The 103,815-nt window shown below is 38.8% G+C and overlaps 3 protein-coding genes across 6 annotated transcripts; 1 reads left to right on the forward strand and 2 right to left on the reverse strand.

The window, feature by feature from the left end:
• Nucleotides 1-17,283: 17,283 nt before the first annotated feature.
• Nucleotides 17,284-30,635, reverse strand: LOC120532895 (interferon alpha-inducible protein 27-like protein 2A). The gene is made up of 5 exons (XM_039759368.1): nt 30,510-30,635; nt 23,801-23,830; nt 22,437-22,478; nt 20,098-20,259; nt 17,284-17,454 (listed from the first exon to the last, which is right to left on the reverse strand). The coding sequence occupies exons 1-5, from the start codon at nt 30,562-30,564 to the stop codon at nt 17,330-17,332; spliced, it is 414 nt and encodes a 137-aa protein (XP_039615302.1). The 5' UTR covers nt 30,565-30,635; the 3' UTR covers nt 17,284-17,329.
• Nucleotides 30,636-40,533: 9,898 nt separating this feature from the next.
• On the reverse strand, nt 40,534-96,895 carry LOC120532897 (interferon alpha-inducible protein 27-like protein 2A). The gene is made up of 6 exons (XM_039759373.1): nt 96,815-96,895; nt 67,846-67,951; nt 49,551-49,580; nt 49,382-49,423; nt 47,462-47,623; nt 40,534-40,973 (listed from the first exon to the last, which is right to left on the reverse strand). Exons 2-6 carry the CDS (start codon nt 67,919-67,921, stop codon nt 40,876-40,878), a joined length of 408 nt encoding a protein of 135 aa, XP_039615307.1. The 5' UTR covers nt 67,922-67,951; nt 96,815-96,895; the 3' UTR covers nt 40,534-40,875.
• rfesd (Rieske (Fe-S) domain containing) lies at nt 93,221-103,412 on the forward strand. 4 transcript variants are annotated; one of them, XM_039759371.1, is made up of 5 exons: nt 93,963-94,029; nt 95,376-95,528; nt 95,780-95,814; nt 97,954-98,079; nt 103,210-103,412. In XM_039759371.1, exons 1-5 carry the CDS (start codon nt 93,972-93,974, stop codon nt 103,282-103,284), a joined length of 447 nt encoding a protein of 148 aa, XP_039615305.1. In that variant the 5' UTR covers nt 93,963-93,971; the 3' UTR covers nt 103,285-103,412. The 4 variants fall into 4 exon arrangements, with proteins under 4 accessions (XP_039615304.1, XP_039615305.1, XP_039615306.1 ...); XM_039759372.1 differs by lacking the exon at nt 103,210-103,412 and adding an exon at nt 98,399-98,559; XM_039759370.1 differs by lacking the exons at nt 93,963-94,029; nt 103,210-103,412 and adding an exon at nt 93,221-93,465 and having other exon boundaries at nt 97,954-98,376.
• Nucleotides 103,413-103,815: the final 403 nt, after the last annotated feature.

A 103,815-nucleotide genomic window follows, 5' to 3' on the forward strand; every position in this document is an offset into this window, starting at 1 on the left:
CGATAGATCCCAGTGGAAGCATGTAAAGTGAAAACTGTAAAGGTCCCAGTACTGAGCCCTTCAGGACATCATATTGAACTTCTGTGTATAATGATGGAGTAATGTCAGCACATTTCTGTACATACTGGAATTGATTTGATAAGTAAGAACCAAACCAAGCGAACACATTGCCTGTAAGCCCAACATCATTTTCTAGCCTGTGCAGTAAAATAGAATGGTCAGTGGTGTCAAACGCTGTTTTTAAGTCTAACAACATAATTACAGTGGAGTTTCCTTCATCAGAGGATATCAGAATGTCTTTTACAACACACTTTAGTGCCATTTCTGTACTATGACCAGTGCAGAAGCCAGACTGGAATTCCTCAAATAAATTGTGATGCATAAGGTGTGACTGAAGCTGATTTGGTTACTACTTTTTCAAGTATTTTAAAGAGAAAGGGTAAATTTCAAGTGGATCTATAATCATTAAGTATGTGTGGGTCTAGGTCTGACTTTGTGTTAGTTAGTGTTATTATTCTGACAAGTTAACGTTGAATTATGGCCATTGACCTTTCATACTTGACATACACAATCTAATATTTTTAACTGCTGTCACACCAGAGGATTGCTTTCAGGGCTCACCTGAGGTATCCAACACCACTCAAGTATGTTAGGGTGGAGGGGCGCTCTCTCTAATGGTGTTATCTGCTTTCTCACTCAAATTGCTTAGAAGACGGCCAGTGAGTGCAACTAATCCAACATAACCCTCCCCTTCCAGCCCAGATATTGTATTGTAACATGCCAAAGAGTGCGTATTTCTTTTTTTGATTTCTTGACAGCATTCTGTAGGACTCGTTCAGATTGTCATTCAGCCACACTGGATTTTACTTACTGTAATTTCACATGAGGCCTAATTTATTTATTTTTTTGCATTAGGACCTCACTGATGCTAGTTATGCCACCATGTCTATGGTTCTAACATTTGTAAAATTTACATACAACAAGTTTCCATCTGTGCCCTTGCTAAAGCACCTTTGAAGTAACAGTTGGGATTCACTGCACTAATTCCTTGCATAATTTTTATCGTGTCATAAAACTCTTAATTTCTATTTTCTCACAGTTTTTCCTCATTTGTTTTGGACCAATTCTCTAAAGATACTTTAAGTTGTCAAAAAACATTGAGTTTCTCAACAACATATACTGTTTCGTGCACAATAGAATCTCATTCTTTTTTACAAATTGCAAATGCTTTAATACATATGAATAAATGACTAGCACAGATTATATTACCTCTCTGTGGAATAGTTTTACACTTTCAAACATGTGAAAATTCTCTCATTGTGTAAGTCATCACATGTCCAAAAGTCCATCCAGTTTTCAAAATCTGTTATGAGGGATGGCCAGCATCCTTACCTGGCAGGGACGCTGTTGAGGTGGAAGTACAGGGCAAGACAGCATGCACAAGGCATTGTCTCTCCCAGACTGCTAGATGGCAGCCCCCCTGAGTTGCAGTAGCATCATGGTTTCCCACAGGCCATCCTGGGACTAAGCTTGCATAGAGGAGTGGAGGAGACAGTGACCAAGAGAGAGACAGAGAGAGAGAAGGCTAAATTATTGCTGTGTTCTTACTGCTGTTTGCCCAGAGGGAGCTGGGCGGTCTCATGGTCTGGAACCCCTTGCAGATTTATTTTTTCTCCAGCCGTCTGGAGTTTTTTTTTTTCTGTCCTCCCTGGCCATCGGACCTTACTTTTATTCTATGTTAATGAGTTTTGTCTTATTTTAATTCTTATTTATTTTGTCTTTTTTCTCTTTCTTCATCATGTAAAGCACTTTGAGCTACATTATTTGTATGAAAATGTGCTATATAAATAAATGTTGTTGTTGTTTTTGTGCTTAACTGTACTTGTGACTGTGGTGGGAAATGCTTTGGGAAGAGTTTCCCACAATAAAAACTCTGTTCTTTTATACTTGTGTCCACACCTTTGTATTTGGTATTTGGGGAGCTGGTGGTGCCCCCTAGTGGCCACACTGTCAGTTCTATGTTTCATTAGCTACATTGATATGAAGTCATAGTAATGCCACCTAAAGTGATCAATTGGTCCTCAAGTGAAACCAGTGCAACTGAATTTGTACACTTTCTGAACATGAAGGAATTTACATTTCAATAATTAACTTCTTGAAAAATCATGATCTAACAGAGCAAAGCAACCTAATTAATGCCAAAAAATGCATCCAACAAAATTTCCCATATATCCCTCCAATCCGTACAAAGGAATTCCAAACAGGAAGGGACAACATCCACTGGACGAAAGACGTGGCAGAAAAATCCTTGAACTTTGGCTAAAATATTTAAACTAGGTTTCCCCATGACCTCAATATCTCATTCTTAATATGGCTTAGAATCCTTAACAGTAGCAATAGTAGAACTCTACCCAAGTTGGCAGACAAGGGGTAGAAAAAAGGCGGAAAGGAATTGGATAACACTGATGAAAAAACATTTTTCAACAGGCTTTAACGTGAGGGGACCTCAGTTATTAAACAGCCCAAAAAATTAGGGTCGATTGCCTGTGCCTTCTGGGCACCCATAGTAAAAAAAAAAACGGCTCAGGTTGCTGCATTGTGGATGGAGCCTTTGGGAACCCTGTTCTTTCTGTAAACCTAACCCTAAACCTAATCTTTCAGAGTCTGACCCTAAATACCACGAATTGCATTTATTCAATGCAGTGCAAAACTTGTAAAATGCTTTATATGGGGGAAACTAAAAATACCATTAAAGCAAGATGCATTAAACATCTTCGCTTAATTGAAAATCAGAACAGGCAGACTATATTATAACCATTTTGCACAGTTTGACCACGCACCAATATTTTTTGAATTAGAACATCAGTCCTTTTGGAACAAAACTCACCACTGAAACAGAATGGATTAAATATTTAAATACAGTTTTTACTAATGTGTTGAATGAAATATAAATGTTATTAGTCTGTAGTTTTCATTCTTTCACAATTGAATCAATGGGAAATTAATTATTAATTACTTACAGGATTAGCGTACCAGTGAACTGCCAGATTAGGCTGGCATACCCTACCCTAATTCTAATCTTAAAAGTCATAAAAACTAGCCCTGATCTTAAAAGATTAATTTGGTGCCCCTGCTGTTAAAAATGGTCTGTGCAAAACTTTTTTAAAACCTGGCAGGATCTAATTAATAACATTTTAGAATAAGCATTTAAATTGAGGAAGTGGATCGTCTTCCCTTTTTTATTTATCCTACTATTAAAGTTTTACTCTGTTGGCCTAGCTCTAGTTTTTTGTGGGTGGGGGTTGATTTGAATTGAACTTAGCTCTGTAACATTTGACTTGCTTGTATGGAATGTTATTTGCTTTTAGTAAATTCAATAAAATGCTAAAAAAAAGTCTTCAGGGCCCTAATCTTAACCTTCTGTTTATTTTTTTTTTACTCTTTCATGAAGATACATTATTTGAAATATTTTTTATGCTGTAATTTTTTTTCTAAATTAATTTTAGGTCTTAATTTAAGTGCAGCTGTGAGTGGGAGTGGCTGTGAAGTTGCCTTGGGACTTGTAGGTAAACACTCTCTGGATCTAGTGTTGTGAACATTAATGGTCTGTCAGGACAAAGGAATGAGAAAAAGCAGCGGTGAAGGGTGGCTGACATCTTTAATAATACTGTTTTCCTTTCAGAGGCAGCATGTATTACTGTATATAAGTTATGAAAAGAAGGAAGTTGTGCACCAGTAATACTGTGGACTGACCTCACTACCATCAGCATTACTTAGCAGTCCTGAACAGCACACATGCAGGACAGTCAGTGAAAATGGACTCCACTATGCACCTGTAGAAGCTTTCTGGGATTTCCTCTGGCATGTGAAGTACAAAACAACAATCATTTCCCAAGTAAAAAAGGTGGCACTAAGTCCATCTTTCATGGTGCAACAGCATTAAATGATCAGCTGCATGCAGTTCATAAACAGCACTGTGGCAGAGCAATTTTGATTATTCAGATATACCAGGTTGGTATGAAGTGAAAAAAATATGGCACCCTCTATGAACTGATTGGGATGACATGCAGAAGGTCATTCCAACTATCTCCGATATTGTCCTAGTAAACAAAGAATTAATACAGCTAAAATGAAAAGTAAGAATTAAGAAGAGTTACAAGTCATGATGTTACCACTCTAATTAATGGTATGCTTGCCTTTTACTTGAAAAATAATTTTTGACACAGACTATTTGATTACACACAGAGCACCTCTAATATATGAACTGTGTGTTTGCTTTATGTTTGATTTTTATGGTTGTTTGTTTTACTTACTTTTTGCTGCCACTGCAAATGTTTTAATACTAAAATTGAAGTGCATTTTATACGTTTTGTGCAGTAACTTGGGAATTTGGATTTTGGTTGATTAATAATGTTGTAAGTTCTGGTACTCCTCCTATTATTTTGAATCTCTAATATTCAAGCCTAGTATATGAAAGTGCTTCTTTTCTTTGGAGGCTATCATTTAAGTTCAAGAATTAAAGACAAGAACAGGTAACTTGGTTTACACAAGCTCATCCTGTAAGCCTAAGACACATTTTGTGTTGATTCTCACATTACTGTTAGGCTCATCATAAATGTTGGGGTTGGGGAGGATACAATTATAGGCTACAACAAAAATAATAATACAAAAATAACAATAATCATCATACTAATAATAATATGGGACATGCCCAGAGTTACTGACCAGACAATGTGTGCCAGCTGTCCTGATATAGTGATAGGGATCTATACGATTGCCAGTTCAAATCTTGTAAATGCCAAAAGGGACTCTCCACTGTTGAGCCCTGGAGCAAGGCCCTTAACTTGCAATTATTATTATTATAAAAAACAAGAAAGAGTGGACATGCCTTCTGATCAATATAACTGTTCCAGATGACACAAGCATCTTACTGAAAGAGACAGAGAAGTTCAGCAGACACAAGGATATGAAAATCAAGACCAGCAGGATGTGAAATACCAAGATATGAGTGGTGCCAGTAATAGTGAGATCATTTGGAGCACTCAAGAAGGGTTTCATCAACAACCTTTGAATACCTTCGGGCCATCCATTAGCTACTGAAGGTCAGAAGATCATACTCATATGTACTCCATACATCCCCAGGAAGGTGTTGATGTTGTCATACATATGTGTCTGAGGGACACAATTAGGGCTCATCCAAGCTATGTACTACCTCAGTGGGGTAAGAGGGGGAGCTACCATTAACAGTGTTGTCTTTTTTTTGCTTCCACGGCAGTGAGAAGATGTCCCCTTGAGGGCAACTAACCCCACCCTTTCCACTCGGACAGATATAAATGCCTGACGCATTCAAATGACAGCAGTTGTTTTTGAACAAGTACAAACCTATATAACAGAACTCCAAGATCTCTACTTGCTCATGACAGCTGTTTACTTTGAGAGCCTGAGAGGTAATGTAGGTTTTTTGGTTTTTTTTTTTGCACCCACAAGAACCTGTTTTGTTATCTGTTGCCAAGAGCAACCCCTGGCACCCCAACACTTTATATGGATTGCTGTACTCTTTCCACCCATCCACAATGTATATTTCTTGATGTTTATTAATATGATGGTTGTTTTTTGTTTGTGATGGTGTTTAATTGTTATGCAGACATTTTGTGATATGTTTGCATGGCCATGGCTGTCTTGTTTGTGGTTGTCATATCTTTTGCTGATCATGATCCACCTATATAAGATGGTGGCACATATAAAACCCAGTTTAACTTAGGATCTCTTTTTAAAAAGACTTCTTTTACTGTTGAATGTTTTGGTTTTGGTTTTGACTTCTTTAGCAATGGATCCCCAACCTGTCCTGTGACCTTGCCTTAATTTTCTCCCTAATATTACTTTCGATTTCCTGGTACAATCCCTTAAATTCAGTCTTAGGCATGTATTGCTCAAGGCATTTCTAAACAGAAACAAAAAGGCATTTCTAAACAGAAACAAACAATTATATTCAAAAAGAGCAAATGTTAAGCTTCATCTCAAGCCCTTGAATATGAAAGGACTCCCTAACAACTCTTAGAATTCAAAAGCCATCACTACATCATTGTTGAAGGAAATCAGTTACTTGGATCTTTATCCAGCTATACTGTTAAACACAGCTAGGCACTTAGGGAACAGGACAGCTTTTCCCCTTTCTTTCTTCTCAGATCTAGCCCTAGTAATTAATTCAGTGAAGACTCAACTTAAAATGTAGGTTAACTTCTGTATAATACACACACAATGATGGTGAATGATTTTTTTGCTTGAGGCCTCAAAAGTAATGCAGAGTTTTTAGGACCAGGTTATACTTTGCTGTTTTTCTCTTGCTGCATTCTACATGGCACTGCCTCTGGTGTTAGGCAGAAATAGATTTGATGGAGTTAAATATATTTTCCTTCTCTTTCAGGAGATTTCACCTGCACATGAAATGAACTGAAATTCGCTTCTGCTGTTCTTAGTTTGTAGAAGTTGATGGCTCTTTGGTAAGAACTAAGCTAGATGGTTAGGTGTTGGGCAGTGTAAGTTTGTGCTTCTGACTTATAGAAAGTGACACTGAGGATGACTTTGTACACATGGCTGATGTGTTATTTTAAGTAGACAACAAGGCCAATGTTCATTACAATTATTTAAAGATTTAATAATACAATTGCCAAATTGAAAGGTTAAGTGATATGGTCAGAGTCACACAGTGAGACAGGAGTAGGGATTGAATCGGGAACTATGTGGTTTAAAGTGGGCCACTGCACCACACTGTTTGCATTCATGAAAGCTCCTTGACCATCGACAACTATTAACAAAATGTCACTATTTATAGACTTTTTAGTTAATAGAGTCTATTAATTCACTTAGCCATTTTTTTGTTACTTATCCATGTTTGCATAGTGGGGGCAGCAATCTAAGCAAAGATGCTCAGGTATTCCTTTTCCTCGCCACCCCCTCCAACTCCTCCAAGGGGATGATACCAAGTTGTTCCCAGGCCAGGTCCTTGGTCTGCACTAAAATCTCCTCCCAGTTGGATGTTCCCAAAACATCTCCCCAGGAAGGCATTCAGGAAGCATTATAATCAGATGCCCAAACCACCTCAACTGTCTCCTTTCAATGTTCAGGAGCAGCAGCTCCATTTTAAGCTTCTCCCAAATGTCTGCACTTCTCACCCTATCTCTAAGAAAGAGCCCAGAGACACTGCAAATGAAACTAATTTCTGCTGCTGATCTAGTTCTTTTAGTGACTACTCAAAGCTCATGACCATAGGTGAGAGTAGGAATGCACATTAACCGATAAATTGACAGCTTTGCCTTTTGGTTCAGCCTCCCGCATCATGGACCAAGTAACCTCACCTGGAAAAGGGAATTCATCATCAAACTCTTGGTGGTTGGGCCTATACCAATGGGACATGGCTCAGTACAGCCCTAAAGAGCAACAGAGGTTTGTCCTCCAGTGGGCACACTACCTGCAGAAGAAGCCATAAGGGTCCAGTGCATTGTGGCTTGAGCGGCAGTTGAAAACAAGTGTCTTGACTGACTGATCCCTGGCTACCGAAACTCAATAAAGTGTAGTTTTGATACAAATGTCTACATTTTGCAACATTTCTCTTCACCTAGAGTGTTGAATAACTGAAACGTAAGCTGTTTTACTCAAACATTTTGGTATTTGCAATATGATTATAATTTGTAGATGTGATTTCACAGTATGACCAAATCTCACATCAGCTCTTGTGATGCTGTATGATGCTTTCAAATTGACTTTTACTCTTAGGAGTTGATAGCCTCTGTGGTGTTGATATATCTTTCTTACAGAATATTAATTTACACTAGATATGGATTTAACTATTTCACAGAAACTACAGAGCACATCCACAGTGGGCTGCAAAGGCAAAAACAAAAGGCACCAAGGAAATGAAAATGGGTATCTAAAACAAATAAATAGATGATCATGCATTTGGAAATACAATTCTTTAAATTTTAAAATTGACATATTACTTATTATTTGGGTGACACATTTATCCAAGGTGACTTACAATATTTTAGATACAACTGGTTACATTTCTTTTATCTCCAAAGTTGTATATAACGTTAAACTGAATCCAGCCCTGCAAGCGGTCCTCCAACTTGCAGGGAAAACAGCAGCACTCGGGTCGTGATTTGAGGTGGCCCATCCTGGTAGGTGCAAGGAATGTCTTGTATCTTCAGTATGGTAATCATCTTCCTCTGCTGTTAGAGGAACTTCATAAACTGCACATTTCAGTGGGGGTACTCTCTGTGGTATGCAGACCCGGTCCTGGCCAAATCTCTGTAGATGGGTTCAGCTTTTATTGGTCTGGTCATTCTGATGGTGGTCATACTCAGGGATTACCTGTTGCTGTGGTGGATTGGCTCCTTCCGATGGTGTCTGATATTACTCTTTTCAATGACCGCATTATGAGAATCAGATTAAAGCACCCTCTGGGTGCCTTGTCTGTTTTCTAAGTGTATGCTTCGACTGTGGTAAGTACTGTCTCAATGAAGAAGACTTTTTATTCGCAGCTTTGCTTGGTGATTGAAAGGTGCCTGCAAGGTGACACTCCTCTGGTCATTGGTGACGTCAATGCAACCACTGGAATTGACAGGGATGGCTATGAGGATTGTGTCGGTCCCCATGGGTCTGGAAACTGTGGTGAAAGTGGCTCTATGTTTCTTGACTTTGCAAAAGGTCAGGGGCTGCAGATTGCTGGGTCCTGGTTCCAGCACCCTGAGCCGCATTGTTGGACTTGGTACTCCAATGCTGGTGGTGCGGTGAAGGAGATTGATCATATCCTCATGGGCAGACACTGCATGGCTCCTATAGAACTGCTGGGTCTACAGAAGTGCTCAGTTTGAGAATTCTGACCACAGACTTGTTGTTGCTACACTGAAGATCTATCTTAGGTCCAGTAGGCTATCACCTACTAGGAGAATGAGGCTGGACCTGGCCAGACTCCAAGATCAGGCTGTTTTTAGTGAGTTTGCATGCAGTTTGTGTGGAGAACATGCAGACTTGGGTGCGACTGCTAATTCATTGTGATGTGGGAGACCTTCTGTGACAAGACCCTGAAGGTTGCTAAGGGTTGTGTTGGTGTTCCCAGAAGGAGGTAATTCAACTCATCGGGCACCCTGGATATTATCAAGAGCAGTTGCAGCTCATGGCTTGATAGGCAACTGTGGTCTGCATTGAGAAGGACAACTGTGAGGGCTTTGAGGGCAGATAGGGAGGTGTTTGTTAGTGGATTCTGTAAGCAAGTGACACACCATCTTTGGTTTAGTGACCCACTTTCTGCTTACAGAGGAATCAATGCATTACGCACATCCAAATCTGTTTCTCAGGGAGTCGCAGTCAGGGTGGCTGATGGAATGGTCCATATGGATGATGCTGCAGTTGTGACCTGCTGGGCTGGCTACTTTGATGAATTGTTTAAAGATGATCCTCCAGCTAGGATACCTGAGTCCATAGTTCCTGAGGCTGATTCTCCAATAAGCTGTGAACAACACAATCTCACTGAGATTGCGCAGTTAGTGAACCAGTTCAGGGTAGGGAGGCTGCAGGGATCTGTGGTATCTGGGGTGAATTTCTCCAGACTGGGGCTAAGGCTGTCCTCATGGCATTGCAGGCAGTCTTTGCTTCCATTTGGTAAAGGGATGTCATCCCAGTTGACCAAAAAATGGGAGTCGTCATCCCTGTCTCGGAAGAGAAGGGTAATTGCCTGGATTGCTGCAATTACATGGGGCTATCCCAGCTCTCTGTACCAGGTAAGGTCCTTGCTAGACTCAACCTCAATAGGATCTGTGGTCACTTGCCCACCTACCAGCAACATGAGCAGTCTGCTTTTACGCCTAAGAGGTTTACAATTAACTGTATCCTGGCACTGAAGGTTCTCATCAAGAGCAAACGCAAATATCAGCAGAGTTTCTTTGCAGCCTTTGTCGATTTTCATAAAGCGTTCAAATCAGTTGATCGAGCTGCCCTGTGGGACATCCTGAGATTTTGCAGGATCCCCCTAAAGTTGCTGGATATCATGGCTAGCCTGTACTCTGGTATTGTGAGTGCCTTGCAGAGCTGAGGCCCTGCATTTTTCCCAGTTGATTCTGGTTGATTAGGGGTGTGCTCTTGCTCCTATCTTGTTCAGTAATTGCATGGACTGGGTGTTGGGCAGGGTCATGTGGTCCTGCGGCTTGCCTCACCTTTGCAACACCAGCTCCGCCATGATCCTGCCTCTCACTTTTCTTTCCTTCACTCGATTTACCCTCGATCCTGCCTCTCACTTTTCTTTCATCTTTCTGGATTTTTTTCTTTTTTTTTTCCGTTATTTTTTCCTTCTGTCTCCATCAGGCTTTAATTATAGTTTGGTAAGAAAGGTGCCTAATGTTGCACCCCAGAGCACTAATGAGGAAATTGGCCGAACTGCATGCATCTGCATATGAAAGTGTGCTCCGTCAATACCCCACATCAACACCCCAAGACAGCTTGCCCATGCTACCATACACACCTATTTCCATCCCAAGCCTGAGTGCACTGTTTATGATTAAAAATAACAGAACACCATAGACCACTAAAATGTGCTTTACCACAAGCTTATAATAAACTCTGCAATTGTGATATGGTAATATTGTGATGTTTTCACTGGAAAAGAATAAAATAACATCATGACCTGCAGACTGTGGAAGAAGCAGAAAATAGACCCTGGTTTTGCTGTTTAATTTTCCTTATGATTCTCTACTGTGTCTATCCAATTTCTAAAATTACTTACCCAGAGTAGGTTCATGGGGAAACTGTAGACTATCCTTACAAGTATCGGGTGCAAGGCAGGAGCAACCTCTGGACAGGACACCAACCCATCACAGGGTAAGCACATACATCTGTGCCCATATTTACCAAGCGTCTTATAATTACCAATCAGAATTGCACCATAAGTCTGATTAGGGTATGAATTTTTCTTACCCCAGTGTAGAACATGAAAAGAAGCCATAAAGCATCTCACACCTACTCTCAGCAAGGAGTAGGAGTTCACATTTGAGAATGAATGACATCATGATTTTACAGCACCTCAAGCAGCCAAATGGCATTCACAAAAGCATTTTGTAGTTTTCTTGGAAATCAAGATGACATTTTGTAGTTTTCTGTTAACTGCGCTAAGGCTTCACCACAAAGGTAATAATAATAATAATATTCGAAGGGGCATGATTACGTTTAAATAAAAAGTTTATGCTTCTCTCACTAAGTACCCTATACAGTCAAGTGTTAAACCAGACATCTTCATAACAACATCAAGAATAATACTGTAATGAACACAGAGATGGAATGACCAAGGTACAGACACTGAATGACATTAAAGCTGAAACTCTTGAGTGTTTATTTAGCAATAAATGGTCTACAGCTTTTCTTCCATAATAATCCCCTTCCAGTTGTTTTGGTAACATGAAACACCTCATAAATTAACAGCCACTGAAACTAGCCACAGCTATTCTTGTACTATTTCTGAAGTTGTGTTTACTCTTCTACTGATCCCGATTGTCTTCCAGAGTCCCATGTCCCATGGAGCCATGCGGGGAGACTGGGAAAGCGAACATTCGGCCAGGGAGGCTGCCGCCAAGCGCCCCGGGAGGTATTGAGCTGCCCATGGTGGCTCCCCGAACATATGCAGCAGGGGCATCCCAGCCGGGCATGGGACCCAGCTGTCCATCACAAGTCATACTGTATGCCATGCCTCTCTCTGTGACCTCACATCTTCTGTGAGGCTCTATTTATCCAATGTCCTGGGAGATTTCACTTGCCTACTTGAACCTTCCTGGGCTTGTAAAGTGTAATATGAATGATCCAAAGATCTAAAGAATACAGAACTCAGCATACCTGTGTGACATGTCACTTTCAATCACCCATCCATTTCTACCAATCTTCAGAGTAACATGTTTTGTGCTATTTTGCATCCACCTATGTGTCAGTACTGTGATGTTGCTTGTAATTCACTTATGCATGCTCATCCTCACTTGGGGAAATGATCTTGAAATGTGTGCCATCAATTGCTCTAACAGCTCTAGGAAAACAAGTGATTTGTATGAATGCAACTTGCTTTAACATTACCTCATGTGAGGTGGTGGAGAGTTGTATAAATCTGTGTATTACCTCACGAATTGTTCAAGAAATGGTTGGTTGTTTCATATGCAAATCATCACTATGGTAAAGCTGCATCTTCCATATAGACACTTTCATTTCAGCTCACTGTGCATGGCTACTTTATGCAGATGGATCGATCACATGACATATGGAATTATTTATGAATTTTATTCTAAATCTGTCAAATCAATACTTTTTTATGAGTTCATTGTTGTCCAGTGGTTAAAAAACATTCTGCCTTTACAGAAATATGCGTTAACACCATCTTCTGGAAGCTCCTAGTGAGTTAGAAAATCTCACAACCTCTCCTAAATCCTGGTGAAGCTAGGATTAATTTCCTAAATTAGGAAAATTGATAAAAAGTACTATTACAACTAAGAGTAGGACCATTTTTCCATCACTCGGGAAATTTGGAGCCAGTTAGGAACCCTTTCTATTCTAAAACACTTGATAAATATGGGCACAATGTAGCATCTCCAGTCCAACTAACCTGCATGTTTTTGGAGTTTGGGGGGGAACCAGATCTCCCAGAGGAAACCCACAGAGACACAGGGAAATGGGACCCCTGAGACATGGACCCCAGTTTCTTTGGTGCAAGGCAGCAACACTGTCATTGTACCACTGTGCCACTCTTTTCCACTGCAAATATTTGAGTTTGCACAGTGCTGGGAAACAAAAATATGCATTTTTTTCTTATTATTGTTTTAAATTTTATGTGTATATGAGTGACCCTGCAGTGGACTGGCATCTCACCCAGAGATGTTCACTGCCTTGTGCCCAATATGGCTGGAACAGGCTCTCACACCCCCATCACTCTGAATTGAATTAAGCAGGTTTCAGAAAGGTATATCAGGCAGCTCATTTGTATTGCCGTCTAACAATATGTGAAAATAAGAAAAACATTTGCCCATTTTAATATCAACCATCTGTTTACTTACTGCTGCTGCCTTTTTCACTACAAGGTCTTAAAGAGCCTGAGCTTCTCCCAGCACCATTACGTGAAAGTCAGATGGAAAACTCTGAATGGGATGCTAGCCCATCTTTAGATGTTGGATCACCAAGCCAGTTCAGATTCGTCAGTATATCAAACATGTCACAAACTCCAGGACTGTGTGCTGCCACATAACAGTTGGGTGGCAAACAACTGCCATCTGGCCATACCTACTAGAACTTGTACCACACTGTCCCACTTTTAAGTTTGGACATTGTACTGCCTGTTATTGGCCAGTGGGCGTTCACCTGCAGCCATTGTTTCTCTTTAAGACTTGGTGCCCCTGGATATTGTACTTCAGGGGTATTCAATCCAATTTGAGGCCAAACTACAGGATTTAACATGTAGAGCGCATACTAGTAATGGCTGTTGATACTTGTTGCCTCTGAAACTGGCATCACACCACTTAATCATTTCGAACAAAATGCCCCCATGCAAAAAAATCTGTGTTCTTTATAGATTTAGGTGCTCTGAATACATTTCTGAAATTTGATTTTTTTCTACTTCAAACTGTTCCTGCAAGATGAAATACCATTTTGAAAAAAAACTGTACATTTTTTAAAAATAAGTTGTTTCTTTTATGGCATATGTTCCGAATATTATCAGAAGTATATTTTGAGCTCAAAACTACCAGCCATGTTCGTAACATTAGTTGAGATGGAAACAGTGGCGTAGCTGGAGTTCGTGCCGCTCGGGGCGGGGTGGTGCTTCAATTTGCCACCCTCCAGCATATCAGAATATGTTAACCTATTTAAACAGAAAAAGAAAATGATGTATAGAGAAAAATTAAGATAGATTTTGCATAAATTTATTTATATATAGAGAAACATCAATAATTTTTCACATATAATTATTTATAAGCATCATCTAGACAAGAATATAGTATAGAAGTACTGATAAGCTGTGTTCTAATTATTAGTTTAATATAATTACACTACGAAAACCAGAACCAGTGTAGTGTACAAGTGATAGGTGGGGATGTTTTCTGCGCAGAGCAAGAACACATTCAGGTTAATAACAAAATGAAATTAGAAATTGTAAACTAGATGTTTATCTTCCTAGAAATTATTATCGGTGTAATGTTTATGTTTATTTTTGTTATTGCCTCATAAATTTCAACTGCTGTGTCTGATGCCATCACATTAGGACAGCCTAAAAATTATTTTTGAAAAATTTGTGGATAAAAATCAGAGAATTTTACTTTTTTCATTCATGAATGATATTTTTTCTAACCCTGCTGCTTACACATGAATTGCACTGAGCCTTTTGGCCAATAAGGCCGCCCCCAATAATGTGCTGCCCATGGCAGTCCGCCCCTCTGCCTGCCCCTAGCTAAGCCACTGGATGGAAACAAGCCAAAGTATTTGCTACACGCTTTTTGCTCTTCTTATTCCTTCAAAATAGCCAGAGGATTATAATTAGAAGGTTTGAAAGATGTCTTTTTATTGTCCAGAAGGGAGAAAGTTCCATCCATCCATTATCCAATCCGCTATATCCTAACTACAGGGTCATGGGTGTCTGCTGGAGCCAATCCCAGCCAACACAGAGTGCAAGGCAGGAAACAAACCCTGGGCAGGGTGTCAGCCCACTGCAAGATGCGTGCACACACACACACACACACATACACAGACACACACACCAAGCACACACTAGGGACAATTTAGAATCTCCAATGCACCTAACCTGCATGTCTTTGGACTGTGGGAGGAAACCCACGCAGACACGGGGAGAACATACAAACTCCATGCAGGGAGGACCCAGGAAATGAACCTGGGTCAGAGAGAAAGCTGCTATATAAAAAAACTTTTACAGAAATATGCAAGGTTGGATTGATCCATCCATTACCTTGACCACATTATTCCTCAATTTGAAAAGAATTGAAGAACCTTTCTCTTTTCACACATATCACTTGGGTGCAACATGTCTTTAAAAATGAATTTCCTGCACTGTCACTTAATTTTTTTCCCCTTGAGAACATGGGAGTGGTCTCCAACGGATGGGGGAAGAGGTTCTACTGGGAAATTGCTCAAATGGAGAGACATATTTGGAAAGTGGAGCGAGTCTATGCTGGCAGGTACCTTTTGGTCATTCCACCATTGAGAGGATTATAAGAGGAAGAAAACTACCACGTGATTACTTTTTTAAGCAATAATTCTATTTAAAACAGTTACATGTGTAATTTATCATTTTTCAAGTTTAAATAATTATTTTAAATATTTTTTTCCTCTAAAATATTCTCTTGCTAGATTTGGATTCGGCACCCTAATAAGGAACATGTAAAATTTTAGTAAAAAACATGGCAGAGCAGTGTTTTCAGTCATATCTGTTATTTACATAATTTTAAAATAAATCAAAGAGAGTTGTAGAGAGCTGAAGCACATGTCAGCTTTGTAGTGCCGCACCCTCAGCTATTCAGACACAGCACTCTGGAGATTGATCATAGCAAGCCGTGAGTTATAAAGGCTGGGCTTGTGTCAGTAGGTGATAAAGAACGAGGAGAGCTCACTGGGATGAACAATGCAAAAAATGCCACAAATGGTAAAGGAAAATTGTTGGCTGCAAGAAAATAAGAAAATGTGTAAATAAAGGAGAAACTCAAAGAATTTTGGAGACATCATCTTTCTGTTCAAAGTTCCATGTTTGTTGTTCAATGAGAGAATGAGTTGTGAAGCCCTGGGCGCGTACAGCCACTCCAACTCAACACAAACAAGCAGAACACACATTAAGCACACAACACCCGGTGTTTTTTCAATTCAGCACACAGTGCACAAATCACCAACACGCACAACACAGTCCCTTCTCCTCCACTCCTCCTCAGGCTTTGTCTTCTTCCTCCCGACTCTTGCCATTGACTGGTGGTGACTGGCTCCACGTGCCCAATGAGGTTCTTCCAGTCACACATCCAGATGTGGCGGAAGTGTGGCCAAATAGGGTCCTGAAAAGGTCCATGCACCCCCAACAGGGTTGCGCTCCCTTGATCATGACCAATGGCCCTGCTGGAAACCAAGGGGGCTGCCCTCTGTCGGCCCGAGGGAGAAACTGTCTTGAGAATACTCTCCGCAGGCAAGTGCTCTGGCTGTTCACTACAGAGTATGCTGATCGTCTGTAAAATGAGATGCAGTACAGTACAAGATTCGGAACTGTGATGAAAAGTGTTGAAATCCCATTGGGATTTTTACTTGTACAATGTAATACCATCAGAAGAAAATGAGATTCAACAACAACAGCTGTTAAATCCAACATGTTATTTGAACAGAAGTTATGCTTAATGATTGTCCAACAACCAAAATTGTATTTATAAAATTTTCCTGAACTTTTTGATTTTTTTTTGGTGAGATAAACTTAAATATTTTTTCATACTTTGACTTTGATTCTTAAGATCCATTTTGGCTGAGATGCACGCTGATTAGTCCTTTCTGGTAATAAAACCCCACACTGTTTTTGACTACGTTTCCTCTCCTGATGTATCCGTTTTACACATGTCTGAATAAACAAGGCGTCAACTTAGGTCCCTGACCAAAACCAAATCTTCTTTAGTTAATAAAAGAAAGGAAAGAAGATTTTGAAAAATACAGATAAAAAGCATAAAAAAATTACATTGTAAATTTGCATTATTTGTCAAAGTTACTGCAATGTGAAACAGTCAAATTACTATTGTTTGTCTCAGTCCTGAATTATAGGCCTTGTGAACAAATTATACAAATTTACACCATGATGATATATTTTGGAGTTTGAAGAATAACAGGGGAGGGACAGAGGAACAGTCTTAATTCATTTCAGGTATGTTTATTTCTTGTACTATCAGCCAATAATAAATTGTAATGAATTTCTATGGAAATAATAAACACTGTAAGAAATAATGCTAATCACACAGAGAGTTTTATCAAGCACAGAAACTTGTCTACTTACAATTGCTTATGGTAAGACTAATTGGCATTCATTACCATGTTTGTTTAGAGGTACAATCATTATATATTTATATACAGAGGCAGATTAAAAAGTTAGACATGCAGATTACAATTTAGAAGGTGTCTGAGGCTGAATGGACATTCTGCAATAAATGTGTCTTATTTAGTGCTCATCCTTAGTACTAGGGTGTTGTACTGTGTTAGCCATTATGAATGTAGAGAAAATAAGCAAAATGACACATTTTATTGCTAACTAAAAGATTATTATATGCCAAGCTTTTGAGGCAACTCAGGCCACTTCTTCAGGCAAGATGTAAGCATCCTGGTGAGCTCTGTGCTTTTTGAATACTGCAGAAGCTGTTGCACTTCCAAAGGCAGCAGCCAGAGCATTTCCTGCCAAACCCAGTCCAGTGCCTGTGTAAAGAATAAAAAACATGAAATTACAGAGACATATGCATTGCATGGTGCACTGCAAACTTAACAGTTGATTAACTTTACATTGATTATTTCAATTTCAACCTGTCTTAGACAGATGGCACAGCTAAATTCCAAAGTAAGGCATAGGAAGAAATCTGAGAGTATGTATAAAGCAAGAGATATGAAATATTTTAAAATTCAATTTACTACCTTTCTTTACGAGTAACATAGCCAAGTAATAATAACAATACAAAGCTAGTAATAATAATAACAACAATTAATTTTTTATAGCTCCAAACCACACAAAGAATTTCTCAATGAACTTCAACAGGCCCTGTTTAATTGACAGCCCTCCAGCATTGGCTTTTTAGGAAGACAAGAAAAAAAACCTCAAAAAATCCATGCAGGAGAAAAATTAGGAAGGGCAATTAGAAAGAGGAACCTCCTTTCAGTTAGGTTGGGTATGCAATAGCTGCCAAAAAGTATATCATATACAACACACATAACAGAATACAAGTAGTCCTTGTCTCAGAGCTAGATGGCCAATTAAACATTGCCATCTCAGAAATACAATATAATAATATGCTATAATTTGTTCTTGTACAACACTCCTCAACAAGTGCAGGTTAAGAGCACCGCAACAACCCCAAGGCATAATGCAATAATAGATTATACCAAAAATATACGGATACAGATTTCTTAAAACACACAGAAAATAAAGTGGAAACTGATTAACTGATTGGCAGCATGGTGGTGCAGTGGGTAGCGCTGCTGCCTCGCAGTTAGGAGACCTGGGTTTGCTTCCTGGGTCCTCCCTGTGTGGAGTTTACATGTTCTCCCTGTGTCTGTGTGGGTTTCCTCCGGGTACTCCGGATTCCTCCCACAGTCCAAAGACATGCAGGTTAGGTGCATTGGCGATTCTAAATTGTCCCTAGTGTGTGTGTGTGGGTGTGTGTGCCTGCGGTGGGTGGACGGCCTGCTCGGGGTTTGTTTCCTGCCTTGCGCCCTGTATTGGCTGGGATTGGCTCCAGCAGACCTCCGTGAACCCTGTAGTTAGGATATAGTGGGTTGGATAATGGATGGATGAATAAACTGCCCTATGACTTGGACTAGCAGAAGGGATGGCTATACTCTTGCTAACTTTCTCCATCAACACCAAGAACTCTTTTATCTTAACACATGACTTCTTTTATGATGTTTTTCTCTTGAATCTATCTTCCTTCACCCTTCAGCCTTCCAGACTCCTAGATTGCTGCTAATGTTGTATTAGAAAACTTGGGGTCACTTCCAGTTACACCCTGGACATTCTTTCTCATCCTGGGAAATGTTTTCTTTCGTTATATTGGGGAATCAGGCCAAACTTTTCCATTTCAGACATCTCAGTGTCCATTAAAAGAGCCATGCTTCCAGTTCCCATAAGGAAATAACATAATGGAGCCCCCTAGTAGGTGTGGTGGAATGATTGTGGTCTCCTCCCAGTACATCCTGACTTCACCCTGTAATTCATGCAAATGATATGTCTTGTGACTGCATTTGTCTGACGTTACCTGACTGGCAGTAATCAGGAACTCTGGGTGAGAAAACAGAGGAGTAAATGCTTTCCATGTTCATTGTTGCATCCATTTCGCTTTCATTTCTGCACTGTAATGGGCAATCTAACCCCATCTTCTTGAGCTAGGGATATTACGCTGTCACCCACCTCATAGTTGGTTTTGTGGCCTTTTGACACCTCTTTTTTGTGTCATTCCTATTCGGTACAGAGGGTAAAGTACTCCTAATAAATGTGGAGTCATCTGCCCTTAAGCATCAAGATCTTTCCGGACTCATCCCACCCCACTCACCCTCTGTTCACACCCTTTGTTCTCTTATCGGTAAATGGCTCTTTGATGCATGTGCTTAATTACTTGATCTTAAGAGTTTTCAACTGTTTCTGTTAAATTGGTTGCTTTTGGACTATTTAGAAATGGCACTTTCTTTCATTTTTTATGTTTGTACTGGTGGTTTATCTGTAGGAACTTCACCATATTCCATGCAATTGGCATTATTATGTCACAGTCATCCCTGCCAACGCAGGTCTGTTTCTACGGTGGAGGACTACTCTTTTGGAGTTTCATCTTTTTCTGTGCCATTCTGGCAACACCTTTGCTTCTGACTTACTCTTAAGTCACAAATTACAAATGCAAGGTTTTTCAGTTCAGTTTATGCAAAATCTTCAGTACTCACTAATAATTAAATGATACTCATGGCCATTGACCAATGGAAAATTTGCATATCATTGATCACACGGCCCATTGTTAGTCAATGGTGCTATTTCGGTCATTAGGCCAAGGTAATGTTTATAAGGTTGGAGAAACCTGCAGTCAACTGAAACTGAAGAAGTCGCTTGGATGAGTGATGAAACATATCGGAAAAAAAAAACTATGTCCAGATGAACAGAATCAGCTGTCTAGAATTTCCTTACCTGGATTACTGAGCATGCTTTGAGACAAAAAATATTAATTAATAAAAATATAAAAAAACATGTTGCTGTGGGCTAAAAAACTAAATTTTTTCAGTTCTTTAAGTAAGAGGTCATTAATAACCAGAAGTTTAAAATATTTCATTCAACCAGCATTCTTCATCCTTTGCACCACCACTTACCAGCAGACTGTAGAGCTGCAACCGCACCCCCTGCTGCAACTCCTCCTCCGTTGGCTATAGCACTTACAGACATTAACTTGGCTCCAAGAGATCCTGCTGCAATACCTGCTGATGTGAAACCAACTGCACCCAACAATACAGGAGCAGCTACCACACCTGCCGCTAAAAAGAAAGAAGAAATGGAAATCAGTGAAGAATGACCATGCAATATCAGAACTGGCAAATCTGCAAGGAATGACCATGCAAGGTCAGAACTGGCAAATAATATACCGTATGTACAATGAATGTGTACCTTGACATGGCCAATATCCGGCCAGGACGGCAGCTGGATGGAAGGACCCAGGCAGAGAACATCCACAAGGCACTACCTCCCGAGGATGCTAGAGGATAGCCCTCGCTGGCAGTTTGTGGCACCACGGATTCCTGCTGGGCATGCTGGGAATTGGAGTTTGGTACAGGCCTGTTAGGTTCCATGGGGGCTACCAGTGGGAGCTGCAGAGCCTTACATTGGACTTCCACCACACCTGGGAGTAATTCCTGGTAACGCTGAAGAGCCACCTGGAGCACTCCCAGGAGCTGCTTAAAAGGAGCTGCCTCACTCCATTCGGGGAGGAAGTGCAGGAGTGCAGGAAGAAGAAGAAAAGAAACAAAGGAAAAGAAAAAGTGCTGTGTTCTGTTTATGGTACTGTGCTGTAGGGGGAACAAAAGACAAGTGTTTCCCCTAGAAAAGAAAAACATGTGTGTTGTAAAGACTTGTGCCAAGAGTCTGTCTGTGTCAGGGTTGGGTGGCTGATGTGCCCCCTGGTGGCCACAACCTTTAAAAAGTTCCAAAAGATATACAGTACGGTATGTGTGCTAGCATAATGCTGTGTTCTAATTTATATGTGCGACTTTCCAATTGAAAAAATAACTAATATTCTTAATTGTTTTATGAACAGGCATTGCAGTATCTTGTATACAGTATCTCTCTTAGGTTTAGTTAGCTGAATTTTACACAACAGTGATCCAAACATGCAAATCTGCTCAGTATACAGTACATCTATATTGTGCTGAGCTGACCTAAAGGTCCAAAACCATAAAATAACTTAAGAAAATGTAAACTTAATGCTTTTGAGAAACACTGGCCTTTAAAGTGTTTTACAAATTTGTCACATCTTAATAATTTAGATTGTAAAATCTAAATTAAATAAAACACCTTGACAAGTTTGCTTAAAGGATAGGTTTGGCATTTTTCAAGTCACAGTTATTTCTGCACAAACATGGCATATTTTAAAAAATATCTTGCCCATACTTGCACTTTAAAATTGAGGTTAAAGGGCCATGTGGCATCACCAGAAAATAAAAGCCTAAAAAGCAGCAAAACTTTCTGTATAAGAAAACATGCTTTCCATGTTTCAGACGTATGTTGCCTTTTGTGTTTCTGACACTGGTTTGTGACAACAAAAGGGATCTGCAAATAATCATTTTATCACATATTGCTGGTACTATTTTTCTCATAGTGAGGATGCATTTTCGATTTGCTTGTGTGAGTTCTCACAAAAATATGGAAGTAAATCAAAACAAAACATTCATGTGGCACAAACAGTTTACGGTGATTCTGCCTTTTGAGATGTGAAAGATTATTACAGAAGTCAAACCCTGAGAAGACATGCAGAGGTGGTTGACTACTACCTGTACTATGTTTGTGAAGAAATAACTAAAATTTTAAAAATAATGAACTTATGCGTTAACAGTGGAACACTGCAATGCTGGTTAAAAGACCAGAATTATCATCCATCCATCCATCCATCCATTTTCCAACCCGCTGAATCCGAACACAGGGTCACGGTGGTCTGCTGGAGCCAATCCCAGCCAACACTGGGCACAAGGCGGGAACCAATCCTGGGCAGGGTGCCAACCCACTGCAGAGAATTATCATGTAAATGTTTAATATGTTTGAAAAAATAAATCAGGATTAATTAACAAAAACAAAGGGTTTTAGTCAGAGTGCAAAACTTGCTTTTTTATTATCTTTTTTTTGTCAGTCAGAAAATTATTCATAGTATTTATTTTATTGTTCAGCTAGTACTGGTAGATTTTTTGTCTGAAATTTAATTTGGAAAAAATGTGTCACTTGACTGTTTAAAAACTTAAGTACCCAGAACTATGTGATTTTACTCATGTAACCTGAAAGTTGCTTATAAAGGAAGAATAAAAACTCCGATTTAAAAGTTTTGCATTTAAACAGGACTGTCTTCCTAAAATAAATCAGAATTAAGCAGAATTCTGTTCTTCTCTCCTGTGGTACTATGATAATTTTGAGTTTCTTTAGTATTTAATATTACTTCATTTAGAATTACCTGCTCCTCCAATCAGTAGTGCATAATTAAAAAGGCTTCCACCTGTTCATAAAAATGAGAAAAACACATTAAAATCATAATGAAAACAGGAGACATTTTTTATTTAATTCATACATGAACTAAAATCTTTGAATCAACAATATTTAATGTGGGTTGTGGTTTTAAAATAAATTGTATACACAGCAAATTATGCCTCTATGGTCAAAAAAGGAAAGAAGGCAGTATTACCATAAAGTAGACAACAATGTATTGATATTTCCTAAAATAGTTAAGCATACAAAGCTTATCCTGATTGTTACGTGTTTTTATTTCATGTTTTCAAGTTTTGCTTCTGATTTTACATTGCAAGTGTGATGTCAGCTGTTATGGCAATGACGTAAAACTGAAATTACAATATAAAATTGTTAACACTGTTGGCATCAGTATTAACATAAATTTAAAAAAAAATGTAAAAAAGAAATAGTTTATTCAACAATGGACTAGAATGGTTTGGTAGAGACTTAGTCTATGGCGCCAAAGACAAACATTATATGAGGAAGATTTTCCACAGTGTTTTGAAAACTTTCATATTTCATAAAAATGTTTTTCATATATAAATATACTTTCAATGACTGTTACTTCCATTTCAATTTGAGATCAGTACATGAACGTTTTGAAGTGCTTAGATTATTATTCAACCACACTCTTAAAAATAAAGGTGGTTCTTCAGAGACATGTCATAGAGGAAGTGTTTTTGGTTCCCAGAAGACCCATCCACATGAAGATTCCAGAAAGAACCTTTATTTAGATCCGTAACCAGTTCCATATAGTAAATGACATGAATAGATGGTAACAGATTTGTGAAATACCAATGGTTCCTACTTTTAAAGGGACTCTCACGACATACAATCACACAGGTTAAGTTCAGGTTTTCTTAATCTGTTAGTCTCCTCTTATGTAGACTGCCAAACATTAAAGATTTTTTTTCTGGACATTAGGGTGTTTCTCTAAGCACAAATAATCAACTTCATATGCAAAGAACCCCTCCCAGAATTTAATGATGCTTGGTAAAGTAATCGTTCTACAAGGAACCACACAACCCAGTAAAGAACCATTTAGTGCCATTAAAGAATTGTTTTTTTTTTTTTTTAGAGTTAGGGATCAATAACTCTCAAGTCGGAGTTAAAAGGGAGAGAAACTAATATGTTAATTGACATTGTAAAAACATTTATAAAGGGAATGCACAAGAATTTATTTGTTCTGATAACATTTGAAGAAATTGATCAATTTAACTCTTTTTTTTTTCTAAAATACAACTGTGAAGTATTATGTAGAAGTATTTTCAGTTTTGAATGACTGTTTGGATTAGCATGGTAAAGACTCACCTTCATCCTCAGAACTGCTTTTTCCTTCTCCTAGAAAACAGAAAATATATCAAAGTTAAACAACTTAATCACATGGGACTGCGGGCAGTCATAGCCTTTCTTTATCAAACTGACTGAAGGCAAAAAATAATAAACAAGACGTAAAGTCATCACTGGGTATCTTAGACGATAAACTAAATGAAATAAAAAAAAATCAAATAAAAGCTAAAAAAAATCCCTAATGTAATTAAACATACATTAACTTATGGTTACCTACAACCTAAATCTGTCTGTTGCCATTAAGTTTACACCAGCAAATGTTGTGAGCATTAGGTGTCCAGAAGGTATTTTAGGAGATGCTGACATATCAGGTGACTCTGCCCAACACAATACATCTACCAATCATGTCAGCTCTGCAGAGGAAGTGGCAGATGTTACATTGTTATCCCAATTTGCGCTGATATACACACATTTATTACAAGCTAGCACTGGGGAAAGAATCAAAGGTGCCTAACTAATGTGAGGAGTAGATTAATGCAGAAGTAAACAGCGAAGAAGAGAAACCACTCCAAAAATCTGTTAAGGACTGCAACAATAAATAACTTAAAAAGGCAAGTAAGAATGCAGAATAATTTCTCCCAAGACAAACCCTTTTATTCTGCTGGAATCCAGGTATGCTCTTCATTTACCCAAGTGGTTTGTGATTTTTTGCCACTGATTTGTTGGGGGGTCTGGACAGAGGCTGTACTGTATATCTGTTCTTGTTCTCTTAGGCTTGAGTGCAGCATTTGACACCATAGACCTCAGTAGTCTTATAAATCACCTTTGACAATGAGTGGGCCTCCCCGGCAACATCTTAACGTCTTAAATTGGCTTAAGCCAAGCCAAGGTAGTCGTAGGTTGTTGGTTATGGTGATTGTACTTCGGAGACCTATGATATTGTATATTTTTTACCAGAAGGATCTGTTCCGGGTTCACTGCTATTTTCAATCTACATGCTTCCATTAGGTCAGATTATCTAAAAGCACAAGGTGTGTTATTACAGCCATGCAGATGACACACAACTGTCACCCTGACATCCTTGTTTCTCCAATCCAATGCCTTAGCAGTATTTCCGATTGGATGGGTAAAAACTTTCTCAAACTAAATAATGAAAAAATAGAACTCTTAGTGACTGGAATACATGGAAATAGGGAGAGTGTTACAAAATATACTTGATCCCTTAGGATTAAAAGTCAAGGTAAAGAATTTAGAGGTAATCATTCACTCTGACCTCAATATTAACTCACATATTAATCAGATTACTAGTACTGCATTTTTTCACTTAAGGAATATAGTAAAAGTTAGACCACTTAAAACTTTACAAGATGTTGAAAAATTAGCTTTTGTTTTTAGTCAACTAGATTATGTAATGCACACCTAACAGGACTACCTAAGAAATACATCAATTTCAAGCTAACTGGAAAAAGAAAATCTGAGCACATCTCACAGCTTTAGCACTGTTACATTGGCTACCTTTGTCATTCAGAATTGACTTTAAAATATTACTAATGGTTTACTAATGGTTTATAAAACCTTGAATAATCTCAACCCGTCCTTTATTTTAGAATACATGTGCCCCTACACTCCAAGTAGTAACCTAATCTTCTGATGGTGGTCTTCTTATAATTCCAAGAGCCAAGCATTAAAGAAATGGTGAGGCAGCCTTTTACTGTTATACACCTAAAATCTGGAATATCTTAGCAATAGAAATTTGTCAGGCTAATACAATGGATCATTTTAAAAACTGCCAAAATCCCATTATTTTAATATGGCTTTTTCATAGTGTGACACGTGAGTCCCTGTCTTGTACCCCAAAACACAAGGTTGAGTCTCAGTACTTTTGCAAAACCAGCAAAATGCGGGATGTACCACTCTCCTATATACAGACACAGCAAACGGGCATAGTCGGGGCCAGGTTAGTGGCCAAGTAATACTGTTCCCTGCCTTTATAATGTCCCTTGCATCACCCATTGGAGACTTTGGAGGATATAGTGCGACCTCGATCAACAACAACAACAACAACATTTATTTATATAGCACATTTTCATACAAACAGTAGCTCAAAGTGCTTTACATATTAAAGAATAGAAAAATGAAAGACACAATTATAAAACAAAATAAATCAACATTAACTTGAATAAGAGTAAGGTTCAATGGCCAGGGGACAGAAAAAACAAAAACTCCAGACGGCTGGAGAAAAATAAAATCTGTGGGGATTCCAGACCATGAGACCGCCCAGATCGGCTCATAGTTGTTTCTGTGGCTGCCTCAGCAACAGACAAACAGTCCTCCACCTACATGGCAGGCATCCTTCGGTGTGACATCCCATTGGGGGATGTCCTAAATGAATTCATAAACCTCACAATAGCTACATTTTAGTTGTATTCCTAATAGACAGTATGGGCATAGCATTATCATATTCTTCAGGAATCTGCAATCTTTAATCTAATCTCTACTATTGTCTGCTGTCTTTTCCAGTTCTTCTGTGGTGGCAATCGGCACCACCACTACATGGTCAAGGTACCATGCAGCCACCTATGATGATGAAATGAAGGCGGATAGACCGTCTGTCCAGGAGACCAACTTTATCAAATCCTATCTCATGAACCCTGAAAAAAAAGAGGGATGAATTATGAACATTTATGTTAAGTGGAATGCTCAGTGGGGGCCGGTGGTCTTTATGCCTTGGAATACCTACAGATTTAGTTTTTTTCTCAACCATAACTGGAGTTTTTTTTTTCTGTCTGTCCTCCTGGCCATCTGACCTTCTCACCAAACTCATATATATTAGTATATAATGACAATACTCTAACTTTATATTTCTTTAGATTGTTCAGATTTTTTTCTTTCCTTACCTTATTTAGTTCTTTTTTCTTGTAATTTTTGAATTGTATGTGTAACTAACTGATTGACTTTTGTTTTATTCTTTGATATTCAAATATCAAGGTTTACTTTTAGGGTATCATATACAGTAGGTTTCAAAGAAACTGATAACACTGGGATAATAAAGAAATTGTGAAAGTTGCAGACTGAAAACCTGCAATTATTCTGAGAAAGATTCGTCTTAAGAAGGAGCAATTTTCCTATAGTCAAGGAAGTGGAATATTAAATGCATAATTGAATTTCTTGAGAGAATAAACAAAACTCATTCTCTTTGAACAGTGAAAAAAATAATAAGCTGAGAAAAAAAAAACAAGAACATTTGAGAAATTATGAAAAAACTATTGTTATGGTGTACCTTCCCCACAAGGTAATTCCAGAAAATCAGGCAGCCGATTTCTAGTCACACCCTGTAAAGGCCCTGCAAACCATCATGGAATGAGACCAAGCAAGTGCGATCACCAGTATTGTCCATAACTTGGTAGGTAGGGTGTTTTAGTGTTAGGGTGGAGATGATAATACAAAATGGACTCAGAGAAGCAAGGATTGCCAGAGGGAAATTCTTTGGGCTAGTATGCCCTGGAACTGTGCTATAGCCTTGACTCTGGAACTGGTTCCAAGAATGCTACAGAAAGGGAAGAATTTGCCTCCTTTTTCAGAGCTCATTGACATGAAGTTTCATGAGTTTGCTGTGGGGATGAAAACAACAGAGTTACAGACGAGGATAAACTTTAATTGTGCAGTAGGGAAAAACTGGGCAAACCTTTCAGTAGACCAGCTGGTCAAGGCAGACCTGACATTCTGTATGTTTTTCTTCTTTTAATAACCCTTCATCAATACTGTCCAGTAAGTAAAAGCCATAATGTTTTAGCATACCCAGATTTGATTTGATAAAGGACAGTGCTAATATTTAGAGTATCTGAAAACATTTTTACAACATCTCTTATACACTTTTCTTAATTACTTTAAGCTGCAAAGTTTAAATATAATGGAAGAAAAGTAAATGTATTACTATGCCACAAAACTAAGAAGCAAAGACACTGAACATTTATGCTTAAGAAGTGACAACATTTTATATTTACAGCTGAAAGACTACAGTAGAAAAAATTTAATAAATTGCAATGGGCCAGAAAAGGGTGTCATGAGCTATTTTTTGTTCTGCACAAAAAATATCATATAAAAACTACACAGAAAAATACCAATTATAATTATTTACAATGAATTATATTCATTATATTGTTAAGTAGATAAGTGTACCAGCAGCCTGTGGAAGAATAATTTTAGAGTATGAGAAAGAAGGGAACAAGGAGTCATGATTAAAAGGAAAATCATGTATCTATGTAATGCTAAGTATAAATTAAGCTAACATAGGTAAGATTCTTGGTTGAAACTGCTAAAGAGCTGCAGAGATATTATTATCACTTTACTCTTATAAAACAGCTGTTTGTGTGCCAAATAAGGAAGTAAGTGCATGTCTCTGCAAAAGAAAACTGCTGATCCATATACACCCTATGATATTTCGAAACTAGCTCTGACCAGCTTTGAAGAGCATGCTTACTAATCTAAGTAAATTAGTTAAAGCTGTGGGATTGTTTTTGGGTTTCTCTTAAGTTAAATTAAAACTAACATTGTGTAATGTTAACTGCTTGTGCAAGTTTCCACTCAAAAGAGGTTAACAAGCAGGGTATAAAAAAGGGAAACTCCCTGCTCAGACAGGCTGATTTTGACAGCTGCTGCAGCATCCTGCTCACCAAGTATAAAAAAGATTCTCCTACTTTAAATTCATGAGACTCCTGTCGTTCCTGACTTTCAGCGACCACAGGTAACATAGCATTCATCTTAAAGTAATAGCATAAAGACCTTTTCAGGCATATCAAGAAAGAAGAAAAAGGTCAAGTGAACAACAAAATGAAATGAAAGTTGACTAAGAGATGATTAAGAAATCAGCAGATGTCTTGAATTAAACAAGACTGGACAGTTGTTATGTACACAGAAATTTCAAGAGTGGTGGCTCTACCAAAAAGATATAAAAAAACCTAGAATATAATAAAATAGAGTTATTTTATATAAGTCATTTGAGTATAAACCAATGGACCAGCTGGAGTAAATGTATGCATTGATTGCCTCTAATTGGCTAACTATCACTCACCCCTTCACCGCCTAACAGCTAAGGTATGGTGAGCATACAGACGCAAAATGGCTGTCGTTGCATCATCTCCAGGGGGATGCTGCTCATTAAAGGTGGTTACAGTGGCTCCCCACTCACTATGAAAAACGCTATTTAAATGTAATGAATTATTATTATACTGTAGAATCACAAAGTTGTAGTTGCAAAAGTCAACGTGGATTCAAATTGCTTACATATTATGTTTTTAGCCCTTCTGTTCTTATATTTTTTCTTAGGATAATAAAATTAATTTAATTACACTGAACTAATACACTGTGGAAGTCAAAGCTATAAAGCATACATGCTTGAAATTATTCTCTGTAACAAGCAATAAACAAAAGGGACAGGTGTTCCTCATAGGAATGAAAGACAGAAGTTCAATACATAAGTAGGTTTCGTCAGAAACGAAACTTAACCTTATTTCTTTCACCTTCACAGCAGTAATGAAAGGTCAATAAGGGTATTATTTCATAACTATACAAAGTCTAGATGACTTGATGCTTCTTCCATAATCCCTTTATATATTTATATACCAGTCTAAGTATGCATTCACTAAAATCAATGTGATAAATACATAGCACCATTTATTTGCATTCTAGATACAGAATATAAAGATAATAAAATAAAAACCTCACTCTATATACTGTATACTATAAGGAAAACTAGCACAGCAAGTGTTTATCAAGCCATGCAGAGTCTGAACTAAAGCCTCTGATCTTTATTCTTAATTTTTTGTAAAATTCACATGTACAGATAAAAGCGATTTAGGCTTCCTGAGAAGAATTTGCTGTTTGTTACCCTATACAGCAAGATTGTTTCAATTGTTTCCAATATCCTTCTAATATATTCTTTTAACAATATTTTTTTCTAGAAGAGAAGAAAATCAAAAAGCTATTCTTTCAATACAATCATTTTTCATCAAAGATTATAATCAAACACGAACATTAATAGTTATGGTTTTGAGTAATGTTAACTAGTGGAACACTGGTCCTCAAAAGATAGCTCTTAGATTCATTTTCCCTAAAGGTAGTTAAATTTGGTTAGAATTTCAAATATTGGGTGCACTCATGAATTTGCACAGATATCTGGGGGGGGTCAAGGAAATATGCCAACCCTGTCTACTTGTGTTTAATGAACTTGGGCAAAAAGCTTATAACCATTATAACTTATGTTAACATATAAATCTTTAATGGTCTGGACACCTTCTGATTTCTATAGACAAAACACAGTAAGAAGGCTGAAATGTTTTATCAAAAGTGGGGGCTGCTGGAAATAGCACCACTGCCTTAAACAATGTTCACAGTAGTACCATATCTTAAGTGAATGACGCACCATAGTGTTGCTGATAAATTCACAGTAATTAGTTCTGATTGCAACACATTTAGTTTTAACCAGCCAAACGCTGTTGGGTGTTTTAGGAGACTATATGTGTGACAATGTAGCATTTAAATAAATATTATACACTATATTTACTTCATTAAATAACACAGTCAGAGGTTGCATGCCTTAAAATGTGTTCCTATTCCAAGTCAGCTGCATTCTCCCAGCATCAAAAATATATTTTCAATATTTTATTATGAATATGAAATATTGTCGTTATACATTATCATTCAAAACAAAATGTAAAGATTAAAATCTTACCTTGGAAAGTGATAATCAAAATTATGAACAAAACAGCAGTAGTCTTCTGGTACATGTTTAATGCACAGGTTTTTGTGTGTGTTACCTGGTGAATGTTCTATTCCTACTGGAATAAAGGAAAATATGTAAGAAGCATAAAGATGGAGCTATTTAATATGCCTAATGAGGCTACCTAACCAGTCTGACCAGATGTATTAGTTTAGACAACAAGACATGAATGTCATTATATTTGAGAAAGGATTAGGTAAAGTTTAATAATCTTAAGGGGGAAATTTAGATGAATACAGCAGGAGAAACATAAAAAACAAAGGACACAAATTTATAGGACAAATAAAACAATGAAATAATCAATCAATAAATGAATACATAACATATCTTGTGCAGATATTGCAAGATGAACTTAGAGTATTTAATTAGAGCATTTAGTTTGAGAGTTCAGGAGGAAGTACTGTATAGAGTTGCCTGATAGCAGGTAGAAAATATCCCCAGCGGTGCTTCTTAGAACTCTGCGGTGGTATGACATTGTGGCTCCAAGACAGGGCCTGCTGGAAGGGATGGAGGAGATTTTTCATGATGGCATCCAATTTTGCCACCATCCTCTTTTCTACAACAGCTTCCAATGTGTCCAGGGCTAGCCATGTGATGGAGCCTCTTTCCTGATAAGTTTGTGGATCCATTGAGCTCAAGTTGTTCCCCAGGAGACTGCAGCATAAAACAATACACTGGCTACTACTAGAACATGCATACATCAAGAGATCTGAGTCTCCTTGGAAAATACAGTCTTCTCTGGCCCTCCTCGTATTGTCAGACCAGTCCAATTTGTTGTGTATATGAACCCACAGGTATTTATAGGTCTCTAGCACTTCTAAGTTCTCCCCAGTGACTGGTCTCAGAGGCTCCTTAGTATGATGGGAGTCCACTGCCAGCTTTTTTGTCTTGCTGATTTAGGAAGAACCACTGCAACGCAACACCATAAGACAAAGTCCTCTACAACCTTCCTGTACTCGGATTTGTCTCCATTGTTAATGCAGCCTATGCTGGAAGAATCATATGGAAATTCCAGTAGGTGACATTGTCCTGGAAATCTGAGACAGATGCTTTAAAGGGAGGTGCTTCATTATTATACACCACCATTTCTGACACACAATCCCTTAGCCTTACAAAATGCTCTCTGTTGGTCAGATAGTCCATGATCCACTAGGTTGTGTGGTTATCAAGATGCAAATCCTTGAGTTTTTTCCCCAATTGATGAAGCAGAACAGTTTTAAAGACACTGGAAAACCTAAAGAACATTATTCTGACTGTGGTGGGATTAGGCCATTTGGAGCATATAGATCAGAGCATCCTCCACACCTATCTCTATCTGATAGGCAAACTGCAATGGATCCAGATGTTCTAAAACCAGGGGTTGGACCTGGTTTAAAGGTCTTTGTGATATATGAAGTTAAGAGCAACTAGTCTGAAGTCCTTGGGATCATGGAAATGTCCTTTCTTTGGCACTGGAACTACACAAGATGTTTCCCACAGCTACAGTATGCAACCTTCTGCAAATACAGAAGGGGAGAACAGACACTGAAGAACTCCACAGATCTGGCCAGCACTTATTGTCAACACCGTGGGTGTGATTCCATCCAGAGCAGCCATGTTCATTCAGAGTTTTCCAGTTCTCTCCTTACTTAATCAACACAAACAGTCCAGAAAGTGGTGTGGAGACCACAGCAGCGATGCCATTGCAGGGTAAGGTGTGTAGGGTGCAGGTGGCAGTAGGGATTCCAGAACCTCCTTAGCTTCCACACAGAGACTAGCAGTACTGGGAGTGGGATGGATTAACAAGAATGAGTTAAACATGTTGTAGAACTGGTTTAATTTATGAGCTCTGTTCTTGCTCCCTTCCTCTGCATGTTTCATACCCTGTTTGTAACCAGTGATAGTCCTCATCCTGTTTCACACTTCCTTGTTCTGGTGTAAATTCCATCCATCCATTATGCAACCCGCTATATCCTAACTACAGGGTCACGGGTGTCTGCTGGAGCCAAAACAAACAAACCTCAGGCAGGGAGCCAGCCCACTGCAGGGCACGCACACACACACACACACACACACACCAAGCACACACTAAGGGCAATTTAGAATCGCCAATGCACCTAACCTGCATGTCTTTGGACTGTGGGAGGAAACCGGAGTACCTGGAGGAAACCCATGCAGACACGGTGAGAACATGCAAACTCCACGCAGGGAGGACCCGGGAAGCAAACCCGGGTCTCCTAACTGCGAGGTGGCAGCACTACCACTGCACCACCGTGCTGCCCCCGGTGTAACTTGTGCTCAGGTTTGTCTCTGTAGTAGGCTTTGCCCTCATGGAGCTGCTTCCTAAGTTCTAACTGCACCCACTGGATATCATTCTTATCTCCAGACCTGAAGGCTCTCTTCTTTTTATCCAGTAAGGATTTAACTTTTTTGTGACCCATGGTTTTTTGTCTTTGTGGGGTCTCTTTAATCCACAGAAAATGTGACGTAATCTGTAATACAGTTTCAGAGTCCCTCAATGCCTTTATCATGTGACTCATAAAGTATATCCCAGTCAGTGTTCTCAAATGCACCCTTCAGAGCCTCCTTAGCCTCCATTGTCCATTCCTGCATGGTCCTGGTGGTGGCTGGCAGCCATTGGACAATGGTTTATATGGAGGTATTTGCACCAAATTATGGTCAGATCTGCCTAAAGGTGTCAAAGAAACATTAGCATATAACAAGTAGAGGGTGCTGTTTTGACCTTGTTGTACAATTCACAAACTGGTAAAAATAGGTGAGGGTGGAGGAAAGTGGAACAAGGTTAAAGCCTCCAGAAACTGTGATTAAAGCACTGAGATGGTCAGTAGTGAGTATGCTTATTACCTTGTGTCTGTTGCGATTACCGCATCTGCCAAGGGATGAGTGGAGAAAACTGCCAGCACAATGGCATGTGAAAACTTTTGGGGCATATAATAAGGCTGTAAGCCCATCATGAGCAGCTCAACATTTGGGTCTCATGCCTGTACTTTGCACAAAAATGGCAAGTCGGCGCTCCTCTCTTCTTACCACTTTCATTTCTGTGTTTGTCTCACCTGCACAATTTTAAATCCGTTAATGCCACCATGGAGTCCAGTGTTTCAGGTCTAAGCCACATCCATGTGAAGTACATAAGACAACTGAGTTTGTATTCCCTTTGGCTCCTAATCAGCACTGAGAGCTCTTCCATTTTATTTGCCAGCAATCTTACATTGCCCATAATGATCGAAGGCAGGTATGGTCTGTACCTTCTCCTCTTGTTGCAGAACCACCTTTTCTTTTTTCCAAGCGTCTATGCAGTAGCTCTTCTGGCAGCTCCTTTGATATGCGAGACAAAAGGGTGCAGGTCCCACAGTCAGGTCAGTTGCAGTCAGGTGTAAGTGAGTGTCAGTCCTTTTCACAAGTTCAGATATCCATTACTTGAGACATTTAAAAATCACAGGAGGCACAGATTGCGTAACGAATAGCAATAAAAGAGTGGAGAAAGACTTTGTGAAGCCGATGTCATTACATGAAGTATGTAAGCTTTGAGTTTTGATGCTAGACCATTTATCTTATTAGAGCCTTCATCTTCCTCATGGCTTCTCTCTATTTTATCCATCCATCCATCCATTGTCCAACCCACTATATCCTAACACAGGGTCACAGGGGTCTGCTGGAGCCAATCCCAGCCAGCACAGGGCGCAAGGCAGGAACAAATCCCTGGGCAGTGTACCAGCCCACCGCAGGGCACACACACACCCACACACCAAGCACACACTAGGGACAATTTAGGATCGCCAGTGCACCTAACCTGCAAGTCTTTGGACTGTGGGAGGAAACTGGAGCACATATTTTATCATTTAGAATTTTTATTCTATACTAGCTGTCCCCCATGGCTCAGTCCGCGTAGTAGTGAATGTTCAAGCAAATTATAGAAAAAAACCTGATCTAAATCCATTAAGGAGTTCTCTCGTGAAAATCAGACAGACAGTTCAGGCTGCATAATAGTGAAACATGACAAACTTTAAAAATCAATAAACAAACAGGTATCGCTAGCTAAGCGGTGGCAAGGTCCACTCCAACATGTAGCTAGAGGTAGAGAGATTCGAATGGAGGCTGGCACGTGAGTGAGAATACAACACAATACAATGCAATTTATTTTTGTATAGCTCAAAATCACACAAGAAGTGCTGCAATGTGCTTTAACCCTAGTAGGGGAAAAAATGGAAGAAACCTTGGGAAAGACAGTTCAAAGAGAGACCCCTTTCCCAGGTAGGTTGGGTGTGCAGTGGGTGTCAAAGAAAAGGGGGTTCAATCCAATACACAGAACAAAACACAAGTAATCTTCAATACAGTATAACAGTAACATAAGTACAGAGCAGAATTTAACAGTAGATGATATCACATAATATCATTTGGATTGGTTTAGAATCCTGGAGACCTCAGCCATCAAGCTGCCTCCCCCCATTGGCCATTCCACAGCTGGGATAGCGCTGGGCCAGCCAATCTGATGAAAGGACCCTTTTACCTGACAATTCATGTGATCCTTCATCAGAGATGACTTTACCTTAGGCAGGCAAAACCACTTGGCAGGTGGGCAGTGGTGCCAAGTGCCACATTTGAGTGGCAGGCAAAACCACTTGGCAGGTGGGCAGTGGTACCAAGTGCCACATATGAGTACTGAGAAGAGAATAGGTGAGAGTTAGTAACAAATTCTAACTTACAGTATGTTTTACTGCTAATGACCAATAACAGAGATGCAATATGTAGCAGCTAAAGTCAGGATATGCTCAACTAAAGGAGTGATTCTTCAACCAGAATTTGAAAGCTGAGACCGAAGGGACATCTCTTATAGTAGCAGGCAGACCATTCCACAGTTTAGGAGCCCTGTAACTAAATGTTCGACCTCCCACTGTTATTTTATTAATCCTTGGAATCATAAACAGACCAGCATCTTGAGATCTTAATGTGCACTCTGGTTTGTAAGTCATGATAAGCTCAAAGAAGTAAGCCGGACCTTTGAGATTTAAGGCTTTATATGTTAAAAGGAGGATTTTGAAATCCACCCTAAACTTAACTGGTAGCCAATGTAAGGATTTAAGAACTGGAGTTATATGTTCGTATTTTCTTGTGCTTGTAATAATTCTTGCAGCAGCATTTTGAATTAACTGGAGGATATATAAAGAACAATATGAACATCCAGTGAACACAGCATTACAGTAGTCAATTCTACTAGAGATAAATGCATAAATTAATTTCTCAGAATCCTGTTTATTTAGAAAGTGTCTTAATTTTACAACATTTTTAAGATGGAAGAAACATGATTTGGACAACTTTGTAATGTGCGCTTTAAATGACATGTTAGAGTCAAAGATAAAGTTCTACAGCGGAAAGATAAAGTTCTACAGCGGATTGTGTCGAGAGCGCAGAGGATTATCAGGATACAACATCTACCCTGAATAACATTTATAGCACACTCTGCCTCAGCCATGTGCACAGTCTATTTAAACTGTTCCCATACCTCCAATGCTTCACAGCCTTTCCTGCATAAACCTCAAGGTTCAGAAACAGTTTCATCCCAAGAGCTATAAACACACTCAATCAGTCCATCAAGTGCTCCTGGTAGAACTGTTTGTACTTAGAATTACAATTACCTCACTGTAAGCTTGGACTATAGTTGTAATATTGCACAATCAGAGCCACTTTATGAACCATTTGCACTATCTGTAGTATATGAAAATGTACAGTTTATTGTACTTGTGCTTTCATATTGTATATTTTTCATAGTTTTTTATTGTATTATTATTATTATTATTATTTTATTATTTCATTGGAAAATACATTTATGGAGGATATGTGTACTGAATTTCATTGTACCATACAATAACAATAAAGGAACTGAATTCAGTTTAATAGAAAAAGCATGTATTTGCAGATGATGATGACTGGCTTCTAAGTCGATTTAGATTTCCAAGAGCTATCTTCTTGGAGCTTTTGATATCATTTTTAAGATGCAATGCATTAAAGTATGTATATTACATTATGCAGAAATTTTTTTAACTTCATTTAAATAATGTATACTGTTAATAATTAAACATGTAGGCATGGTGACGCAGCAGTAGCAATGAGATGGCGCCTCGTCCAGGGATTGTTCCTGCCACGTGCTGTATTCTTGCTGGGACTGGATGGATAGACGGATGGAATAATTAAACATGCACTATGAAGATATTTCAAAGTTCCTTAAAAGTTTTGAAGAATCTGCGTTCTAAGCTTCCGAATGGTTTCACTTTTATTAAAGAGCTTATTGTGGGGTGACTGATTACTTGAAGAAAGAAAAGGAAGAACAGGAATTGCGGGTTGGTACGTTTGAAAGAGACAGTAATGCTGCATCAAATTATTTCATTGAGGTTTGTGCACATCCCAGCAAGCATCTTGCGAGAGGCAGGAACAATCTCTGGACGGGGTGCCAGGTCTTCACTACCACTGCACCACTGTAGCCCCATGTTTAATACATGCTTTAATTCATTTCACCATGAAAATGATATCAAGTATACATCTTAGTATTTAAATTGTTCAGAGATCCGTAATATTATGAATGCAATGTATTCTGTGTCCTGTCGGCATAAGAGAAAGCCCATTTAAGAAGCATGTAGTGATTCACACACATAGAAGAACACGTATACAGCATTTAACGTGCTACTTTAGTTACGATGGGATCTGAGAAACTCTAGCAAATTAAACATTGATTTTAAGATTAAGTTTATGACGTTCTACTTTAATAACAAAATAATCTACAAGATTAAAGTGGGTATTTTCACCTTTTTTTTACTGTGTTCTTATTTATCTTTTCTCTCTACCCTGTGTGAGACATGCCCGGACACCTTCAGACAGACACCGCATCTTTATAAAAAGGTATTTTATTTTGTCCCCCATCATAAACACACAACTCAGTCCCGCACAGTCCACTGGGCCTTCTTGCCCCAATCACCTTAATACTGGGCCTTTCTCACTCTTTCTCTTGGACCACCTTTCCTCTCTCTATGGGAGCCTTATCCTGCTCACACTCCCAACTCTAGCACCCAGTAGGAAAGTGGCCCTTTTATTTTCACCTGGATGTGCTCCAGGTGTTCCCTGTGATGTCACTTCCTGGTGTGGCGAAGGAGCACTCGGAAGCACTCCGGGCATCCCTGGAGGGATTCTCCTCCATCTTCCCAGGTGTGGAGGAAGTAAATCAATCCCCGGCCCTCTGAGACTCGGGGCGCCCCTGGTGGTGGCCACAGATTCCAATAGGCGTAAGCCTCCTTGTTCCTCTCCTGTGGTCCTCCTCTGTTCCAGGGCGGTTGCCCCCTCATGGCCCAGAGGACGTACATACCACTTTCCAGTCCTTCCAGGGTCCCGGCCGGGTCGTAGCCCCAGCAACTCGCCACACCTGATATGCTTTTGTATGACACTCGGACGGTGGGCTATGACTTGCCTTTTCACATTGACTTTAAAATCTGACCACTTCTTTTTTATTTCAGGCACGGTGTGACTTTCTAAACTTGAACTTCCGAGTTTCTCTGCCACTCTGTCATTCGATCAATTTCCTTTTGTTGTTTATACCACTACATACCACAACAAATAGTTTGTTTTTCCTTGCCTCCACTTCGCATTCGGTGAAATTCTCTTTTTTCACATCCTTTTTCCATTGTCTTTTAACCAAACACTGAATGGGGAAGGTGATATTTATATCGATTTGCATATTAAAATATGCAAAATTCTGGGAGGAGTCGAGGTGGGAAATCAGGTGCAAGCATATGCGATACTTTTCACACTGACCGGGATTTATAGAGCGGAAGTATGTGGAAGTTGGCTTATGCACAGTTTTGTGTATCTGAATTTTTTTGTGCGTAGGGATATTTCCATTATTGTCCATACACCATGTTTTAGTGTGAGATCTATGCACAGCGGTATGCGTGAGGCCCCTGGGGTCATCAAACATCATAGTGTGAGAGTGAGTCTGCTGGGCTGATCCAAATGAAACAGAAGCAAGATGGACTCCCCTGATAAACTTCTTCAGCCTATTGAATCACGCAAGTGTGTCTATAGAATTTGAAAAACATTTAATTTTATCACTCAAATTATTTTAACTACTAAGAAAGGTAATAATGGTATGTGTAGTCCATTGTAGAAACTAAGGCAGGAGTAAAAGGAGGTAAAAGAGGCAGAAATTAACCATTAGTTGCATGCTGAACCTGACAGAAAGAGAGTGTAGCACTTGAATCAAGTGTGGTACCAGTGGCACATGAGGATGGTTAATCTATTATATGGCAGCAACTTCAATCGCTGCAGCAAGCATGGTACCAGTTCCAAAGAGAGGGGTGTGATGTCAGTCAAGCCCTGAATTAATAATAGAAATATATGACTTCTCATGTGAAATGCCAGTAACAGAGATCGATATCACCCACCAGGCTGATGATTGGTATGGAGACCAGAAGTCTCCAAAACAGGGCTACAGTGAAGCTACATCATTAAAGCATAAACCAAAGGAAATCACAAAAAACTGGTGTGATATGAGATTTCAAACAGAAAAACAAATCAGAATTTTAAATTCTGTCTTGTTGTAGTGATCACAGCTCCAATGTGCTTTATAAATACAAAGCAATAAAGCAAATGCTGTCTCTGATCTCTTCAATTACTAACTTCATTGTTTAAAGTGGGCCCACCTTTCAATTTCCTTGAGATTTTGGGTGGCACTTGGGCTGTACCATTTCCATGAGGCATTGCAGAAAACAAGCATTACAGGAAAGAAGGCTGCGTCAAGTTCTGAAAATGGTATGTGGGACAGCTGCCAGATTTCTACACACGTGTGTAATTGCAGACCACAGTACCTATGAGATCAGTCATGTAATGCATCAACATTACGAAACGCCCATCCCATTAGAATATGGTTAACATTAGGGCCCCACTACACTAAGGTTAAGATTAGGGTTGTGGAAGGGTTATCTAACTCAAAGGGCATTTCATGACTGACATTGTGGGCATAACCTGACCAAAGTCTTAGGTATTGCAGGCTGCAGTTAAACCCTTCTCAATTTCTAGAAACACAGGGACACGAAATTGGGACAAGGCAGAAAAGAGTTCCAGCAGAAATATTCTGAAGTGAGATTAATAATGATATTATAGAAGAATACAAAGAGAGAAGAAGGGGGCAGTAGACCATGTCTATGGGACTGGTACCCTAGGAGTAATATCCTAGAAGGTACTAAAAAAGACGGAGAGTTTGTGGGAAGTGTATTAATCTGGCAGGAAGTCAGAAGGCTGACAATGATGGCAGCACATAATCTTTATATGGAGAAGCTGGAAGCTTTTTCTGTTTATAGGTTATGTCAAAGATGACTGGTAATAGTCAGGACTGTCTTAATGTATGGGCACAATGGGCACTGGCCTGGGGCCCCAGGAGCATAGGAGCGCACAATGTTTCTGATACCTGTGTATGCTTCCGTTTTGTTATCAAAATAGGGGCCTCAGGGCATTACTTTGCCCAGGGGCTTATTATACTGTTAAAATTGCACTGGTAATAGTAAATGAGACAGAGGGAAGAATTACAGGTGAGAATGATGATGAATTTTAGATGGACTTGGAGAAGTAAAGCAATAATGGAGAGTATCCACCAAGGAGCATTAGCTCCATGGATCAACCAGATTCTGTCCTGGGAATTGCACTACAGGAAGATTTGTTCACATACAGTACCACCTTAAAGCCACAAGAGCAACAAAGTGGTGATAACAGCACCACCAATCAATTATGACACAAATAATAATTAGATACTTTGCTTGTATTAAAAAGTAAAAATAATAATCACCCTCTGCCAAGAGACCCCTGATAAAAATTGGCAGAAACTAATCCAGCTGTTAGCTTGGTGCTCTAAGTGCTTGTGAGCAAATTATAGAAATTTACAGCATTTTAATATCTTTTAGAATTTAAAGAAAAACAAAAAGGGAACAAAGGAACAGTATTAATTAATTTCAGGTATTTTATTTCTTGTACTATTAGCCAATCATAAATAGTTCTAATGAATTTCTGTGGAAAAAAATACACATCTTCATTAGAAATAATGCTAATGACACAGCCAGTTTTACCAAGCACAGAAACTTACTATTGCTTTTTGAAAACTAATCAACTTTCTTTATCCTATTTGTTTAGTAGTCATTTATTTATTTATATGTATGTATACATATATTATTTCAGCACAGGCACAGAAGCAGATTAAAATTTTGATATACAAAGTAAAATGTAGAAGTTGTCTGTAGCTAAATGACATTAGAAGTTACTCGACTTTCTTCAGTAAATGTCTTATTTAGTCTTCATCCTTGCTATTCTTTTTGCCCACTACATAAGCTGTTACACTTCCAAAGGCAGCAGCCACAGCATTTCCTGCCAAACCCAGTCCAGTACCTGTGTAAAGAATAAAAAACATGAAATAAGCTTGCTTACTGAAGATTCAAATGTCTAGAATATGGAACTAAAATAATAGATATGCCGCTTTACATAAGTGCAATTAGTCTCCTGAAACATGTCTCAGATAATAAAAGTATCTGTAATAATATCGTCTGTATGCAGTGAAATTCTAACTTGCATGTCTAACCAACATGCAGACTTTGATATTCTCCAATGCCAAGATAAACTTTATTTTACTCAGTAAAAACATAAATCATCTTAGCTGATGTTCAGCTATGCTCTGAGTTCATGAAACCTTGTAGGAAAATCTGATTAGCGAAACTGCAACTGGTTTAAATTTTGCTTCCTAAAGTTTAAGTTGCATTATTCCTTTCACATGGCTCAATATTTCCTCTGATGCTTATTCTTGTATATCAGAATACAAAAAGTCTTGGAGAAAATAACATTACAAACCTTTGCCCACATTTTATTACTAAATGAATTAAGATGATCCGTTTAATGACCGTTAGTCCTCTTTTGCAGAGTACAGTAGGTACATTTCAGTTTATGTGTGACTGGACGTCATAGACTGACCCCTCTTGCTGTTGACAGTTTCTTTGATGAAGGGTTACACCATATTTACACACTCATACCACCCTTAGGATCATGCGAGACTCTGCACAGCTCACACCTTATTAAAACCCCACAGAATAAATATTTTGGCTCCCAATTGTAACACACATTCTGTTAATAAACTTGACCATTTAAGGGGTAGCAACAAAATTACTGTCCCAAACCTGCAATGTACTGCAACATGATTAAAACGGTCAACCACAATTGAAGAGCTGAGTTGCAAAATCAGCTAAGTACAGGAGACAACTTTTTGTGAAAAGGAGAAAAATAATTTGTAAGTATTTGAAATGATATTTTTAAAATTCTTTTTGCAGAATGTTGGTTGTTACATTACTGAAGGTCAATTGCTGGACATCTGAGAAATCTGAATATTTTACATTTTTGTAAAAAATAGGAAAAAAACATACTTAGCAGGTTTTGATGCTAAATCAATGCTATTCCATAAACCTATAAGTAGAAACTTTCATCAAAAGTGCTCTGGATCTTGAAATATTTTTATTATATAACAAAAGAAATTCAGAGCTTTTAGTCTCTAAACTATTTAGCTAAAAAGTAATGCTAAAAGTCATGAATTCCTGTTAAGCACTGTTTAAGTAGTAAATTAAACAAGTTATAAGCAATCTCTAGAATGTCAATATTCTACATCGTCTTCATCATATATTTCAGTATCAGTATTCAGTATCTGCCATTGGTTTAGTGTTTTTGTTGGCTGTTCCAATCATTGGGAGGTAGAACTCTTTAACTTTTTCTGATTGCGGATTGTCCATATTGACTCCCATTTTGCTAAGCAACATTTCAACATCCTTTGCTTTTACTGGATTAACACAACAATTCAGTGGAAGTGGGTCAGCTGACAAGTTTTTTATTTTGCTGCCACATTTCACAATACTGTGACTGCAAAAGTCACCCGAATACGTGGTCTTTATGTTTATGTTACTTCTTGTTATTTCCGCCACTTGAACTTTTGTCAAGTGAAATGGGAGCTTTTTTTTTGCAGACTTTTGCAGTTGCAGACTTGTAGTTAAGCACCTGCCAGTCTCTTCCTAAAACTCTGAGTGTGGCATATTGAGATGATTGGCTGGTGTACTTAGCAGCTTTTGGAACTAAGCTGGTTATGTATTTAACAGGTTTTGGAACTCACATCAAAATTTATAGCACTATATTTTGGTACTTAGCAGGTTTTGAAGCCCACTTCAATGCCAAGCACATAGCCGACCCTTTGATGAGTCAGAACCATGCTTCACCTAAAGTTCACCAAAAAATGTACTTAACAGGTTTTGGAACTCACCCCTTCAATTTAATTGTTAATTCGTTTTTAAAGGGGTGAAATGTATTTTTTGTTTCAAACAAATGAAGCAGGGGTGGCACGGTGGCAAAGTGGTAGCACTGCTGTCTCGCAGTTAAGAGACCTGGGTTCATTTCCCGGGTCCTTCCTGCGTGGAGTTTGCATGTTTTCTCCGTGTCTGCATGGGTTTCCTCCCACAGTCCGAAGACATGCATGTTAGGTGCATTGACAATTCTAAATTGTCCCTAGTGTGTGCTTGGTGTGTGTGTGTGCCCTGTGGTGGGCTGGCGCCCTGCCTGGGATTTGTTCCTGCCTTGTGCCCTGTGTTGGCTGAGATTGGCTCCAGCAGACCCGCATGACCCTGTGTTAGGATATAGAGGGTTGGATAATGACTGACAAATGAAGCAAAAATGTTTTTAGAATTATTATGTTTATTTATGTTTAATATTTAAAAAACCAATACAGTATTATTTTAGACACATCAGAACTCATTTTACAATAATAACAAGCCACTGTATAATAAAATGCTACTCTGTGTGGGTGCCCGTTATATCTGAGCAATCTGATGAGTCAGTAATTCCCTTTGGCCGTTTAGTCAAACAAGGTCAAGAGAGGAAACACAGGTCAATGGAGGTTGAGACAGAAAAGGATACCGAGGAAAGGCATAGGAGGAATGCTGAGAGTCACCTTCAAACACGGGAAGTATTCTTTGCAAGAATATGAATGATGTTTTTACAGCAAGTAATGGGAGCCCATTACTGGTAGTCAAAAAGTGAACAGGAGACAAACAAGGTGCCTCGAAATAACAAGTGAGCTTTATAATAACAAAACTGAGAGGGGAAGAAGTGGCCAAAGCAGGCAGAGGGACACCAGAATCCACCTTAATAAAAGGTTAAGTGTTTGTGTGTCTGTCTGGTTGTTATGTCTCTGTCATTCCTAAAGATAGCATATCATAGACATTTTTATTAATAAAATGCATTGCAATTGATATTTCAATAGATGTCACATCTCAAATATAAAGACTACTTTTATGAATCCCATGCCAAATGTCATATAACAGAGACATATGCATTGCATGGTGTACTGCAAATGTTAACACAGAGGTCTGCATTAAATTTCAACCCATTTTAGGTGCATATCACAGCTAATACCAAACAACTGCAAAGGAGGAGTACATATGAAACAAGAGATATCAGATTTCAGATATTTTAAAATGTATTCTATTACCTGTCGTTACAAGTATCATAGCTAGTAATAACAATACATACATAGTAGCAATAATAATAATATTAATAAAAACAGAAACAATGTATTTTTTATTGCCCAAAATCACACAAAAATTTACTCAATGGGTTTTACAGACCCTTTTTATTTGACATCCCCCAGCACTGGCTTTTTAAGAAAACAAGAAAAGTTCTCAAAAATCCTTGCAGAAATCATTTGGAAGAAATCTTGGGAAAGGTAATTCAAGGAGAACTCCTTTTGGGTATGTTGGGTATACAAAGGGTGTCAAGAAAGATTGTATATACAACACACACAACAGAATGCAAGTTGTCCTTGTCTGAGATGGATGGCCAATCTGTTATTGCCACCTCGGAAATACGATATAATAATACAATATAATTTGTTCTTGCACATTGCTCCTCACAAAGTGCAGGCTCAGAGAACCACAACCACTACCAAGGCAAAATGCAATAATGCATCATACCAGTGGTCTCAAATTCTAGTCCTGGAGGGCCATAGTGGCTGCAGGTTTTCATTCTAACCCTTTTCTTTATTAATGCATTGTTTTTGCTGCTAATTAATTCATTGCCCTTTCATTTTAATTGTCTTGTTTTTTAAGATTTGTTCCCCTGAATTTCTTTATCGTTCCTCTGAATTGCTTCATTTCTTTCCTTAAATGACACCCAAACAAAAATGAAATGTGAAGTGAGTCAACTAACAGAAGACCAACTAAGTCAGGGCCTCAAACGCCAACCAATTTCACTCCAGCCAGTCACTTAATTAGGCTCTGATTCTTGTTGTTAATTAAACCCGTTCTTTAATTCCATGGCTTGTTGCTGCTCTCATTGTGCAATGGCATACCTTTCCAAAATTATTGATTTTCTGTTTTCTAAGGGCACTGTTAAAATGTTTTGTGGACCTAAGCAGATTAACATTCCAGAGACCTTCATCTGTGTTTATTTTCAGATACTGTATAATGGACACAGTTTGCTGGTCATGTTTTGGCTCATTTTATATATTATTATTGTTTGACTTCTAATTAATATAATATAAACAATTGAGGGGTCTGAGTCTTCAGGAACAAGTCAATTACAATGCATTCAAAAGAAGTTAATTAGCAGCAAAAGCAGGTCAATAATTTAAAAAAGGGTTAGAATGAAAACCTGCAGCCACTGGGGCCCTCCAGGACTGGAGTTTGAGACCACTGCATTATACCATTCACTAAATACAGAACTATCACACATAAGGATACAGATTTGTTAAAACTCACGGAAAACAAAGTAGAAACTGATTGACTAATAATCTATACTAATAAAAGGCAAAGCCCTCACTGGCTGACTCACTCACTCACTGACTGACTGTCTGACTGACTCACTGTCTGACTCACTCACTCACTCATCACTAATTCTCCAACTTCCCGTGTAGGTAGAAGGCTGAAATTTGGCAGGCTTATTCCTTACAGCTTACTTACAAAAGTTGGGCAGGTTTCATTTCGAAATTCTATGTGTAACTGGGATCAATTTTTCTCCATATACTGTAATGGACGTTAGCCCGATGGCCGTGGGTGGCGGAGCTGCGTGTGACATCATCACGCCTCTCACGTAATCCCACGCTGCGAAGCGCAGGTATTTTGCTAGTAATAATATATTATTATACTGACAGACAAAACTAACCAACATACAGTAACAGACAAGACATAACACTGCTTGGCAAACAAAATAAAATTACGTATATTATTGACATTGCCATATAAAACACACACAAATTAAATGCAAAGGTAAAAATGAACAGCCCAAATATGCTATTTATGGAGAATGGAAAAGGTCATCATTGTGCCCATTGTTGCATCCACTATTGGTGTCATCCTACATACACTACACAAAAGCCTACAGTCATTACATATAAAGCAGTGGCACGATGGTTAAGGCTTTGGACTTCAGCCCCAGAGGTTGTGTGTTTGAATCCCACCACTGACACTGTGTGACCTCAAGCAAGTCACTTCACTTGCCTGTGCTCCAATTGGAAAAATAACAACAAGAAATGGAACCAATCGTATCTGGATAAAAGCGTAGGCTAAATAAATAAATGTAATTTAAAAATGTACATACAACTTCAAGAAGCACCTATTTTTTCCACATAGTGAGAAAATTCCTTAAAACAAACATAATCTCCTAAAACATTTTCACATATACTGTACACACACAATCTAAAACTGCCTTATGTCTTAAGCCTTGGCCCGATGTAGACAGTAGCAATGGGACTATATCAGTATATAACTGCCTGACTGGCAGTTATTAGGAACTCTGAGTGAGAAATCTCAGGAGAAAATGTTTCTCATTTTCACTGCTGTATCCATTTTTCCTTCAATTTCTTCACTGTGATCAGCAATGTAGCCCCATCTTCCATAGCTAGCAAGAAGAAGGCTGCCACTCACCACATCCTAGGTGATTTTGTGGCCTTTTGATACCTCCTTTTAGTGTCATTCTTATTCTGCAAGACGGTGGAGTACTCCTAATAAATGTGGAGTCATTTGCCCTCAAGCATCGAGATCTTTCCTGACTCATCACACCCCAGTCACCCTCTGTTCACACTCAATGTCTGGTAAATGGCTCTTTGATGCATGAATTTAACAGTTTAAGGGTTTTCAGGTGTATTGTGTTGAACTAGTTGCTTTTGGACTGTTTAATAAAGATGATTGTCCTTATTTTGTATGTTTGTACTTATGGTTCATATGCAGGAGGTCCACCAAATTCTATGGCATCATTAGGACACTGGCAAGCAGAGTCCCTGCCAGAGTAGGTCTTTTTCTTCTGTGAAAAGAGTTTTTTTAGAGTTTCACCTTGTTCTGTGTCATTTTGGCGGCATCTGTGCATCTGACAAAGGCTTAGGTTTAGGGTGGAGTGGTGGCTCTAAGGCTAAGGATCTGCACTGGTATCCCGAAGGTTGCCGGTTCGAATACCCGTCACTGCAAAAAGAGATCCTACTCTGCTGGGCCCTTGAGCAAGGCCTTTAACCTTCAATTGCTCCAGGGGTGCTGTACAATCTCTGACCCCAAGGGATATACAAAAACAAACAAATTCCTAGTATGAGAAATCATATAAGGTGAAATTAAGAACAACAAAAAAAAATCATAAAGATTTTTCCATTAATTCAGTGTATGTAAAGTCTTCACAATTCAAATTCCAATAATTAAGAATAAACATGTTAAAATAATATGTTGCTGTAGACTAAAATTTGTATAACACTAAAAACATGAATCTCAGAGTTGTATTTTTTCAGTTCTATAAATAAGAGGTCATTAATAACCAGATATTTAAAATATTTCAGTCACCCAGCATGCTTCACCATTGGCACCACCTCTTACCAGCAGACTGTAGAGTTGCAACCAAACTCCCTGCTGCAACTCCTCCTCCGTTGGCTATAGCACTTGCAGACATTAACTTGGCTCCAATAGATCCTGCTGCAATACCTGCTGATGTGAAACCAGCTGCACCCAACAATGTGGGAACAGCTAGCATGCCTGCCACTAACAAGAAAGAAGAAATGGAAATCAATGAGGAATGACCATGCAAGGCCAGACCTGGCAAATAATACACTATACTGTATATACAGTGAATGCACACCTTTAAAAAAGATCTGTGTGTTAGCATAATGCTGTGTTCTATTTTATATTCTTTCAAGAACGGACATTGCCATTTATACACCATCTTGTGTCTCTTGTGATGTTGCTATCATTTCAAAGAAGTCTGGTTAACTGAATTTTACAGAACAGTGATACCAAACATACAAATCTGCTCTGCATACAGTATACCTTTACTGAGCTGAGCAGGTCCAAAAGCATAATATAACTTAAGAAAACTAAAACGTACAGTTTTTCAGAAACCCTAGCCTTTAAGGTGTTTTATAAATTTGTCACATGTTGACATTTTAACTTGAAAAGTCAAAATTAAATAAAATGACAAGTTTGTTGAAAGGATAAGCTTGGTATTTTTCAAGTCCGAGTTATTTTTTCATTAACATGGTATATATGCATTTGCTGTGTGAAATTGAGTTCTAAAGTAAGAAGTTTTCTATAAAATAAAAAATATAATATAAAAATATATACCTTGCTCACACTGGGCTTTTACAATGGAGGGTGATGGGGCATGGGGCACCACCAGAAAATAAGCAAAAATTGCCTTCCATGTCTCCAATGCTTGTTTGTGACAACAAAAGGGATCTGGAAATAATCATTTTATCACATATTGTTGATAACAATTTTTCTCATAGCAAGAATTGGTTTTCTATTTGCTTGTGTGATTTATCACATAAATATGGAAGTTAATCAAAACAAAACCAACCATGTGGCACGAATAGTGATTCGGTCTTTCGAGAAGAAACAATGCTCCAGAGGTGAAAGATTATGACAGAAAAACACAAATCCTGAGATTGCAGAGGTGGTCATCTTTTAAACCGCTGAATCTCATAATATTGGTGTTTCTTGTTCAAAAATATAATGCATAAACTGTGCATTATAATGTGTGTGTAATCATAAGACAATCCTATCTTGGATGTATTCGGTAAGTTTTCAAACTTATTTTTCTGGTGAGGCCCCATTAGCCTCAATTTTAAAGTATAAGTGTGGTCAAGAAAATTTTTAAAATTTATAGAATACGCTTAACTTTAAAACACCATTTCAAGTGGCAAATGCACATAAAGCGTGTTTGTGAAGAAATAATACCAAACGTATCCTTTAACAGTGAAATCTGATGGTTAACATGCAATGGCAGTTAAAAGGCCATCATTTTCATGTACATTTTAAATATGTTTAAAAATAAATCGGGATTAATCGGGATCAGGAGAACAACACAAACCAGTTTTCAATCATATGATAGCATGTTAAAAAAAATTAATTGATAAAAGTAAAGACTAGTTTTAGTTAGAGTGAGAAACCTGGTTTTTATATGTTTTTTTTTTTTTTGTTAGTCAGAAAATTGTTCATTGTATTTATTTTATTGTTCAGCTAGTACTGGTAGATATTTCTTGTGAAATTTAATTTGGAAAAAAGGTGTCACATGTCCATTTTAAAACTATTAAGTAAGCAGAATTATATGATTTGAGCCATGCAACTTCAAACTTGCTTTTAACGCAAGAATTATAAAATTCAGATTTCACTGTTTTGCATTTTAGCAAGACTATCTTCAAAAAATAAATCAGAATTAGGTTGAATACTGTTCAGCTCTCCTGTGGCACTATGATAATTTTGAGCTTCTTCAGTATGTGACGTTATTTCATATAGAATTACCTGCTCCTCCAGCCAGTAGAGCATAATTAAAAAGGCTTCCATCTGTTCATAATAAGAGACAAACAGATTAAAATCACAATGAAAACAGAAGAGTGAAGAGTTATGTAGAAGTATTTTCAGTTTTGAGTTCCTTTAATACTGTGTTTAGATTAGAATGGTATGCACTCACCTTCTTCCTCAGAACTGCTTTTCCCTTCTCCTAGGAAACAGAAAACATATAAAAGTTAAACAATCTAATCACACAGGACTGCAGGTAGCCAGAGCCTTTCTTTATCTAGCTGACTTTAGGCAAAAATAGTAAATGGCAATCCGCGCTTTCACCTACTCCACGTGAACTGGGAACATCGGCTGTAATAGAGCTCGCCGCTTCACCTACGGTACACGAAAGCAGAAATGATCCTGTCGGAACTAAAGGTGATGATTGCTGAGCTCAAGCAAGCTCAAGCTGAGCTCAAGAAAGAGATAAAGAAAGATATAAAGAAAAGCGAGAAGGCAAATGAGAAGGCAAGCGAAAAGATTTGGCAGGAGCTGCAGCAGGATAATAAAGACTCGGAGAAATGCGTATATGTTCGCTTTGAGATGGCCTTTAAAGGTATGCTGGATAAAATTGAGGAGCACATTCAGGAAACAGCGTCTAAACTGAGCACACTTGCTGATTAGCTGGAGGATGTTAAGCAGACATTCACGACTTGGATTGAATCAGCTGAAAATCTAGCATCTGCCACTGACGGAAAAGCAACAGCTGCCAATTCTGAATGCAAAAAACTCGGAGACAGACTTGCTGCTCTGGAAGATGGAAGCAGAAGGAATAATATTAGAATCGAAGGTCTACCTGAGAATCGTAAAAGTCCAAACCCAGTGAAATTCGCAGCTGAAATATTCTCTAAAATAATTGGAGAGGACTTTAAATCAGATACTGAGATAGCAGCAGCTTATCGCAGACGCGGATCAAATACCTTTAGACCTAGGTCTTTTATTATCCGCTTCGAGAGATTATTATGTAAGTTAGATATGATGGCACTCCTCAGACACAAGCACGAGATTATATTTGAAAATAACCACATTCGTATTTTCCCTGATTTCTCTCCCGCAACAGCTGCTAAACGTGCAGCCTTCTACAACATTAAACAGCAGTTATGGCAAGCCGATATCAAATGTAGCCTCTTCTATCCTGCCAAACTGAAAGTGGATGTTCAAAGCCAATACTACGTCTTCTCCAGCAAGGAAGAAGCAGAAAAGGAATTAAGAAAGCTGATCCCGACACTATTCTGAAACACAATAGTGAGTTGTATCCTGTCATGGCATGGCAAGGAGATATCACCTGCTGTCTGATCCACTTGTAATGATACGGGTATTATACGGGTATTATAATTATACATCCTTTTCATTACTCAGAGACTTTCTGTTTATGTTTTAATTACAGTTATAGACGTGTGTGTGGAAGAAATTAACTTTTTTTTTTACTACCCTAAAGGAGACTGTTTAACATCATACCCTTGGTTTATTGTTATTGTTATTATTGCATTAAGACTTACTATGCTTATCCTGGACCACTTTCTAACACCATTCCCTGGGTTTATTATCTTAATACTTTAAGATTGCTGAAGATTATTTTATTATGCTTATAGTTTGTTAAGGATTATATTTTAGGCATATAGTATTTAAACTATATTGGCATAAGTCTCTACTTTTTAATCCTAAAACGCTGCTGCATGGGGGGCTTGTTTTGCTTTGGACGTGCTCTGTCTCTAGGTATGTCAGAGGACCAGGACTTCATTAAGTGGTGTCCAGCCTCACGTGTGGAGGCAAAATGGGGGGGAGAGAGCAGGCTATATCTAATCTATCCTTTTAATCCTTATAATTATAACTACCAACATAACAATAGGCTGCATGGCAATAACTCTTGGGGAAATAGGAAATTAAGGTTAAAGCTGTCTCACTTCCAGTTAAGACTATAAAATGACATCACAAATTCAGAATCAATGTCTCCATGATGGGACTGTTAACTTTGTGAGCTGGAATCATAAATTAAATTAAATTAAAGAGAAAGAAAGCACTCTTTCAGATTTAAATGTTAAGATAGTATCTTTACAGGAGACCCACTTACTAAGCAAGGATCAGTTTCGGCTGCAAAAGGACTGGACTGGCCAAATGTTCCATTCTAGCTTTACAAAGAAAACTAGAGGTGTGGGAATTCTCATACATAGAACAGTCTCATTTGTAGCATCAGATGTAGTATCTGATCCTGAAGGGAGATATGTGATGGTCATGGGCAACTTATCTAACTGTAAAATGATTTTGATAAATATTTATGCACCTAATGTCGATGATAAGGAATTCATACAAAATTTATTTGCATCTATTCCCAATGTTAACACTCATAAAATTATAATGGCTGGAGACTTTAATTGTGTTTTAAATCCACTCTTAGATAGGATACCTGTCACAGAGGGGATGACATCTAACACAGCAAAGACAATTACACAGTTTGTAACTGACCACAACTTATCAGACCCCTGGAGGTTTCTAAACCCAAACTCAAGAACATATTCTTTCTACTCACCAGTACATCATTGCTACTCAAGAATTGATTATTTCTTTATAGATAATAATTTCTTGCCTACAATTAAATCTTGCAAGTACGATGCTATTGTTATTTCCGAGCATGCACCTCTGATCTTGGAGCTAAAGTCACTATGCCGCACACACTCACCTTGCAGATGGCGTCTTAACCTGCTTCTATTAGCAGAAGAGAACTGTACAGAATATCCAAACAAATCAGTTTCTTCCTAGAGACAAATACATCCTCAGAGGTTTCTGCAGGAATACTCTGGGAAACTCTAAAGGCCTTCTTAAGAGGACAGATTATTTCATATCTTTCCCACAGAAATAAATTAGAAACCAAGAAAGTATCAGAGCTAAAAAGCGAAATTACTAGAATAGATGAAGAACATGCCAGGCTTCCAAGCGAGGCTCTACATAGGAAAAGACAGGCTCTGCATTCAGAACTCAACCTCTTGACAACTACAGAGACTGAACAACTAATTTATAAATCCAGACATCATTACTATGAACACGTAGAGAAAGTTAATAAGCTTTTAGCTCAACAAATCCACAAGCAAGAAGTTCGCAATGCAATCCCAGTAATCACCAACACAAGCGGAGACAAAATCATCGACCATAAAAATATAATGCACACATTTAGAGACTACTATAAATCCTTATATTCTACTGAGTTTAAAGAAGACAACACACAATCTAATACATTTCTGGATACATTACAGATACCACAAATAGATACTTTTAGTGCGGAGGAACTGGATAAACCTCTGGTGCTATCAGAATTATGAGATGCTATAAAGTCACTTCAATATAGGAAAGCAGCAGGCCCTGATGGCTACCCTGCAGAATTTTATAAGAAATTCTCCGCTCAGCTAGCTCCCCTCCTATTAGCAACATTTACAGAAGCTAGAGACAATCAAATTCTACCTCAAACTTTTCGCCAAGCATTAATCACCGTCTTTCCTAAACAAAATAAGGACTTATTACAATGTGCATCATACAGACCAATTTCACTTCTGAATAATGATGTTAAGATACTCTCAAAAATCATAGCTAGAAGGATGGAGAAAGTGCTGCCTTTTGTAATATCACAAGATCAAACTGGATTTATCAAGGGTTAACACTTATCTTCCAATCTTTGACAGCTGTTTAATGTAATATACTCACCAACAAAGTCAAACACCCCAGAAATATTAATATCTTTGGATACAGAAAAAGCATTTGACATGATTGAATGGAAATACCTTTTCACTACATTAGAGAAATTTGGGTTTGGTCCGAACATTTGTGCATGGATCAAACTACTGTATACCAATCCAGAAGCTTCAGTTTGTATTAACAACATTTGTTCAGACTACTTTAAACTAGAACGTGGTACCAGACAAGGATGTCCCTTGTTACCACTGCTATTTGCAATCACTGGTGGTTCACAGTTGAAATGCTGATCAGATAAAAGGGATTATCAGAGAAGGACTGGAATAGAAAATTTTTCTATATGCAGATGCTATGGTAGTGTATATACCAGACCCACAAAATTAAAGAATTTCAAAAGATCTCTGGTCTCAGAATTAATCTGAATAAAAGTTTACTCTTTCCAGTGAATTCTCAAGCATATAATATTAGATTAGATACCCTACCTTTTATCATTGCAGATCAGTTTAAATACCTCGGGGTAAACATCGCAAGTAAACACAAAGCTCTTTATCAACAAAATTTTGCCACCTGCATGGAAACAATTAAGCAAGACTTGCATAGATGGTCAACCCTTCATCTCACTCTAGGTGGAAGAATTAACGTTGTTAAGATGAATATTCTTCCTAAGCTTCTTTTTTTATTTCAAAATATCCCAATATACATCAATAAATCATTTTTTAAGCAATTAGATTCAACAATAACCTCATTTATTTGGAACTCAAAACATCCACGCATCCAAAGAGCGACCTTACAAAGGCAGAAGGTGGCATGGCTCTACCCAATTTTCAATTTTATTACTGGGCAGCAAATATACAAGCTATAAAAAACCTGGACACAAATAGATGAACATACACAGGCCTGATCCGCAACAGAAGTAAAATCCTGCAGTACTTCTTTATATTCCCTGCTTTGTGCCCCAATAAATGCAAGTTATCGCCAATATACTAATAACCCAATTGTGCTTCACTCACTCAGAATATGGAACCAATGTTGAAACCATTTTAAGATGGAGAAGCTTTTATCTGTGGCACCTCTGCAAGAGAGCCACCTCTTTCAACCCTCGCAATCATATGAAGTTTTTAATATCTGGGAAAAAATTGGGATTAAATTGCTTAGAGATCTTTATATAAACAACATCTTTACATCCTATGAACAATTACATTCCAAATTTAACTTTCCAGCGACACATTTCTTTCACTATCTTCAAATTAGGAACTTTGTTAAACAGAACCTGCACAATTTTCCTCATCTTGTACCCTCGTCCATGCTGGAAAAAATATTGCTCAATTTCAAAGACTTAGACACCATCTCTGCAATATATAAAATTATTTTACAGTCCCTCCCTTTCAAAGATCCAAGAGGACACTGGGAAAAAGATCTCTTAATCAATATACAGTGCATCTGGAAAGTATTCACAGTGCATAATTTTTTCCACATTTTGTTATATTACAGCCTTATTCCAAAATGGATTAAATTCATTTTTTTCCTCACAATTCTACACACAACACCCCATAATGACAACGTGAAAAAAGTCTACTTGAAGTTTTTGCAAATTTATTAAAAATAAAAAAACTGAGAAATCACATGTACATAAGTATTCACAGCCTTTGCTCAATACTTTGTCGATGCACCTTTGGCAGCAATTACAGCCTCAAGTCTTTTTGAATATGATGCCACAAGCTTGGCACACCTATCCTTGGCCAGTTTCGCCCATTCCTCTTTGCAGCACCTCTCAAGCTCCATCAGGTTGGATGGGCAGCATCGGTGCACAGCCATTTTAAGATCTCTCCAGAGATGTTCAATCGGGTTCAAGTCTGGGCTCTGGCTTGGCCCCTCAAGGACATTCACAGAGTTGTCCTGAAGCCACTCCTTTGATATCTTGGCTGTTTGCTTAGGGTCGTTGTCCTGCTGAACCGTCGCCCTAGTCTAAGGTCAAGAGTGTTCTGGAGCAGGTTTTCATCCAGGATGTCTCTGTACATTGCTGCAGTCATCTTTCCCTTTATCCTGATGAGTCTCCCAGTTCCTGCCACTGAAAAACATCCCCACAGCATGATGCTGCCCCCACCATTCTTCGCTATAGGGATGGTATTAGCCTGGTGATGAGCAGTGCCTGGTTTCCTCCAAACATGACGCCTAGCATTCATACCAAAGAGTTCAATCTTTGTCTCATCAGACCAGAGAATTTTGTTTCTCATGGTCTGAGAGTCCTTCAGGTGCCTTTTGGCAAACTCCAGGCAGGCTGCCATGTGCCTTTTACTAAGGAGTGGCTTCCGTCTGGCCACTCTACCATACAGGCCCCTTTGGTGGATTGCTGCAAAGATGGTTGTCCTTCTGGAAGGTTCTCCTCTCTCCACAGAGGACCTCTGGAGCTCTGACAGAGTGACCATCGGGTTCTTGGTCACCTCCCTGACTAAGGCCCTTCTCCCCTTATTGCTCAGTTTAGATGGCCGACCAGCTCTAGGAAAAGTCCTGGTGGTTTTGAACTTCTTCCACTTACGGATGATGGAGGCCACTGTGCTCAATGGGACCTTCAAAGCAGCAGAAATTTTTCTGTAACCTTCCCCAGATTTGTGCCTCGAGACAATCCTATCTCGGAGGTCTACAGACAATTCCTTTGACTTCATGCTTGGTTTGTGCTCTGACATGAACTGTCAACTGTGGGACCTTACATAGACAGGTGTGTGCCTTTCCAAATCATGTCCAATCAACTGAATTTACCACAGATGGACTCCAATTAAGCTGCAGAAACATCTCAAGGATGATCAGGGGAAACAGGATGCACCTGAGCTCAATTTTGAGCTTCATGGCAAAGGCCGTGAATACTTATGTACAATGTGCTTTCTTAGTTTTTTTATTTTTAATAAATTTGGAAAAACCTCAAATAAACTTTTTTCACGTTGTCATTATGTCATTTTCTGAGGAAAAAAATGAATTTAATCCATTTTAGAGTAAGGCTGTAACATAACAAAATATGGAAAAAGTGATGTGCTGTAAATACTTTCCAGATGCACTGTATCAGAAAAGGAGTGGAAAGTAGTAATGCAGAGAATTCACTCGAGTTCCATATGTGCAAAGCATACAATTATTCAACTCAAAATTATATATCGAGCACATCTGTCTCACCCAAAACTGTCCAACTGACCCAACTACAATAATGAGGTGAGTAACTGGGCTTCATGAGTGTTGCCTGCCAACATTAAACAATGTACTCCCCTGCCATTACTTCATATTTTGATTAAGGATAAAATCCTGCTCACTGGATCCTCATTGTTGAGGACCGGGGCGACTGGACTAGGCCACGGGAATGCCTACACAACACCTGGCTACGGCAGATAGATGGTAGTTTTTCAGGGGGCACTTGACCGCATGGGATTTCCAACCAGAAGCCTAAGCTGTTCTGTCATGTGGTGGGTGCGGCAACATGCTCTACCAGTGCACACTCACCAACCTGACCTGACCTGACTGAGTATTCTCTGGTAGTAGACCAGTGGTTCGCAACGTTCAGTCCTCAGAGCCCCTTATGGCTGCAGGTTTTTGCTCCAAACAGTTTGTCAATCAGTCAGTCACTGTTACCTTTGATTTATTTCCTTATTTAATGACCATAGAGTGGGTCGTTAAAAGTGGTCCACCTGGTGGAGGTGTGAATTGGGCCTGATTTTCCTGGGGATGGATGAAAGGGCAGCATGATAAATTGAAGACAGGTTATGCCTAAGGCCTCCACCTCTGTTGAGTGAGGGGTTGTTGATTTGCACATGCAAAGCTTCCCTCGCTCCTCTCTCAAACCACTTGTCTTCTCTATCCAATTTCTGGATGTTAATGATCTCAAATGAGTGTCGTTTGTCCTTCAAATGGTGGTACACAGCTGATTCGGGCCCTGAGGTGTTACTCCTTCTGTGCTGGGCCATCCTCCTGTGTATGGCTGTTTGGTCTCTCCAATGTACAGTTCAGGACACTTTGCTGCATTGAATGGCATATATTAAATTGCTCTTCTTCTGTTTCAGTATCCGGTCTTTGGGGTGGACGATTCTCTGTCTCAGTGTGTTAGTGGGTTTGAAGTGGACAGGTATGTGGTGTTTTCCAAAAATCCTTTTTAACTTTTCGGACACACCAGCCACTTGGGATATCCACAGGTCTTAAGAGCTGTCTTCAGATGCCTGTTTTCCTTCTTCTTAGCGTCTGTGGAAGTGGGGATGTTCTCTGCTCTGTAGTGTAGAGTCCTGATAACTCCTAGTTTGTGTTGTAGTGGGTGATGTGAGTCAAACAAAAGATACTGGCCATTGTGGGTGGATTTTCTGTAGATTTCTATTTCTAGCTTTCCTTCAGTCCCAGTGATGACTGCACAATCCAGGAAAGCCAGCTGGCTATTTTTGGAGTCTACCTGGTGAATTGTATGTTGGTGTCCACTGAGTTAATGTGGTCTGTACTTCCCGGATCTTGATCTTTACCTAGGTGTCATCAACATATCTGAACCAGTGGGTTGGTGTTGTCCCTTAGAAAGAGTTGAGTGCTTTCTCCTCCATTTCTTCCATGTACAAGTTGGCTACGATGGGTGACACAGGGGAACCCATGGCACAGCCATGTTTCTGTCTGTAAAAGTCATCTCTGTACGAGAAGAAAGTGGTGTTCAAACACAGATCCAAGACCAAGCAGATTTGATCCGAGTTAAGGTTGTTCCTGGTGGTGAGGGTGCCGCCTTCTTCCAGTCTCCTCCTTACAGTTGTTAATGCAACAGTGGTGGGGAGAAATGACGTCAAAGAATACCTGTCCTTTCATCCATCCCCAGGAAAATCAGGCCCAATTCACACCTCCACCAGGTGGACCACTCTTAACGACCCACTCTATGGGGGTAGGAGGGGCTGTTAAAAGGTGTGACGGTTACATCTACCCACTCCTCCCCCTTCATTTGTTTTACTCAACGAGCCTATTCAGGGTAGGTGTGAAGTGAAACTAACCCGGAGGATACAATTGGTCTCTCTAACAACATTCTTCAAACTGAAGAAGCTGCTTGGATGAGCAGTGAAACATATCTACCTAACAAGGAAGAAGTCCAGTTGCCATGACTCTACTACCAGATAACTTCACCTGGATGACTGAGAATCTTCACAGACGTTTATACATTTTACTGTTAACACCCTTTTCCTTTTTATGCAAATATCTCTATACTATTTATTTGCTCCAACTGTTATTTTAAATAAAGCAAATTACAGTAGAGAGAAAGGAAGAAAATATTCAGGACCTGAAAGGTTTTTCCTGCAAGGCTTACCTTACAAAATGGACAGACATCTTTCTTCATAGGTAATAATGTTGAAAAGGAATGTAGACTGCGCAAATGAGTTTCATGAAAAATGAAACTTAACTCTGTTTCCCTGTCAAAAAACTTGTGACAGTCCATTAAGGATAATATTCAGATTGGATTACCTTACAAAAGAGACAGACATATTTCTTCATAGGTGTGTGTGAAAGGAATGTAGAATGTGCAAATACATTTTTTGAAAAATGAAACTTAACTTTGTTTCCCTGTCAACAAATTTTTGAAAGTTCAATAAGCACAACATTCAGATAAAAAATATAAAGTTTATATCACCATACTAAGTGTAGGATGGATTGAAAAATTTACTTTGATAGCTCTCTTGTCTTTTGTATTATTGCAATGTTTATTTGTTTAAACTGCAATTAAAATATTGAATATATTAACAGATTTCACAAGAAATGAAACTTAATTCCATTTCCTGAACTGCCCAGTAAAATGAGTAAAAAAACATTGGGAGGTTTTCATTTAAAATCGTTTTTGTATTTTTAGTATCTATTAGCAGGATTGAAAGTTGTGTTTGTATACCTATCAGAATAAAGAGATATATCTACTCTATATATATTGTGAGAAGAAGAGACAAGAGACATGACAAGGGTTGGGGCAGCCACCCATTTAATTCGGTATCCTGGTGGCAAAAGCAAACGATTCATGTTTAAGTCAAGTTTACACGACAGAGTTCAAAACAGAACTGCCTCCCAGGGAAAAGGTGTGAGGCTTTATAGGACGTTTGGGGGGAAGTGATGTTGTCCTCGGGGCTGGCGCCGGAAGTGATGTTGTCCTCGGGCACGGGACCGGAAGTGATGTGTCCCGAGTAGAGGTGGTGGCTCCTCGTGGGATTTCCCGGGAAAGGCCTGCAGGGAACATAGAAAGAGCGTCAGTGTATCCCACCCCCCCCGGGCAGATGTATTATCAGTCATCTCTAAGCCCTTCAGCTGCCTCCTATGCACACGTGTGTGACAATATAAAATCCTAAGCCTAGAAGCGCAATTATTTTGAGCAATGATTTTATGTCATGTTTTTTGTCACACTTTAAATCGGCCTTATTTTAAAACCAACTGTTTTTCAGAATTTATCGGACTTTAATGTGATGTTGGTAGATTTTCAGATTGTTATTCCATTTTTAAATTATAAACTAAAAAATATCCAGAACTCACATCTCACGAGACAGGACTTTGCGCCAAAAGACTTAACCACGCCCGGGGCTGGAAATAAAACACAAGCAGTAGGAAGCTGCTGTACAGGCTTTTAAATGTTCGAAGCACCACACGAGATGCATATCACACAGCACGGCAGCAGTAGCAAGTCACCAGCTGATCGAGCAAAGAGGAGGTAAAAAAAACTGTTTTTGATTCCCATTGTATCACCGTTTAAGAGGGGGTATCGGAGGAGCGACCATGTCTCCTTGGGGTGTGTTCAGCCCCCCTCTTCACAACACGAGTGGCAGAGACGCTTAGTTGCTGACGCATAGCGCAGGCCGGGAGTTTGTTGGCAAGCAAAGTTAGAAAAACCCCCTAGTACATTAGAAAAAGTTGGTCCATCCAAAGTTTTGACTTTAGTTGCAACTTATAAATGGATTAGAAGCTATTTTGACCATAGGGAGTGATTCTCAACTATCCCTGAACCCAAATAATATGCAGATAACAAAAGAAATACACAAGGTGTCATATTTATTATAAAAACAAAGGATAAAAGCAAAGATGATATAAGAAATTACAAAATTACAATATAAACAATTAAATAAATAATTCGTAGTCATCTGGAACTACCTGAACAGGACACTCATTCATTTCAATCAGGTAGGTTGTCTATTACATTTTTTCATCTTTAATTATTACAACATAAATTTGTATTCTTCACCACCTGCACCACTCTCATCTCCCTTCCCACAGCCAGAGGAACGTTTGCCTCTCTCTTGCCTCCTGACAATAAACTACCCTGTAGACTAATCTGTAGGGTTATTTCCCAAAAGGACAATAATACTAAGAACATCATAAACCTCATTTTAAGAATGAACGTTGTGACAGATTGGGGACGCTGTCGTTCCCTTAAACCCTCAGACAAGACGCCAGACACCAGGTAAAAGTCCAATAATTGACTTTATTAAAGTAATAATGTGCACAAAGCACCCTCCACTCCGCTATACTCATAAATTATGCAATAAATCCACAATAATCAATCCTCCACTCCCAGACGCGTTGTCCCTCTGCCACCCGACTCAGCTCAACCCTGGGATCTCCCACAATCCTTTTTAAAGTCCTTGACCTGGAAGAGTTTCTCTCGCTCTGTCCATGTGAAAGTTAACACTTCTGGGTCAGATAAAAACTCCTTTTCTTCAAACCGGAAGTGCATCACACTCATGGGGGCAGAAGAAACAATGTACTTAGTCTGTCTAAACACAATAACAGTGAGCATGTGAGAGTTCATTCTCTATGCTTTCACATGCTGACCCATTTCCATCGCAACATGCTACACGAGAGGAAGGTTTTATGATTAATTTTCCTTAAAGGTAGTGTCCCCTTGAACCCTCAGATCAGACACCAGACCCCAGGTAAAAGTCCAATAATTATTTTTATTTGGACAATACAGTGCACAAAGAACCCTTCACTCCACTATACTCATAAATCAATACAATAAACAATAACAATAATTAATCCTCCTCTCCCAGACGCGTTGTTCCCTTCCTCCCAACTCAGCTCAATGCTGGGATTTTCCATTGTCCTTTGAAAGTCCTTGACCCGGAAATGTTTCTCTCGCTCAAACCATGTGACTGGTAACACTTCCGGATCAGATCAGATCAGATTCTTTTCTTCAACCCAGAAGTGTGTCACAGTCACGGGGACAGAAGAAACGACGTACTTCCGGGTTGAAGAAAAAGAGTTTTTATCTGACCCAGAAGTATTACCAGTGTTACGGGTTGTAATGAAAACAATCCTTGAGCCTCTCTGTAGCGTCCTCTTAAGGCTCCCAGGGTATCCAGCAGGGCTGTATAGGAAAACTCCACTGTCCATGATGCCCTGCTGGAATTCGGGGCACCTCCATGCTGCAGGAAGTGCTCCCTCTGGCAGCCTGGGGGTATTGGGCGGGATGACTGGCCGGCCATATACCACACTGTTAATTTACAAGTGTTTCTCAGAACCCATCATAACTAAGGAAGCATGTTAAATCCTTTGGAATCTTTGGACTCCCCAACCCACTCATTAATCACCAAGTGCTTCTTAATCTGGCTACTTCTTGCATCAACCATGGTGACAGACACAGAACACATTAAATTCACCTCCTGCTAAAGATGATATCATTTTCATGATGAAATGCATTAATGCATTTGTGTGATTGTATTTTAAAGATGAGTTCATTTAAAAATGTAAACTGCCTTTTTGTAAGTTACTATTTCTATGTTTTTCACATTTCACATTTAGGTAGATAGACATTAGTATGGCTCAAATAAATAAAATCCACCCATAGGAACATCAGCTTAATTATGTGCCTGTGTTTCTGAGCACCACCTTAAAAACCCAAGACTTCAATGGGTTTTAACGAATACTCATTCAGGCTTTCAGCCTAGTTGCACCTGCCGTAAAAGCTCTCTACATTAAAACTACAGGTGTTTTGCAATCACTTTTCATAGACATTCTGTCAAAAACACCAGAGAGTATTCACGATGCCTTCATCTAAGCCAATCAGATCTGCCTAAACATAAGAAACAGTGAACCTGGAGGTGAAGGACTACCTGGGGAAGGTGGGTATCCCCTTTGTGCATATCTACTGTGCATATCTACTGACAAGTTTAGTCAACTCTCACATGTGGCCAAAGAACAATCAGCAAACCCGCAGCCTTAAGGAATTCAAGGTATGGGCATACAATTGACATTGCTAAAGGGAAAATATGCTTTTGCTGTCTTCATAAATCCTCAGCCATGTGGAGCTGCATTTTGCTTTTGTGGTCTTTCCTGTAAAACTTTGCTATTAGAGCAGACATACTCATTCCCAATGAATAACAGTAATGGAAGATGGAGGTTGCAGATGTCAAAATTGTTGATCTTAGAGCAGAGGGTGTGTGCTAGGCTTGTATGCAGGCTAAGCACGTCATCATCACTACTGTTTTTACTTAGTTTTGCTTTTTGCTCACTATTTTCTAATTAAGAGACTCGTCATGATTTTCGTTATATTTGGGTCATTCCATGTATTGTATGTTTGCGAAACAAACATAACATTAACTGTCCTAGGAGAAAGTGTCATGGCTGGATCTAGAAAGGGGCAGCGTTGGGTAATGCCAACCAAAATTTATGCTCTGCCCACCCAATTGGTCAATTATATTCAGCACCATTTGAAAATGCCAGCCACAATTTTTTTCCTCTACTCTTGTCACAATTTCCTAATTTTCTAATTTTCTGACTGAACAGTAAAAATAACAGTGCTGTCGTGACACTCCAATTTCATTTTGAGGATTTGTGGGCTCCTGTAATTTGGAGGAGAATATCCGTGCATTCTTAATAAAGCTTTTTTTTTGTTAAAATATATGTTATTGCTGTAGTTCAGGGGTTCTCAGACTTGGTCCTGGACACTCACTGTGGCTGCAGGTTGTTTTTCCACCCAGCTTCTGTTTTTGATTGGACTCCTGGGCTAATTAAGTGAACTGTTATTTCCCAGATTCACTGTTTTGGGAACAATATAGAAATTAGAAAACTAAGTTTGGTAAATATATATATATATATATATATATATATATATATATATATATATATATATATATATATATATATATATATATATATATATAAATGTACTAAGCAGTAATATGAGAATTTTTTTTTTCTTTGTAACAATATTTTCATCTTGATTGTCATTCTGCTTTTCTAAATGTTCTAATTGTTTAATTAATCCATTATTTACTACTTTGTGGGTCTGACGCAATTCAGTGTTGTCTGCCTGGGTGTCTGCTCTGCTCATTTTTAATTGTCATTATTAAAATTCAATGAAGGGAGCAAACTGCGCAGAAAAAGGGCAAAATATAATGAAAACAAAGTTAAGCATTTAAATCCATAGCAAAAAATGAAATATTTCTAAGTTTCTTATAAATGTAAAAATCATGCTGCGGTGCTTTTCTGAATGTAGAATCAGAGAATAGGAAAAAATACAGCTAATGAGATCAGTGTTATCAGTTTTTGTCACTGGTTATGAATCTGGTTGGAAGAAAAAATGAAGCCGCAGAGGGCCCCCAGGACTGACTTTGAGAAACCCTGCTGTAATTTGTTTTAGTGTTGGGTTGAATAAGAACATTAACTTTAACATTATTGTTAGCTGGATAGCTCACTAGAACGCTATTTAATATTTTAAGTATTTAAAATTACACATTTAACACAAGTTGATATTAGTGCCCAGTTTAGACAAAATTTTCTTGGTTAGAGTCCATGCTGGGCGTCCCTTACAGAATCCATAAACACCATGCAGGGATTTTTGGTTCCCAAATCAAAGCTTGTTGCCAGCAATTTCAGCACTGATACTATTAGCTCTAAAATCCAGGCTTCAGGCCCAACACCTTAAGATCAAGCAAACAGTTCTAGCAGTAATGTTACCCATTCCCTACCCATTTCACACCAGCACATTGCAGGTAGTGGTGTAGTTCTTGTGGCTGAAAACTATCTAAGTGATGTGAATAATAGCAAACTATCCCAACCATACTAAATGAATGTTTGGTCAGACGTCTCATGTTGGTACCAATCAGAGCCATGGTTGGTATACTCAGCCCAGCTACATGCATGTTTTGTTTCCCCTGTCAGAAAGTATTTGTTGGCGCAACTAAGAGAGATGTGGTGTTCATCAAGACAGGAAATAATAATTGTAAAGCCGCACTGGGAAAGGAAAGGGGATTCTAAAAGCACACATCTAATTAATGGCATTTAAATGCAGCAAAGAAATGGGCAGAAATGAAATACAGAGAAAAAACTGATGAAGCTGCAGTATGTTGTGAAACTGTATCGAGAAACACAGTCCAAACAAATGTTGATACTACATTAAAAGCATAGGAGAAGTAGTGCAGCCTCTCTGGGTGAATGAGCCTTCTTTTTGTGGGAGCATTGAATCCACTTAGTGTCACACAAGCAATGATGAAGACATCTCTGTTGGCCTTTTCATTAGTTTGTTTGAATATATATTGTCTGGAACTTGCTGAATTCCAAACTTGCTGAAAGAGCAAAAAAGCATTGCTCAAAACTTAAAATACACATCAAAAACATACAAAATGAGATTATTGACACACTTGCCAGTTTAGTTTTGCATGAAGTGAAAAAGAAATCTGTAAAGGCAGACGTTCTTGGATTCTGCATCAAAAGTGACGGAACTCAAGGTAGATGTAACATAGAGAATCTACCAGTAGTGATACGGTTTGTTTGCAGCTCTGTTCCAGAGGAACATTTAATTGGTTTGCTGGACTTGACTTGGCTAGATGCTGAATATATGGTTGCAGAAATAATCAGACACCTGTCCACTGCGGGTTACAGTCCTGATAATATAATCAGCGAATGTTATGAAGGGGCATCAGTCATGAGAGGGAACAGGGTAGGTAGGTGTGATGATGTCGGTCCCCTACAGACTCCCTCTTCCCACATGGGAGTCTGCTGAACCAACTCTGTCGATAGTTATGACTGAGATGGGCTAACAAATGAGGACAGTTCTCTGATGAAGCCAGAGGATGGTGGAAAAAGTGCTCAAGGGCTTTTATTAAAAACCAGTCAAAACACAAGTAAAACCAACAAAAGTGTCAATTGTGCAGGGTTCTAAAAAACAGTACATATATAAATAAATAAAAATCCAGTGAAAAGTTGGGATAAAAAAATCAATAAATAAATCCGTTAAAAATCTGAGGTTAAAAATGCAGGCTAACTCCTTCTGATCTCAGTCCACCTCCTTCTCACTCTCCCCAGCTCATCCATTGCTTGCGTAGCTGGCAGAGACTCAGCAGCCACAAGCTCCTTTATGGCGACTCCATCTTGACTGCATCCATACATTGCAGCCAGACCGTCCGAGGTTGGCTCTCCTCCCTTCTTCCTTTGCACTCACTTGGTCACACCTCGGAAGCCTAGGAAGTGTACCTGACTTACTGAATCATCATTCCCAAGCCTGCCTTTCACGTTCTTTAACCTCCTTTTGTTTCGATCTTTTTTTTTCCTTGATTTGATTCCTCTTGTCTTTGATTCCTTTCCTTGTGCTGACCTGTATATATACATTCAAGTCTCCGTGGGCGCAGCGCCTTAATCACATGCTGCAGGAAGCCAATGAAGCAATTGAGAGCGATCGCACCGACATGTGCAGCTGCGACTCTTCTCCAACTACCTCATTAACTCCCCATGGGCACGATTGCACACAGTAGAGGGTCGACACATTCCAGATGTGCACTATTAACTATCAACTGCACTTAGCAGTGCTTCGTGCAGTTCAGAAGGAGCCATGTGCAAAACCTTTCTTTTACCACTCTGGGTCAATCCATTCTTTTATCTTCATTATTATTTAGCCCGGAACTAATCCCCCTCGCTTTAAAGGTTACTGGAAATCTGGTGGACAGGTCATTATGATGTGACACAATGCCTTGTTGAGAATCAGGAAGCTATCCTGAACATGTTTTCTGAGGTTTCTGAAGACAGTTGGCACTATGATGGCTATTTTCACAGAAGCAGCAGGGCTTCTGGTACAGTTGAGGAAGCATCATGTTTTTAAGGTTGGAAATTTCCTTGAAAGAATTCTTAGTGTCTTGAAGCTGGTAAATTCCATGTTGCGAGCCCACACTACTGGTGTCTGTCATACTGGGGAGGTCATCAGTGCTTCTCTAGAGATGGTTCACAGGATGATTTTGAAATATCAACAGATACCTGCCCTGCTGCAAAGACAAAGAGAACCATGACCAACCTGCTTAAAGACAGCATTGTTCTATCCACTTTTGGTCAGACTGACTCGGATTCTTTAAGTACTCCCAGCCAGTCTTTGAAGAAATCCCGTCTGAACATTCTGAACAGAGTTATTGAAGAAATGGAAAACAGATTTTCAAAGAAAAAATTTGACCTGATGAGAGTTGTAAATTGTCTTCTTTCTTAGTCAAATTCCTTTCTAGTTTTGACACTCTTGGCCTTCCTCCTCACTGATATGAATGCTTCAACCAATAGTCTGTAGCATGAACTTCCACTAGCAAAACCAATGCTGATAAATAAGTTATGTAAGCCTTTCAACTGGGTGCCAACATATACAGGTCTTATAAGGAAACTTTTCCTAAACTTCATACAATGTATTGTCACACACGTGCGTTTAGGAGACAGCTAAAGGGCCTAGGGAACTGTAATACTACACCAGACAAGGGGGTGGCAGAGTGTGCTGACTGTCTCTCTCAGTTTCTTGTAGACAATTCCTGGGAAATCTCACCTTTTTCCGGCACCTCTGATGATGTCACTTCTGGCTCCGGTGCCTCTGATGATGCCACTTCCGGCACCTCTGATGACATCATTTCCTTCCCCAGTTCTTAAAACCGCCATCTTACCTCAAAATATTCAGTTCTGTTTTGGGCTTTGTCTTGAGAACATCTCTGTTCAAATATTACAAAACTTTTGCAGCTGGAAAATGATATACGGGTGGCTGCCCCAAACCTTTATGATGTCTGAAGTCTCATTCTTATCACAGTATGTAACTGCATTGGTGATGGGTGTATCCTCAGGTGCATGTGAGAATTCGTTCTCTTCACTTCCACGTGCTGACCCATTTCCATCACAACATGCTACACAAGAGGAAGGTCTTAAGATTAATTTTCTTTAAAGGTAGTTAAATTCATGCTCCCATGCTCCATGTAGTTAAATCTGATTAGAATTCCAAATACTGGGCAAACTTATGAACCTTGCAAAGATATTTGGGAGGTTATGGAAATATGCCAGCCCTGACATAGGAAAAAAAAGCTTATAACCATTATAATTAATATAACACCTTCTGACTTCCATAGACAGAACACGGTATACGTTGAAGAAGATTGAAGCATATTATCATACTTGAGAGCTGCTGGACATAGCACCTCTGCCTTTAAGATGTTCACAGTAGCACCATATCTTGAGTGAATTGTACACCAAAGTATTGCTAGTAAATTGACAGTAATTAGTATTGATTGGCACACAAGCTAAATAGGCTTCGTTTTAAGCAGCCAAACTCTGTTGGGTATTTTAGTACATTATATATGTGAGACAAATATAAAATATTTTTACTTCATTAAATACATTCAGAAGCTTCATGCTTTAAAAATCTGTTCCTATTCCATTTCAGCTGCCCTCTCCCACCATTATGATCAATATTTTCTATATTTTTAGGCTTATGAATATGGAATTTAGTAGTTAAACACATTCAAAACTAAATGTAATGATTAATATCTTACCTTGGAAAGTGCTAATCAAAATTATGAAGAAAATAGCAATAGTCTTCTGATACATCTTTAATGCACAAGTTTTCATCTGTGTTACCTGGTGAATGTTCTGTTACCACTGTAACAAAGGAAAATATGAAGGAAGCATAAACATGGAGCTCTTAAATACACCTAAAGAGGCAACCTGGCCAGTCTGATCATCTGAATTAATCTAACAAGAAATGAATGCCATTATATTTGGGAAAAGATTAGATTAGATAAAGTTTATTAATTCCAAGGGGAAATTTAGATGCGTACAGCAACAGAAACATAAAAACAAGAATACAGATTCATAGAACAAATACCACAATCAATGGATTCATCAATCAATCAATAAATAATGTACATTGCTAGAAATTGCAAAATTAACTTAAAGAGTATGAGAATTTAGATTTCGCTTAGGGCTTTGGGAGGAACCATTGAATTGCCTGGTAGCAGCAGGGAGAAAAGCTCCACAGAGGCGCCTCTTAGCACACTGTGGTGAAGTAGGATTTTGGCTCCTAGAGGGGATGGAGAGAATTTTTCATGATGGCATTCTATTTTGCCATCATCCTCTTTTCCACAACAGTTTCCCATTTGTTCAGGGTTAGCTCTGTGATGGAACAGCTTTCCTGATACATTTGTTGAGGCATTGTGGATCCTTTGTTTCCCCAGGAGATTGCAGCATAGAACAATACACTAGGTAATGCTGACTAAGACAACATTTCCAGCAACTTGCTGCATACATGAAAAGCCCTAGAGAGTACTGTTTTCTCTAGCCCTTCTCATAGATAGTCACTGTATTTATTGTTAGACCAGTCCAGTTTGTTGTGTATATGAACCCACAGGTACCACTTCCACGTCCTCCCTTTGTACAGTAACTGGTCTTAATGGCTCTTTGGCATGCCGGAAGTCCACTACCAGCTCTTTTGTCTTGCTGATGTTGAGTTGCAGGTTCTTGTTAATGTACCACAAGACAAATTCCTCCACAACATTCCTGTACTCTGATTTGTCTCCATTATTAACGCAGCCTATTGTGGAGGAGTTCATATAGAAGTTCCTGTAGTTGGCAAGCAGTGATATTATACTGAAAATCCATTGTGTAGAGGGAAATCAGGAAGAGAAACAGGACAGTTCCCTGAGGTGCTCCATTATTACACATCACTATTTCTGACACACAATCCCTGAGCCTCACAAAATGCTGTCTGTTAGTCAGGTAGTCCATGATTCAGTAGATTGTGTGGTCATCAAGATGCAAAGCCTTGAGCATTTTCTCCAGTGGATGAGGCAAAATGGTGTTAAAAACACTGGAAAATTTAAAGAACATTATCCTGACTGTGGTGCCAGCTTTGTCCAAGTGGGAGTAGGCCCTTTGGAGCATGTAGATCACAGCATCTTCCACACATATCTTTATCTGATAGGCAAAATGCTGAGGATCTAGATGTCCTGAAATCAAGAGTCATAGTTGTTTTAGGGCCAGCCTCTCAAAGGTCTTCATGATGTATGAATTAAGATCAATTGGTCTGAAGTTCAAGGGATCACTGGAATGTCCTTTCTTTGGCACTGGGACCACGCAGAATGTTTTCAAAGCTGGATAACCTTCTACAAACTCAACAAAAGGGAGAACAGGCACTGAAGGACTCCACAGAGCTGGCTGGCACATGTTTGCAGCACTCTGGAGCAGCCATGTTCATGCAAAGTTTTCTGAGCTCTCCCCTCACATGATCCACACAGACACATAGTCTAGGAAGTGGAGTGGAGACCACAGTAGTGATGTCATTGTAGAGGAAGGTTGTGCAGGGTGCAGGTGACAGTAGGGATTCCAGAACCTCCTCAGCTTGCACATAGAGACTAGCAGTACTGGGTCAGGGCTGTACTAACAAGAATGAGCTAGATGTGTTGTACAATTGGTTCAGTTTATTAGCTCTGTTCTTGTTCCCTTCCTCTGCATGTTTTATTGCCTGTTTGTAACCAGTGATAGTCCTCATAAAGTTCTATACTGATATTGTTCTACTGTGACGTATGCTCAAGTCTGTCTCTGTAGTAGGCTTTCCCCCATAGATCTCCTTCCTAATTTCTGACTACATTTGCTTGATATCATTCTTATCTCCAGACCTGAAGGCTCTCTTCTTTTTATTCGGTAAGGATTTCAGTTCTTTTGTGATCTATGGCTTGTTGTTGGGAAAACTGTGCAATGCCTTTGTGGGAACTGTGTTATCCACACAAAACTTGATGTTGTCTGTCATGTGATTCACAAAGCATATCCTAGTCAATGTTCTGGAATGCACCCTTCAGAGCCTCCTCAGCATTCACTGTCTATTCCTGCACTGTCCTAGTGGTGGCTGGCAGCCTCTGGGCAATGGGTTTGTATACAGGTGTGAGCTGTACCAAATTATGGTCAGATCTACCTAAAGGTGGCAAACCAAAATATATTGCTTTAACATTAAGTCAAGCATCCTGTTTTCCCTTGTTGTACAATTCATAAACTGGTAAAAACTGATGGTGGAGGAAAGTGAAACATGGTTAAACTTTTTAGAAAATGTGATGGTCAGTAGTGAGTTTGCTTATTAGAGAATATACTGTCTGTTGAGATTGCCACATCGGCTGAAGTGGGTGGGAGGGTTGTAAACTGCAATGAAAACTCTTTTGGTATGAGTATATAATAAGGTCATAAGCCCACCGTGAGCATCTCAACATTCAGGTTTCAAACATGTGTTTTAATTGTAATATCTAGAGATTTGCATCATTCTTCATTCAATGGCAAGTTCACTTCATTTCTTATCATTGCTTTCACTTCTGCTTCTGTGCCACCTGCACAATTGCAAATACATCCAATGCAACTGTGTAGCCCATTGTTTCATCTTAAAGCCAGGTGGGTACTTGTTCTCTTTACGTGGTAGCTCCTTTGGTAGCCCGTGAATTAGCTCTGTGACTATGGGAGACAAAGGGCACAGGTCCAGCAGATGCTGTTGGGTGTGAGTCCTTTCTCACATCTTTGGTTATCCATTACCTAAGACATTTAAAAATTACAGGAGGCACACAGCATATCAATAGCAATAAAACAATGAAGAAACACTTTGTGAAGCCAGTATCATTACATGAATTATGAAAGCTAGGAGTTACTGCAACACCATTTACCTCATTTGAATCTTTATGCTCCTTGTGGCTTCTCTCTATTGTATCATCACTTCTATTCTATATATTGTATATACAGTAGAATACTTCCCCCGGGACAACAGAGGCCAGTCTTCCTGGCTGGCTACACTGCCACAGAGCAGAGAAGCTCAACCCTGCTGTGGCTCATGGACACCGCCAGGGGGTGTGTGGAGAACAGCTGAGCCCTCCTGTGCAGCGCTGCCATCTCACCTGGAAGTGCAGCCGGAAGCTGATCACAGAATAGCTGGAGCACTTCCGGGTCCTCTATAAAAAGAGACAGCTAAAACAACCCAGCGAGCCGGAGTCGGGTGGAAGGAAGACTGAGCTTGCTGGGAGAAAGATTGGAGCCAGCTAGGGAAAAGAAAGAAGGGACTGAGTACTGTGGTGACTGGTGCACTGTGTATTATTGCAGAAAAGGAAATAAAGGTGTGCTTGTGTGACAAAGGCGTGTGACATACAGTATATACATATATATACATATATCTTCTGCCCTCACCACGCATTTGCATATATAGTTATGCAGCAAGCTATACACTCCTTCAACAAACACCCAGGGGGTTATTTCCTACCTTGCGCCCTGTGTTGGCTGGGATTGGCTCCAGCAGACCCCCATGACCCTGTAGTTAGGATATAGAACACATTTTAATGGAAGACAGGACACTCCCCGTCTGGCGTCTGTAAGATGTCAAACTAACACAAACTTAACAAATGGGATCAACCCTGTAAAATAGGGCTGTGTCCCCAGATACTAGAAGAATGACCTCAGAGACTGGTCGCAGGAAAAACTTGCATACATCGTCTTTGACAATCTTCACTTCGAACTTCCTTAATTTTCCATCTTCACTGGAAAATGTTCTCATGATTAACCCAACAGGCCATTCATACCTGTTAACTTTATTATCTTTCATCATCACCACATCTCCTTCTTTTAGGTTTGGTTTCTCATATTTCCATTTGTGATGAGTCTGAAGGTTATGGATGTATTCCCGTCTCCATCGTTGCTAAAAGATATTAGCTAAGATCTGCTGAGTTGCTGAAGAAACCCCAACTTTTTGAGTCAGAAGCATAGCTGGAGTAAGAATAAGTGGTTGATCTGGATCTGTAGACACTGGAACGAGTGGCCTAGAATTGATTATAGCAGTAATCTCAGCCATAAATGTAACCAAAACTTCATGTGTGATCTTCCTTGGTCCTCTTATTGCAAAGAATCGCCTGAGAGCATTAATAAAACTGGAAGTGTTCATTGATTCAATTACCTCAATGTGTATTGCTCGTGTGCACAGGCAAGTATATATTACTGCCTAATGTTTGCTATTTAGGTATCCACCATGTGTTTTTCTTGTGGCTATGGTACATGGACCAAATACAGCTAAATCCCACATTAGTGAAAGGAGGATCCGTGCTTAGGCAATCTATGGGCAAATTTGCCATCCTTTGTTCTTCCCTTTTTCCTCTTAGCTTACGACAGGTCATACAATTGTGAATTGCGCTGCTGATGGCTCACTTTCCCCCGACAAATCAGAAACCAGCTGCTCTTACAGTCCTTTCAGTAAAATGTCTGCCTTGATGCTGCACTTGTTAATGATTGTGTCTCATCAGCAGTCTGACAACATGGTGCTTACCAGGTATAATTACTGGGTGTATTTCATCTGATGGGAGATGTGCCTTAGTCAACCTGCCTCCAACCCAAAGTAGACCTTGTGAGTCAACAAACGGACAAAGTCTAATTAGTTAGCTTTGTTTGCAAATTTCTTTTCCTGACCGTGCATAATTAATTTCTTCTGCATAGGCCTCAGTTTGAACACTAATTAGGATACAAGCTTTGGCTTGCTTAAACTGTTCCTTGGTAAAGAGTTTGTTGCAGACATGCCAGCCATGACAAGCGTTATTCTTTGTTGCTAGTTTGAAGATATGAGCGATGTGTGAGAGGTGAACAATAGCCATACAAAGTGATTTCCAGCTTGAAAACCGCTCAAAACATGCACTGCCAAGCTGGTTGTATGGCGTTTGTGAGACATACGCAGTTACCTCTGGACGTATCCCCACATCAAATGCAGGATCAATGAGGTCAAATACTTCTGTCTGTAACTGATTTTGTCTTGCGTCACCCAAGAAAGCAGGTCCAGTTAACCATGAAGAACAAGCAAGCTGATTTGCTGGAAGTGCTCTTGTTGCGTGATCAGCTGGGTTTAGATGGGTGGGAATATAATTCCTCTGACTTGGTTGAGATGAGTGCTTAATACAGTGGATTCGGTTGTGGAAATAAACATAGAACCTTCTGGTTTCATTAAATATATAGTCAAGCACCACTTTGCTGTCCGTGAAAAACCTTGTGTCATCCAGGTTCGTGTCCAGTTATTCAGAAATCATCTTTGCAATCTCTACTGCAAAGATGGCTGCACAGAGCTCTAGCCTTGGAATGGTAAGTTCTGGTTTTGGAGCTAGTTTTCCTTACCAAAGATGAAACCAACTTCAGCCTTTCCTTTGGCGTCTGTGACTTTAAGGTAAGCTACTGCCCCAATTACTTTAGTTGATGCATCACAGAAGATACAGATCTCTTTCCTTTGAGCTGACAAAAATGAGAGTGATGTGTAAAGTCTGGGTACTGTAAATTCTTTGAGATGCTGAAGGGAGTAACTCAAATTCTGCCACTCTTCACGCTTCTCACTGGAAAGTGGTGTATCCCATTCACATACACTACAGGTAAGTTCTCTCAAAATAAGACAACCTTGTATGCTTACAGGAGCAGCAAATCCAATGGGATTGAACAGACTGTTTACCATAGATAAGACACCATGGCATGTGAAGGGCTTCTCACCGGTATCTACCTGAAAGGTTAATGTGTCTTGTGCGAGATCCCACCTAAGGCCTAAACTGCGCTGCATAAAAGGATGGTCTTGGCCAAAGTCAAGGTCACACAGATTGCTGGCTAGATCCTCTCCTGTGAAGGCTTGAATCACTTCAATCCTGTTCGATGCAGTCTAATGCTGTCTTAGATTAGACTAAGCCAACATGTCTTGAGTTCTTTCGAGTACATCAATGGCCTCAGAAACACTGGAAAATGATTTCAGGACATCGTCAATATAGAAATGACTTTCTACGAGTGGTCTTGCTTCAGCACCAAATTCCTTTTCACCTTCTAAAGCTGTCCTCTTTAGCCCATAAATGGCCACTACCGGGGATGGACAGTTGCCGAAAACACGGACCTTCATGTGATAGTCCTCAATTCATCATCAAGTTGGTGGTTGCGAAACCACCAAAAGCGAAGATAGTCATGGTGGTCTCCTCTTACCACAAAGATATGAAACACTTGCTGAATGTCAGCCATCACTGCTATTCACTCTGTCCTAAAGTGAATAAGAACTCCAAGTAGGCTGTTATTCATATCTGGACCTCATATGAGCACATCATTAAGTGAAATGCCTTTATAACGTGCACTTGAATCAAACACAACTCTAATTTGCTGTGGTTTTTGAGGGTGATAAATGCCAAACCTTGGCAAGTAGATAGATAGATAGATAGATAGATAGATAGATAGATAGATAGATAGATAGATAGATAGATAGATAGATAGATAGATAGATAGATAGATAGATAGATAGATAGATACTTTATTAATCCCAAGGGGAAGTACCGCCACTCCTTGGTTTTCTCCAGTTGTGGTTCAATAAAGTGGTTTTTCATTTCGTTTTTTCTTTTTAAAGTGTGTTTGATAGACAAGAGACAGTTAAAGGCTTGTCCTCTGTTGTTAGGAAGAAACTGTCGAGGAGAACGAAATGGTAGCGGGGTCACCCAGCTGTTTGAGTTATCCATGAAAACTTCAGTATTCATTATGTGGAGGAAAGTCTTGTCTTGAAAGTCCTGAGGAAAGGGTGCTAGCTTGTTATCATCCTCTGAATGACTGACGATTAGCTTGCCTAATCTGTGACCAAGAGCTAGTAAATGAGACAGAAGTTGATTTGCCTTACTTGTTTGAGAGCTTCTCTTTCACACAGATACTGCTTTCACAAGGTTGGAAGTAGCTTGGTCGTCCGTTCTCAAGGACACTGGTTTTGAGGACTTGCAAAAAGGGCTTGTGGGTGCCCCCCAAGCAGACATCACCGATAATAACCCGTCCTAGATCTAATCGTTGGGCATAGGGGGCGTTATTTGGACCATTGTATTGACTTCTTACTTTGTTTGCACAGATAATGTCTCTGCCAAGCAACAGAAGAATCTCGGTACAGTGGTCAAGAGGTGGAATGCTTTTAGCAATAACTCTGAGATGAAGATGGTTGTATGCAGCTTCAGGTGTAGGGATTTCATCCCTGTTGTTGGGTATCAAATTGCACTCAATAAAGGTTGGCAGTGTAAGGCGAACCTCTCCATTGACTCCACCTTGAGTCCACCACAAATCCACAGGTTCGTCTTCCAAACATTTCCGTAGTCCCAGCACATGTCTTTAGGGTGTAGGATGTGTTGTCACTCTGGATGTTGAAAATATCAAAAAATGCAGATCTTGCCAATGACACATTACTCTGATCATCTAGCATTGCATACATTTTTACTTTCTTTTTGGGGTTTCCTTTTGGATATACATTTACTAAGCATATTTTAGAACAGGATTTGCCTTGGTGACTTCCGCAGACCTCTGTACATATAGAAGTAGCCACAGTTTCAGCATGTTCAGTTTGCTCCCTACCATACTCTGTTGCAGAGAGGTTAGGTTCTCTTGTAATCCATGGTGCTGGACCTGCATGGAGTGTTGAAATGTGCCGGTCACTGTCACATTCTGAACAGTGGATGACAGCTTTACAGTCTTTAGCTTGGTGGCTTGACGAAGCACAGCATCTGAAAAACTGCTATGTTCCTTAAGAAAGTTCTTGCGTGCTTCATATGGTCTTTCTCTGAAAGCTCTGCAGTTTTTGAAAGCATGAGGCTTATTATGAATTGGACATTTTCTGGACTGATCCTTTATAAAGATTTATCAGAGGAGGTAAGTATAGTAGAGTCTTTAATAGCAGTTTTATTTACTGAGATGGGATTGGTAGGTTTCCATGGTTTGGAAAATGACCCTTCACTTCTGAATGACCCTGCCCTAGAAGTTTGGACAACAAAGCTGGGATCAGTTTCCATCTCTGCATAGCAACACACGCAATTTACAAAAAATGAAAATGGAGGATATTGTACACAATTTTCTCTTTTATACCATGAGCCATGGGAAATCCATTTCTCTTGAAGGTTGTGGGGCAGCTTCTCCACAATAGGATTTATTCCTCTGGCTGTATTGAGAAAACTAAGTCTAGGTAATTAACCATCATTTTTTGCTGCTTCTATTTCAAGGGGCAAGTTTCCGAGCTCTTGAAGTCTTTGATAGTCTTTTGCTGAGACTTTCAGAAAACTATCAAGTCTAGTGAAAAGTGAAGCTTCAATTGCTTCTAGAGAGCCATAAAGTTTGTCTAGTCTTTCCCAAACCCTTTTCAGGCCCGATAGTGGGTGACGAACATGAACTGCTCTGATCCTTTTAACTTGCCATCAAGTCACTTAATAAGAAAGTCTAGTTCTTCACTTGGTCTGAGGTTCAGTCCTTCTATGGCATTGTGAAAGCTAGTTTTCCAGGACAGATAATTGCTGGCTGATTGTCAAACATCTTAAGTCCTCCTGTTAAAAGATCACGACGAGCCAAATATGCTGCAAGGTCAGATATATCTGAAGATCTGCTTGAACAGATGGGCGGGAGCTGGTTTTCTTTAAACACTGCTATATTGAATTGTTAGTGTGCTTTGGAGGCCTTTGCATCAGAGTCAAAATTACTGAAATTTATACATTCTTTAATAAGAAACCTTTGTTTTGATGGTTCTTTGGCAAGAGAATGCAAGAGTTCTGATTGCTGCAACTTTTGTTTGTCATGAAGGGGACCACCAAAGTCTAATCGTGTGGGAGGTGGAGTGATTGTTGCTTCCTGAGTGTTGTAATGAAGTTCTGTGTCATTTTCATTAACAGCAAAATGTGTTTGAATATATTCTCAAGTCTGATGTACTGATTGTTGGGGTTACAGGAGGTATTTAGCTTCACTGATGTGTTTGTCATTTTCTTTAAACGATGCTTCTTTGAGAACCTGTGCTTCTACTAATGCAGCCTCAGCCTCTTCCCTAAGAGCCTTTAAAGTTGCTTCTAAACGTGCCTGCTCTACTTTCATCTCTATCTCTTGCTTGCCGTATGTAGCCTTTTTCCGTGGCATTGCATGGCATTTGTACCTAATTTTTAGGTGCTGAGGATCAGTGTTGTAAGGGTTTGTGTAAGACATTGCTGGCTCTATAGAAACAGACAAACGTGTTTCTGATCCACGTGGCTGCTCTTGAAATGAAGTACATTTTTTCACTCTTCTTCCCTTACCATACTTTGTGTACATAGTTATGCAGCGAGCTAAACACTCCTTCAGCAAACACCCAAGGCACTGGTCATGTTCAGGCATTTAATGAAAGTGATGTGAAACTGTCAAGTAACAAGCAATACTTATCAGAATTTTTTAACTTAATATACATTCTTCTTTAAAAATACCTTCAAATTTAACACAAACTACTTTGTTATTATTTCCTTATGAAATAGCATAAATATTACGAAACAGATTCTTTAGCACAAAGACATCCTACCACTTCATACTCAAATGCATAAAAATAGGCCTGAACAATCATATACATATATATTTACATACACACTAAACATTTGCAAAATAGTAAAAGAAACAACTAAAACTCACAACAATGTATATACTAATAAAGAAACAAAATACCTACAGACTATGCCTTTACAAAGGCAAATAAACAGCAGATGGATATGGATGTCTGCCACCTGCTTCTCCATGTGCTGTTTGCTTCAAGATGGAGTCTTAAGAACAGTATAATACAATAGCTAATTTAGCCACTAGAGGTCCCCTACGAACACATTTTAATGGAGGACAGAACAATATATATATATATACTAGCAAAATACCCGCGCTAAGCAGCAGGAGAAGTAGTGTGTTAAAGAAGCAATGAAAAGAAAAGGAAACATTTTGAAAATAACGTAACATGATTGTCAATGTAATTGTTTTGTCACTGTTGTGAGTGATGAGTGTTGCTGTCATATATATATATATATATATATATATATATATATATATATATATATTTACACACACACACACATAAACATATATATATACATATCTATACATATACACATATATATACACACACACATATATACATACACACACATATATACACACAAATATATATATATATATATATACATACATACACACACACATATATAAACATATATATACATATACATACATATCTACATATATACACACACAGCTATTTCAGATCAGTGCAATACGCTGCTTGTTAAAACGGATAACTCCGCTCTTACGTGCAAGTCTGCGTGGATATTATGAACTATCGTATTTGTTCAAGTTCTATTTAAATTTTAAATAGAAGGAATTTTTATTTAGTCGACAGAAATATCTTTGGTAGGAATGGTAAAACAGACAGGAATATTATTCGTGAATAAATCAACTCAAACCTTAAACAACTTATAATATTTTGCTCTCCATAAAAATATATCCTGTCTAAATTATACAAGTTAGAAATAAAGTAAACGTTAAAAGAACAAACATTCAAATTTCTTTACTCTTATGTAATTTTATATAAAAATAAACTTAGATTTTAAATATCCCAAAAGATTTTGCTCTCCATAAAAATATATCCTGTCAAAATTATACAAATTCAAATATGAACATGCTGCATAACAAAACCTGGAAATATAAATAAAATGTGTTCCTTTCAGCAATAACAAATCAAATCATTCAGTTGTCTTTGCTCATATGTCATTTTAGAGCTGGACGCCTGGCATCTTTTTGGCCACAGGTTCGTTTCTGTTTGGTGTGAGGTTCTGTGTTGTGGAGATTCTCAGGATGGATTGCAGGTGCTCATCAGTGAGGCGACTCCTGTGTGCTGTTTTGTTAGTCTTTATCACTGAGAAGAGCTTCTCACACAGATATGTGCTACCAAACATGCACAAGGTTCGAGCCGCATGTAGACGGACTTTTTTTGTTCTTCAAAGTCACCAAAGCGCCGTGCAAACTCAGTGCGCTCAGTTTATCAGCAAAGTGCGATTTGGGAACACCGTAGTGACGACTTGGTTTAACATTACTTGGCAACAGGGAAAGTGGGGAAATTGCACTGGTGCATTTGTGTCTCCCATAAAAGCAGCTTCACTTGAAATCACTTTGTGATTGTGCACGGGTAAAAACGTCCGCTGAAGTGTCAGATTCTTATTTAATTCTTCTGCTTTCTGTATCTTCTGCATTGCATTCAGGTTACCCTGATGTTTTGTCTCATAGTGCCGTCTTAGATTAAATTCTGTAATTACAGCCACATTAGCTCCACAAATGAGACACACGGGTTCAGTAAACATATACTCAGCCTCCCATCGGTTTTAAAGGCTCTATTTTCAGAATCAACTTTTCTCTTCAGCATCGTGAGCTAGCTTCGCAATAACTTGCAGCATCATAAGCTAGACTTGATTAACGCGTAAGTGTTACGGCAAGGCAGCTGAAGCGCTGCATTATGGGATCTGTAGTTTATTGTGTTACCAGCGCTTCATATACCCGGCATTAATAACAATAATACAGTATATAAAATGATCTCGGGCGGATATAATTACGCCGGGCGGATGTGGCCCGCCCTTGAGTTTGACACATATGGACTAAATAGAACTTGAAAATATATATTTTTTTAAATGTGATCGCGCAATTCAGATAGAGTTGACGCGCACTACAGCCTGCATGCCTCAATAAGTCATCCTCCCTCGCTCTTACTTTTTACCGCTCATCTAATGAATACACTGAGTATGGCTTTACCAAAACAATCATTGATGGCGAATAAAGTATCCATTATTCGAGTATGTAGATCGGGATATATATATATACATATATATATACCCGTGTATCGCAGCGGAGAAGTAGTGTGTTAAAAAGCTAGAAAAAGAAAAGGGAACATTTTAAAAATAACGTAACATGACTGTCAATATACAGTATTTGTTTTGTGAGTGTTACTGAGTGTTGCTGTCATCAAGGATTTGATTATCATTATTTCTTTCAATCAGGTTCGTATTTGTAGGATGTGTTGTGTTCAAGTTACATTCCGTGTTTGTCAATCGCTGTAAAGATGACAGGTTTCATTCATCGATTCGTTTCTTACTGCATCAATAAACAGCTCGTCTTCTTCTTTATCTGAGACCTGACACACTGCATGCACGGTTTTTTACACTGTCTTCCTTTAGCGGACATTGACTTTTTCCAACGTGTGCTTTGTTTCCAGTAGCTGGATTTATGAATATGCTTGTATGTATCAGACGCTTCATATTTTTGCTGCCTTTTCAATTGTGTAATTCGGTTTTGTTCAGCTCTTTGGAACTGTTGCTTTTATCTGTGCACTGCGCCAGTTCACGTGAGCCTTCGGTGTACATGCATCGAAGGTTCCCAGCTGTGCTGGTGCCATCTCGTGCTATGTCCATGGCTGTATTTAATGTTACCTTAGTCCTGGCACTTAAAACTTTCTCTCGCAGTTTCGCTGAGTTTGTACCAAACACCACCCTGACCATCTCATCTTCCTCTGCATAAGCACAGTCCTTAACCCGTGAATATTTAGTGGAGTTTGCTATTGGATTGCCGCTGACGGACGGCCTTATATGGGCAGGCACTAAATTACAAACGCCAGCGCAGCCTGTCTATGAACTTAATTTAAAGTGTAGGTTTACATCGTGCTTTGTTTCCAAGTAGCAGAACTCATGAATATGGTTGTATATGTCACTCGCCGCTTCTTATTGTTTCGCTGCCTTCTAAATTATATAATGCATGTTTTCTTCAGCGCTTTTTGGAGGTCTTCCTGGTTTTCTATGTACTGCGTGATTACGTGAAGGCGTGATGATGTCACACGAAACTCCGCCCCCACAGCGTTCAAGCTCATCTCCATTACAGTAAATGGAGAAAAACAGCTTCCAGTTATGACCATTACGCGTAGAATTTCGATATAAAACCTGCCCAACTTTTGTAAGGAAGCTGTAAGGAATGAACCTGCCAAATTTCAGCCTTCCACCCACATGGGAAGTTGGAGAATTAGTGATGAGTCAGTGAGTGAGTGAGAGTGAGTGAGTGAGTGAGTGAGTGAGGGTGAGTGAGTGAGTGAGTATATATATATATATATTATATATATATATATAAAGCATTCAAGCAGGATAAAAGGACAGCCATTATTGGTGCAATGTTTGACGTTAAGTCAAAAAACAAAAAGAGAAGTTATTGGATCATTATTGTTAAATTTGTTATTTTTTGCACTTTCAGTTTTGGCCTTGTTTTAATTAACTGCTTATTTTAACATCACAGTTCAACCATGTTGTTTTTTAATTTTGACCATGGCCCTTGACATTTTGTGTTTTGCCGCGTAGCTGCCATTAAGCTGGTATTGTAGACAGTACACCAATTCTGCCATAGTAGGACATTTTGGACGGTATTTTGACATTCATTTTTTTATTAAATTTTGCCTCTTTTGTCTTTGAGTTTTTAATTTTTGCATAGTTAAGACTTCTTTTTTTCCTTTTAGGCATTCCATCACCTTCTTTGCAGAACATGCAGCAAGTGTGGGGACAAATTTATAAATTAAATATATACTGTAAGCAAGCAAGCGAGGAGAGTGTGTTGAGTAGGTGGAAAGAGTACTTTGAGAGGATGATGAATTAAGAGAACAAGAAAGAGAAGAGGTTGGATGATGTAGAGATAGTGAATCAGAAAGTGCAACAGATTAGCAAGGAGGAAGTAAGGACAGCTATAAAGAGGATGAAAAATGGAAAAGCCGTTGGTCCAGATGATATACCTGTGGAAGCACAGAGAATTTTAGTGAGAGGATGTCTGAGGAGTGGAGAAGAAGTGTACTGGTGCCGATATTTAAGAATAACGGGGATGTGCAGGACTTCAGTAACTAAAGGGGAATAAAATTGATGAGCCACAGCATGAAGTTATGGGAAAGAGTAGTGGAAGCTAGGTTAAGTGAGGTGATGATTAGTGAGCAGCAGTATGGTTTCATGCCAAGAAAGAGCACCACAGATGCGTTGTTTGCTCTGAGGATGTTGATGGAGAAGTTTAGAGAAGGCAAGAAGGAGTTGCATTGCGTCTTTGTGGACCTGGAGAAAACATATGACAGGGTGCCTCAGAGGGAGCTGTGGTATTTTATGAGGAAGTCGGGATTGGCAGATAAGTATGTAAGAGTTGTACAGGATATGTACAAGGGAAGTGTGACCGTTTTGAGGTCTGCGGTAGGAATGACGGATGCATTCAAGGTGGAGGTGGGATTACATCAGGGATCGGCTCTGAGCCTTTATGAATTTGCAATGGCGATGGACAGGTTGACAGACGAGATTAGACACGAGTCCCCGTGGACTATGATGTTTGCTGATGACATAGTGGTCTGTAGCAATAGTAGGGAGAAGGTTGAGGAGACCCTGGAGAGGTGGATATATGCTCTAGAGAGGAGAAGAATGAAGGTCAATAGGAATAAGACAGAAAGCATGTGTGAGAATGAGAGGGAGGTCAGTGGAATGGTGAGGATGCATGGAGTAGATTTGGCGAAGGTGGATGAGTTTAAATACTTGGGATCAACAGTACAGAGTAATGGGGATTGTGGAAGAGAGGTGAAAAAGAGAGTGCAGGCAGGGTGAAATGGGTGGAGAAGAGTGTCAGGAGTGATTTGTGACAGACGGATATCAGGAAGAGTGAAAGGGAATGTCTACAGGATGGTAGTGAGACCAGCTATGTTTTATGGGTTGGAGACGGTGGCACTGACCAGAAAGCAGGAGACAGAGCTGGAGGTAGATGAGTTAAAGATTTGCATTGGGTGTGACAAGGATGTATAGGATTAGAAATAAGTACATTAGAGGGTCAGCTCACGTTGAACACTTGGGAGACAAAGACAGAGAGGCGAGATTGCGTTGGTTTAGACATGTGCAGAGAAGAGATGTTTAGTATGTTGGGAGAAGGATGCTAAGGATAGAGCTTCCAGGGAAGAGAAAAAGAGGAAGGCCTTTGAGAAGGTTTATGGACGTGGTGTGAGAGGACATGCCAGTGATGGGTGTAACAGAACAAGATGCAGAGGACAGAAAGATATGGAAGAAGATGAGCCACTGTTGCAATCTCTAACGGGAGCAGCCGAAAGAAGAAAAAAACTGTAAGCAAACTAGAACCTACTGAAAACCAAATAACACTTTTATGATTTAAAGGTTTGTGTATTCATAAACAACAATGAAATGTGACTATAAAACTGCAAATGTATCAGGGACTGTGCAGTTTAAAACAACATGAGGTATGAGCATTTTGTCAACTTTTGCAACGGTTGAAGAAATGTGAGTAGGGGGAGTCATCATATGGTGTGCCAGAACCTCTTTGAGACCTTTTAAATGTCTCAACAAAATCTACAAATGTAAAACAGCACTGCAGTTCTTTAATGACATCTATAATCCAGGTTCCTAAAACACAAGCATTCTAAATAAATAGAAGGTAAAGCCCAAAGTGAAAATATAACACAATATCAGAGTTGTACCTCAACAAACTATGTGATGTGCATGCCACTTTCATCATTTATCTTTTCATTATACATAAAAACATTGTAAAGAAATATCTTACACCATATACTGTATCCCTTGTGGCGGGTGGCTGGCGGTGGTACCCAGCCAGGACGCCTGGAAGGACCGGGAGAGGGACTACACCTCCTCTGGATCAAGAGGTGACAGCCACCCTGGTTTGTATGGTGGCCACGGGAACAGAGCATGGAAGTGCAACCCTATAGGGGCCCGTGGTCACTTCCAGGGGGCGCCCAGATGTCTCAGAAGCCCTGGACATCACCACTTCTGCCACCTGCTGGCAGAAGGAAAACCAGGGACACCCGGAGTGCTTCTGGTTGCTTGTGTGGCACTTCCACCACACCAGGAAGTGCCATAGGAAGCTCATCAGGAGGCACCTGGAGCACGTCCGAGTGGACTTAAAAGAGGCCGCCTCCCTCCATTCGTCAGCTGGAGTCAGGTGGAAGAGGACAGAGCTTGGAGGAGAGTAGTGGAGGCGGTGAAGAGAGGCATAGAAAGAGGCCTGAACTGAGGGTGTGTGGTGCAGGGGCACGGGGTTGTGTGTGGTTTTTGTAAATAGTTGGGCAATGTATAATAAACATGTGTGTTGATTTGAACCATCGGTGTCTGCCTCTCTGTGTCTGTCGTGGGTCTCCACACTCTCAATCATATAAATATCAATACCTCCAATCCCAGTCAATCAAGAAGCAGAGAAAATCATTTAGCAGTCAAATAGGAAAACTAATATATCATGTATGGCTAAACTCCATCCATCCATCCATCCATCTTCCTGGCCCACTTATGCAGAGTATGGTCATTGGGCAGCTGGAACCTATCATGGCAATCACTGGTGCAAGAAAGGAACAGAACCTGGATAGGGATCTATGCCAATCCAACAAAGGATGAACACACACACTCCCAATTATACACAACAGGGTCAATTTAGCATCTGCAATCCAGTTCTACATTGTACTAATTACAAAATACAGTTAGTATATACGAAAATGTGGAGTTGATTAAACTTACAGAAAACAAAGTAGAAACTGATTAACATAAACGGAAAGCAACGATGCCTGTCCGTTAATTAACTGATGATTCCAAATGGTTTTTTTTTTGGATTGAGCACAACCATCTTATGTGAGTCACTCAGATACAATGTTACACCAGACCTGGCTTTAGGAGAGGGCTCCGGTATTTCAGTTCTGGGCACAGCTCACTTTAATTAAGTTAGAACTATTACAAGAGTCACTTATGGATTGTTCTTAATCTAGAAGTGTTCTGCACTTCACTTCAGCTGCACACGTCACCAACAGGTTTCAACCTGCCAACAGTTGTGACAGGTGAAATTAATCTTTCTGAATCATCAACACATTTGAAATGATTGTGCAGGAAATTAATTAGTGTCAAAAATAAAACAACAAATTATACATACTAAAAATACTGTTACAACACCTCTCTCACTATAATTCAGTACATTTTTCTCATAAATAGTCCCCTCTAGTTTCTTACTTTTTATCAGTTATTATTATAACTAATATATCAAAAGTAAATGTTTCATGTGTATAAGAAAACCAAATATTTAACTAACAATTTCAATTGTTTTTATGACTAACAATACAAGCAATGGTTAGATTTCAGGTTCAGGGATTTGAGCTATTAAATATTAAATTAATCAGGTGGAATTTATGCTTACTTTAATTGTTAGGGGACACAGAGTCAAGATAAATGTGTTAGTGACTGGGATTGTGTTTATGTAACTAAAAGATGGGTTGTGAAATTTTACAGACAGGAGAAGTAGCATTTTTATTTAAGGAACTTGTTTATTATATCCTGCTGTGGCTAACACTACTTTGTTACTGATCACCTATTCCAGTACTTTGCAACCTTTTCTATGCCCCGCTCATCTAGAAAATGTTTGATTTATGTTCACATTCCTTACAAAAGTAATATCACATTGAAGATGAAGATGTCTAATTTATAATTTTTGAACCACAAACAGAACAGTACTGTGGAGTGAACAAACTGAACTAAAAAAAATAACTTCACTGCATAAAATGTAATCTACCTATACAAATCTCAATAATCTTGCAAATGTGTCCCCTGTGAAAATTAGACACTCAATTGACGACCTGGGGGTTGGGGCTTCAAGTGTCACAAGGCAAAGACACATTATTAATGATCAAGGGGTTTGGAAGATTGGAGAACCCCATGAAGCAATGGCGGGGCATGCTGCTAAGCTATGAAACACATTTGACACGCTTTGTCCCCCTATAACACCTGCACTGCAGTTCAAAAACAGATGCTCTGCACTGTTAAAATTGCTGCAGTACTGCCAGGACCATTAGGAATTAGGGATGGGCTGACCGTAAGCAGCAGATGTTGCATCCATTTCAGTTCCTCACCTGGCAAAAGTGATAATCAAACCTTCAAGTCAGTGACGATTAGGGCGTACATTGAAATCAATACTAGACCTTGCTCTTCTCTATGGATCATTCTAAGGTCCAAATTCCCTTGTATTAAAAAAAGTTATTCATCCTTACAAGCAATCTTTCCACAGCAAGGAACCCGCAAGAATGCGCATTTCTGCAGCTCATTCACAGGTGACAATTGCACACGATGCTTGATCATTTTCAAATCACAGAACAGGAGCAGTATCTAATAAATAACCTACAAATGATTGCACATTGCAAGACGCTGATTGTATCATGATAAAGCAGAACAATGCACCTTGCTTAGTTTTAGTGAAATGCGATGCTGCCGTTGCTTTGTTGCACCACAAGAAATGCCATCTCGATCCTCCTGGGGGTGCAGGCACCTCAGATTGTGAACCCCTGACCTATCTGGACCTTGAAGGAATGTGTTCACCATGGAAAAATTTTTTTGACAAAGCCAGACACTTTTTCTGAAAGCAGGCCCTGATGTGCATATCCTGCTGCTCTTTGTTGCCGCACTACTGAAGTGAACCTTTAATTCAGATATCTCATTCCACCACAGAGGCACCTGTAACAATATTTGAAACATATTTGAATGTTACACTGAAATAAGAAGTGATTTATTAGAGGGTTACTCAAGTTTTAGCGTGTTGTGTCTATGCACTTGTATGATGTGAGAGGAACTCAAGTACAGAAATCTTTGAAAGCTAACGAGTGTTTGACATGGCTTCAACACAAGAACATGTTTGTTGAAACATGGTGGCACCAGTATGGCAACATACCGAGTTTTGGTAAAACTGAAGAGAAAAAAAAAGAATCGGAAGCTATTACAGCCAACGTAAGCTGCACAAGACGTAAAGAATCCCAATTGCCAGTTTCCAATGGGATCCCAAGGTAAAGACAAAGAGCGTTTGTGAGTAGAATTAAACATTTTATAAGACAGTGAATACAATTGTTCATTGGCGAAGATGAGAAGTGTACTGAAGCCTACTGGAAAAAACAGACTTTGATGATTCTAATTAAACCCTTACCTGGAGAAGATGGAAGGAAGAATTCACTCTGTATAAAGACCTTACAGTGGGTGATGAAACAGAGGAGTACCAAGTGAAACTTTTACATTACCTAATTGGTGAATAAAGGCAGAGAAGTGTACCAAACTCTGTGGGTTGGTACAGAAGGGGGTGTTATTCATACTGTAGATGAGGTTGTAGCAGTACTAGACAGATTTTGCGATCCCAAGAAAAATTAAACAATAGAAAAATACAATTTCTTTACATGCAGTTTGAGCCAGGATGAGAGCCTGGACAAATATTGAACGGAATGGAAGACTCTTGCTGGCACATCGAACTTAGGGGTGATCACAGACTCTCTTATCTGAGACAGAATAGTGTGAGGGAAATGGGACTCCCATTTAAGACAGTATCTACTCAGAGACCCTAACCTTATCCTTGATAAGTGTATGCAGGTAGGAAAAGCTGCAGAGCTGTTGAGACAAAGAGTGAAAGTCATTGAAACTCAGACTTCCACAACAGAACAAATTATGTCAGCAAATAAAAGCAGAGACGAAAAGGAGAACCCCTTGGTGAAAGAGGCATGATACAATGCAGATACTGTGAGAGGAAGCACGAGCGCAACAAGTAGAAATGCCCTGCCTACCGGCAAAAGTTCAAACAGTATGGCGAAAACTTTGCAGTTCTTTGTAAAGATACAGGGATAAACAAATAAGCAGCAGTCCTCACTATGGGACATGCTGATGCTGATACAGAAGTGAGGATGAAGTAATGACTATCACCTTGGGCACTGGGTCAGGGAGCATTAACATGGTGCATTCCAGCACAACTGTTTATGCAGTAAAGCATGTCAACAAAAAGCCAGTCTGATTTCAGTTGCATTCTGGTGCTACTTGCAAAATAATTCCATCAAATATACTGAAGGGCACAGAGATGCATGCTTGCAACCAGGTATTAGTAAAGTACAATGAAACAACTCTAACACCACTTGGGAGGTTAATTTTAGAAATCACTAAACCGCACAATGGATAAAGAAACAAACTGGATTTCATTGTAGTTGAGAAAGGTGTATACAAGCCCATCCTAGGTGGTAAGGCATGCCAAGAAATGGAGTTGATTACAGTGATTCATCAGAATTTTATGGCGATTGACAAGGCAAAAGTATGGATGAGGGAACAGATAGAACTGGATGCTGATGTCTTTCATGAAGATGGTATTTTTGAAGGAAAACTGAAACTTGAAGTGGACAATAGTGTGGAACCTGTGAAATTATCAAAAAGAAGTGTTCCCACAGCCCTTTATGAACTATTCAAGGAAGAATTAAAAGACCTACAGACAAAAAGTATTACAGCTCTAGTGGACAAAAGCACAGAGTAGATTAGTAAGATTGTGGTAGTGCAGAAACAATCAGGAAACTAGAAGTGTGCATTGATCCCAAATCTTTAAACAGGGTGTTCAGGAGAAGCCATTATGTATTTGCCTAGAATTGAGGATGTATTGCCTAATCTGATAAAGCACATGTATTCTCTGTTTGTGATGTGAAAAATTGATTCTGGCATGTGGAGTTGGAAGAATAATCCAGCTACTGCACCACATTTGCCACGCCAATGGTTCGCTACAGTTGGCTATGTATGCCAAAGGGAATTAGCCCAGCACGTATAGAATTCCAGGAGTCAAAACTATTGCAGAGGAAATACTTATTGTGGGTGAGAGAGATAACAATGAGGAAGAAATGTTTTTAAACAGATTCAGGCTGAACCCAGGCAAACTGCACCTCTGGTTGAAAGAAGTCCCCTACATAGGTCACCTCCTCATAGCTGAGGCAGTAACGATTGACCCGAAGAAAGTGACAGCCATTAGACAGATGCCAAGACCTAACCTAAAGATGTCATGGGAATACAGCATCTTCTGGGCATAGTTAACTGTCCTCTATGGAAGAAAAATTGGACTTAGGCTTCATATAGGCATTTAGGATAAAGTGTTTGGATATGCTTTCCATATTAAAATATAGCATCCACCTTTTGAAGTATAAAAAGGTTAATAAATGTCAGGAAACCAGATAAAGGTCAAATGAACAACAAAGACAAGAATATACCAGGAGCAGGTTGATGTAATACACCAAATGTATGATTAAAAGATCAGCAGATGTCCTGTAAACAATAAAACTGGACAGTTGTCACATACACAGAGATGTCAAGAGTAATATCTAAACTAAGAGATATTGAAGAACAACGGCATAATGGAGAATGATATTTATTTAGGCTGATTGTGCTCTATGCTAAACACCTCATGTCTTTTAACTAGAGTATGATACAGTATGTAAACATTTATCAGCACTGTTATATAAATTCAGTTATCAATAAGTATGAGCTTCTGCTTTCATTAAGTAACATTCTCATGCGATAACAGACTGCTGCGAGAAATGCTCCCTCCTCAGCAAGGTGCTGCAGGTGTAATAAATCACACAGATGGACAAGCATTTCTCCTGCCTGATTACTGAATAAAAGGTTTAATCAGATTTGTCCTGTTAGAGGATAAGTTTCTTGCTGTCCTGTTAAAGAATAAGTTTCTTTCTTTAATTAAGAAGTGATTTTTACAACACTTGCCAGATTCTGCAACCACACCTCTGTGTTATGCGAGCCCTTACAGCTTACTTACAAAGATGCATTGTGGGAATGGATGGAAGTTCATGAATAGGCATCTGAAAGGTCAAAGAGGTTATCTCAGAGGCCCCAGTGTTAAAGTATTTCAACCCATTGTAACAACTTACCCTACAATGTGATGCATCAGAAAGCGGGCTTGGAGAAGCCTTGATGCAAGAAGGACAACCCATTGCATATGCAAGTAGAGCACTGACAAACTGGAAAGGATTATGCACAAATTGAAAAAGAGTTGCTGGCAGCAGTGCTAGAAATGGAAATGTTTCACCATTTCATGTAGACATGAAGCCATATAATGAGGAAACCCCTACTAAGTGCACCATAAAGGCTGCAATGCATGATTATGAGACTCCAGTGGTATCACGTCAAGCTTCCTTATAGGCCAGAAAAGCAGAGCCTATCTTAACATCCACAACAGGGGATCGGTGGACTATGAAGTGGAGTTGTACTTGACTGTATCAAGTGAGAGACTGAAGACTATTCAGAGACCCACTGAATTAGACAATGAGCTTCAAGCCTTAAAGAATGTGATTCTGCATGGTTGGCTGGAAGTGAAGGAACATCTGCCTATTAACATAACCAACTACTTCCACAATCAGGATGAGTCTAATGTACAAAACAGAGTAATTTTTTACAGCTGAAAGATTTATCATACCAGCAGCCCTAAAACTGGAAATGATGCAAAGGGTCCATTCTCCTCATATTGGAACTGAAATATACCTGAGACAAGGCCATAACTGTACTTATTGGCCAGGCATGAATGCACAGTTGAAAACATTCATGGAACTATGCAGTAAATATTCAGTGGTTGTGGGGGGGATTAAACAGCAGAAAGAAACCCTGAGAACTCATGGACAACCAACATGGCCCTGGGAAGAATAGGGACTGATTTGTTCCACCTCAATGATAGAGACTACCTGAAAACAGTGGATTACCTATCTAACTTCTGGGAAGTGGAATATTTAGAATACACGAACTCAGAACAGTTTGTCATTATGGAATCCTGGAGATAGTGTTCTCTGACAATGGCCCCCAGTATTTGTCAGAAGAATTCAAAAAAAGTCATCAAAACCTGGGACTTCACACACAAAACACCCGCAGCTGGAAAGTTGAGGGGGCAGTGAAAACAGTAGAAAGGCTGATGGCCAAGGCAAAAAGTGCTGGAAGTGATTCATACCTAAGAATGCTGGATCACAGAAATATACCCTGCCAAGGAACAGATAGCAGCCCAGCAATGGCACTGATGGGCAGATGCACTAATACTGCTGCCAATGAGTGACAGCTTACTACAACCAGTAAAGACAGAGGGTAAGCAGTCGAGGTATGCAAGCAGCCAGCTGCAACAGAGTCAATATTATGGCACCTCAGCTAAAGATCTCCCAAAGGAAGAAGTAAGAAACCAACCACTCGCAGGGAAAACACACTGTTGACCAAAGGAGACAGTAGTGAGACCTGTGGAACAGCAATCATATGAAGTTGAGATGGATAATGGGCAAATTGTGAAGAGGAACAGAAGCCACCTATGGTGCAGCAAAGAAACAGAAGATGGCTTTCCTACCATGGGAGAGCCAATTCCAGAAAAACAAGACCCAGACAATCACAGACCTTGGAAAGAGGGGATAGCTGCTATGATGAAGAAATAACACACTACGCAGATGACCAAAACGTTGAAAATCAGATACCTTTAAAATATGGTACGTTCAATGGTAGGACCATTCTGATGCCAGCTTATTTCAAAGATTTTGAATGAGTTTTCAAATCCATAAGTCTGTTTGTAATTACTACAATAATTATTATTGTTATTATTGGTATTGTGATAACTAGTAGTGTTATCTGGTATTATTTTCCTTGTTGTTTAGACTTCCAAAGTATATTAATAAGTGAACATTTAAAAAAAACCGTAACAATATATTGAACATATTTGAATGTTACACTGATTTATTAGAGAGTTATGTAAGTTTTAGCGCGTTGTGTCTACGTACTCGTATCTTAAATAGTAGAACTTGCTTACTGAAACAGTGTCTACTGTGCCTGCTGTCAATGCCCATGGCGCTCTTCCTATTGGAATGACAGTTGTAATTAGTTATGCAGCACGTACTTTTATTTACAGTACATTTTACATATAATATAACACGTAGATCTCGGAATACTAACAGTGGAGTATCTTATGTGTGTGTGTGTGTGTGTGTGTGTGTGTGTGTGTGTGTGTGTGACAGTGTGCTGATGAGTGCAACTGCGCCGTGTCTTGCCAGGTTTAAATTCTGGGTCCAGCAGACCCTCTTAACTCAAAGTATGAGTGAATCCAACCTGCTCTGCTACAGTTGGTTTGTTATCATCGTTTACAATGACAGGATGCATAGACCTCAACTTGCAAAGAATAGATGATGGATTATTACAAAGATGTGAGATGTCCTCCGCAATATATTCACTACAGTTTTTATGGCAATTCTAAGTGGAAATTATTCCAGGCCAGATCTCATATGCGATCCTTCCATTGCATCTCTCAAACTTATTTGCCAATCTAAAATATATGACGCTCTTTTTTAATTCAAGATACTTTTTTAATTTGATCTGAACCCGGGTGCACATTGTACGCAAAGTACGAATAACCCCTTAGTCAATCCAGCCACAGGACCTCACTATCAGCGGTAGTGATATATTTGATTGTGATAGTCTTTTCTTTTAACAAACTCGTTAATTTTGTGCGGCAAAAATAATACAAATATAAAGTATTCATAATTGAAATATCTTATCACATAATGGAATAATATAATATGTCCCATGGTAATTTAAGGATGTCATCTTTCTCAAATGTGATCGCCTATTTTATTACAAAGTAGAAGGGTAAGCCTTTATTTTCGGTCTACTCGGTTTTAATTAACTTAGAACAAAGGGAAGATTTAAGGAGAAATGAGGAGGCTGAATTTTTAAAGTTTTTTTAATCTATAACACTGGGACTCTGGAACCCCAAAGAACTGTCTATTAGATAGATAGATAGATAGATAGATAGATAGATAGATAGATAGATAGATAGATAGATACTTTAAATGCGATCGCAAGAAAAGATCAGAATCAATAATGATGATAAAATATAACATATTTATTAATGTATTATGAGCAAGGCGTCTTATTTTATTAAAACTATTGTTTGTCGAGTTAGTTGTGTTTTTTTAGACATCAGACATTGGAAGCAGCTTACGAAACCATCTCGCCGTAGCAGAGAAAAATAAATAGTTTAGCAGGCGTCATTGAACTGTCAGTTTGTGTAACGTTAATACAAATGGCCAGGAGATGTCACTATTAAGGCGAGAGTCAAAATGCTTCAAAGCCTCGACGCGGTTTCTGACACAATTGCTTTAAATGTGGGCACTTCATGATGTTTCACTCCGCCCATCATTGCCTACACAATGCAGCCGCTTCAAATCCATACAGTACATCTCGTTTCTCCTAGCTACTGAGCGGCGCAATACGTAACACCATGCGCAGCAAAACGTGACCAATCAGTGATTGGTTGTGACTCACACCGCAGTCATATGGTTAACGCTACAAATATCATGTGGATTATTGAGTCAGTGTTTTAAGTTTAGGCCGAACGAGGAAGTGGTGTTGGTTTCTAACGTAACTTTTTGAAGAATGAGACATGTTGATCTGAGATATTACAGGTTGCGCTGTGTAAACCAGGACCGTTTTCTTTGTATAGTGTCTCTCACTGGCTAGGTGGGTTGGATTTAGTAACTTTATAAAGCGCCTACTCCATTCTTTAGTCTTCCCTTTTGAAACTTGTTAACTTACCAATTTTAAGAAAAAATACTTGAGTAGAGCGGTGTCAATTATTCTAAACAAAGACAAGAAGCCTCATGATAAAAATGCCGTTTTTTGCCCAAAACTGATTCTCACCGATGACAAGTGGGGGTATTTACTGAAAGGAAAAAAGCAGGGATCTGAATCGATTAAAAAAATACTATCCGCCTTTGTTCATCACCGTCAATGAAAATGTATACTCTTCAAAAGTGACCTGACTTCGAACGCCGTTGTTTTGCCACGCACCAGCTCGCCCATTTGGACAGTTTCATCTCTAAGAGATTTAATGCTTTTGTGTTTTGATAGAATCATAGTGTACCTGTGGAATTGTTGGGTTAGTCAACAGAGTGTACTTTCTGGCACGCTAAAAAAAAAAAGATTTCCGTAGCTGATATCGTGCTTAAAAACTGACACTTACTTGAATGGTTATGTTGCGTTCTTTGAATAAATTAGCGGAGATACTGCAAATTGGAATAATAGGTAGGGATATTCATTACACATTTTCGCAGAAAATTGTTCTTATGACATATAGCACTCAGCTGGCTGGCGAGTTAAATACAGAGATACTGGGCGGCTCGGAGATTACGTTCGCAGGCACAGCACGTGTGTAGAGTATAATTTCAGGTCGTTGATGGTGATGAACAATTGAGGATAGTATTTGCGGACTTTTAACCCAGGTTTTAATGCATGTCCATATAATACATGCTTATTTCCATTAAATCAGTGTATTCAAAGTCAACAGTCGTTGCGATCGTTTCATTTTTACTTCGACATGACCGTGCATCATATGTTATGCCAATTTGACCCCTTAATACATTGGCCTCCTTTTCAGCTCGTATTTTAGAAGGACATTCAAATTCAGTTTGTACTTGATCAAGTAGTATTTTGTTAAAAGTTCGGGTTTAAGGTCCTTGTTTAAGTTTATACTATGCCATTAATTTAAAATTCCTTAAGGTTGATTATGTGATTAACTTTACGATTCAGTGTCTGTTTACGTCAGGATTATTGTTAGATTCAATTAATCGCGGTTATTTTCATATATGTGATTAATTTTTAATAGATTCCCAGCCCACTGTGTGTGTCTAGATAGATATATACCTCTGTATATATATATATATATATATATATATATATATATATATATATATATATATAGATATATAGATATATAGATATATAGATATATATATATATATAGATATATATATATATAGATAGATAGATATATACCTCTGTATATATATATATATATATATATATATATATATAGAGAGAGAGAGAGAGAGAGAGAGAGAGAAGAGTATTTCATTTGGTATATGGGGAGATATGAAAAATTTAATCTTTATTTAATTAAGAAAATGTTGCCTTAATACTGTCAGAACGTCCGCTTTAATCACTGTTGTTTGTGTAGCAGTGATAGGATTTACAAATGTGGGATTTAAAAACCTTTTCTTGGATTTAATAATATTTATTAGGGTTAAAAAATACTGTAGCATTAACTTAACATATTTACCTTAAGTACTACTAAATATCTGCACATCTTTCAAAAGTGAATCACTGGGCCACTGTGATAAGTCTTTTCAGCCTGTTGAATTGTATCTTTAAATATTATGGCATACTTGAAGTTTTACAAATTAGACACATATCATGTAAATTTTTTTCCTAAGTAATAATAGCATTATTTTTCTTCATAACATTAAATGTTTAGTACTGTATACTGTTTTCATTTTTTAAAAAAGTTTTTTTTTTCCTCGTAAATTCTAGTTAATCGTATAGGCAGGTACACTCTCTCCCATTGTCTTATTATTTTGTCCTGCATTTCAAAGGAGTGATGGCCTCTGATGGAAACACCTCAGTTTTGATAGGAACCATGGATGATATCATACAGAGGACCCGCATTACTACGCTGATTCAAGGCAGGGAAGTGGTAGTCTTTTACCACAAAGGAGAATTTTACGCAATGGATATGCGCTGTTATCGTGAGTATGAATGTACTTTTGCTTAATGATAAATTCACTACAGTACCACAAATGTTTTGATATTGTTTTTTTGTCTTTCAACAAGTCAGTATTTTTCCCCTTAGAGTGCAAAACTTAAGTAATTTGCAATGCCGTGCTGTTGTAAGTTCATCTAGGCTTTATCCAAGACTTGCTAATACTGACCTTAGTTGTTAGTGTCATTACAACAATCTTACTCTTTACTTAGCATAAATCTACATTTAATTCCACAGATGCAGGAGGTCCATTGCACTTGGGAGACATAGAGGCAAGTTAAACAATTTCTTTGCGTTTTTAAAAAAGAGAGGTAATACAGCCGTGTCATTATATGTTGGTGGAAGCAGGATATTTTCTTGTTTTACATCGGACACCTCACACAACTTTCTGATCACAACTCAAGGTCACAAGGAAAAAAATTGTATTGTCTCTTTATGAAGTGGAAAAATAGCTGTGAATAGCAAAAAGACATTCTCTTGAATATCTTTCACTTGCAATCATTAAACTAATTTTAAAAAAAGGTAATTATTTACAGTATAATATTGTATTTTGTTTACATGAAAAAATTCTGTCACATTAGGTTCAAACAAGTCACTATTTGTATTTGACATGAAAATTGTGCTCCACGAGCATATCCTTTTTTTAGGGTGAAAAAATAGTAAATGGTGGATCACACACAATAAAGAAAGCTGAAAGCCTAAATCTAATTCACAGAAAAGTTAGCTTTAAGATTTGAAACTTAAATTACTAGCTGCATGTTGCAAAGAGAAAGAGATATACAACAAATATCCTTAGCAGTGCAGAAAAGAAGCAAAGTACAGGGATATTTGTGTGAAGTATTGAATAAAAATGATTTAAATAGTTGAATGCTTATCGGTTTTGTATTATGTAGTATATAATAATATTGCAAGTAGAAAAATAATGGTTGCATAAAGATTATGTTCTTCACCTTTTTTATAATTAACCTCAATCCTTTAACCTTCTGAAAAATATGCACTAGATTTATCAATTATTTATCAGTAATACCTCTTCTGAAATTATTCCAGACTTCCGAAGATATCTCTGGTTATAAAATTAATTGGTGAAATAGTGTCTGGTTTTTGTAAGTCAACAATGAAAGGCCTGTCACTAAATGGATCAAATATAGAGGAATTAACATTCACACTTTCCAAATCTGATAGTATGTTTAAACAAGGAATGTATTTTTAATATTATCGTTTTGATCATAGACTGACTTCGCACTTTTCCTCTCTGCTTAAATTGTGTCATACCTTTTCTAAATCGCAATGCTGTTGTCCGCAGTAGAGTCAGAACTGGAGTTCCCCTCCCTGGCTTGCTGTTCAGTCCCCGAGTGTACATGGTGTAGTCTGTACAAATCTTGTTTTATTTGGCTTATTGCTATTCCTGGCTACTTATTGACAGATATCTAGTATCACATTACAAATTTGAAGATCTTACCTTTCCTAATGTTCCAATGAAAACCTTTATTTCATTTTGGTGCAGTAATCTCCAATGCAACACACACGTGGCGTTTTCTGGATACAGGATACATGCTTAATTGGCATTTTTAATCCTTTTTTCATTATGATTTAATTATTGATGGCCACCCTTGTAATTAATATGTGTAATCTTAACAGGTATATAAAAGCTCAGTATTTTTCTCACCTCTACCTTGTTTTTCTTCCTGAAATTCACTTTGCTATAAAAACATAAAGCATCAGTCCACATGAAATCTTTTCTCAATTTAAGGGGCTTGTTTCTCATCTGTAAAATGTACTACTCAGATTCTCCAATAAAAATCATCTTAATAATAAATATTGGCTACACAGTTGTCCACCAGGAAGTCTGCTCTTGTGTTTTATACTATCTTTCCTCGTAAACATGAGGTCTTGCTCCATCTTGTTTGACTGGACTGAACGAAAGTCTTCATTTATATGTTTTTGCAACTAACTACTGGCTTGCAGTCAACTACACAAATATTTACATTTCTGCACTCTTTCTTTAGTCAGTAACAGGTGCATATATGCCATTTTCTTAGACACTTTAGAATTCTAAAGATTAAAGAAGAAATACTTGACAGTATACCTATACTGATTCAATAAGAACACTAATAAAAAGAAAAAAATAGTTAATATCCAGTATCTGCCCTACACTTTTTAAATTTTTACTCTTGAATATTGCTTTCTTTGCATCACTTTTTTATGAAAATTGAATAACAACCTTCTGATTTATTTGATACTTTAAAAGGTAATATTGCAGTTGTAAAGTTGTAACTAGAATAATGTTTTAGAATATTTTTAGTTTAACATTGTAATTTAAATGCTTTCCATTTTTCTTAAATTATCAGCTAATAAGATATGCCTGTCTTGCCCAGTATTATGTGTTAATTTCCTGTTTTCTGTTTTTGCAGGATATTGATGGCAAAGTGTGCATTATCTGTCCATGGCACAAGTATAAAATAACTCTGACTGATGGAGAAGGGCTGTATGAAGCATGTAATCCCAGTGATTTTTCAACCAAGTGGTGCTCTAAAGGGGTAAAGCAAAGAACTCATTTAGTTCATGTAGAAAATGGGAATGTATATGTTACACTTTCAGACTTATCTTCTCCTATTGACTCTGACTACTATCAGTCTGAAAAATTCAAAGAATCAGTAAAAGTGCCACAGAGAAAGTAGATTACTGCTATTCCCTTTTTTTCTTTGTTAGTATTAAATGGTGTTTTCCAACTGTAAATTTATTTATGATGTATTGTTTTCCCAAGATTAGATAGAGGAGATATGGATCTCCAGTGATACATTTTTTAACCAAGTTTGAATTGTTATTACGAGTTTGTTTGTTGTATTTAATTAACAGATTATTTCATGAAGTAATTCAATGACTTTGAATTGTGGAAAAGCTGCAGAAGCATACAAAGTAAGTTCTTTAAGACCACTGTAATTTATGTAAAAATACTGTGGTCATGTAGTCAAGGCTTCTGGCTTGTGTGTTAAATCTCTCTATTATTAAAAAAAAAATCCTGGAAAGGAAAAGCAGGACGACGAGACGTGAAGACATTTAAAAGACCCACAAGACAAAAAAGACTGGACACTGAGCGTCTCGCGGGGACCATAAACATGACACTTGCTGCTAAGAGATTGTCCCAGGGCCGTCTCGTGGGGACAAGGAACATGAGATTCTTGCAAGACACGCCCTTCTTATCATATAAGTGCATGGCCAGCAAAACACTCCGTTCATGTAAAGGCACGTAGCACACACAGATCCTGTGCTCTCAGCAAAGAAGAAAGAGCAGCGCGGAGAAAAGAGACCCAAAAGCATTGAAGAGAAAAAAAGGCAGATAAGAGATTATGAAAGCAGTGGAATTCGAAAGGTTCAAACAAACAATGGCGCGATACACATGCAGAGAAAGGTACAGAATATTAAAGTAGCAAAATTCGAAAGCATTTTAGCGTACCAGCCAGATTGAAGCCTTTTTTGTTTTAAGTGACTGTTAGGTCTGATTGAGGAAGGGCGGAGTACAGTACGGAAGACTGATAGCGGGGTACTAATTGATGCGGTAAGGGGGAGGGGCTAGACCTGGGGGAGGAGGGGTCAGAGAGGGTGCTAGAAAGTTGTGTTTAGGGTTACGAAGTCGGCAATCATTCAAGTAGAACTTTTGTGACACTTTATTACGTCAGTTGCTACGGGAATGAAAAAAAAGATAGAGATCGCATTAGTGCAAATAAAAGGTAATTAATCCATCAGAAGCAGGCGTAATTGAAAAAAATAGCAGGACAAATCGAGGTCAGAAATAAAAGGCAAAGAGTAGAAAACAAAGTCATTTCGCCGTCATCAATCATCATTCAATGCACAAAACGTGGATTTACACAACAATGGACCATACGCTATGAGAATCTGTGGTCCCACACCAGTCAAAGCAACAACGTTTAATTTCAAAGAATACACAATTCAGTCAGGTGTATATTTATGATCACGGAGAAGCGATGTAAATTTTAACAGGCGACAAGAAAGGTAATGTATATATTCCGTGAATAACATTAGACATCAAAGGAGATCATGATATGCCATTCATATTAAAATGATTACCGTGAGAATAGCTTTTTCTATGACAATTAACAAATCACAGGGACAAACATTAGAAAAAGTCAGATTATTTATTAGAGAAACAGAAACAATATTCACTCACAGGCAGTTATACATTGCGTTGTCACAATGTGTCTCCAAAGACGGAATCAAAATTCAATGCGATCTTGAAGAAAAGGTAATTCCAAGTATTGTTTTTAATGAAGCTTTAAAGTAAAAGCAGTACAATTTGAAAGTATTGTAGTGTCCCAACCAAGTTGAAGCCTTTTTTGTTTTAAATGTCTGTTCGGTCCGATTGAGGGAGGGTGGAGTACAGCACGGAAGACTGATAGCAGGGTATTGATTGATGCAGTAAGGGGGTGCGAGACCGGGGGAGGAGAGGTTGGAGAGGGTGCTAGAAAGTTGTGTTTGGGGTTACGAAGTTGCCAATTGTTCAAGTAAAACTTTTGTGACACTTTATTATGTCAGTTGTTACAGTATCAAAAAAAAGATAGTAAAGATCACATTAGCGCAAACAAAAGGTAATTAATCATCAGAACCGAATGTAATTGAAAAAACAGCAGAACAAATCGAGGTCAGAAATAAAAGGCAAATATTGGAAAACAAAGGCTTTTCTCCTTGGCATCATTCAATGCACAAAAATGGATTTACACAATAATGGACCTTACGCTATGAGAATCTGTGGTCGCGCGCCAGTTAAAGCAATGATTCCAAAGGAAAAAAAAAAAAATTGTATATCCGATTTAACCAAACACAGGGGTTGGCGAGCGAAGCGAGCAGGCGGAGCCTCCAAGTCTTGTTAAATGTACATCTTATTTATACAGGTTATGTTTGGCCAGAATTACTCAATAATATAGAAAAATTTAGATGAGAACAGGCCATTCAGCCCAACAAAGCTTGCCAGTCCTGTCCACTTCAAATACTGAAAGTAACATCAAGTCTAGTTTTGAAGGCCTCTAGAAAGTCCTACTGTCTACCACAGTACTTGGTAACTTATTCGAGACATATCAGAATGTTTTGCCAAGATCAGGTCACTTTGCAAAGTTGGCAAATTTCTAAACCTATGATTCTTGGTACTGTCTTTTCCTTATTCATCATGAAGGTTGGATATTGGCACTCATTTTTGGTAATTTTTTTATGTTGTAAATTATTTTTAATTCTCAAAATTCTTCCTCAACTGAACTTTAATTTAGAAATGTATTTTGTACTAGTGGAAGCACCAGTATTGCCCGAGTATATTTCTATAAAGTGTTACTGTAGTAAAGCAAATATTTGAATTTTTTAAACGTTGTCCTTTTGCTGGCTGAAATGGAAGCGGCCCATCCATTTATAATATGTTTCTGTTAGCTTTCACATTTTCGTCTCTCATGAATAAAGAATTTGATCTTTTTCGTGTAAGATTATATTCACTAATTGCTGTAACTCATGAGGGCTACTTCTTTGTATTGTCTAGTTTAATGCGGTTTCACAAATGTATATTTAATCCAATGTTAGTAAACCTAATAGCTTTTTAATAACTGAATCCATTGTCCACAAAAAGCATCGACAGTAGGGGACTGGGAGGTTCACAAACATCATTGCCGCTCTCTGATTATTACAGAACACCATACCAGTGTTAGTATTGGACAGTGTTAAAAATGATTGAAAATTGATTAATTCCATGTTGATTTAACATTGTTACAAATCACAACACTGTGTTGGCATAAAATTATAACTGCCTCATCATAAAATGAACTTGAATAAATGTGTCTGCCATCAAGAAAGAGTAAAATTTACTAACACTATCCTCATTTGTGCTGTCTACCATTAACTTGGCATGCACCAAAATCGTATTTCACTCTGTTTCATTGTGGTTAATGTCTATCACAATTTAGTAACTATATGCAGGTGTACAACAGTGTTGGCTTTTTAGAAAATGCACAGAGTGCAATGAAATTCCTGTCAGTACTTTTGATCATCATGTAGCTGGTCTCAACCCACCTTGTCCAGTGGCCCAAATCTTGCACTGTTGGTTATATATAACATCACAAAATAGATGGTAATGACCAAACAGTCATGCTTTCTTTTTGCATACAATGTTGTGAAATTGATGCTAAACTTAGTTTTTAATTTGATCGTGAAACTCGCTGAAAAACTTGTTTTGAAATTTCTTGTGGTACTGAAAGAAAGGAACATTGTAACAGTTTAGAAACACCATACTCCTTTTTTTTTAAAGACATTTTCATTTTAATTTTGTAGTTGATTTTGTCATTTAAAGTAGAAAGTCGTGAACGTCATCTTAAAACTGACCTGGTTATTAATCGCTATCTGCTTCTGGGGGTTCCTCCTGAATTGACAGCAGTGGCAGGCAGTGATTGCTACACAGAACACATTAAATGAAAGATATTCCAACTCTGCACATTTAGAATCCTTAGATTTATACTTGATATCACTTTCATGATGAAATGTGGTAAAGCATGTAGGTTACATTTTACAGATAAATTGATAATTTAAATAATTAATATAGTTACTAATTACACATGTGGGGGCGTCACAGTGGTGGAGCAGTAGCACTGCTGCCTCGCAATAGAGAGTCACGTACCTGGTGTTCTCTGCCTGGAGTTTGCATGTTTTTCTAGTGGGTGTCCACAGTGTGCTCTGGTTTCCTTCCAAGGACATGCAGGTTTGGAGATTTGGTGATGCTAAAATGATGCTAGTGTATGTGTGTGCTTGTATTCACCGTGCAATGAGCTGATGCTCTGTCAAAGGTTTGTTTCAGCCTCATGCCTTGCCAGAATGGGCGTGTCCCTGGATTGATGGATGTCATTACACATCCAAACTTTTCAGAGATACTATGACAAGGTGTCCTGGAAATTTAATGGATGTTTCAGCATTGCCTGAATGTTTTTGTCACTGTGATGATATCTCCTGCTGCCACCTGGTGGAATCCTCCAGATTTACATAAAGTACGCACATAAGAATAAACAGTACATTCCTTGTGTAGCAGCAGTGTCTGCAGGCAAACATGTCATGTCACGTGAAGTATAAACCTGGCCTTAGACAAAATCTTTATTCCAGGCAAGACAATAAAATAGAAAAGCAAATGCTGTACCTGTGGTCTCAGATGAGATCTTGCATTAGCCAGTACAAAACTTTGTCTGTGTTGATAATGGTGTCCTTATCAGCGAAAGGCAATCCTGCTTCCTCATGGGAGCTGTAGTCCCTTCATTGGCACTGGTTTTTGTGTTGCCACCCATTATAACCCCTCTCTTCGATGCACCATATAGCCTGTATTTTTAGATGGACCAATGACAATGCACATGCAACATTTCATGAAAATCATTTTTTGTGCTTGCCAAATCTCTGCCGCTCGCGTTGTGAAGAGGGGGGCTGAACGCACCCCAAGGAGACGTGCTCGCTCCTCCGAAACCTCCTCTTAAATGGTGATACAATGGGAAACAGTTTTTTTTTCCCCTCCTCTTGCTCGATCAGCTGCTGCTGCTGCCGTGCCTCGTGATCTGCATCTCGCGCTGTGCTTTAATCATTTAAAAGCCTGTACAGCAGCTGTCCTTTTGTCTTACTGCCTTGTGTCTCTTCTCCCCCAGATATCCTCTGCTCCAGTTGGGGGTCCCGCTCCCGAGGTGTGCCCCTATGAAGAGGAAAATTTTGTATTCTTTTAATTGAGAGATGGAACTGTCCCCTCCAGCTACACACAGAACTTGATTCACTCCAGAGAGAGACTTGTGTTTGTTGGAAGTGTCTGAATAACGTTTCAGTCTCTAAAATCTCCTGCGTATCTGTGCAACTCTGTGACCCACTCATGATGATGTTACTTCCAGTTCCACAGCCCCCCGTGATGACTTCACTTCCTGTCCAGACCTTTAAAGCCGCCATTTTTACCACGTCATCAGTTCTGTTTTGGACTTTAAACAAGACACAACTCTACAAAATCTAGCCTTTTTTGCAGCCAAGGCATAATATACAGGTGGCTGCCCCCAACCCTTTTATGTCTCCTGTCTATTCTTGTGACACCATATACCATTTTAGTTTTACATTTGTAGTCTTAAAACATACAAAACTATTCATCCACCAAACAAGCAACAAATTAGTAATATACAACAGATAGTAAATATAATGATGCAAAGTATTTCTTGGTTCCAAGCACACCCACCTGGTACTTTTAAAATCAAAGTGTTTTCATCTCCATTTTA

Source organism: Polypterus senegalus, chromosome 7, assembly GCF_016835505.1.
Source record: "Polypterus senegalus isolate Bchr_013 chromosome 7, ASM1683550v1, whole genome shotgun sequence".
NCBI lineage: Eukaryota > Metazoa > Chordata > Cladistia > Polypteriformes > Polypteridae > Polypterus > Polypterus senegalus.

Excerpts from the sequence above, each read along its gene's own strand:
- LOC120532895 (XM_039759368.1), bottom strand. The coding sequence starts at position 30,564 with ATGTACCAGAAGACTACTGCTGTTTTGTTCATAATTTTGATTATCACT. Across the intron at positions 23,831-30,509 it reads TTTGATTATCACTTTCCAAG|GAGAAGGAAAAAGCAGTTCT; the intron begins GTAAGATTTTAA and ends TCTGTTTTCTAG. Across the intron at positions 20,260-22,436 it reads ACTACTGATTGGAGGAGCAG|CGGCAGGTGTGGTAGCTGCT; the intron begins GTAATTCTAAAT and ends CTTTCTTTTTAG.
- rfesd (XM_039759369.1), top strand. The coding sequence starts at position 93,972 with ATGGTTATGTTGCGTTCTTTGAATAAATTAGCGGAGATACTGCAAATT. Across the intron at positions 94,030-95,375 it reads ACTGCAAATTGGAATAATAG|GAGTGATGGCCTCTGATGGA; the intron begins GTAGGGATATTC and ends TGCATTTCAAAG. Across the intron at positions 95,815-97,953 it reads TGCACTTGGGAGACATAGAG|GATATTGATGGCAAAGTGTG; the intron begins GCAAGTTAAACA and ends CTGTTTTTGCAG.
- LOC120532897 (XM_039759373.1), bottom strand. The coding sequence starts at position 67,921 with ATGAAAACTTGTGCATTAAAGATGTATCAGAAGACTATTGCTATTTTC. Across the intron at positions 49,581-67,845 it reads TTTGATTAGCACTTTCCAAG|GAGAAGGGAAAAGCAGTTCT; the intron begins GTAAGATATTAA and ends TCTGTTTCCTAG. Across the intron at positions 40,974-47,461 it reads TGCAACTCTACAGTCTGCTG|GTACTGGACTGGGTTTGGCA; the intron begins GTAAGAGGTGGT and ends TTCTTTACACAG.